The sequence below is a fragment of the Lepisma saccharinum genome, chromosome 7 (assembly GCF_977018435.1).
Source record: "Lepisma saccharinum chromosome 7, izLepSacc3.1, whole genome shotgun sequence".
Taxonomy (NCBI): Eukaryota; Metazoa; Arthropoda; class Insecta; order Zygentoma; family Lepismatidae; genus Lepisma; species Lepisma saccharinum.
Window position 1 is genome coordinate 37,629,578 of NC_139235.1, and position 144,179 is coordinate 37,773,756.

The window sequence follows — 144,179 nt, forward strand, 5'->3', positions numbered from 1 at the left end:
AACCCCGACAAGGTAGCGGATACTGGCTTTTAAATAGCACATTATTACGCAATGGTAGTTATGTCCAGCTAATCAGGGAAACGTGGAACGAACTCAAGGCCTCTCGGCCAGTACACAAGACCCTAATCGAGTGGTGGGAAACTCGAGTTAAGCCTAAATTTCGTCAGGTCAGTAAATTCTTCAGTGCAGAGGTTAGTAGAGACCAAAGAAACAAATATAATTTTTTGTATGCAGTCTTGAATGATCTCCATCGTTTAGCATTGCAAGGTAATTTCGATCGTCCTTATGCAAATGAAATAAAAGCGCAATTACTTGCTATACATAGGAAACGAAAATCTGCAGCAATAATAAAGAGCAAGATTCTTCCTATAGACCCAGACGAGCAAGCCACACTAAGTCACATTCTTCAAGAACATAAACACGCCAGGAGTCATGTTATTCATAAATTAACTTTAGATTCCGGTGAAGTTGTCACCAGCCCTCATAGTATACACGACAGGTTTTTGCAATACTATAAAAATCTTCTTGGTCAAGCCTTTAATCCAACAGAAACGCAATGCAATTTTTTGAACTACCTCCCTGCGTCACTGACAGAAAATGAAAGAACTGAGCTCACACAACCGTTTAGTAAAAAGGAGGTTCATGATGCAGTATTCAAAGCTCCGAGGAATAAAACTACAGCCGAAGATGGATTACCATCAGAATTCTATCAATGTTTCTGGGATCTAATAGGAGACGAATTAACGGAATGGGTCAACGAAGTGTTGACAACAGGGACCATAGGGAAGACCAGTAGCACGGGAGTTATAGTGTTAGTTCCCAAAAAGGCAAATCCAAAGTTCGTCACAGATTTTAGGCCAATTTCCATATTGAGCAGTGACATCAAACTTATAAGTAGGTGCATAAATCAGCGTTTAAAAAAATATATGGTTAAACTTATTGGCAATTTACAGTTCGCTTGTAATACGTCCCAAAGTATATATCACTTGCTGCAAACGATAAGAGACGTAATTATTACCAAACAAAATAAGAATGCATCAGAGGCAATTCTATCTTTAGATTTTTCTCAAGCATATGACAGAGTGAGCCACGAATATCTGTACAAAGTCTTAGAAGCATATGGCTTCGGAGACACTTTTCTTAATTGGATAAAAACATTATATAATCATATGCTGCTAAAACTCAAAATAAATGGTTTCTTGACAACAAGTTTTAAAATGCGACGAGGTGTACTACAAGGTAGTCCCTTGAGTAGCACATTGTACGTCCTCACAATAGCCCCCTTTTTGTTTAGTATCCAGCATCATTTACAGGGCATTTCTATGGCTTCCACCACAATACAAGTTGGCAGTTTCATGGACGACGTCACGATTTTTATCAAGGATGAAAGAGATCTGTACAGTGTTAAAAGCCAAATACATACTTTTGAGCTCACATCAGGAGCAAAACTAAACAATCGAAAGTCATTCCTGATGCCCCTTGGCAAGGAGAATCCTTTCACAAACAATACGGAGATCCCTGTAGACAAGAAAATAAAAGTTTTAGGTATAAACTTCTATGCAAATATCGATGAAACGATCAAAGCCAATAGTAATCTCACGTGCGAGAGGGCAATCTACGTCCTCAGAGTGAACAAGATGCGCTCTCTGAGTTTAAAAACACGAGTAAGATTTATCAACGTTTTTGCTCTCTCTAAACTTTGGTATGTAGCAAAAATCCTGCCCTTCAAAACACAGCACTTAGCCAAGGTCAACAAAGCAGTTGGCTGCTTTTTGTGGCACGATACAATTTTCCGGGTGGCAATAAATGAGGTCACGTTATCAGAGAAGACAGGTGGTTTGGCACTAATACACGTGAACACACAGGCAAGAGCATTGTTTGTACAGACTGGCCTTAAAACAGCTTTCTCACTGCACGAGTCAACGACCCAAGCATGTATACAGAAGATAATACAGGACATTCCATTAGAAGCTCCCATCGATATTCAAAGTATCCCCAAAAGATTTTCGTTTTATAAGGACATCGCTTTACAGGTATGCTACCAGTTATTACGACATGAGACAATTACACCATCTGTTAAAAAGTTATATAGTGAAATCAATAGCTTCAAGCACACAGTACCACGAATAGTCCGGGATTTCAATACACATAATTGGCCACAAATATGGGAAAATGTCTCCGCCAAACACCTTTCAAAAGCTGCCCAATCAATATGGTACAAAGTGGTTCATCGTGTTACAGTGACAAGAGATAGGACATACCAATATGGAATCAGTGACTCTCCTAACTGTATATCATGCAACGTGCCTGACTCTTTAGCCCACAGGATAACCAAGTGTCGCAACTCCTCCACGGCGTGGAACAAATTGCGAACAATGCTCAGTCGTATATGCCGCACCTCATTAACAAAGTTTACGGAAACAGATATAGTTTTTCCTGCTTTCAATTTTTATCCACCAACAAAACAACGAGCAGTACAATGGTTGATAACAGAATACTTATTATATATATTTCACAATGACGAGAGCAGTTTTAAGAAACAATTCAGTATCTTCTTGCAAGAACAATATGAAAAAATTCCTCTCCAAGCAAGGAAGAAATGGTATGCAAATTTCTTATTAGTGCTTTATACTTAATTTAGGTCAAACAAAAATGTAAAGATTAACCAGATAGAAATACGAATTGTAATAGCAGTACTACACTTATGTCAAAAACAATGTAATTCCATAACTTGTATATCAGAATGAGACAATAAAAAAAAAAAGAGTGGTTAGCACATCGCGTTACGACGCAAGGGAAAAAAAAAAAGGTAGTTAACTCATCGCGCTGCAACGCTAGAGGTCCCGGGTTCGAATCCCACTCGGGCTTGGATGTTTGTGTTGTCCGAAAATGAGTAAAAACGAGAATACAGTGAAAATTGACATGTGTGAAAGTTTTAGAAATGTGTGAATGTCGGGGGATACTGCCGAATAGGGGTATTGCTTTTTTTTTAAAAAAAAAAAAAATGGTTAGAGAAATGGCACGGTATGCCAGAGACCCGGGTTTGATTCCTGGTCGAGCCTGCATTTCGCGCTGAAAATTTCTACGTGTAATTTAAATGTATGTCAATTACACTGCACACATAGTGTTATTGTATATTTGATGTATTATCGTTAAATACTAAGTGATCGTGAATATGATCAATAACGGGCTCGAAATTTAATATAAAACATAGGGACCTGAGATCAGTATTATCACAGATAAAGTATTATTATTCTAACAAGAACATACAAAAAACAAAATTTTCATACTGCAAGCCCAAATAGATATGCATGAAGCTATCGATAGTATTGCCACAATTCTAACGGCATACATATTTCCATAGAATAATTCCGATGGGATTGGTAGTGCATCTTCATCAACTTATACTGGAAAGTACTCAAAATCAACAGGATCCAAAAGAAGAAAAACAATTGAAAGGCTTGGGTGTAAAACATGGTAAGTGGCATTTTGGTAATTTTTGAGTTACAAAGTAAAATGTGTCATCTTTCAATTTTCGAGTGAAATGGCCATGCCATACAATTTGCATTGGACTCAGTGAAGCTTTGTGAAATTGGTAAACACAACACGAAAGCAAGTTATGTACTGTATAGCTTGTAATAACCTTTTTTCTTAAAGAACTCGGAAATGACCAAAATGTCACCTACCATGTTTTACACTCGAGCCCTTCAATTCATAGTGAAATCAAATAAATATCGCCTAAGGAAGCTGTCGAATCATAGTACTGCTTAGTTTGCTCTGAGGACAAAGTTCTCGATGTGAGAAGGTCTATACTGTGCAAAATGGACAAAGAAAATTTTGTGTGCCTCACTGCTCATGATTTCAAACGTATATGTACACGATCCCAAGGAATAAAGTTATGATACGACGCCCATCTTGGAAAATAGCGCCCGAAAACCTACCTGTTAGGGATATCTCGCCATTTACTTACGTTCTCTCCTTACATTTGACCCAATCATAAATTAGAACTTCTGCGTAAATTACGAAGGAAACCTGTAAGAAAGGCTGCAATACAAATAACTTTACCATATTTTTTCACTCTTGAACTGGAAGCAATTTTAAAATTGAGAAAAGCTGAAAATAAAATTAAATGCGCCAGAAATGAAATATTGTGAGAATTGTTTCACATTCTTTCAGATAGATGCCCATGCATTTATTTGCATATAATTATTACTTATTTACAATTTTTATAAAAAAGCAAAGCCTGAAGAAAGTTTATTTTCCTTGCCAGAATCGATTACATCAAGCATACAGAAACTACATTCCAGTGAATAAAGGAAAATACTAATTTAATCCTCACACACTTAGTTCTCGTAATTGCCATCAGACAGGAGCTCTTCAGAATCATGCAGGATGTTTCTTACAGTTTCTACACGTATGACAAAGCATTTCAGGCTAGATATACATCTACGTATTTCATTCTACCATCCACATCTGGTGGTATAAAAATTAGATTTACAATTGATTTTTACGATAGATGGTAGGCAAAATAAATATAATTAACAATCATGCCTAATCACACCTCTGGCACTCTTACACAGTGGCGGATTCAACACATACTCTCGAAGGGGGGCAGACACCTATTACTGCGCACTCCCCCCTCGAACTTTCGGCACCCAGCACATTTCCTTCCCAAACTAAACTACGGTCCTACCATGCATGTCATAAAATCACTGTCGTATCTCAAACTTTGGAGGCTCAGGTGTGTGTCAAGATCCCCCTCCCCTCTCCATAGTATTTTTATGTGCTATGAGGACGGTTATAAATTTGAATTGTATGCTTATGATGTCTTTAAGTCGGAAAATTCACATCGTGTGGCTGATGTTTATTGAAAAAAAATTAATTTACAACAAAACAAGTTATGATGAATGTGCAATTAGCACATATCCAACAATCAAGATACAAGAAACAAGTAACGATATTAAATTCTGCGTAAATTGCAAAAACTAAAAACTTTCGCTTGTGCAATTTGGCATAATCAAAGTATTTCATAGCATGTTCAACGTTTGTTTATCTTTGCTAAGGAGCGCTATTCCGCAGATAATATTTAATTATCTGAAGTTTCGAAACTGCGCTTTCTGCAGAGTTCACAGTCACGGGTAAAGTGAATATAATCAAACAAGAAATCCGGGCAACCCTTCTATATTTTGTTAGTCCCGTGTCTACTGGGCCCCAATCTTTCGTTGCTCTCATCCCTCGTCATCCTTATCTCTGCTCGCCCCCTGACTCTCTTTTCTCTAATCTTTCGTCAATTTATGTCTTCCGTCGCTCTCATCCTTCGTCATTATTATCTTTGGTTGCCCATTGATTCTCGTCGACTCTTATGTTCCATCGCCCCCCTACCATACGTCGATTTCTATCATTTGTCCGACTCTCGACTCCTTACAATTAGTTTGATCCTACGTCACACTTATTCTTCATCATCTCCATCGTCTAATCGCCTCCTTATGTTTCCATATATACTATATTTCATCGCCCTTCATCATTCATCGCCCTTATATTTCGTCGCCTCATATTTTTCGTGGCTTACTTATCATTCGTCGCTCGTATTTTAGTCACTCGTTGCACTTAACGTTAAGCTGCCTGCTCCCCATAAGGCCACAAATTAAAAATGTTATGTTATGACCGAGGACATTTTTGTATTACCCACACATACCTGAAACATAACTGTAATGTTTCAATATTTCAGGAGTTACGCCTGAAACAAGGACGTATTTAGAGAGAGCAAAGGTGATCCGGACCCTCCCTCGAAAGATTTATCAAGTACTAAAATTAAGTAATGAAAAATAAATTCTTTTAGCCTTTGTTGTATAATTTACTCTGGACTTATTTGATTTCATTTTGATTCATTTAATTTACTTTTCTTCGCGTTTTGTGCCTCTTGGCTAATTTGCGAAAATGGGGATGAGTGATGACATGATGAAATTGATGAAAAGACATTCACAAACAACCAAGCACAAGCGGGATTCAAACCCGGCACCCTTGGCGTCGCAGTGCGATATGCTAACCACTCGGCCACATGGTCCGGCTCTCTGAACTTATTGGAAGACAAGGATTATATTGGGATCATACGGCTTTGAGGGGAAAGAAGGACGTATTTAGGGGGGTCCAGGGGTGCGGACCCCACACAAAGACTTACAAAGTACTAACATTTAGTAATGAAAATATTAGCATTTGTTGCAAAATCGATGGTCATTAATTTCCTCAACTTTTTAGAACGTGAGGATTATATTGGAATCATACGGCTTTGAATGACATTACAAAGAAGATTTATGTATACACTACTACTCAATATGCATTAAGCCGGACCCCGTGGCCAAGTGGTTAGCAAATCGCGGTGCGACGCTAGGGGTCCCGGGTTCGAATCCTGCTCGGGCTTGGATGTTTGTGATTTTCCACATGATTAGAAACTCAGAAACAATGTAACAATTGAAAAGTATAAAAGTGAGAAAAAGTGTGAATGGTGGGTATTTCCTTTTAAAAAAAGTGGTTAGCATATCGCGCTGCGACGCCAAGGGTTTCGGGTTCGAATCCCGCTCGGGCTTGGTTGTTTGTGAATGTTCATTCATCAATTTCATCATTTCATCACTCATCCCCATCTTCGTAAATTTGTCAAAAAGCACAAAACGCGAAATAAAAAAAAATAGAATCAATCAATCAATATGCATAAAATACGTATTAATCAGAAACTTACTTTTCTCCAACTGCATGTATGATCATTTTTGTTATTCGATAAATATTCAATCTATTTGACATTAATTTCATTGCCATTATGTAAATTATTCCGATCTTAACTACAGTAAGCTACGTAATGAATATGCGCTGTTATATCTCTATTCTGATACAGTCTTTTTACTTATTCGTTTGGTTTGGTTTGGTTTGATGTTTTAAGTCCACTTTATGCACAGTAAGGCTAATCGGGACTGGACCTACAGTTTAAAGTGGGATCCGAACCACTTGTGCCTCCACCGGGGATCGAACCCGGGACCCCTTGATTACAAGGCTTTTACTTATTCGTATAATATTAATATAATATTAATTTATGTATTGTATTTATTATTTATTTTACTTAATATAATTATTTTAATTTAATCATTATTATTATTTTTGTTATTATTCCTGAGACACTTGGTTCGGACCCTACTGTATCTGTAGTAGTCTTGATCCTAAATATAGTTTCCTTCTATAACATGACGTCATCAAAGATGGCCGTCACTTGATCACAAAATTGATCATATCACGTCCAATAATCAAGGACAGTCCACCCAACAAACTTAAAATTTTGATGAGATTGTTTGCACATATAGGATGTTTGATGCTCATTCAAAAAATGTAAATTTATTATGATTGTTGAAGGGGTTCAGAGAACCCTGATTTTCGAAAAATCCGTATACGCCTAATGTGCCTCCATTTTGAATGGCACGCATTAACTTTAAATCATTGTATCTTACTACAGGTTTGTCTTAGAACCTTAAACCATTATACTGCGAGCTACTTTCTGTTTTTATTGCGTTTCTATTATTTATTTATTTATTTATTTCCTTCATCAGAGACAAACGTCTCCTTTGGTTTCCAAAACCAAAATCAAAATAAACATATCTAATATTATACAGTGAAACATAACACAAGTATTATTATTATTAAGCGCGTGGGCGTCCCTGATGGCGCAGTGATGGCTTATTCGCCTTCAAATTAAGAGGTCCCGGTATTCAATAACCGGTGACGACACAGAGTTTGAGCTCATTATTCGAAACTCGCGGAGAAGCGTTATCCCACTTCGCAGATTTTGACATCTTATTGCGTTCTTACTAAACGCGCACAAATGGAAATTTTTGGCGCACATAAACGCACATAAGGAGCACATATGGGGGACGAAGTTTGAGCTCATTATCTGAAAGTCGCGGAGAGGCGTTACCCTGCTCCGCGGATTTTGACATCTTATTGCGCTCTTATTAAGAGCGCACAAATGGAAATTTTTGGCGCACATAAACGCACATAAGGAGCACATATGGGGGACGAAGTTTGAGATCATTATCTGAAAGTCGCGTACAGCGTTACAACGCTCCCCGAAGATAATTTGTGTTCTTATTGCGTTCTTATTAAGCGCGCACAAACGGAAATTTTTGGCGCACATAAACGCACATAAGGAGCACATATTGGAAACGAAGTTTGAGTTCATGCTCTGAAAGTCGCGGAGAGGCGTTACCCTGCTCCGCGGATTTTGACATCTTATTGCGTTCTTATTAAGCGCGCACAAATGGAACTTTTTGGCGCACATAAACGCACATAAGGAGAACATATGGGGGAAGAAATTTGAGATCATTATCTGAAAGTCGTGGAGAGCGTTACCCTGCTCCGCGGATTTTGACATCTTATTGCGTTTTTACTAAACGCGCACAAATGGAAATTTTTGGCGCACATAAACGCACATAAGGAGCACATATGGGGGAAGAAGTTTGAGATCATTATCTGAAAGTCGCGGAGAGGCGTTACCCTGCTCCGCGGATTTTGACATCTTATTGCGCTCTTATTAAGAGCGCACAAATGGAAATTTCTGGCGCAAATAAACCCACATAACGAGCACACATATTGGGGACGAAGTTTGAGCTCATTATCTGAAAGTCGCGTAGAGACGTTACCCTGTTCCGTGTATATTGACATCTTATTGCGTTCTTATTAAGCACGCACAAATGGAAATTTTTCGCGCAAATAAACGCACATAAGGAGCATATATGGGAGACGAAGTTTGAGCTCATTATCTGAAAGTCGCGTAGAGCGCTAAAACGCTCCCCGAAGATAATTTGTGTTCTTATTGCGTTCTTATTAAGTGCGCACAAACGGAAATTTTTGGCGCACATAAACGCACATAAGGAGCACATATTCGGGACGAAGTTTGAGTTCATGCTCTGAAAGTCGCGGAGAGGCGTTACCCTGCTCCGCGGATTTTGACATCATATTGCGCTCTTATTAAGCGCGCACAAATGGAAATTTTTGGCGCACATAAACGCACATAAGGAGCACATATGGGGGACGAAGTTTGAGCTCATTATCTGAAAGTCGCGGAGAGGCGTTACCCTGCTCCGCGGATTTTGACATCTTATTGCGCTCTTATTAAGCGCGCACAAATGGAAATTTTTGGCGCACATAAACGCACATAAGGAGCACATATGGGGGAAGAAGTTTGAGATCATTATCTGAAAGTCGTGGAGAGCGTTACCCTACTCCGCGAAGCTACTTTGTGTTCGTATTGCGTTCATATTAAGCGAGCACAAATGGAAATTTTTGGCGCACATAAACGCACATAAGGAGCACATATGGGGGACGAAGTTTGAGATCATTATCTGAAAGTCGAGGAGAGGCGTTACCTTGCTCCGCGGATTTTGACATCTCATTGCGTTCTTATAAAGCGCGCACAAATGTAAATTTTTGGCGCACATAAACGCACATACGCAGCACATATGGGGGACGAAGTTTGAGCTCATTATCTGAAAGTCGCGGAGAGGCGTTACCCTGCTCCGCGGAATTTGACATCTTATTGCGCTCTTATTAAGCGCGCACAAATGGAAATTTTTGGCGCACATAAACGCACATAAGGAGCACATATGGGGGAAGAAGTTTGAGATCATTATCTGAAAGTCGCGGAGAGCGTTACCCTGCTCCGCGAAGCTACTTTGTGTTCGTATTGCGTTCTTATTAAGCGCGCACAAATGGAAATTTTTGGCGCACATAAACGCATGTAAGGAGCACATATGGGGGACGAAGTTTGAGCTCATTATCTGAAAGTCGCGGAGAGGCGTTACCCTTCTCCGCGGATTTTGACACCTTTTTGCGTTCTTATTAAGCGCGCACAAATGGACATTTTTGGCGCACATAAACGCACATAAGGAGCACATATGGGGGACGAAGTTTGAGCTCATTATCCGAAAGTCGCGGAGAGGCGTTACCCTGCTCCGCGGATTTTGACATCTTATTGCGTTCTTATTAAGCGCGCACAAATGGAAATTTTTGGCGCACATAAACGCACATAAGTAGCACATATTGAGGACGAAGTTTGAGCTCATTATCTGAAAGTCGCGGGGAGGCGTTACCTTGCTCCGCGGATTTTGACATCTTATTGCGTTCTTATTAAGCGCGCACAAATCAAAATTTTTGGCGCACATAAACGCACATAAGGAGCACAAATGGGGGACGAAGTTTGAGATCATTATCTGAAAGTCGCGGAGAGGCGTTACCCTGCTCCGCGGATTTTGATATCTTTTTGCGCTCTTATTAAGCGCGCACAAATGGAAATTATTGGCGCACATAAGGAGCACATATGTGGGACGAAGTTTGAGCTCATTATCTGAAAGTCGCGGAGAGGCGTTACCCTGCTCCGCGGATTTTGACATCTTATTGCGCTCTTATTAAGCGCGCACAAATGGAAATTTTTGGCGCACATAAGGAGCACATATGGGGGACGAAGTTTGAGATCATTATCTGAAAGTCGCGGAGAGCGTTACCCTGCTCCGCGAAGCTACTTTGTGTTCGTATTGCGTTCTTATTAAGCCTGCACAAATGGAAATTTTTGGCGCACCTAAACACACATAAGGAGCACATATGGTGGACGAAATTTGAGCTCATTATCTGAAAGTCGCGGAGAGGCGTTACCCTGCTCCGCGGATTTTGATATCTTATTGCGCTCTTATTAAGCGCGCACAAATGGAAATTTTTGGCGCACATAAACGGACATAAGGAACTCATATGGGGGACGAAGTTTGAGCTCATTATCTGAAAGTCGCGGAGAGGCGTTACCCTGCTCCGCGGATTTTGACATCTTATTGCGCTCTTATTAAGCGCGCACAAATGGAAATTTTTGGCGCACATAAGGAGCACATATGGGGGACGAAGTTTGAGATCATTATCTGAAAGTCGCGGAGAGCGTTACCCTGCTCCGCGAAGCTACTTTGTGTTCGTATTGCGTTCTTATTAAGCCTGCACAAATGGAAATTTTTGGCGCACCTAAACACACATAAGGAGCACATATGGTGGACGAAATTTGAGCTCATTATCTGAAAGTCGCGGAGAGGCGTTACCCTGCTCCGCGGATTTTGATATCTTATTGCGCTCTTATTAAGCGCGCACAAATGGAAATTTTTGGCGCACATAAACGGACATAAGGAACTCATATGGGGGACGAAGTTTGAGCTCATTATCTGAAAGTCGCGGAGAGGCGTTACCCTGCTCCGCGGATTTTGACATCTTATTGCGATCTTATTAAGCGCGCACAAATGGAATTTTTTGGCGCACATAAACGCACATAAGGAGCACATATGGGGGAAGAAGTTTGAGATCATTATCTGAAAGTCGCGGAGAGCGTTATCCTGCTCCGCGAAGCTACTTTGTGTTCGTATTGCGTTCTTATTAAGCGCGCACAAATGGAAATTTTTGGCGCACATAAACGCACATAAGGAGCACATATGGCACGCAAAGTTTCGACTGATTCGGCGATGGTCGCGGAGGGGGGTAACGAAGCTAGCTTTCCCACAGGAAAGAGGCTAACGGTGTCAAATCTGGGGAACGAGCCGGCCATTTGACAGGCCCTCCACGTCCAATCCAACGATTTGGAAATGTATTTTCCACACATGCTGTAGCGCGTCTTGCACTGTGAGCTGGGCACCCGTCATGTTGGTACCACATTTCCCTCCTTGTCTGAAGTGGTATGTCCTCCAATAGTACAGGCAGTTGATGTTGTAAAAACTGTATGTATCGGTCAGCATTCAGTGTCCCTTGTATAAAGAAAGGGCCAATGAGATGTTCACCCACTATACCACACCACAAGTTCACACTCCATGGGCGCTGGCGTTCCACTTGGCGAAGCCAATGTGGAATTTTCACCGACCAATAGTGCATGTTCCTTAGGTTGACATTTCCATGATTGGTAAAAGTTGCCTCGTCAGTGAAGAGGATACGTGACAAATCGGGTGTGTCGTGTCGTAACATCCATGTGCAAAACCGAACACGGTCCACAAAATCATTCCCGTGAAGTTCCTGATGGAGGGAGATATGATATGGGTGAAACTTGTGTGTGTGCAGAATGTACAATACACTTCGCTGACTCATCCCAGCATCCCTGGGAATTTCACGGGAGCTAACGTGCGGATTCACAGCAACAGCGGCGAGAACATTTGTTGCACCTGCCTCACCTGTAGTTGGCTTGTTCCGCACACGTGCTCGTGGTGTTACACTTCCGGTGTTTCTTAATTTAATAAATAACTTACCAAACAGACGTCGAGATGGCTGTCGTCTGTCCGGATATCTCTTTGCGTACACACGGTAGGCTTCTGAGGCATTCTTTCGGCATTTCCCATAAATCAGGATCATGTCCGCTTTTTCTATGTTTGTGAACACTATAATCTTCGCTCTTACCACTACGACTGCTTGCTATGAACTAACACGATCTCGTGGACCTGCTATCAAAACTTACTCTGCGTAAAGGCAGTTCTGTCAGGCACCTGAGAAGTCTTACATGTCGTGGTACTGACGGTCAAGTGGGCCACTTGTTAGTTTGTTTACATATTTTCACATGGCCATATCTTCGTTCCTATGTGCAGTAGATGCATAAGACCAACGGCGTTGTGTTTCTCTGCGTGTGCTCTTTTATATTATGCATGTTATTGTATATCGTTCCATTTAAAAATATATGACTTTGCTCCAGATGCCCCATTTGTCGACATTTTTCGACCCACCCCATACCTCCGATTTACGAGCCCCATTTGATATTATTGTTTCCCGCAAACCTCACATCGCTACTGTTTCTGGTTTCTTTGCTATTTCAGGTGGTACTTTTAGGTGCCTCACGCGGTATAGATCCATTTATAATATGTAAATTCATTACTACTGTATTGTTATTATTACACGAATAGCTAAAAAGACTGTATAAGAATAGAGAGATATAACAGTACGTATCCATTATCTAGCTGACGTATAGTTAAGATCGCTTAAATGTGTATACAAACAACTGTCCTGGCAAGGAAATTAATCTTAAAAACAGAAATTATTGAATATCAAGATGAACATTATGTCAAGGTGATGAAAAAGTTCCTAATTAATATAATATATTTGTTCATATTATTATAACTTGTGCAACGTTAGTTGAATTCAAGACATTCGTTCATCCAAAAAGATTAACGTAGTCCCAAGCTTTGGGGAAGTTTCACCAAGTGCTGAAATGATGTAATGGCTATGTTCAAACTTTAAATCCAGCCTTGATCAGCCTATCTGAACACAAGGTGGACTTACGTAAACCACAAAAAAGAGAATGAGATATGGGAACGAAATGTCTTCCTTCGGAACTCTGTTTTTCCCTTGAGTTTGCTATCATGCTGGAAGAAGAAAGGGTCCAGACCTAGTTCAGAAATAGGCGAGTTGGCAACAGTGTTCTCATCCTCTAAGCGGAAACCGAATTACATCCAACTCTGGAGGGAAACTGCTTAGGTTTAGGTCTCTGCCTTCCCACGATCTGTCCTTTACGTATACGGTAGACATCCACTTGTCACAAACCGAAATGCTTATCTGGCACGTTTATACACCACCATTACGAAACAACGTTCCTGATGTAGGGCAGTAAATTATGCACACACACAACAAAAATTTTCGCTACACCTCCATAAAAAAAAATTCCCATAGTCTTTATTTGTTGTAAACTCTTTATTGCCAAAATGGATGTTAAAGTATGTTTTAAGTCCACTTTAATATCAGATCGGGCAATGGGGGCTGGACCAGTTTAAAGTGAGATGCGAACCATTCGCTTTTCTGCCACTTTTGGCAAATCGCGAAGATGAGGATTAGCGAGGATATGATGAAATTGATGAAGGGACGCTCACAAAGGAATCCCATGCCAAGGCCGGGATTCAAATCCGGAACCGCTGTGGTAACCACTCCGCCGGCATATTTCCGATATGCTCCCGGTGCGACGTTCGTTATATGTAATTACAATAAACTTTGTGTTTTCAATATCAAATTGTTAGTTTTACCTATCAAAATGGTACTACTTAATCATATCCAATAATATACTTTATCATAATTCGCTTTGTTTACTGTTCATTGAATTTTGACGCTGTAGTGAATTTACATTGTTAGACATAAAATAGTATTCTCACTTCATTGTTTCATTCTATAATTAAACGAGTGATTTATTGATTGAATTGTTGTTTTAAGTCCACTTTATGCACAGAAAGGCTAATCGGGACTGGGCCTACACTTTTAAAGTAGGATCAAAACCACTATGTGCCTCCACCGGATATCGAACCCGGGACCCCTTGATTTCAAGGGGACGACGTTACCACTGCGTCATCTGAGAGAAGCTATAATTAAACGAAAAGTGCATAGTAACAATTCTTCATTTAAACATTTCAACATGATATTTTTGTACTACTTTCTTTACAAAGTGATTTCTGTAAGTTTGGATATTTTTAAGTATATGAAAACTATCCATGAAGTCATTAGATTAGTCGCTTAATTGAAAGCACCAGCTGCGAATAAACTCGTAATAAACCGTACACAAACAATTATTTTTATCTGACGCGGGGCCTCGGGCAATTGTCAGAATTGCCCCTCCCTAGGGTCGGCTCTGGCGCGAACCGTAACTGGCCAATAGGACCGGCCCTGCTTTACGAATTTGCAGCAGCTGAAATGTGACGTCGTAACAAGCGAATAAAGGCAAGTTCTCATAACGGCACTTTTATGGACTCGCTTGTAAACATGACTTTTATATGAATTCAGGCCCGTAGCCAGGCAGGGGCCGAGCCCCCCTGGAATAACCGTCAGCCCCCCCTGGCACTGTCATGAGCCCCCCTTGATTTTAGGTAAAACTATTTTCTATAATTTGTTTGCTGTGAAGAGTGAATATGTAGACAGCTCACAACTTTAAGGATAAATCCACAGAACATGAAGAGCAGCTATTACATTCGCTCATCTTGTTTATGAGCTGAAGTCTAAGTAGCTGCAAATATTTAGAAGATTATCTAGACTTTGTAAGTTGTTTCATGCGTGAGCTTCCTTATCTGTACCTTCACTGCCCCTGTTGCGGCCTCCATTTAGACAGAAATCTCTGACTTTGATGTCATCATGCAAATTTCCTTCGCATCTGCATCAGAGGTCAACAGTTCGAAGTTTTTGGAATGAAGGGGAGCTTCATTGCTTCGGGTGGGAGTGGAATGTACGCTGGAGACACTGTGATTGAATATTGTGCATTTTTTGTGTGATATAAATATCTGTACCATCTAAAGCAGTATGGAGTGTGTAAGGGATGATTTCAGTACCAGTAAATTAACACTTTAAGAGAAATTTTACAAGATGTAGAAATATCTAGTACTTGTGTGATATTCATACATTTTATGCAACGTAATGACGCTTCTCCCAAACATAATTTACCTTCATTTAATACTGTTATTTTTTTCAAAATTAAATTGGTTAACAAAGCCCCGCTGATAATCCGCGAGCCCCCCTGGAGATCAATTCTAGCTACGGGCCTGTATGAATTACAGCAAAGATACGAAAGAAGTTGTAAAGTTCCTTGCGTGCCACAGATAAGCGCACCTGTTGGAAAAGCACTCCCACGAATGCTTTCCGGAGATCTGTGCCCAACGAAGTAAAACAACTTGGACAATGACTTTTGTTGTCTTGGCAGTGAACAAGCCTCCCTTCATTTGGCGTTTTAAACTGTTTGGTGTAAATGGCTAACCATTGAAGATGCTAAGACGTGCACCGGTGTGCGATGACGGATGACACTTTTAACCATCTCTTTGTTGCAGAATAATGATGCTCTTGTGACACGAATTGGTGTCACAACAATGTGGTCAATGTTGGAGCAGAAGATACTCTATGGTGGTAGAGGACGCTAACGAGCATTTGAACAAAGTGATTGTTAACCCTTAACAATCACTTAAAAAAACGTTACACTCAGTGGCGGCGATTAGGGGGGAGCGAGGGGGGTAATTGCCCCTCCCCAGTTTTCGTCACTTTTGACCCCGCACAATGCTAAGTCTTATCTACAAAGGGAAATGTAGCCTACTGTCTTTGCCCTATCAGTTTTGGCACCTTGCCCCCACAATCATCGCACTTACACTTAAGACACACCCGGCTCCTTATGACACAAATTTATATATTGTTTTTTATGTACATAAAAATTTGGAAATACCCAATATTTGTTCATGCTGCCTTGAAATGTGTTTATTGGTAGCTTAAACAATACGTTCATATGATAAAAAATATGTTCACATTGTAACAAATATACAGGGTGGCTCAATAAGTCACATAACACCCTCAGTACAAGGCCACTGCGGCATGGAATGTGAAAATGGCGATGACCAATCATTGCCTGGCCAAGGGGGAACCACATTGACGCCACCCACACGGTCGGCGGCCATATTGATGTCCGCCATCTTGAATTCAACTTCAGAATTTTAAATGGGAAGGGGGTCGTGCGACATATCAAATTGGGCTGGAATTTCACGAGAAATGCAATGGTGAAGATTTTTTCGACGTATCTTTAACCAGTAAAAAGGTATGACTGAATTCTTGTACCAATTTGCTCCTTTTCGAGGTGTTAGAAAAATGCCTTAAAATTTGTTTAGCGCTTCGGTAATGCATCGAGATCAAAGTGACGTCTAGCGAGAGAAGTTCGCATGCCATTGCACACGATTTTAATCGGATACATCCTTGAAGAGCTGCGCATTATAAATGGTTATCGCGAACAATTTACAGTGTGACGCTTCCATTGAATTAAAAGTCCTTTACAGTGACAAGGCTAATGTTTATGTTCATAAGGAAGTTCATAAACAGAATAAGCGACCCTTGTCATCTGATAACTAACTTTGGACAAAAACAGGTTCATAACAGTAGACCTAGTGCCCCGGTTCTAAGCCCTCATTTGGGGCTCGAATCATCATGTGGGGCTCGTCGTAGCCTTTTATGATGTATATTTTGAGGACAGAGTTGGCAACACTGTGGGCTCTTACTGTAGCTTTTTATGAGGGGGTCTATTGCCCTCTGTTTACATCTGGTAATACTGCCGTAGATTTTTTGACAGTGTTGTTAACCTACTGGGTTTTTCACTGTAAATTTTCATTAAAGGACCTGAGAGGCCCATGTATCTTTTATGTTTGGCAATACTGTTGGGGGCCTAGTGTTGGCGACACTGTGGGTTTTTACTGTAGCCTTTTATGAGGGGGGTCCATTGCCCCCTGTTTACATCTGGTAATACTGCCGTAGATTTTTTGACAGTGTTGTTAACCTACTGGGTTTTTCACTGTAAATTTTCATCAAAGGGCCTGAGGGGTCCATGTATTTTTTATGTTTGGCAACACTGTTGGGGGCCTAGTGTTGGCGACACTGTGGGTTTTTACTGTAGCCTTTTATGAGGGGGACCTATTGTTTTTTTTTTATATTTGGCAACTCTATTGGATGTTTTTTGTTTGAGGCTTGGGTTTTGCCAACCCATCCGAAGAAAATTCCACTATATGATCTTTCATTGGCTAAGCTAACCTACAAATAGAAATTGCCAACACTGACGAGGCTCGAATTATCATTTGAGGCTCGAATCATTATTTGAGGCTCGAAATCATCATTTGAGGCTCGAAATCATCATTTGATGCTCGTCGGTGTTGCCAACCCACTCTACAAAAATTCCACTATATGATATTTTGAAGCCTTTCACGGTGTATGTTAACCTCACAAGCAGTGTTGCCAACTCGGGGCGAGGCCTAGCCTTTTATGGTGTATGTTAACCCTACCAGCAGTGTTTCCAACTCGTCGTAGCTTTTCACGGTGTATAATTTTTACACGCGCGCGCGTGTATTGTGACGAATGCACTCTCTCATCCTTGAAGGATGAATGCACCTTATCGTAATTTTCCAACTGTGGGACCAAATGTTTATATATCGTGACCTTTGTAAACCTCTTTCGGGAACAATGTGTCGCACACACACACGCGCGCGCGCGTGCCTGTATTGTGACGCAAGCAAACAAAAAAAAAACTTTGCCTGTCATTACAAAAAAAAAAAAACTTTGACCGTATTCTTAAATAACTAACAAGGACAATGAATCTTTTTGGCTTCCGCAAACAGATCAACATGGAGACTGCACCGCCAAATTTCAATAACCTCTTACCTTCCGTGTTATCTAAACTCAATGGTTTACTGATTGTTCATCTCAACAGCATTTGGACGAAACTGAATGACGATGTGGGCAAGATGTTTTATGTTTTTAATAACAATTTACATTTCTACGAAATTCCGATCGACGGGAAACTTCAAATCACCGTGAATCCGGAAAACGCAGGCGAAATCAAAATTTCTACCGGCAAGAATATTTTTCGAATCAAGCACGACAAGATGCTTTCTAACATTACGTACGATGTTTCTGCAGGAGATTATCTTTACATGGAACTTCTCGGAGATTACGACAAACTCATTCCTCTTTTTGTAGAATTACGAATCGTTTATCCTATTATAAATAACCGTTAACCAAAAATGCCTAACGACATTTTCGGCAACACCAAGCGTGTAGACCACGCAGAAGAGATTCTCATGTTGGACATTCGAGTTAAGAAGTTGAGGACCGATTTGATTGCTTTGCAGGAGACCTTAAACAAAAGTTTAGAGTCGGAAATCGCTACGCTCCAAACGCAATGTCTCGACTCCATTCTGAAAATCGATTCCGAACTGAAGACGCTGATAAAAAATTATGTCGACGTACCTTCTTACGACAACGTTCAAAATATACAGTTGAGCGTGGATTCGCTTCAAAATGATTTGGCCAAATTACAGCAATTTCAATCGAAAAATGAAGGTTTGGAAAAATTGAAACTCGAAATCGAAGAACGAACTTCCGCAATAGAAAAGAATTTCTCTGAACTTCAAACCGTCGTGAACGATATAGACGCAGAACGCTTACATGTCGTCGTTTCCAAATTACAAGAAGAATTCACCAGCACGTTGGAAGAAATTAAATCCAAGTTGCAGACTTTGGAAGATACAATGACGAACCTACCATCGTCGGACGAACTGCAGGTCATCGGTAAAAGCGTCGCGAACATAAAAATTCAATTGGAGGCGTATCGAGATTTCGAACACATTCAAACCACCATCGCTACGCTTCAGGCGTCCTTGGAATTGATCAACGAAGAAATTAAAAATATTCACGCTGAAGCAAGAGCGTTGACGAGCATTCAAGACACGTTGGGCACGGTTCAGCAGAAGATCGAATATTTAGAAAATTTGAACGTCGAAACGAATCTCGCTCATTTTCATCACGTACTCGACAACATACAGGGTGACTTGGAATCGTTACGGACGAGCGTGCCTTCGAGCGAAGATTTGGAAAAATTGAAAACGGCGGTGACGGCACTATCCGATTCGAACGACATCAAAAGTTCATTGAGCGATCTCGAGAGTAGGGTGGCCAATCTCCCCACCTCCAAAGAATTGCACGCTTTGAAAAGAAACATATCTCGAATGCTGAAACGACTAGAAACGGAAACGGCGAACGTGGAACAGATTCGAGACGAAATTAGTTCGCTGGTGTCGACGCTGCCCACTTCGCAGAGCGTCGCCGACCTTCACACGCAGTTTACAGAGATGCGAAGGATCGTGAACGATCTTACCGAGAAGAGCTCGAAATTGAATCAAGTCGAGAACCTTCAGAACATTGTCGTCAACATCAGAGATCAAGTTGGAGTGCTGGAATCCACGCAGGAATCGGCACTGGCCTCTTTCGGTGCCAAGTTGCAAGAACTCAACGAAAACTACAAGCAGTTGAACGTGGAAGTGAAAATCAAACCGTCGTTGTCTACCGTAACGGATGCCATAGTCGAGCATTTGCTGCCCATCGAAAATAAACTCGGACACGTTCACAGTAATCTGCTCGGCGTCGACACTAAATTCGCTAAACTGCATTCTCTGCAAGCCATCGAAATCAACAGCGTACCCAATCAACAGAGAATCTCTACGTTCGTCGAAGGTAACAAACTGTACATGTTGCATCCTTATCATCCGTACTACAAGTTTCTCCTCGATGGCACGATTCAGATAAACGAATTTTCGTACTGGTCTCACGGCAGAAAAGCTAGCGTTCCCACCATGACTTTGATATCGAATCGTGGTGTCCAGAAAGCAGGAAACATTCCTCTGGCACGTTGGAACGAAACGCGCAACATATATGAAATACACGAAAACGAAGATCTTACCGTTTTCGACGTGAGTGCCGGCGATAAGCTGATCATTCAAAACACGAGCGAAGCGCCACCCTCTTTGAATCCCATCACGCTGGTGCTTCTTTTGAAACGTAATCTCTAAAAAAATGTCTAGGCAAGCCATCGTCGAAGAATTGCATAAACCTGCACGCCGTAACTACGAACGTTTGGCTGTGGTAACCAAGGGCATCGACGACCTCTGGCAAAGCGATCTCGTGGAGATGAGCAGTGGCAATTTGAAAAATGTACATAAATTGAACAAAGGCAACAAGTACCTCCTCACCGTCATAGACACATTTTCGAAATTCGCATGGGCTCTACCTTTGAAAGCCAAAACGGGATCGTGCGTCACGGAAGCATTCAAATTAATTTTTCGCGAAAGCGGCGGCAAACGACCACGGTTTCTGCAAACGGACAAGGGGAAGGAATTTTACAACGCTGTATTCCAAAAGTTTATTCAAAAACACAAGATTCAACATTATTCGACCTTCAGTCACATCAAAGCCAGCATCGTGGAAAGATTCAATCGAACCTTGAAAACACACATGTGGAAACAATTCACGCTTCGGGGAAATTACAAATGGGTCGACATCCTGCCGGAACTCGTCGACACCTATAATGATACGGTACACAGAACGATAGGCATGAAGCCAGTTGACGTTACCAAGTCTGACGAGCAGCGTTTAATTTCTACCGTTTACTGTCCAAAGTACACACCCACGACAAAAAGAGCTAAATACAAAATTGGAGACCGGGTGAGGATCAGCAAATTCAAACGCACCTTCGAGAAGGGATTCACAAAAAATTGGAGCACGGAACTTTTTACCGTGGTTCGAGTTCTACCCGGAAACCGACACACGTATATAATAAAAGATAGTAGCGGCGAGATTTTGAAAGGAAGATTTTACGAAGAGGAACTCTCTAAAACGAAACACCCCGACACGTACCTCATCGAGAAAGTATTGCGTAGGAAAGGTGACAAACTGTTTGTCAAATGGCTGGGACTTCCGGAAAAGAGTTGGATCGACGCGGACGAAGTGATCTTGTGAGTACGTGGAACGTGGTGAAGCGTCTACCGGATCCGGAAAGTCAAACAAGAAAAAAAAAGAACGGCGAGTTGCTTCCCGACAGCATCCGCTGTCTGATCGTAGGTCCTTCGGGGTGTGGGAAAACGACACTGCTCGTGGACAATTTTCTCCTCGCACCGAATTGGTTAGATTGGAAGAACAGGCACCTGTACGTGTTCTCGAAAAGTTTGGAGCAATCCAAATACCAGCAACTGATGAAAGTGTACGATGGTCTGGACATTGCAACGTTCGCCTCGGAAATAAAACCACTCGACGATTGTCGTGAAAATTCAGTCGTTGTGTTCGACGACGTCATCCTGGAAAATCAAAATGAAATTTGCAACTTTTTCACGCAAGGTCGTCACAAAGAAATGGATTGCTTTTACCTAGCTCAAACGTTTTCCAAAATTCCAAAACAGTTAATACGCGACAACGCTAATTTCATATGTTTGTTTCGTCAAGATCACACCAACCTCAAGCACGCGTACGATGACTACGTAGGCGGAGACATGAACTACAATCAATTTTCGGAACGCTGCTCTTCTTGCTGGAACAGTGACGATTTCGGATTCGCTACGATCGTCATGACGAGGAAACCCATCGACGGAAAATACAGAAACAAAATCAACGACTTTCTAAACGTTGCAACGTTGTGAGAAACGACGTGTATAAATAACGTCATGACGAAACGAAAAATCGAAGACGAAAATCTCAAGCTTCGCGATTACCTCGCGAAACGCTTCAAAGGTTGGAAATCCGAGAATCGCGGATTCTACGAAGAGAAGAAACGTCAGGATCAACCCGTGATCGATGCCATCAGCGGTCTAGGTAAAGAAATTAAAAGTGTCACGGAACAAAATAAAAATTTGATCAACGAACTCGTACCACTCGCAGCTAAAAGTTACGCTGTACCCACGCCCATTTCGAGCATTCCTTCGACGCCGTTCGAACTGAAGGACGTACCGACACGACGTCGAGCCATAGGCAGCACGTCTTCGGATAAGATCGAGTTGGGACTTTTGGCACGAGACTACCTGAGCACGGGGAAGTTCGACAAGGATGAAGTGTTCGGATTGTATCCGAGCGTCGAAAACAACGAAGGCGGCGGTGTGGTATGGAAGATTGGGAAATCGAAGGTGACCTTCGAAGGCAACGACATTAAAGTCAATTTAGGCGACAAGGATAGTTGGAACAGGTATCCGGGTACGGTGGGACTGTGGGAACTCGTCGCCAAAAAGCAGCCGAAAGATTACACCGACGAAGATTACCAAAGTTACAAGGAAATTCTGATCATGACGGATGCCTTGTACCAGAACAACGACGCCTCGCAGAATAGGGTGAAATCGAGCAGCGGCGAGAAGTACAGGAATCTCATCAAACCGATTTGGAACCAGGTCAAAACAGGCAGCGGCGTCAAACGCTACAACACGTTACCCAAAGAATTTGTTTGGGTGGACGACGTTAGGAAACTCGTGGACCGATTGTTGGTGATAGCCGGCGAAGAGAATGCAGGCAATCGTAATTTCTACAACGAGAAGGTTGGCATCGTGGACATGATCAGCACGAAACTTTCCAACTTCATCGTGAACGACGACAAGGGCATAGGTTACCTGATCAAAATCATCAACACGCTGCCTCCGAAATTTTGGAACGTGGCCGAAGGAAAGGGACTCGTGAACGACATCATCAACAAGTTACCTTTCGAGATGCATCTACCTGGCTACCAGTACTGCGGACCGGGTACCAAACTCGAGAAAAGATTGGAGAGAGGAGACAAGGGTGTGAATCCGTTGGACGCCGCATGCAAAGATCACGACATCGCTTACAACACCACGCAGACGGATCTGGACGCACGTCACGAAGCAGACAGAAAGTTAGAGCACGCAGCTTTCGAAAGGTTCGTGAGCAGAGACGCATCGCTGGGTGAACGGGTTGCCGCACTGGGTACCACCATCGCCATGAACACAAAACAAAAATTGGGGTGGGGTATATAAATAACATCCAGTAAAAAAAAAACAACATGGCTTGCATAACTGATTTGCCGCACGAACTACTATCTAAAATATTCAAAAAGGTAGTTAACGGAGATGTTAATAAACTTGTGATCATAGCTAAAACGACGCCGGCATTTCACATGGGATGCGAAATAGTTCTCAAGAACCGTCTTCGGGAGATCAGTGGAATGAGGTGCGGTGATCTCGACACTCTTCTGTCGGCCGCGGGGAAGAAATTGAACAAGAGGTTGGACGAACTGCACGAGGCGAGGCAGGGGAGAAGACGATATACTGATGATTGGCGTAAGTCCAAACAGGAAACTGAAGAAATCATCACGCACATCATCGCGTTTTCGGAAGCACGAACTTTCTTCCTCTGTTAAAAAAATCTTCGATACAAATCGTAAAAAAAAATATATATAAATAACACACATCGTGAAAAAAAAATAATCTTCGGTATATATAAATAACACACATTGTGAATAAAAAATTAAATTTCTCTAACACACACACCGAAAATTTCTCTCCTTCGATATGACAACTGAAAAAATAAGTGACCTCCAAGCATTAAAACAAATGCTAAATTTGTCAGTTGAGTATGTAAAAATTCTGGAATTGGAAGTCGACAAACCTTACACGATAACTTCCGGTTCAATCGTTTCTACCCAGTATGGTCCCAAGGTGCGTCTGTTGCTCAACGCACAATACAGTCTATTTTTACCAGATCGATACGCTATCATGTTATCCGACGAGAAGCTAGCTATCTTAATCGAGAACAAAACTCGAATCGTGTACAAGGGGACAAAGGAACTTCTTGGTAAGAAAACAAAGCATGTAATAGAATTTGTGTAATGGGGCTACGCGGAGTATATATAAAATAACATCCATTGAAAAAAAATCTCAGAACATTTATATATAAATAACATACCGTGAAAAATAACACATAGAGCATCAACATGAAGCCCAAGGGTGTCGTGTACCAGATACCATATTCGAATCTAAAAAATCTAGGTGCCCTCGATGGGTTACTCACCAAGAAACAGCGCGAGAAGAAATGTTCTTGCTTGTCGAAAGGACATGGAATGAAATTACTGCTCAGCACACCTCAATTGAAAAGATTGCAGCGTTCGCGGAAACAGCAAAAGATCGGAGGTTTCATATTCAGCATCCCCGCCATCCTGGCAGCATTGGGGGCCGTGGGAAGTTTGGCCGGCGGAAGTGCCGCCATCGCGAAAACCGTCATCGACTCGAAGAAGAACAAGGCCGAGTTGGAAGAACAGAAACGTCACAACCTGGCCATGGAGAAGAAAGGGGGGAAGGGCGTGATGAAAAAGTTTAAAAAAAAGAAACAGCAGCACTCACCAACCGAGACATTGAATCTCTGATCGAGCCGTTACGAATCAAACACTTCAGAGGAGTTTTCATGTCCGACTCGTTACCTTCAAGCGTTAAAAGAAAAGAATGCGGAGTAGTCAACTTGGACGGTCAAGAAAATCCAGGCACGCATTGGATATGTTACCACAAAAATGATGATAAAGCATTCGTTTTCGATTCTTTCGGAGGTGTTCCACCTACAAATTTAATTCATTATCTGAAAACGAACAAAACCTCTATATACTACAACGACGAACGCATTCAAAATTTCGGAGACGTGAACTGCGGTCATCTCTGCCTCTCCGTGCTCGCGTTTCTCTCTAAAATAAATAACCCTACGATCGAGGATTTCCAGAAAGCATTGTGGAACCTCAAACAGCATCACTAGGATGAGCGTGTTCCATCTCACGAGCGAATCTTCAATCTTGAAACTCACGCTGCACGACGACATCGTCTATCCTACATCCGTGGCTCTGCGTGCATTCTACAGCATGTACCTCATACCTAACGTCACGCAGCACAACAACAAAATTAGCGTCGGAAGCGAACACATCGTCGTCACGCCAGGACAATACAATCTTTCCACTTTGCAAACTCAATTACCCAAAGGCACATACCTTTCTCAAAATTCGGTCACGCACAGAGTGGAAATCCTATCCGCGACGGAGACCGTGGACCTGGGCACCATGGGAGAACTTTTAGGTTTCGAGAACGACACCAAACTCGAAGCTGGCATCAAGCACGTGGCAACCAACATTCCTAAATTCTTGGCCATAGAGACTCTGAACGTACACTGCAACGTGGCGGAAGGCATGATCACGAAATCTTCGGACGGATTATTAGGAAGTCACAAGCAGACGGGAATCATAGCCACTTTCAAACCAAGTTCCGAGTTCATGGAACCGATCATCTACACGCCCTCTTCGCCGATCTATTTTCCAGTATGTCGCAACCGCATAGACGACATAGAGTTGGTGGTGACGAACGAGAAAGGAGACGTGGTGGATTTCGCAGGTGCCACTACGACGGCCATCGTGGAGATCAACGTATAATAAATAACCATACATGTAAAATGGAGCAAATCGAAAGTTACGAATTGCAATCTTTCCCTCCCAACCGTCGCACGTTCGCCAATCTGAACGAAGCGAACAGGGAGATCGAATACGACGTGGACGTAGGCGACGGGTTTATTCATCCTCACAGAGCGGACCTCTATCTTCAATTCGACGTGGTGAAGAAGGAAAGCGGAGACGCGTTTCCTGCAGCAGAAAACTTGATACTCGTGGACAACTTCGTGCCTCACCTGTTCTCGCAGGTTTAGGTGAGGAAACATAACACCGTCATCGACAGAATAGATTATCCAGGCATCACGTCGACGGCAGTGGGAACGTTGAAATTATCCAAAACGGACGCAGCGTACTACCAGGCCGGGGGATTCGAAGCCGGGACCAAAATATCGACGAGAAGTCACACGGTGCTCTTTCCCATGCGTCTGCTGCCTGGTTTCTTCTCGGACTACAAGGAGATCATGTGGAAGGGAGGACTGAGGATCACGTTTCGAAGAGCGGCCAACGACAACGACGCACTAATGCGATACGCTACTTTGGGTCCGGACGGCACCACGCCGATAGCCAATACTTTACCCGAAGCAGCGAAATGCGTCATCCGGAGCATGGAATTGAGAATGCCGGTGGTGGAATACGAAACGAACTACGACCTCAAGTACAAAGCGGAGATCTTGAAAAGTCCGCAGGTGCCGATTCACTTTCACGGTTACCAGTGCGTGCAGAAGATGGCGTCGGGAAGTCACATGGAATTCGACGTGACGACACAGTTCAACAACATACAGTTCGACATGCCAGATTTCGTCGTAGTGCTTTTTCAGACCGGGAGGGACAAGAATCAGGAAAAAGATTCCAGCAAGTTCGACGACTGCAAGATCAAGAACGTTTATCTGAAGAACGGTAGGAACGAAGTGTTCCCGCGCGAGAATTACAACCTCGACATGACCAAAGACGATTACCTCAAACTTTACGAAGCTTACACGGCTTACAAACGCGTGACCGAGGGAAGCGTGGACGTGTACTACGCGCCCAGCGAATTCAAAACACGCAGGCCGATGTTCGTCATCAACACCACGAAAAGAAACCAAGTGGTGGTCAACGATCGTACCAACATCAAGATTGTATGCGAGTTCCACGATGCCTTGCCTGCAGATACTCTGTGCAGTGTCATTCTTATTGCAGAGAAAACATTTGTGTATGACGTCAAGAATGAAAGAGTGACTGAACAGTTTTAAATAAATAAAAAAAATAGCACACAATAAGAAATGTGGAATTTTATATATATAAGTACAAATTGCAATTAGCAGTTTCCAGAAGTTTAATTTTGCTGTGCCATGCATGCATGTAATCGAGGAAGTGGAAGTAAATTAAAATTGTTTTTTTTTCGCATTGCCTATTACTTTTTGTTACACTCTGGGCAGGCCTTACTAGTTTGGAGGCGATAGTGGCCCCACGGAAGTGTATGGACCCCACATTCAAGAATACACCTCTTGTCGTCGTGTGCATCCAGAGCAACTTTCCTGACAATATTAGTTGTAAGCACATGATCGACGCTTTGGATACGATGCTCTTTTTGTAGAATGGGCGATTTTGTTCTGAGGCACTCGAGGTAATCCTCAAACTTGAGGTGCTCCCGAACCACTTGCCTGCTTACACCCTTTGCCTTTTTTGTTACAGAACCCTCAGCCCGGATCGCATATTCTTTGGCACGAAGTCCGGTAAACTCCATAATCACATCCCCGTCTTTCTCGTCCTTGAGTTTGCCGGGTATTTTTTTGTTCCGGGGCAGAATTCCATACCGGTTTAGCTGGGGATAGCCCGATGTGTCGAAGAGCTTGACAAGAGCTGGAACTTTGGCTATATCACCATACGCATCGGCCGTGCGAACATGGTACACCAAGCTGTCTGTGTCTGTGTAGAGGAGCGAGATATTGTGGTTGTAGTGTGCACGTAGTATGCCGTAATATGTCTCGAACATGCACAACTTGCTCAGATCCAAAACTGCAGCTCCCACATAGATGGGCTTGTTGAGTAGCACCTCGCCCCGGTTCATGTGAATCAGATACATCTGTTCGTTGTAAATTGTTCGAGACCTGAACAGCGGGCTTGCAACAAGTCGACGACACTGTGTTTTCTTCGTCACCAACCTCACATCAACGCGATTTCGCACATTCTCCATGGTCTTCCCAAATACCGCATTGTTCATTAATTTGAAAAAATCGCGATCAAGTTCCGAAGTGGCAGCAGTGCGATGTTTGGTGTTCAGTTCGATGTACGGCTTCAACCATGGAGACTGCCTGAACAAGAGCACGCGGTAAACTGCTTTGACCGAGACCCCTTGCTGCATTAACCACTGGAGGTTCCGGTAGTGTAGCACATAACGCTTTTTGGGCTCCAAGTCCATGACGAGCTTCGGTTGATCCGAGCCAGGTGGACACTTGAATTCCGGAGCAGGCGAAAGGTCACAGAATGTATCCTGCAGCTTCTCGGGGAAGTCAAGGTCCACCTCGGCAAAAAACCCAAACTCGTCGCACTCTTTTTCGATGTCGTGGTATAAAGGATCAACCCACTCAAACTGTCCTGTTGGGAGTGGCTGCATCATGGAGTACCCGTAAAGATTATTCACGTCAGTGTACATGATGTAGCTTGATGGTTGGGAGGGGTCGTAACCAGTGGCCATGTGGTGATTGTTGGCGTGTGCGAAGCGTTGCGACACTTGGACCATGCCGCCCCGGATAGCTCTCTCGATGAAAAGCATGATATCAACATCGAAGATAAGTGAAAGTTTAATTTTAGTCAGCAGAAGCATGGCCGACCATGCCAGTCCAGGAAGGCTGTAAAAATATACAGGGTCCAGGTTGTAAATGTTTATCGCAGTCGCCCGAAACGCCTGGAACACATCGGCAAGAAGCGTCACATCAAGCTTCAGGTATGCATCGTGGTAATCACCGAAAGTTCGGCAACCCAACTCGACCCACATAGACTGAGCATGCTTGTACTCCTCGTCGGTAATACCTGAACCTCTCAGCTGGCTGTAGAACTTATCCTGGGGAGGCAGCAACTCTTCTTCGAACTTGGAAGGGTCTGTGACGTATTCGTAGGGGTAGACCCCTTTACGTCTGATGAGTGCGACATCTAAGTTCGGGAAACTTGATGTGGTAATGGCTAGTTGGTCGTCTCTGAGCTTCCCAGCAAGAGCATCGAGGCTTGCCTGGAGGAACCTCAGAGAGTCGAGGAACCGAAGCTCGATGCTGCTGCTTGAGTCGGGGATCGGCACCCACTTGCTGATGCTAATATAACGCTCCTCGTTCTGTGCCAGGACATTGATTCTCGCATTGTCGTACCCTAGATGTGTGACCAAGTGATGGAAATCATATCCCGAGCCATTGTGAAAAAAGACCGGTATGAAGCGCGGGTCCCTGGCTCTCAAGTTACACCTGTTGCACCACGGGCCAATGTAGCTTCCGGTCCCATAATGGTCATGGTGGTGGACCTTTTTGTTATCATCATTGAAGACTGAGTTGCAAACAGGACAATTTAGAGCCATTTCGTGCTGATGCTTGTCTTCCGGAGACAGAGGCAACATGGGCTTGGGGACCAACAGCACCTTCCCTATCTTGATGCCTTCCTGTTGCATTCTCACCAGGAAGTGTTTGACCGGGTCGGGACCGCGATACACATAGGGCTCGGAGGCAATATGTTGGTCTCGCCACACCACAACATAGGAGTAACTCGAGGCCTCGTGGATTTGGAAAGGAATAGTAGAGGATGTTTCGGGGTTGGGATGGCAGTTAGACAGAGGTTGAAGAAAGGCCTCGAAGTCTGCTACAATATAGGCAGGATGCTTCACCATAGCACTGTGCATGCGAAAACACTCTACTGCACCAGGTTCGGGCAGGATAGTTCGTGCAGGCTTGTTGGTACCACAGTAGAACATGTGGCGAGCTAGCTTCTCAGCAGCAATGTTGGGACCTCTGATGCGCCGGTAATCCTGCTGTTCTCGATTATGAAATGTAGACAAGCACCTGCGACACACCTCGACGTGGTGACTATCACTGCTCCGTTGGGTCGAAACAAGCCGAGAGAGCGAGCGAATGAGGGTGTAGTGGTGTTGTGTCTCGTCCTTGATGAGCAGGAGGTTGATTTCTCGTACCTCGTTCTTGTTGCTCACGTTGCTCACCCGGATGGGGTGGACCTTATTTTTGTTCTCGGTGAGACCGTAAACATTGATGGCTAATTGTAGGCCCAACAAGTCACGAGCACGAACCTCAAACTTGCGAATATGCGAGACTTCTACAGGGTAGGCAATCCCGGCCATTGCATCCTCCAGTTCCGACTCATACTGCGTGTAGTGGTTAACACGGTACGAGTGGTTTTTCCAGTGAACAGGGTGCAATGCTGCCAGCACCGACCAGAGGAAGCATTTGGTGTCTTTGTTCTGAATATTGAGAACAGCTTTTCTTGCTTCAACCTCGGGTGGCAGGGCAATATAGCTAGACCCTGCCAGTGGCAGGAATTTGTTAAGTTTCAGACGAAGTTTGTGGGGGTCGCCACACAGCGAACCGCCCGAGCCTTCAGCCTGATGCTCCTCGTGCTTTGCCACAAGCTCCTCGACAAACTTGTCGTAGATGCTGTCGAGGTCAGTGACATCTGCCTGATGCAGTGTTTTTGCTTTTGTGGCATGGAAGAATTTATATATTTCATCAGACGGTTTCTTATACTTGCAGCATAGCACAGCATAGAATTTAGTGGAGTGTGTAGCCAATGCATCGTTGAGGATGGATATTATCTTAGCTCGCTCGCTCTCCAGAAAACTACGCACATCGCAGAAGCTGTCTGATGTTATGTTAAAGTCTTCTAATAAATGCTCAAACGCAAATCGGTCTGCTTTCTTCGCCAGCTTGACGCGTTTGGCAGGTGGCGATGCATCGAGGGAGGTTACTTCTACCTTTCGCTTGGAAGGTTGCGGTAGAGATGTTCCAGTGCTCTTGCAAGTAAGCTGGTGTCGCTTGAAGTTGGCAATAGAAATATTTTTTCCACACTTAGAGCACAGTTTGGTCGCACATATTTGTTTTCCCGGCACACAAGTACGACAGTGCCTTTGAAAATGTTTACTTGACACAGCAGTTTGGCACGTAGGGCAATTTTTTACAGAACGCATAATGCAGAGATTTTTTGGGGGTATGTTATTTAATATCCAATGCTGTGCAATGCAAAATATAATTGTTCACTTTTTTTTTAACTATTCTCTATGACCTTACTTGGGTTTTTTTTTTCGCCAAATTATATGCTTCTAGTCTCCTATACAATACAATATACGAACAATATTGTCAACAGTATCATATTTGAGCAGGTCGCTTGTCACCTAAACACTACAGCTCACAGGTTGGCAAAATCTGACATGAAAGCAGATAATACGCTTAAGTCTTATTTATATATAATTTTCACGGGCGTACAATATTGTCAAGAGTATCATATTTGAGCAGGTCGCTTGTCACCTAAACACTACAGCTCACAGGTTGGCAAAATCTGACATGAAATCAGATAATACGCTTAAGTCTTATTTATATATAATTTTCACGGGCGTACAATATTGTCAACAGTATCATATTTGAGCAGGTCGCTTGTCACCTAAACACTACAGCTCACAGGTTGGTAAAATCTGACATGAAAGCAGATAATACGCTTAAGTCTTATTTATATATAATTTTTACGGGCGTACAATATTGTCAACAGTATCATATTTGAGCAGGTCGCTTGTCACCTAAACACTACAGCTCACAGGTTGGCAAAATCTGACATGAAAGCAGATAATACGCTTAAGTCTTATTTATATATAATTTTTACGGGCGTACAATATTGTCAACAGTATCATATTTGAGCAGGTCGTTTGTCACGTAAACACTACAGCTCACAGGTTGGCAAAATCTGACATGAAAGCAGATAATACGCTTAAGTCTTATTTATATATAATTTTCACGGGCGTACAATATTGTCAACAGTATCATATTTGAGCAGGTCGCTTGTCACCTAAACACTACAGCTCACAGGTTGGTAAAATCTGACATGAAAGCAGATAATACGCTTAAGTCTTATTTATATATAATTTTCACGGGCGTACAATATTGTCAACAGTATCATATTTGAGCAGGTCGCTTGTCACCTAAACACTACAGCTCACAGGTTGGTAAAATTTCACATGAAAGCAGATAATACGCTTAAGTCTTATTTATATATAATTTTCACGGACGTACAATATTGTTAAGAGCGTCAGTTTCCGTAGAGCTCTCTTTTTCCATCTTCCCTCTATACAGTGAAGCTGTAGAAGACACAATTAGCTAACCTAGCATACAACATACTTTCCTAATTAATATGGATATTGTCACACATTCCTCTTATTTTATACTGTTGTAAATGGAAAAGATTATGTACGGTAAATGTTTTGTACATTATAGGGAAAAAATGCAAAATATCCCCCCAAATTTAATTCGATCCACCTCTGAATCGAATTTTTACATATTTTCACGCCGGCACATATGTTGTTCTATTTTGCTTCTTTTACTTGCCTTGCTTAATTAACTCTCGCTAATTAGCATTTTTTTTGGAAGAAGTCAACTAGAACAACATATGGCGGTATGAGAAATATGCAAATTAAAGAATATTTTAGTAATATAAGGGCCCTAGCAATTAGCTTCGTCGACTAAGAGTACTCTTTTAAACGTCTTCAGCTAGATCGTATTACTACGCGAAGACGTTGAAAATATTTGGGTGTTGAAAAAGTTTGACCCTACTTTTTATTTCTATTGTTTGCTAATAGATGGCGCTGATAGTACCCCCTCCCCTCCCTCTCCCTCCTCCTCCTCTGCTGTATGACAAATAGCACAAACATAAAAATCAAGATTTTGGAGAGCAAAACATAAAATTTGCATGCATCTGATGTCGAACTAGGAACTTTATCTTTCGGGGAGTCAACATTATTTTTTTACTCAGTCGTCATATAACATAAACACACGCAAACGTTCACATGTGCTTTTATTATTTTGTGTTCAGTAAGTACAAGTATATTCTTACATAAATCATTGTTTAATTTAATAAATTGTAAACTCGGAGCCTGCTATACTAACATTCCTTCTGTGTTTCATTATACTATTGAAAGCGAATGTTGCGTGCATACGGAAATAACACAGAAAAAAAAAGCGGATGGAAGCAATTTAAAATCAGTAGAGCAAGGTTAGTATTACGAGAACGTAAAAACATGTGCTTTCATTCAACTTCGAAAAATAAGAATAAATGTGTGCATACAGAACACATATGCTTTCTTTTCACAGTTGTAAAATCATATAAATTGTACATGAAGTAAGTTGCGGGAAGGCTCTCTCTTTTATGTCTGTGTATATGTATGTTGTACAATTAGGTACAAGTATTGTACAATTAGGTACAAATTGTTGTACAATTATTTCCCCCAGTTGCCCAGTTGGAGTTGGGGGCATAACACTGGGTACTATTTGTACCCACAGTGCTTACTCATGTATTTTGTTTAATATTTTATTTCAAATTCACTGTCAGAAACTAGTGTTGCCAGTTCCTGGATGTAGGTTTACCTACTCTGTTGGTTGTCACTGTCAAGCTCCCAGTATTCGTACAGCATAAAAAACCATAACCCCCCCCTCAAAATATATACATTGTATACGCCAAGATGTCCAATAGCCTAGCAACACATCATGAAAAAACATGCCAAGAGGACCCAGTGGGTTTATAAGTCAGTGCTGCCAACTCCTATTTGTAGGTTAGCTTAGCCTGTGAACAATCATATAGTGGAATTTTTGTAGAGTGGGTTGGCAACACCGACGAGCATCAAATGATGATTTCGAGCCTCAAATGATGATTTCGAGCCTCAAATAATGATTCGAGCCTCAAATGATAATTCGAGCCTCGTCAGTGTTGGCAATTTCTATTTGTAGGTTAGCTTAGCCAGTGAAAGATCATATAGTGGAATTTTCTTCGGATGGGTTGGCAAAACCCAAGCCTCAAACAAAAAACATCCAATAGAGTTGCCAAATATAAAAAAAACAATAGGTCCCCCTCATAAAAGGCTACAGTAAAAACCCACAGTGTCGCCAACACTAGGCCCCCAACAGTGTTGCCAGACATAAAAAATACATGGACCCCTCAGGCCTTTTGATGAAAATTTACAGTGAAAAACCCAGTAGGTTAACAACACTGTCAAAAAATCTACGGCAGTATTACCAGATGTAAACAGGGGGCAATGGACCCCCCCTCATAAAAGGCTACAGTAAAAACCCACAGTGTCGCCAACACTAGGCCCCCAACAGTATTGCCAAACATAAAAGATACATGGGCCTCTCAGGTCCTTTAATGAAAATTTACAGTGAAAAACCCAGTAGGTTAACAACACTGTCAAAAAATCTACGGCAGTATTACCAGATGTAAACAGAGGGCAATAGACCCCCTCATAAAAAGCTACAGTAAGAGCCCACAGTGTTGCCAACTCTGTCCTCAAAATATACATCATAAAAGGCTACAACGAGCCCCACATGATGATTCGAGCCCCAAATGAGGGCTTAGAACCGGGGCACTAGGTCTACTCATAACGTTCCCATAAGTGTTCTGGTGTTCTTCCCTATTGAAAAAACTCTGTAAAAAGTACCTTCTTCCATAAGCAAGGATGAAAGAAACTGTTTATTTAAGAAATCCAAGTAGCCCTAAGCATTTAAGGTTCCGTTGATGGAAAATTGACTAACCAATCGTGTTCCACACAGCACGCCACACCATTAACTTACCAACACTAACCATTCAGCTTTGATCTGTCGAAAATGGGTTATCAGATAAAAATCATTGAATATTCTGTTTATGAACTTCCTTATGAACATAAACATTAGCCTTGTCACTGTGAAGGACTTTTAATTCAATGGAAGCGTCACACTGTAAATTGTTCGCGACAACCATTTATAATGCGCAGCTTTTCATGGATGTATCCGATTAAAATCGTGTGCAATGGCATGCGAACTTCTCTCGCTAGACGTCACTTTGATCTCGATGCATTACCGATGCGCTAAACAAATGTTAAGGCATTTTTCTAACACCTCGAAAAGGAGCAAATTGGTACAAGAATTCAGTCATAACTTTTTACTGGTTAAAGATACGTCGAAAAAACCTTCACCATTGCATTTCTCGTGAAATTCCAGCCCAATTTGATATGTCGCACGACCCCCTTCCCATTTAAAATTCTGAAGTTGAATTCAAGATTGCGGACATCAAGATGGCCGCCGACCGTGTGGGTGGCGTCAATGTGGTTCCCCCTTGGCCAGGCAATGATTGGTCATCGCCATTTTCACATTCCATGCCGCAGTGGCCTTGTACTGAGGGTGTTAAGTGACTTATTGAGCCACCCTGTATATATTTTGATAACTATATTTATACAGAGCATTCCCTGACATTCGCTACGAGACTCGGCGGCAAGATGCCCGGCATCAGCGCTTGTCTTTCCCGGTGAACGGGTCAGCGACAGTCGCTAGAGTCGGCTATTAAATTTACAGTTTTCATATTGTGTACTAACCTTGACTACAGAAGGTGTTGAAATTGATATCCCTCTGCTGCAACACATTCCTGGCATCTCCGAAGGAAATTGGCATTTACACGTGCAAGTTCGTCTACTGTAATTCTCCCGATTTTTCGTACAATACTCTCTCTTAACTCACGGATGGTGTGCGGATGGTCTTTGGATACTTTATTTCCCCATTTTTTTCCCACTTTTATTCAGAACTGACCCTGTTACTCTAAACTTGCCGCCGAGTCTCGTAGCGAATGTCAGGGAATGCTCTGCATCATGGGGCCTCCCCGATGGCGCAGTGGTAGCGTCGTTGCCTTGTAATCAAGGGGTCCCAGGTTCGATACCCCGTGGAGGCACATAGTGCTTCGGATCCCATTTTAAACTGTAGGTCCAGTCCCGATTAGCCCGATATGCACATATTGAAATTATTATATATGAAGAACTACCTGCTTCATTCTCTCCAATATTCATATGTGAGATGCCCTAATGTGCCAGTAATTAAATACTATACACTAACCTCATATTTACTATCAGTACCACTGATATTCGTCCATTTCTGTTAGGGGATCATTCAAGATTGTCTTTTTCCTTCACAATCCTAGATTTAGCTTGGTCGATGTAAAAATCACGTTAACGCAAAAAAGTAACACTAACGACACACCGGGGTCCTGGGTACCCAATGTTAGTTGCTTTTGGCACATTAAGTACCTTCACAACGATAACCACTCCTTTGGCTTGAAGAGAACAAAGGGCTAGGAGACTACCGAGACAGTCACGTACGTCATTGCTGCCAACTACTTCGTAATGCAAGGCTAAACAAATTTCCGTCGGGTCCCTAGGGCCCAAGCGTGTCGGTTAAGGGTTAAAAGGATACAGAAATTGAACAGATAGAAAGTAAGGTGAGGGAGATCGGGAAGGGCGAGAGAGAAAGATAGTGAGTTTGAGTTTGGTTTAAGTTGGTGTTTTAGATCCACTTTATGCACAGTAAAGCTAATTAGGACTGGACCAACGGTTTAAAGTGGGATCCGAACCACTGTGTCATGTGCCTCCATCGGGTATCGAACCCGGGACCCTTGATTACAAGGCAACGACGAGATAGTGAGTGAGAATGATAAATTGGAAAAAGAGATTTAGAAATATAGCGAGGGAGAAAGAGGAAAGAGCGAGAGACAAATTGAAGAGAGAGAGAGGAAGATAATAAGGGAAAACGAGAAAAGAGCGAGAAAGAAAGGAAGATAGTGAGGGAGAAAGGGAGAGCGAGAGAGAAATTGAAGAAGAGATAGATTAAGGAAAATAGTGAGATAAGTTGAAAAAGAAAGGATCTTAGTGAAGGAGAATGAAATTGAAAACTGAGAAAGTAAGATAGTGGTGGAAGTGGAGAAAAGTGCGAGAAAGAAATTGAAGAAGAGAGAGAAGGGAAAAATAGCGAGTGAAGATGAATAAGAATGTTAGTGAGGGAGAAAGAAGAAAAATGGCATGAGAGAAATTGAAGAGAGAAATTGTACCCTACATTGACACCCTATGTGTGCGTCTCTTCTTGACAAATTACGTAGAAATTGAAGGAACTATATCATAAGACAAACCGATATTTCAAAAGTCAAATGGTATAACTACGAAAAGTTGTACTAGTTGACCATGAGTCAGTGTTCACAGAAGACCTCACAGTTTATGTCATCAGCGTACGTGATACATGCGAAAAGGTGGATTGGTACACCAAACTATAGGCTAATTATACAATCACAAAGGAGGTAAATGAGTATAACTAAATCCATTATATCTAAAACTCTGAGAGAAAGAAGAAAAAACATTTCTGCCACGTACTACGTGTTCTTGAGTATTAACTCCATTCTATGCGCAGATAGGTTAATTGGGACTGGGGCTACAAATGTGCCTCCACCGGGTATCGAACCAGGGATTCCTTTTTTTCTTTAAAAGAAAAGTAACCAAGTTGAAGTTACTTTGCCCAATAAGTAACTCGATTATAGTTACTCGTTTTGAAATGTACCTCAGCGACAGTTAAAAGTAATTGTTACAGTTACTTTATTACTATTATCCTTAGTGTCAAGTAGTTTTAACTGTCCGATATATTCTGGTTGCAGGAAATAACATATCCTCCACTTCCCGTGGCGAGGTGGTTAGCATATCAGGCTAGTCAGGGTGTCCCAGTTTCGAATCCCGGCCTCGGCATGGATGTTTGTGAATGTCCATTCATCAATTTCATCACATCATCACTGATCCTCATCTTTGCAATTAGCCAAAAGTGGCAGAAATGAGAGTTAAAATAAACCCAATCAATATCCTTAACTTCAATTTTCCCAACTCGCTTTTATCTATGTTGAGAGACAACCACAATACTTTACGAAACTGTTTTTTTTTTTAGAAGGTCTGGGATTTTACGGAGCCATTGAGAATATGTTTTAATAATTACATAACTTTTATCTCCAAACGGGACAGCCTCGCCGATGACGTAGTGGTAACGTCGTCGCCTTGTAATGAAGGGATCCCCGGCTCGATACTCGATGGAGAAACGTAGGTGGTTCGGATCCAACTTTGAACTGTAGGTTCAGTACCGATTAGCCTTGCTGTGCATAAAGTGGATTTTAAGGAAAATCAATCATCCTAGCTATCGATTTTTCCTTCCTCAGATTTAGTACCTTTTTAAGGTCGATTTTTTCGATATCGACTCTACATCGATATATCAAAATATCGCACAGCCCTACTTCTGAGATGTTTGTTTCAAGCGTCAACTTCATGTTACAATTACTTGAGAACTGCTTGACGTATACAACGTAACAAAACGCCATTCTTAATGAATGTTTCCCTTCCTTCAACTGTACTAAAAATAATGTAGGATTTCTATAAAAAAAACGTGTTGGAAATAAATTGCACTTTCTTACGTAGTTGAAAGTATTGTGTCCACTAATTTCATGAGCCCCTCTCATACCTTTATATCTGCGAAAGTAGTTTTTCAATATTTTTTGTTACTCACAAAATATTTTAGGTGACTCAAGTAGTGTAAGTTAAGCGTTTCAAAGTAGTACTTGGTACTAGTGTTTTTTTAGCCTCTTTTTTTATCAATTGAATATCACTTTTTGACATATATTGACAATTTTTTGTCGATGTTTTAGCGCTTAGCGATGTTTTAGCAAAATTTCCCTTTTTTCCCACTCGTACTTGGTACGAATGCCACGATCTTACGTGATATAACTTAACCTATTCATTTTTTTTTTCGTGCTAAACTACACGAGAGCCTCTACGTGCTTTGACCTACTTTAGAGTAGGACCATAAAGACAGTTCTGCAACCGAAAGTGAGGCTCGAAGTGAGGCTCGGTGAGGCTCGACTTAATGGTTTGCTCTTGTAAGACATAAGCCTCATTTTCTCGCAGTGTTGCCAACACCTTACTCGAAATAAAATCACCAAGGTTTTTTTCCTTGGTCTAACCTATGTTATTGAACTGCGTCGTCACGTCCAAACCCGCATGACTTCCGGACACTAGTGGTTCTATTCATATTTTTTCTTACGTATAGGTGTACATGATGAATCCCCAAACAGATTGTTTCTAAGTCTTACTGTTTCCAAGATAACCCCACTTCCGGTCGCCATTTTGGATTTCCGAGCATAGGTTCTATCCATACTTTTTCTCACGTATAGGTGTACATGACGAATCCGCAAACAGATTTTTCCTAAGTCTTACCGTTTCCAAGATAACCCCACTTCCGGTCGCCATTTTGGATTTCCGAGCATATGTTCTATTCATATTTTACTTACATATAGGTGTACATGATGAATCACCAAACAGATTTTTCCTAAGTCTTACCGTTTCCAAGATAAACCCACTTCCGGTCGCCATTTTGGATTTCCGAACATAAGTTCTATTCATACTTTTTCTCACGTATAGGTGTACATGACGAATCCCCAAACAGATTTTTCATAAGTCTTACCGTTTCCAAGATAACCCCACTTCCGGTCGCCATTTTGGATTTCCGAACATAAGTTCTATTCATACTTTTTCTCACGTATAGGTGTACATGACGAATCACCAAACAGATTTTTCCTAAGTCTTACCGTTTCCAAGATAACCTCACTTCCGCTCGCCATTTTCGATTTCCGAACATAGGTTAGTAGATAGTAAATGTGACTCCCACGCCAACTCTGATTTCTTGACCAAAAGACCACAAAAACCTGAAAATCTCACTTTCTCTCCCCGTTCCGCGCCTCATTTATTGCGCTGACGATATTTCACGGCGCAGAAAAGCCGGTACGAGTAAATTCACTCTCTCATCCTTGAAGTACGAATGCACCTTATCGTAATTTTCCAAGTCCTGGCCAAATGTTTATATATATCGTGACCTTTGTAAACCTCTCTCTCTCTCTCGGGGAAACGATGTGCCACACACGCGCGCGCGCGCGTATGCCTCTCATTATTTTTTCCGTATTGTGACGCAAGCAAACAAGCAAATAATAATTGTTTTTTTTTTTTAGGATCCCCTGGCCCCTATATAACCTCGCCAGGGGTGCGTGGTGCCCAACCCAAAAAAAGTAAAGGTTCTCTAACGGCTGCGGTTAGATAACCACACCTCTGTAGAGTTTCACGTGTTTTATTTTCTCAAAGGTCCTATGGGACACCTCTGTTTGTCAAAAATTTGAGATATTTGCAATTTAACGCTGGACTTGGAAAATTTTCGATTGATGAAAAATTGGTTCCATGACGACCTATGTTTATTTTGGTATGGGAGGACAGAGGACACCAAGACTTGACCAACGCACTAAACCCGACCTCTCTACGCCTATTTGTTCAAACGTTACGAGTGATCAAAGTTTTTGGGAGGGGGTGGGCTAACTTCTTAACCCTCGACCCCAGGACCACCAAAACTTGGTACACGTATCGTACACCTCCAAAATCGACAGAGGGCATCTAACGATGCCGTATGGGGGTGTTTTTCGATATATTTTTTTCGATAACTCTTACCATTTTCGAGATATTTGCAATTTAAGATTTTTTTTAACGCTGGACTTAGAAAATTTTCGGTACATTTTTTTTTTGTTCCATGACGACCTATGTTTATTTTGGTATGGGAGGACAGAGGACACCGAGACTCGACCGACACACTAAACCCAACCTCTCTACACGTACTCTACGTCACCAAAAAAGGTTAAAGGTTCCAAATAACAATAGTTAGAGTTTCGCCAATCTAGTAAAGTGGATTGGTTGAAATCTCCAAGGCGTATTTTGCATTTTTTTTTTCAAATATGAACACGTTAAAACTGAACTGTCTTGGATTTTTGAGTTTTGTATTCGCCCTGAGAAAATTCTATATAAAATAACATACCTGAAAATTATATTCGCAGTAGATTGATTTTTTTTTAGTTTTGTAATCACCTCAAGAAATTCTATATAAAATAACATACCTGAAAATTGTATTCACAGTAGATTGAATTCTTGAGTTTTTGTATTCGCACACAAGAAATTCTATATAAATAACATACCTGAAATTCTATTTAGAGTAGATTGAATTTTTGAGTTTTGTAATCACTCCAAGAAATTCTATATAAAATAACATACCTGAAAATTGTATCGCTATATACTAGATTTTTTGATTTCTGTGATTTTGGAGAAAGCAATGGCATCCACCACCAGTTTCAATCATAAAAATGATAAAACTGAATGTGTTACTTGCGAAAAATTAATATCTAAAACTAATATTAGCAAACACAGGGTAAGATGTAGCGAAACAGGTTCGAGAATTAATCGTTCCTTACCTTCTAAGTCTTGTGCTCGATGTGGAAAGATGATTAGCATTACAAATTTAAGTAAACACCTCAAAATTTGCAAACCATCGACCGGACAAGCAACGAAAAGGAAAATCGATAATGCAGATACGGAAGCTTCCACTTCCAAGCAAATTAAATTATCCAATGAACGCAAACCAATTAGATCTGCATTCAACGACCAACTCCAGGATTTTTCAATTAAGTCAGAAGCAGGCCGTGACATCCTTAGTTTCTTGCATGAAACGAAAACATCTGTACTAAATATTTTGAAAGATAAACTTGAAAACAACTCTATAAAAGTATACGTTGTTCTGTTTTCCGAATACGAGAAAGTTGATGGCACAACGAGTATTTTTTATCATCGTACAAAAAACCAGACTTTTTATTTTGCTGACGTCGAAAATTTGGACAACTTCTATTATAAAGTTTCCAACGAGCTGGTTAAGAAACATGACGATTTCGAGGCTAAAGGGTCGGGATGGTCTTTATGTGGAAGTCCTCACACGTTAACTGTTTACGTGAACCAATTCTCGCCTCTTCGTGCATCCAGCTACGTTCCTCTTCCACCGAACATTCAACACAAGAGGGCTGTGTTAAATATACAGAACAGCGATAAAAAGTGTTTCCTTTGGTGTATATTGGCTGCACTGCATCCTGTTCATTGGTCAAATAATCCAGAACAGGTTTCTAATTACAAACAATACGAGACCGACTTTCAAAGTGTAATGTCTGACATTGAATACCCGGTGACATTGTCGGATATAACAAAGTTCGAAAATCGTGCAGGAAAACGCATCGCTATTAATGTATATTCCTTCACGTCAGATAAATATCTCGTGCATCCCGTCAGGATAAGCGATATCGACGATGACGATGCTCGTGTAATAAATCTTCTTCTAATTTCAAACGAGGATGTTCATCACTACACGCTAATTCGTTCTCTATCACGTTTGGTCAGAAGTCAAACTACCAAGTATAAACATTGCATCGAAGTTTGCCCGAGATGCCTAACCACGTTCGCCGATCAAAAACAACTCAATTATCGAAAATACACCGGACGTCAAATTGCTATCGAGAAACTTGCCGAACATAAAATTTATTGCGGTGACAACAGACCGGCTAGAATGTTGATGCCCGAAACGAACGAAGTCGAAGAATTCAAAATGCACAAGGCATTGTTGGAACATCCCGCAATCATCGTCGCAGATTTCGAGTCTTTCCTGAAACCACTCTCCTACTGCGAACCGGATCCTGAAATTTCCTCCACAACGCCGTACCAGCTTCATCAACCTAATAGTTTCGGCTATGTTGTTGTGCGACGTGATAAAATAAATGAAGCATATATATACCGCAGGCCAAATGTAATCGAACACTTCCTGGAAAAAATGGTGGAGGAGGTTGAGGTAATTGGTAGCGTACTGCTTACATCAAAACCGATGACACCTTTAACTGAAAATGAACTTCAAAATTACAATTCCACTGAGGTGTGTCCGGTATGTGATCAAAGTTTCACTGATGAGAACAAAAAAATATTCCACCACGATCATTTCAGCGGAAACTACATAGGTGGAATTTGCAACACGTGCAATCTAAAAATCCAGAAACATAAATTCATCCCCATATTCTTTCACAACGGAAGCGGATATGATTTTCACCACCTGGTGAGACATCTTGGCTACGATCCGAAACGTATAGGTGTCTTGGCCGAGAATGAAGAACGCTACATTAGTCTCAGCAAGCAAGTGTCGATTCCGAAACGAAAACAACAATCGAGATGCGCTTCCTGGATTCGTATAGATTTCTCTCTGCAAGTCTGGATGCTTTAGCGAACAAACTCACCGACGATCAATTTAAAATAACTAGAGCTAGTTTTCCCAACGTAGACGTAGAACTCGTTAGACGTAAAGGGATTTATCCTTACGAATACGTTAGTGATGGTTCTAAATTTAACGACGACGCTCTTCCACTTCCAAGAGAATTTTACAGCAGACTCAGAGAGAAAGGAATCACGGACGAAGAATACCAACACGCGCAACTCATGTGGGAGAAATTAGAATGTAGGACACTCGGAGACTACCACGATGCCTACTTAAAATTAGACGTGACGATACTCGCGGATGTTTTTCAAGCGTTCAGGAAAACGGCAACGAATATTTATAAATTAGATCCAGCGTATTTCTACAGTCTACCGGGATTAGCGTGGTCGGCAATGTTATTCCAGACAAAGGTCAAGCTGGAACTGATATCGGACGTTGACATGTTGCTATTTATCGAAAGAGGGATACGAGGTGGAATGGTGCAATGCGTACAGAGACATGCAAAAGCTAATAACATACACATGAAAGAAGATTACGATTCAAATCGAGCATCGAATTACATCTTCTACGCCGACGTTAATAATCTCTACGGACATGCCATGGTTCAAAAACTTCCTTACGGGGGATTCGAATGGTTAGATCCCACTTCGATAGACATTATTCATTTCGACGATAGCGAGTGTGGTTTCTTCGCAGAGGTAGATCTCCAATTCTCCGACCACCTGCACGACACGTTTTCGGATTTGCCTCCGACTCCCGAAATCAAATGTCCACCCGACTCGGTTCAAGACAAGCTTTTGTTAACATTGGACCCTAAACAGAGATACGTCGTCCACTACAAGAATCTCCGGTTTTTGATTGGGAAGGGTGTTCAGATAGTAAATGTTAGAAGAATACTAAAGTTTAAACATTCCACGTGGTTAAGACCTTACATAGAAACTAACACACAACATAGAACAGCTGCCACTTCCGATTTAGACAAGGACTTCTTTAAATTAATGAACAATGCGGTGTACGGAAAGACCATGGAGAATGTTAGAAAGCACGTAGACGTGAAATTAATTTCCGATAAGAATAAATGTCGGAAGTGGATAGCCGATCCTAGATTCAAGTCGAGAAAAATTTACAACGAGAATTTGGCACTTTTCAATCTAGATATAAAATTGATGAAATTCAGAAAACCAATTTATGTTGGCGCAACGGTTCTCGACTTGTCGAAACTTTACATGTTCGAATTTCATTATGACGTGATGAAACCCTTCTTCAATGATAAGATATCACTTTTGTACACGGACACCGACAGCTTCATTTACAGCATACAAACACCTAACCTCTATGAAGACAAAAAATCCTTCCATGCTTGAGTATTTCGATACTTCTGCGTATCCTCAACCCAACAGATTTGGAATTCCATCTCGTAACAAAAAAGTCCTAGGTAAACTGAAAGATGAATGTAACGGTGATGTTATTGTCGAGTTCGCGGGTTTGCGTTCGAAGATGTATGCCATGAGAACAGAGAGTAGCGTCACGAAGAAAGCAAAAGGTGTGGGCAAGAATACGGTGGAGAACAAACTCACCTTCCACGATTACATCGATTGCCTTTACTCACAATCGACGATACTAAGTATAGAACAAAGAATCCAAAGTGTAGACCACGTGATTACAACAAACGAAGTTAGGAAAGTAGCATTAGATCCGCATGACGATAAGAGATGTATTTTGTCTTGTGGAATCCACACGTTGCCTTGGGGACACTATCGTTTAGAAATTAGTAAAAATTGTAGGCAATGCAAATGAAAAAAAAACATAAACTTAAATAACTATAAGTAAAATAAAAAAAACTAACTGTCTCAAATTATCACATACACAATAAATAACTAGCAAGGACAATGAATCTGTTTGGTTTCCGAAAGCAAACAATGGAGACTGTACACCGCACGGCAGATCATGAATTGCTACCTTCCATGTTATCTAAACTCAACGGCCTGTTGATCAATCAATTTTCGGAACGCTGCTCTTCTTGCTGGAACAGTGACGATTTCGGATTCGCGACGATCGACATGACGAGGAAACCCAACGACGGAAAATACAGAAACAAAATCAACGACTTTCTAAACGTTGCAACGTTGTGAGAAACGTTTCTACTTTCCTAACTTCGTTTGTTGTAATCACGTGGTCTACACTTTGGATTCTTTGTTCTATACTTAGTATCGTCGATTGTGAGTAAAGGCAATCGATGTAATCGTGGAAGGTGAGTTTGTTCTCCACCGTATTTTTGCCCACACCTTTTGCTTTCTTCGTGACGCTACTCTCTGTTCTCATGGCATACATCTTCGAACGCAAAACCCGCGAACTCGACAATAATATCACCGTTACATTCATCTTTCAGTTTACCTAGGACTTTTTTGTTACGAGATGGAATTCCAAATCTGTTGGGTTGAGGATACGCAGAAGTATCGAAATACTCAAGCATGGAAGGATTTTTTATGTCTTCGTAGAGGTTAGGTGTTTGTATGCTGTAAATGAAGCTGTCGGTGTCTGTGTACAAAAGTGATATCTTATCATTGTAGAAGGGTTTCATCACGTCGTAATGAAATTCGAACATGTAAAGTTTCGACAAGTCGAGAACCGTTGCGCCAACGTAAATTGGTTTTCTGAATTTCATCAATTTTATATCTAGGTTGAAAAGTGCCAAATTCTCGTTGTAAATTTTTCTCGACTTGAATCTAGGATCGGCTATCCACTTCCGACATTTATTCTTATCGGAAATTAATTTCACGTCTACGTGCTTTCTAACATTCTCCATGGTCTTTCCGTACACCGCATTGTTCATTAATTTAAAGAAGTCCTTGTCTAAATCGGAAGTGGCAGCTGTTCTATGTTGTGTGTTAGTTTCTATGTAAGGTCTTAACCACGTGGAATGTTTAAACTTTAGTATTCTTCTAACATTTACTATCTGAACACCCTTCCCAATCAAAAACCGGAGATTCTTGTAGTGGACGACGTATCTCTGTTTAGGGTCCAATGTTAACAAAAGCTTGTCTTGAACCGAGTCGGGTGGACATTTGATTTCGGGAGTCGGAGGCAAATCCGAAAACGTGTCGTGCAGGTGGTCGGAGAATTGGAGATCTACCTCTGCGAAGAAACCACACTCGCTATCGTCGAAATGAATAATGTCTATCGAAGTGGGATCTAACCATTCGAATCCCCCGTAAGGAAGTTTTTGAACCATGGCATGTCCGTAGAGATTATTAACGTCGGCGTAGAAGATGTAATTCGATGCTCGATTTGAATCGTAATCTTCTTTCATGTGTATGTTATTAGCTTTTGCATGTCTCTGTACGCATTGCACCATTCCACCTCGTATCCCTCTTTCGATAAATAGCAACATGTCAACGTCCGATATCAGTTCCAGCTTGACCTTTGTCTGGAATAACATTGCCGACCACGCTAATCCCGGTAGACTGTAGAAATACGCTGGATCTAATTTATAAATATTCGTTGCCGTTTTCCTGAACGCTTGAAAAACATCCGCGAGTATCGTCACGTCTAATTTTAAGTAGGCATCGTGGTAGTCTCCGAGTGTCCTACATTCTAATTTCTCCCACATGAGTTGCGCGTGTTGGTATTCTTCGTCCGTGATTCCTTTCTCTCTGAGTCTGCTGTAAAATTCTCTTGGAAGTGGAAGAGCGTCGTCGTTAAATTTAGAACCATCACTAACGTATTCGTAAGGATAAATCCCTTTACGTCTAACGAGTTCTACGTCTACGTTGGGAAAACTAGCTCTAGTTATTTTAAATTGATCGTCGGTGAGTTTGTTCGCTAAAGCATCCAGACTTGCAGAGAGAAATCTCTACGAATCCAGGAAGCGCATCTCGATTGTTGTTTTCGTTTCGGAATCGACACTTGCTTGCTGAGACTAATGTAGCGTTCTTCATTCTCGGCCAAGACACCTATACGTTTCGGATCGTAGCCAAGATGTCTCACCAGGTGGTGAAAATCATATCCGCTTCCGTTGTGAAAGAATATGGGGATGAATTTATGTTTCTGGATTTTTAGATTGCACGTGTTGCAAATTCCACCTATGTAGTTTCCGCTGAAATGATCGTGGTGGAATATTTTTTTGTTCTCATCAGTGAAACTTTGATCACATACCGGACACACCTCAGTGGAATTGTAATTTTGAAGTTCATTTTCAGTTAAAGGTGTCATCGGTTTTGATGTAAGCAGTACGCTACCAATTACCTCAACCTCCTCCACCATTTTTTCCAGGAAGTGTTCGATTACATTTGGCCTGCGGTATATATATGCTTCATTTATTTTATCACGTCGCACAACAACATAGCCGAAACTATTAGGTTGATGAAGCTGGTACGGCGTTGTGGAGGAAATTTCAGGATCCGGTTCGCAGTAGGAGAGTGGTTTCAGGAAAGACTCGAAATCTGCGACGATGATTGCGGGATGTTCCAACAATGCCTTGTGCATTTTGAATTCTTCGACTTCGTTCGTTTCGGGCATCAACATTCTAGCCGGTCTGTTGTCACCGCAATAAATTTTATGTTCGGCAAGTTTCTCGATAGCAATTTGACGTCCGGTGTATTTTCGATAATTGAGTTGTTTTTGATCGGCGAACGTGGTTAGGCATCTCGGGCAAACTTCGATGCAATGTTTATACTTGGTAGTTTGACTTCTGACCAAACGTGATAGAGAACGAATTAGCGTGTAGTGATGAACATCCTCGTTTGAAATTAGAAGAAGATTTATTACACGAGCATCGTCATCGTCGATATCGCTTATCCTGACGGGATGCACGAGATATTTATCTGACGTGAAGGAATATACATTAATAGCGATGCGTTTTCCTGCACGATTTTCGAACTTTGTTATATCCGACAATGTCACCGGGTATTCAATGTCAGACATTACACTTTGAAAGTCGGTCTCGTATTGTTTGTAATTAGAAACCTGTTCTGGATTATTTGACCAATGAACAGGATGCAGTGCAGCCAATATACACCAAAGGAAACACTTTTTATCGCTGTTCTGTATATTTAACACAGCCCTCTTGTGTTGAATGTTCGGTGGAAGAGGAACGTAGCTGGATGCACGAAGAGGCGAGAATTGGTTCACGTAAACAGTTAACGTGTGAGGACTTCCACATAAAGACCATCCCGACCCTTTAGCCTCGAAATCGTCATGTTTCTTAACCAGCTCGTTGGAAACTTTATAATAGAAGTTGTCCAAATTTTCGACGTCAGCAAAATAAAAAGTCTGGTTTTTTGTACGATGATAAAAAATACTCGTTGTGCCATCAACTTTCTCGTATTCGGAAAACAGAACAACGTATACTTTTATAGAGTTGTTTTCAAGTTTATCTTTCAAAATATTTAGTACAGATGTTTTCGTTTCATGCAAGAAACTAAGGATGTCACGGCCTGCTTCTGACTTAATTGAAAAATCCTGGAGTTGGTCGTTGAATGCAGATCTAATTGGTTTGCGTTCATTGGATAATTTAATTTGCTTGGAAGTGGAAGCTTCCGTATCTGCATTATCGATTTTCCTTTTCGATGCTTGTCCGGTCGATGGTTTGCAAATTTTGAGGTGTTTACTTAAATTTGTAATGCTAATCATCTTTCCACATCGAGCACAAGACTTAGAAGGTAAGGAACGATTAATTCTCGAACCTGTTTCGCTACATCTTACCCTGTGTTTGCTAATATTAGTTTTAGATATTAATTTTTCGCAAGTAACACATTCAGTTTTATCATTTTTATGATTGAAACTGGTGGTGGATGCCATTGCTTTCTCCAAAATCACAGAAATCAAAAAATCTAGTATATAGCGATACAATTTTCAGGTATGTTATTTTATATAGAATTTCTTGGAGTGATTACAAAACTCAAAAATTCAATCTACTCTAAATAGAATTTCAGGTATGTTATTTATATAGAATTTCTTGTGTGCGAATACAAAAACTCAAGAATTCAATCTACTGTGAATACAATTTTCAGGTATGTTATTTTATATAGAATTTCTTGAGGTGATTACAAAACTAAAAAAAAATCAATCTACTGCGAATATAATTTTCAGGTATGTTATTTTATATAGAATTTTCTCAGGGCGAATACAAAACTCAAAAATCCAAGACAGTTCAGTTTTAACGTGTTCATATTTGAAAAAAAAAAATGCAAAATACGCCTTGGAGATTTCAACCAATCCACTTTACTAGATTGGCGAAACTCTAACTATTGTTATTTGGAACCTTTAACCTTTTTTGGTGACGTAGAGTACGTGTAGAGAGGTTGGGTTTAGTGTGTCGGTCGAGTCTCGGTGTCCTCTGTCCTCAAATACCAAAATAAACATAGGTCGTCATGGAACAAAAAAAAAATGTACCGAAAATTTTCTAAGTCCAGCGTTAAAAAAATCTTAAATTGCAAATATCTCGAAAATGGTAAGAGTTATCGAAAAAATATATCGAAAAACACCCCCATACGGCATCGTTAGATGCCCCCTGTCGATTTTGGAGGTGTAGGATACGTGTACCAAGTTTTGGTGGTCCTGGGGTCGAGGGTTAAGAAGTTAGCCCACCCCCTCCCAAAAACTTTGATCACTCGTAACTTTTGAACAAATAGGCGTAGAGAGGTCGGGTTTAGTGCGTTGGTCAAGTCTTGGTGTCCTCTGTCCTCCCATACCAAAATAAACATAGGTCGTCATGGAACCAATTTTTCATCAATCGAAAATTTTCCAAGTCCAGCGTTAAATTGCAAATATCTCAAATTTTTGACACACAGAGGTGTCCCATAGGACCTTTGAGAAAATAAAACACGTGAAACTCTACAGAGGTGTGGTTATCTAACCGCAGCCGTTAGAGAACCTTTACTTTTTTTGGGTTGGGCACCACGCACCCCTGGCGAGGTTATATAGGGGCCAGGGGATCCTAAAAAAAAAAACAATTATTATTTGCTTGTTTGCTTGCGTCACAATACGGAAAAAATAATGAGAGGCATACGCGCGCGCGCGTGTGTGGCACATCGTTTCCCCGAGAGAGAGAGAGAGAGAGGTTTACAAAGGTCACGATATATATAAACATTTGGCCAGGACTTGGAAAATTACGATAAGGTGCATTCGTACTTCAAGGATGAGAGAGTGAATTTACTCGTACCGGCTTTTCTGCGCCGTGAAACATCGTCAGCGCAATAAATGAGGCGCGGAACGGGGAGAGAAAGTGAGATTTTCAGGTTTTTGTGGTCGTTTGGTCAAGAAATCAGAGTTGGCGTGGGAGTCACATTTACTATCTACTAACCTATGTTCGGAAATCGAAAATGGCGAGCGGAAGTGAGGTTATCTTGGAAACGGTAAGACTTAGGAAAAATCTGTTTGGTGATTCGTCATGTACACCTATACGTGAGAAAAAGTATGAATAGAACTTATGTTCGGAAATCCAAAATGGCGACCGGAAGTGGGGTTATCTTGGAAACGGTAAGACTTATGAAAAATCTGTTTGGGGATTCGTCATGTACACCTATACGTGAGAAAAAGTATGAATAGAACTTATGTTCGGAAATCCAAAATGGCGACCGGAAGTGGGTTTATCTTGGAAACGGTAAGACTTAGGAGAAATCTGTTTGCGGATTCATCACGTACGCCTATATGTAAGTAAAATATGAATAGAACCTATGCTCGAAAATCCAAAATGGCGACCGGAAGTGGGGTTATCTTGGAAACGGTAAGACTTAGGAAAAATCTGTTTTGCGGATTCGTCATGTACACCTATACGTGAGAAAAAGTATGGATAGAACCTATGCTCGGAAATCCAAAATGGCGACCGGAAGTGGGGTTATCTTGGAAACAGTAAGACTTAGAAACAATCTGTTTGGGGATTCATCATGTACACCTATACGTAAGAAAAAATATGAATAGAACCACTAGTGTCCGGAAGTCATGCGGGTTTGGACGTGACGACGCAGTTCAATAACATAGGTTAGACCAAGGAAAAAAACCTTGGTGATTTTATTTCGAGTAAGGTGTTGGCAACACTGCGAGAAAATGAGGCTTATGTCTTACAAGAGCAAACCATTAAGTCGAGCCTCACCGAGCCTCACTTCGAGCCTCACTTTCGGTTGCAGAACTGTCTTTATGGTCCTACTCTAAAGTAGGTCAAAGCACGTAGAGGCTCTCGTGTAGTTTAGCACGAAAAAAAAAAAATGAATAGGTTAAGTTATATCACGTAAGATCGTGGCATTCGTACCAAGTACGAGTGGGAAAAAAGGGAAATTTTGCTAAAACATCGCTAAGCGCTAAAACATCGACCAAAAATTGTCAATATATGTCAAAAAGTGATATTCAATTGATAAAAAAAGAGGCTAAAAAAGCACTCGTACCAAGTACGAGTGGGAAAAAAGGGAAATTTTGCTAAAATATCGCTAAGCGCTAAAACATCGACAAAAAATTGTCAATATATGTCAAAAAGTGATACTCAATTGATAAAAAAAGAGGCTAAAAAAACACTCGTACCAAGTACTACTTTGAAACGCTTAACTTACACTTCTGACTCACCCTGTATATATAGGGTGGCCCAAAAGTCAGTTTCCGCTAGGAGAGAACAAATTTATGATACTTGTAGTAAGGAAATGTGTATTTATTGCTTGAGAAAGTTAAGATAACACAATGTACCGTACATGCTCAACATGTTTCCCATCATTTGCAATACATTCTAAGCAACAATGATACACAGATTCACATATCTTTGATAACAATCTCTTATTTGCGTTAACTTAATCAAAAACATTTTCAATTTCTTGTCGCAAATAATTCACAGTTTGTGGTTTTGCAGAGTAGACGGCATCCTTAATTATACCCCATAAGGCAAAATCACATGGTGTAAGATCGCATGGGCGAGGAGGCCAGTCGAATGTTCCGCGGCGCCCAATCCATTCAGAGAAGTGTTCATTCAAAAACAGGAACCGAATGGTGCGGTGGGGCACCGTCTTGTTGCCAGATAATAGGCGGTAAGTTGTGGTACATAGAGCTGTTTTCAAACTCTAGCATCACAATATCCTGTAGCATCTCCAGATATGACTCTCCTGTCACAGTTCCTGAGGAAAAAGTATTAGGCTAAATTTAATTCTTAGAATTACATATACAGTTTCTCTCAGGGGATACTTGATTCTGGAACACCCTATATTGGTAGGTATTGACTGAGGATTATCACTGCATAAGCAGAAGGAGCGGGGAAGAACTAAAAAAATATACTTCAAGTGCAGTAAGACTTTCACAGGATTATGAAATGGCAGTTTGAACAATGTTTTTGTGACATTCTGCTGGAGATATAAACTTTCCCTAAACTTTTGTCCCCTCTGTGCCATTCAACATCCACCATCACATACCATACGCGTGGAAGATAATATATAATATATGCATACTTTTTTTTCACCCGTTCTTTAAACATAGCTGCAGCAGCCAAAGATAAATTAGAAACAAAATGAACATGATCGTATGAGGAAACGTGTTTTCGTAAGCTTTTCCTTCTTCCAAATCCCGCACAGTGCTCTCTGACTTTGCCCTTGCGCATTCTCTTATCAACATTAAGATACAAGCTCTGACTGAGTCAACGAGGAAACAAGCAGTCAGTCTGTAATCGTAGTCATAAGAAGGAGCACTTAGTTGTCCGGTAAGTTTCAACCTTGAATAGATAGCGACAGGTTACAAGTCAATAAAATAGTTTATAAAAATGACTATCGACTGTAAGTACAATTAGTTCACGACGGTTGGTTGGTTGGTTTATTCAAGTAACTCGTACTAGCATTGTTGCAGAGAGGTAAGTTCTGAGCAAGATTATAAGTTTATATTGTGTTCGAATCGTAGGTAAGGATTGTACACTCCTGTTCTTATAAAGTGGCACACTTTGTAGGGTTGAACAGTTGAAGTATGTGCCACTTTATTGATTTAGTTTATGTCCCTTTTCTGCCGCTTTTCGCTAATCGGGAAGGTTAGGATGAATAGTAATAAGATGAGACGAATGAAGGGACAATCCCAAACACTTGACAGCACACATAGAGGATTATACTTGCCATGGGTCCAGACGCCAGAGCCTCGTTAGGCTTCACAACTTCACAATGCAGTCGGGTGTACTACGTGGAAGTGAGGTTGACATTTGTGTCTTGGGGAATGGTCACCCCTTACACCCCGCCACTTTATCTGAACAGGAGTGTACCACGGTATGGTTCATTATATGTATATGTATTTGTCATTGTCACGATTAACCCAGAGGGTAGAAAAGCGACATAGATATAAGTGAAGAAACCTCCCAACTGACAACATACTGTTTCTTTATCCAAGAATCCAGTTTTCGATTCCAAGTAGATACGTATGTAACATTATTATTCGTACACACGGATTTTCAAAGAAAATGCTCTACGAGGGTCACTATTTATATTTTGAGCCTTGGCAACACTGATTGAAGTTAGGCGCGATTTGACGTTTGCACGGAATCGTCTGGCATTATTGACCATAACGTACTTCAAATGTTTTGTCAATAGCTTCATTTGTGTTGTTTATGTTGCCTTGGAGATTGCGCGACAACAATAAAATGGAATTAACTCGTGAACATTTTCGTGCGATGATTTTTTACGATTTTCGACGTGGATTATCAAGACAAGAGTGCATCGATCAACTTACTTCCACATTTGGCGATGAAGCCCCATCCCTTGCCACTGTGAAACTCTGGTATAACGAATTTAATCGTGGCCGCCATTCGCTCACCGACGAGATTCGCGAAGGTCGTCCAAAATCAGTTGTTGTTCAAGAAAACATTGATGCTGTGCAAAACCTAATACTGCAAGATCGTCATGTGGCATACTGTGAGATTGAGGCAACCATAGGCATTAGTTCCACCAGCATATATAAAATATTACATGATCATTTAGCTGTGAGAAAGGTATGTTCTCGTTGGATCCCACAGAATTTGACAAAAACTGAAAAAGACGCTCGCGTCAATTGGTGCAAAGAAATGCTCAATAAATACAATCGTGGTGCTTCAAAAGACGTATATAAGATTGTAACAGGTGACGAATCATGGATATGTGCATATGAGCCGGAACGTAAACAGCAGTCGACTGTATGGGTGTTTCAAGGTGAACCCAATCCAACAAAAGTTGTTCGCGCTCGAAGTACATCGAAACAAATGGTCGCCTGTTTTTTCGGGAAAACTGGTCATGTGGCAACTGTGCCTTTAGAGGAACGTAGAACGGTCAACTCTGAATGGTACACAACAATTTGTTTGCCAGAGGTCTTCGGTCAAATACGGAAAACAAACAAACGCCGTCGGATCATTCTTCATCAAGACAATGCCAGCTGTCACACATCTCGTCTAAAAACTGACTTTATGAACAGTCAAAAACTCGAATTGATGGGTCATCCGCCGTACAGTCCTGATTTGGCACCCAATGACTTCTTCTTGTTCCCGAATGTCAAGAATAAATTGCGTGGACAACGATTTTCGTCGGCGGAAGACGCCGTTGATGCGTTCAAAAACCATATTATGGAGGTGTCTCAAGAAGATTGGAAAAACTGCTTTGACAAATGGTTCGAAGGAATGCAAAAGTGTATTGACCATAAAGGAGAATACTTCGAAAAACAATAAAGCAGTTTTCAATGCCAAATTCTTGTTTTTTCATTGTTAGGCTCAAAATATTAATAGTGACCCTCGTAATGTCTGAAAGGAAATACACTCTTTTGAAATTGTTTCTTTACAATTCAATAACTAATATCATGAGGAACATAAAATCTTAGCCAAATTCTGTATGACAATAATAAATTAAATGAAACTGAAAGAGAAACATGCAATTTTTTGTACAACTTTTCTATTCGTTAACTTAATAATATACAAGAAAAAAGTATATTCAGAGCAAATTGACTGACAGTTCTAATACTTTGATGCGTATCCTTTGGCTTTAATTACTGCTAGACACCTGTTCTTCATAGAATTAACCGGTTTTCGATATGTTTCAGAGCTTATTTTATCCCACTCGGCTTGCACAACAGTTTTTAACTCTTGTTTGGACTTCTTAACGCCTACTTTATGAACTCGCCTCTTCAAAATGGCCCATAAATGCTCAATGGGATTTAAGTCTAGACTTTGAGCTGGTGTTTGTAGCAGTTTGGTCACATTCCATATTAGCCAATTCATGTTAACTCGCGTCTTATGCTTACTGTCATTGTCTTGTTGGAATCTGTAGATAGGCGACATGTCCATTTTTTGGGCACTCTGCTTTACATTGTTCTTCAATGTGTTGGATGGTACCAACACCTTTGGACGACATACAGCTTCAAATCATTAATGACCTACCACCGTGTTTAACTGTTGGAACTGTGTTAATGTGATCATTGCCTTTATTTGATTGTCTCCAGACCCTATTTATTCCATCTGACCCGTATATATTAATCTTGGACTCGTCTGACCATATGACACTATCCCAAAATTCCTGGCCCTTGTGGATGTGCTCTTTCGCGAATGAAAGTCTATTCCTGCGATTCACATTATTTACATACGGCCTCTTTCGTGGCATTCTGCCATGATATCCATGCTTCCACAAGGCACGTCGGACAGTTTGATCGGACATCATCTTGCCAGCAACATTTTCTACTAACGGTCGTAACTAAGGACACTTAGTCGGGGGTTTTCTCGCACTCTTTTTAAAATAAAGCGTTCATCACGTTTATTTAACCGTCTCTCTTTTGGTTTTCTCGGCACATTCTGTGCTGAACCTTCCTCTCTAAATTTGTTTACTATGTATTGAAGTGTGGAGTGTGATTTATTGACTGTTTGTCCAATTTTTCTTAACGAATAAACTCTAAGAGCCAAATTTATAATAACATCCTTCACTTTGCACATTTCGAACACGCTGATAGATAGACGATAGGCCTACAACAATACCTACGCCAGCATTCCACTTGACGGGGAGCGCGCCTGCATGTTCAAATTTGTTACGAAGTTGCAAACTGCACGAAATCGCCCGAATAGCGGTGGCGCTGTATGCGAGGAAGATTGAAACTCTTGCCTGTACGAATAACAATGTTGCATGAAACAGCGTGTTTCACACAAATTATATGCTCTGTTTATACACTTTGAACATACATTTTTATTGGCATTTGTTGGTGAAACCTTCATTAATATTAATTTCCAGGTACATATGAAAATGATTATATTTACTAGTACATATGACATTTTTTCCTCGGAAATTCTATGTGTACGAATAACAATGTTACATACTGTATACATATTTGTTAAATTTTACGTCCGATGTCAGCTAGGTAAAAAAAAAGGTAAAGTGTTCCCCTGTGCATAGCACCACGCCATGAAGGCGTATAGGGGGTGTGGGGGTAACGCCCCACACTTTCTTGATCCGGTCGTGAGAGGGGGGATCAGCATCACGCCCCTGACCGCCTTTACCCCCCAGGGATTCCCCCAGGTACCCATGTTATTCGACGCTGGGTGGGCGCCGGGGCCGATGTCAGCTAGGTTCAAGGGAATTATTTAAACCATTTCTTATTAGTAGGTAATTACAGGCTGTCTGTAGTATAATATAGGATGTTCGCTGCAGAATCATTGTTCCAAGTTCGAATCTCTTGTTAGGTATTGATGTTCTGTGCTGTTTTCTTAGAATTCAAGCATCCACTGAGAACGTAGTGGTATGTCGTGGCTTTGTAATCAAGGTGTCCCGGTTCGATGCCGGTGGAGGCACACAGAGGTTCGGAGCTCACTTTAAACTGTAGGTCCAGTACCGATTAGCTTATCTGAGGATAAAGTAAACTTAGAAAAAACTTCGACTCAAACTAAGAAAGGTGAAGAAACCGAAGTGCAAACAACAAACGTACAATACAAATAAAATGGTTTGATAACCGTGTAGTGAATATGACACAAGAAGTATTATTATTTTTACGTTAAAAGTAAAAAATTTGACTGAACATTGGTTGTGGAATGATAATGTTGCCACGTCTGCCATTGTTGTCCCTAATTCGTATATCACAGTTCACTAGTGCGTAAAATCATGTAACGGACAGGGAGGGATTTTTCAAATTTGAGCCCATAGATTGTCCTTTGTTTTGGACCCTGCCGACATTATTATTGAGTTTTGTTATCATGGTACTTCACTGCCACTAATTTCATTTTCTGTATTTTACATTTGTAAATTTTAAACTATAGACACATTTGATTAAAAATTATTTATAAAACTTAGTTTTCGTTTATAAGCGCCACATGCACTATGCATTTCGCCACACAACACTAATACCGCACACGCACCAGAAGAAATCGATACTACATTACGGTAGCTACAATGGCTGCGAACTAAGAAATAAAGATGTTGGTTTCAACCGTCAATATCCTTCTACTTGACTTTCGATTGTTGGCATTCAAAATGTTTACATTCGAGGAACAATTGTTTATATGCGAGCATTGTTACGTGAGCTCTGAAAATAGAGTTGTAATGTAAGACGTAATTTACACACCAGAAACTACTTCTGCCTTCTTTCATGATATAAGCAACTTGCAAACAATTGGGCATGAAACTGGTGGAATTTTCGTAAAAATGGCAAAGGAAATAGTGGTAACGGAAAAAGTGGCAAATTGAAAATGGCAAGCGGATAAAATGGCAACTATAAAAATGGTGAGAATAAAAGTAGCAAATACAATTATTATGATTTTACTTGAAAATTGAGAAATTTCTCGCATTTCACAGTTTGAAATTAAAATTTAATATAATGGTATCTTTTTGCAGATATATTTACAAGAAGTATAACTTGCACATGTAGCTCAATATCGGACACACTGGACGGAGCAGAATTAAGCCTGAAATCTTCTTCATTAAGTTTTAGCCTAATATACGAATTTCCATTGATTGATTTTGTTTATTTTACTTAAATTTTCTTGGATGATCCCGAAGATCAGGATGTGTGATGATTAGGGTACGGATTTATAGGCACTAAAAACCTCTGAAATAGGCAGGTAATAGGCACCAAAATGATGCAAATAGGCACTTAAAAGGACTCTAAAATAGGCAACTAAAGTAAAAATACATTAAAATAGGCATTTTTTTTACTTCCAATGCACATGCATACTGTATTAGCATTCCAGTTTACATATAAAAGGGCTCTAACAATTCACAAATTTCAGAGAATCGTCAGTTAAACTAATTCTCGCAGAAATAACTTGAGCTAACGATTGTTACGTGAATAATTGTTCTGAAGTGATGAAAAAAGGATTTGCACCATTTTAACAAAAAAATATTTTAAAGGATGTTCCGATTAAAATTTCTCCGGAGAAATGAATTTCTGTTACCCACTATACTAATTGCGCACATATATTTCACAAACAATTGACAATAGTTTGAATGAAATGATCATTTGCAGGGAAGCTAGGATATCACAACCTGGTTAATTTATTTATTTGAATGTATTTTACTTGCACTTTTTGCACGAGTAGGTGAGTTGTTCTGTGTGATGAGATGATCTGCGTATGCGCATAACATTTTAGAATAAATAATATCGTTTGACTTAGTGTCAGTGCTCGAAGTGAGTCGGCCTGCGAGCGGATGGCATCCTCGCAACTAGCGTCAAGACACGCTATTAGTGTAATTCTCCATATTCAACACAAAGCCACTAAACGAAGTTTGTCACATAACATATCATTGTTACATTTAGAACTGAGGTAATGTAAGCTGAAGGCTCGTCACAGTGTGCATTGTTTACCATTTATCCTTGTTCCCAAACAACGCGAGAGGTAGAAAAATATTTTCTGAGGAGTGGGAATTTATACGTGAGCAGCTCAGAGTTTTGAACAAGTGCAATATATAAAACTATACATATTTAGTACCTAGGTACATGTGATATTTCCCATGTGAAAGAAATTGTTTATTTGGAAGTAATTTAACAGTTAAAGATGTCTGCTTCATACAAGCTTGACAGAAAATTGCTTTTCCGTGTGGGGACGACCTCCGTGGCGGAGTTGTTAGTAAAACAAGGCTACAACTCAGGGGTCCCGGGTTGGAATCCCGGCCTGTGCATGGGTGTTCCTTGTGAGCAGTGTCGTGCCCAGGATTTTCGAAAGGGAGAGGTTATGTATATTTTTCTTGGTAGTCAGCCCTCATTTTGTCATATTTTCCTACCTTTGACGTTCTTTTTTTTAGGAATACTGGGCGAAAGGGGGTTATAACCCCCATCAAGCCCCCCTCGTGCACGCCACTGCTTCTGAGTGTCTTCATCAGTTTCATCATATCACTTATCCTCATCGATGCGATTAGCCAAACGTGGAGAAAAGCGGCGCTAAATAACAAAAATCAAGTTTTCAACCGTAAAACAACCTTCTGCATCAATGCATTTTTAATTAATACACTTCTGGCTGCTTGTGCGTGCTTAGGCATTTTTAAACATATGAACACGATATCTCCACACATAACTGCCTATCTCCTATCACACGCTCAACAAAGCAGATGAGTACTGGTTGACACTAGAGGATTTCAGTTGGAAAAAAAGAAGTAGTGGGTTCAAATTTGGCGAATACCATATTTCAGTTAGTTCAATGTAACCAATGGCTTACCTTCTTCAATGTAGGGAAAGCCAAAGACGCATAAAAAAGCTGAAGTTATCAAAAAATGGAGAATAGGCATGTTTAGGCACGATTAAGCAAAATAGACACTAACCCTCAAAATAGGCATTTATACACACTAAATGCGTTTTCGGACTATAAACGAACTTTAAACATTAAAGCCTATGTTTTTCTGCAAAGGAATAAAGAAGGCAAATAAGCAAAAATCCGCACCCTAGTGATGATACTTTAAAACTGAAGAAGGGACACTCACAAGAACACCTATCCAGGCCAGGATTCCAACCCGAGACCTGTGCCATCGTAGCGCGCAGTACAAACTACTCCGCCGCGGAGTAGTTCTCTTAGAAGAAGGAGATGAAAAACGGTTGTAGCAGCAATACCGACCTAGTTTAACTTTAATGTGGTGACATGATAACAGTGTGACAGCGGGGGGATGATCTGTGAAAATGTTGCTAACTCGGGGAAACCATGCCCCTCACTTCGAGCACTGCTTATCCTCTTTTTTCTAAAGTGATAGGTAGAAAAACAAACCCTGTCCTGGATACGTTTTCGGAGTAGCCGAAAATCACGTAACCAGCTGATAGTTTTAAACAAGGCCATTACATAAAATTACATATTTTTCCCATGTGGGAAATAAATATTAATCTGTCTTTTGATTTTAGGGTGTTTTATGAAGTGCTTATTTTTTATTTATTTTTGTGCCCATTTGTCTGCCTATTTGAGGGCTTTTCAGTGCTTTTAAATTTGCACCCTCATTGTTAGACATTATACACGTACACATAAATATCTACTGTTTTCCGGGCTCGGTTTAAAAACTGAAAAGTGGAGTTTGATCTTTCCAATTTCCCTTCAATTATGTCCATGGAATGATAACTACCAATTTTATTGTATTGTCTTCACACATGGATATTTCTCAACATTTATCCCTTAATAATCATGTAATGTAATTTTATCATAAATCGATTGTGTTTTAAATAAAAATGAGAACTTAGCAATATTCCAGTGCTTTCGAGGCCAAATATCTGACGCATACATAAAACATAAAAACTTTCACTGTCAAACGGGAGGAAAGCAAAGTAACAAGAGGATAAAAAATCCTGATCCTGGTGTGTCTTACAGTACCAATTTAGTTTTAAAAAAACATATGTATCCACTATGTAGTAAACCAAGGGTACGAAAAATTCGGTTTTTGTCAGATGTCGTGGATAAGATCTGGCAAGCTTAAAAAAATATTAGAAGTTGTTGATTGATGTGATGAATAAAGATAGAACTCTAAAAGTAGTCTGCCAATGTTTTCGTCATTGTGAAACAAAACATCGCAGTGTCTGCATGCCAATCGTATATTTCTTTAACTTTCCTATTGTTTTTTGGCACTTGACAATTAATTAATTAAATATTTCCTCAATTATAGTATCAGTTACATTTCTTATATACATATATATACAGGGTGGCTCAATAAGTCACTTAACACCCCCAGTACAAGGCCACTGCAGCGCGCAACATGGAAATGGTGATGACCAATCGTTATCAGGCCAAGGGGGAACCACATTGACGCCACCCACACGGTCGGCGGCCATCTTGATGTCCGCCATCTTGAATTCAACTTCAGAATTTTAAATGAAAAGGGGGTCGTGCGACATATCAAAATGGGCTAGAATTTCACGAGAAATGCAATGGTGAAGGTTTTCTCGACGTATCTTTAACCAGTAAAAAGTTATGACTGAATTCTTGTACCAATTTGCTCCTTTTCGAGGTGTTAGAAAAATGCCTTAAAATTTTTTTAGCGCTTCGGTAATGCATCGAGATCAAAGTGACGTCTATGGAGAGACGTTCGCATTGCATTGCACATTATTTTAATCGGATACATCCATGAAGAGCTGTGCATTATGAATGGTTGTCGCGAACAATTTACAGTGTGACGCTTCCATTGAATTAAAAGTCCTTCACAGTGACAATTCTAATGTTTATGTTCATAAGGAAGTTTATAAACAGAATATGTGACCCTTGTCATCTGATAACTAACTTTGGACAAAAACTGGTTCATAACGTTCCCATAAGTGTTCTGTGTTCTTCCCTATTGAAAAAAACTCTGTAAAAAGTACCTTCTTCCATAAGCAAGGATGAAAAAAACTGTTTATTTAACAAATCCAATTAGCCCTAAGCATTTAAGATTCCGTTGATGGAAAATTGACTAACCAATCGTGTTCCACACAACACGCCACACCATTAACTTACCAACACTAACCATTCAGCTTTGATCTGTCGAAAATGGGTTATCAGATAAAAATCATCGAATATTCTGTTTATGAACTTCCTTATGAACATAAACATTAGAATTGTCACTGTGAAGGACTTTTAATTCAATAGAAGCGTCACACTGTAAATTGTTCGCGACAACCATTCATAATGCACAGCTCTTCATGGATGTATCCGATTAAAATAATGTGCAATGGCATGCGAACGTCTCTCCATAGACGTCACTTTGATCTCGATGCATTACCGATGCGCTAAACAAATTTTAAGGCATTTTTCTAACACCTCGAAAAGGAGCAAATTGGTACAAGAATTCAGTCATAACTTTTTACTGGTTAAAGATATATCGAAAAAACCTTCACCATTGCATTTCTCGTGAAATTCTAGCCCATTTTGATATGTCGCACGACCCCCTTCCCATTTAAAATTCTGTAGTTGAATTCAAGATGGTGGACATCAAGATGACCGTCGACCATGTGGGTGGCGTCAATGTGGTTCCCCCTTGGCCTGATAACGATTGGTCATCACCATTTCCATGTTGCGCGCTGCAGTGGCCTTGTACTGGGGGTGTTAAGTGACTTATTGAGCCACCCTTTATATATATATATATAGGACGGAAACCAAGGAATATTAATGTGAGAGCAAACAGTGAAAGAATCCAGCAAGTGGATAGCTTCAAGTACCTCGGATGCACTATAAGCAGTGACATGAGCTGCAACCAAGAAGTGAAAATGAGAATCGCAATAGCAAAAGAAGCTTTCAATAGAAGAAAAAATGTTTTTTGTGGACCCATGGACATAGGTCTAAGGAAGAGATTAGTGAAATGTTTTGTGTGGAGTGTAGCACTATATGGTGCAGAAACCTGGACATTGAGAAGAAATGAAGAGAAACGACTCGAAGCTTTTGAAATGTGGACATGGCGAAAAATGGAGCGTGTAAAATGGACGGACAAGGTAAGAAACGAAGCCGTACTGAAAAGAGTTGGTGAAAAAAGATCAATAGTGGAGACCATCAAGAAGAGGAAAAGAAACTGGTTAGGACACTGTCTAAGAAGGAACTGCCTGCTAAGAGATGCCTTGGAGGGAATGGTTGAAGGAAGAAAAGTCCGTGGAAGAAAGAGATATCAGCTTATGGATGATATTAAATTAACTGGGTCGTATGCTATTACGAAGCGTAAGGCAGAGAACAGGGAAAGCTGGAGATTGCAGTGAAAAACCTGCCAATTAGGCAGAAAACAATGAATGAATGAATGAATATACAGGGTGTTTCTAAAGGTCGTTTACAACGCTTGGGAGGTGATTCCTCACACGAAAACAAGCAAAAAGTCTAAGTTCCATTTTTACGACTGAGGCTTCGTTTCCGAGATAGGAGCCTCGCAAAAGGTGACAAAGTGAACGTCACACCTAACTGGGACGAATACTATCACAGATAGAGAGGCGGTTCCAAGGGAATCATAAAGGAATCGTATGTGCTCAGTCCGGAAGTCACTATGAAAAGTTCACTGCACGCATGCGCAATGGAGTCCTCAAAGGAATTGGGGATTTCCAGCAACAACAATGCATGGAAAAGGTATGTAACGCAGCAAGAAGGACCGTGACAATGAGAAATGCGTTCAAGACAACACATCCCGACCTCAAACATCAAAACATGACCACCGAACACAAAATCCGAAAAGTTGAGCACGGTTGCATACCCCAGTTACACGCGAGGAATGAACGAATCATGTCATGTGGCATACGAGAGACAGGAGGAGGGAAAGAAAAACACAATATCAGATGATTGCGACAACGTGTATTTTTACACGCGACAACTGCGTAATATCCCCCCCCCACACACATAACAAACAACAAATGCTACAATATCTTACGCACAGACAGTCCGTGTCACTGTACACCAACTGAAGATGTCACTTTCACCACACAAAGGGGGTGGGGAGCAATACCAAAAGTGTTCTCACTGGTATTTGCCGAGGGCAATAATCACAGACGGTTTTCAAAATGTCTGCCGTTTACTTCTACGCAGAGATGACAGCGACGAATCAAGGATTGTCGAGTACGAGCAAACAAGCCAGGTGTATCTGCTACCGTCGCGGCGGCGACGTTGATGCGAGCAACGAGGTCCTCAGCTGATGTGACAGGTGTGTCGTATACGAGGGTTTTCATTTCTCCCCAGAAGAAAAAATCGAGAGGGTTGAGATCTGGCGACCTCGGTGGCCAAGGCACAGGCTCATCCCTACCAATGAACCTATTGCGAAACACGTCATGCAGGAAATGTCGTACATTACGATCGAAATGAGCTGGTGCACCATCGTGTTGGTACCACATTTCTTGCCGCAGTGCCAAAGGTACGGTCTCCAACAGTTCAGGCAGAACCTCACTAAGAAATGCATGATACGTGCGACCATTCAGGCGAACAGGGAGAATGTATGGTCCAATTAAATGATCATGTACTATCCCGCACCACACATTCACTGAAAACCTGTGCTGGTGATGGGCCACAAAAAGTGCATGTGGGTTGTCAAAGTCCCATACATGACTGTTTCTACTATTGAAGACATCCATCCTGGTGAAAATGGCTTCATCTGTCCACAATACGTTTGCCCCGAAGTGAGGGTTTGTGTCCAGCTGATGCAACAACCATTGGCAAAACTCCATACGAGGGCGAAAGTCACGAGGTAACAGTTCTTGTACTTTCTGCAGTTTAAAAGGGTGCATTCCTTCATCTGACAACACTCGCCAAACATTCACATGAGACGTGTTTCGTGCCCGAGCGAGCACTCGCGTACTGGTGCCAGGATGTTCTGCGACCGCTGTTAACACATCTTCTGCAAACTGATGTGTGCGTACACTTCGGGGTCTTCCAACTTCTTGTCGCGGTGGTAACACTGACCCTGTTTCACGCAGTCGACTGTCCACTACCTGAAAGAAGGTGTGAGACGGTAAACGTCTATGTGGAAAGCGTTCTCCATAAAGACGCCTTGCCTCACGGCTATTACCACGTGCCTCCCCATACATGAGATGCATGTCTGCTAGCTGCTGGGTCGTATACGCAGCCATCTGTGTAATAGGGAGCTGGAACTGCAAAGTATTGTTTTTGTTTAACACTGGCACACTGCACAAATTGGCCGTATCACCGTACGAACACCACAGACCAATTGTTGCGATACTTGACTTGCCCACTCCACCACGTCAACTTCTTTCAATGCAACATACTAGTACTCTTCAATGCGTATGACAACCTAGAGCGAACTGCTGATCATATCCCAGCACCTGCAACACGATTGGGACGACTGCCGGAGAGAACCAACCCTTCGAGCTCCTCTCGCGGGAACAGCAGTCATGAAGGTCAAACGTAGACTACGAGAGCCAGACTTGCCTGTGCAGCGCTTCCAAAACTGGTCTCTTTTACGTCACAATGATCGCGTGCGAACACTTTTGGTATTGCTCCCCACCCCCTTTGTGTGGTGAAAGTGACATCTTCAGTTGGTGTACAGTGACACGGACTGTCTGTGCGTAAGATATTGTAGCATTTGTTGTTTGTTGTGTGTGTGTGTGGGGGGGATATTACGCAGTTGTCGCGTGTAAAAATACACGTTGTCGCAATCATCTGATATTGTGTTTTTCTTTCCCTCCTCCTGTCTCTCGTATGCCACATGACATGATTCGTTCATTCCTCGCGTGTAACTGGGGTATGCAACCGTGCTCAACTTTTCGGATTTTGTGTTCGGTGGTCATGTTTTGATGTTTGAGGTCGGGATGTGTTGTCTTGAACGCATTTCTCATTGTCACGGTCCTTCTTGCTGCGTTACATACCTTTTCCATGCATTGTTGTTGCTGGAAATCCCCAATTCCTTTGAGGACTCCATTGCGCATGCGTGCAGTGAACTTTTCATAGTGACTTCCGGACTGAGCACATACGATTCCTTTATGATTCCCTTGGAACCGCCTCTCTATCTGTGATAGTATTCGTCCCAGTTAGGTGTGACGTTCACTTTGTCACCTTTTGCGAGGCTCCTATCTCGGAAACGAAGCCTCAGTCGTAAAAATGGAACTTAGACTTTTTGCTTGTTTTCGTGTGAGGAATCACCTCCCAAGCGTTGTAAACGACCTTTAGAAACACCCTGTATATATATATATATATATATATATATATATATATATATGTGTGTGTGTGTGTGTGTGTGTGTGTGTGTGTGTGTGTGTGTGTGTGTGTGTGTATTTGCATGCATTCTTTTACAACATACTTGTTTCTCTTAACATATTGCCCTCTCACCCCACATCAGTCCTTTTTATTCCTCTTCTTATCTATGTTCCTCATTTTTTAATTTACTTGTTGTTGCTATCCCCTCATACTACCCAGGTCTTGTGAAATATATGCCGTCAAATATTTCTCAGTGTTCACATTATGTATAGATATGTAGACAGAGGCAAAGGAATTGAGAATGGGAAAGAAATAATTTAATAATTCCCATTCAGTATCGATGCCTCATATGCAAACAGGTAGGAGCAAGCGAGTACTCGACTGTTTCCCCTATTGACAATGACGTTACTGTAACCACATTCGTTAAAAGAACAGCATTCATATCATGACGATCAGATTTCCATTTACCTGGTAGAGGTTAAATCAACAAATTTTCTTGACGGAAAATAAACTAAACTAAATGTTTGGTAATTGCAACGTTGTGTTCTCTTAAAATCGAGACGAATTACATGGGGTGTAGGCAGCAGTAGCATATAATATTCGTAGTATCTTTGCCATAACCCACTCTGTTAAACGCATGTGATTATTATGTGATTATTTATTAATCGAAACACTGACCGTGTATTATGACGGATTTCTTCCGAAAAAAAATGAAGTGAAATAGTTTTTTGGGGAGAGAAAATGAAATGAAAAGTTTCATGTGCCCAGATATTGTTTTTTCTTTGTGTTCCCTCGCCTATTCCTTATTGATGTATCTTTATCGTTGCTATTCTAGAGAAGTATAATTGGAACGAGAAGAAACCAAAATACGATTTGATTGATTGATTGATTTGCTTTATTGTACTCCGCTTTTGTGCCAATTTTGGCTAATTGCGAAGATGGGATGCGTGATGAGATGATATGATGAAATTAATGAATGGTGACTCACAAACATCCATGCACAAGCCGACAGTCGAACCCGGGACCCCTTGCGTCGTAACGCGATGTGCTAACCACTCCGCATCAAGGGCCGGTTCAAAATAAGAAGAAAAAGAAGCAATGTACATTGCCCATCAACAAGGTAGTAATATTTTATATTCGTTATCAAGGGATGTAGTTTGTTAGACGTAAACTTTATGCTCAAATAAGCTAATATCTACTGCACCTACAATTACAATGGGAGAAGTACTAAATTGTCCTCCAGCTAGAAGTGGAATCCTTGGATTCCAAAACGCAGAGGTGCAACGACAAATTTTTGTCGGTGGGGGGGGGAAGTACCAGGGTAAAAGTACCAATGATAGTAGTAGTAAAAAATGACATCATCATCATCATTATTATTATTATTATCATTATTATTATTATTAGTAGTAGTAGTAGTAGCAGCATCAAAAACATTATTATCCTGTTAAATTACGCAAAAAGGGGGTAGAAGTCGGTGATGTTAAATATATTTCCTCAGCAAATCATTGAATTTTTCTTTTCTTTTTTCGCGACACTTTTCTCTTTTAAGATGTTTTCACATTGTTAACTGAAATTGAATGTATTTAAACTGTGCTTGATTGTTGCCTATTTGAAATCAACAATGGAAAGGCAGCTACTGATATGCACCAGATTGCTGTTATTTTTTTTTAAGATAGAAGGAAGAAGGAAACTCAGTTTGGTCTTGGAAGCAGTGAAACAACAATGTGTTTCTGAAGTGGTGAGTTTCACATTTCATGTGTGCGCAGTGGACAGATATTGTTTGTGGATGTAAGTTCCTTACCAGCTTTTTCATTCTGTTAGATCCTGTTAGTGCATGTACTTTACCATGTCGAAAGTGTCCAGATCCCGATTTCTCAGTCTGGCTCAAGAATTTAAGCACGAGTTCATAGAAAGTGATGGAACTGTTATTCGATGCACGGTTTGTGATACGGGAATCACATTAGATGAAAAACACCAGAGATCGCATCCAGCAACATATTTCCAGCTCTAAGCATCAAAAGAACAAGAATCTGCAAGGAAGTAAATCTCGGTAGCCTCTCTTACACAATGCATTTGAGCAGTGTTCTTCCAAGAACCAAAATTTAAAGGAATTTAATGTTGACTTGTATGCATCTTTTACACAGGCGGGGATTCCACTCAACAAGATGAACCATCTGGCCTTGAAAGGGTTCCTTGAAAAGTACACACGGTTGTCAGTGCTCGCTGAGAGTACGTTAAGGAAAGACTATATTGAACCTGTGTATGAAGAAACTGTTCGTAAAATTAAGGTGAAAGGTCAGATTGCGGTATAGGTATCATTCTGGATGAGACGACAGACTCAATGCCACGATTAGTTTTGAACATTTTGGTTTTTCCTCTGACAGGTGAGGAACTTAAGCCCATGTTACTAAACATGTATGAGTTGCAGAAAACCAATGCCAGTACAGTGATGCAGTCATTTATGGATTTCTGTCAAAAACTGTGGCCCGGTGGAATTCAGTTCGAAAAAAGTTGTTGTTGTACTTACTGACCAGGCTCCCTACATGCTTTCGGCATTTAACCAATTGAAGCCGTTGTTCCCTAAGTTAAAGCTTGTAACCTGTTTGGCTCATGCCCTTCACAGGGTTTCTGAATCTATTAGGAACGAATACAACGTTGTAAATGAGTTCATATCTGATCTGAAGAAAATACTCCTTAAGCCCCCAAGTCGCATTCTTGCCTACAGAGAAACTACCTGCCTGCCCCTGCCACATTTCCCCATCATTACTCGCTGGGGATCATGGATTGAGTGTGCTGCATTTCTGTGTGAAAATTTTGAAAAAATTAAGGAGTTTACCTGGATTCAACCGATGCAGGTGCAATTTCCAAGGCACAGCAACTTCTCCTCCCAGACAAGATAGATGATTTGCAAAAAGAACTATTTTGTGTATGTACATTCGTACAAGTACCTGTCGACAGCCATCAAAAGCTTAGAAGAACAAGGCGTCGAAAAGAAAAACCATGGGAGTAGTATGGTTTGACCTATTACTGGGACGAGAAAGTATGAACCTCCCTCAGGCAGATTTGACTACACTTAAAACTAGCTCAACATGCCCATATGAGTTTTTTGCTCAAGTGTGGCACCCTGTCTAATCCAAGATTTTTGTAAAAATGCCCTCGGGAATTTCCCGTGAAAGTATGACCCCCCTCAGATTGATTTGCCTACACTTATAAAAGGCACTTCTGTGAGATTGTTGTCCATAAATTTGTTAAAAATATGCCCCTCTTGATATTTTTTTTGGCTACACTTAAAACTAGGCCAAACGTATTAACACACACACACACACACACACACACACACACACACCCACACACACACACACACACACTCACACCCACACACCCATCTACACCCACCCACACCCACACACACACACACATATTTACTTCCGGTTTAAGTTCAATTGGATACCAGGGTCAACTTGTATATCTAATATTAAAACAATGCATTGTGCAGAAATCTTCTAGAATTGCTCTGTGACTCTCTCATTTCTTACATCATAAACATATGATTTTTCACCTATAAGAATAACACTACATATAGTGTCATCAGGGAGTGTATCGTGGAATTCACAGATAATTTTAATGTTTGTCCTGTCATTAACCACAACTTGTTTCCTTTTTGAAGTGTTGATGACAAACATGGGTCTCTGTGCTTTGAATTCATCTGGTGTGTAATACATGTCAGTATTGCCAGTAGTGACCCTTTTGTATGCTGTAAATGCTTCATATAATTTAAGAAAATCATCATTGGACATGTCTAAATTATAATTTTCTCTAGGGAATACCTCATTTCTGCCATTTTTAAGATATATGTTCTTGATGTTGCAGCTATCAAATTTACTTGAATTTTTTTCCTGATTATTGTGTCTTCCAGTCTGAAACAGTACCACCACAAAATCCGGCATGTCATATTGTATAATGGAGAATGAATTTGTAGCATCAAACTCATAATAAGTACCAGCGGCAGGCTTCTGTACAAATTGATATGTATAAAATTGTAAAGGAATCTGTGGATTTTTTATTATATCTGCTTTGTATTTAAGAGCATAACTGGCTTCATATTCAACAACCGGGATTCTTAGCTCCATAGTCTGAATAAGGCACTTGCCCTCATCAGGTAGGGTATTAGGCAGAGCTTCCCCTGTAGAGTTTAATGCACTGTACCTCATCAAAGCATTATTATCATTGGCAGCTCTTCTAAATGTGATTCTTAAACCACCCTTCCACATAATATCTTTGTAATCTGAGAAGAATCCTGGCAACAGGCGCATAGGGAACAGCACTGTGTGGCTCTTAGATATAATTTTATCACCAGCCTCAAATCCACCTATTTTGTAGTATGATGCCTCGGTTTTGGATAATTTTAGTGTGGCCAAAGCTGTGGAGGTAATGCCGGGATAATCCACTCTGTTTATAACAACACCATGCTTTCTGATCTCAATTTCAGAGAACAGATGCGGCACAAAATTGTCCACCAATCTTATATTTGAATTTGCCGGATAATCTGTTCCATCGAGCTTTACAACATCAAATTTGATGTAAGTAGTATAATTGATGCTATTATAAACTCACGAAAGTATGAACCCCCCTCCAGCAGATTTGCTACACTTAAAACTAGCTCAACATGCCCAAATGAGCTTTTTGCTCAAGTGTGGAACCCTGTCTAATCCAAGATTTTTGTAAAAAATGCCCTCGGGAATTTCTCGGAAAGTATGACCCCCCTCAGATTGATGAGGCTACACTTATAAAAGGCACTTCTGTGAGATTGTTGTCTATAAATTTGTTAAAAATATGCCCCTCTTGATATTTTTTTTGCCCACACCTAAAACTAAGCCAAGATGCTTATAAGAGCCACACCCACACCCACACACACACACACACACACACATTTATTTCCGGTTTAAGTTCAATTGGATACCAGCTTCAATTTGTTTATCTAATATTAAAACAATGTAATTCTTCTAGAATTGCTCCGTGACCCTCTCATTTCTTACATCATAAACATATGATTTTTCACCTATGAGAATAACACTACATATGGTGTCATCAGGTAATGCCTCATGGAATTCACAGATAATTTTAATGTTTGTCCTGTCATTCACCACAACTTGTTTTCTTTTTGAAGTGTTGATTACAAACATGGGTCTCTGTGCCTTGAATTCATCTGGTGTGTAATACATGTCAGTATTGCCAATAGTAGAAAACAGTAAACAAAATTTGCCTGTTTTAGAGATATTCCAAAAAAATATATATATTTGATAAGCAACAACAACAGGGCCATCTATGTGCAAATGTCTGAACTCGGTGAACACTTGGGAACAAGTCAATTTTTTTCAATATGTCAATATTTTTAACTCTTTTTGCCAGTAATAGGGAATGGTAGTAAGCATTAGACAAAGTACTTTGGAGCCGAATATGCCTTTCTTAAGACGTCGTATATTGCTAAAATATCTTTAATTCACATATTTCTCATACCGCCATATCTTGTTCTATTAGGCCTCTTCAAGAAAATTGCCAATTAGTGAGTACAACAGCAAAAGAGGTACTAATAGGGCAAGCATACAATGATATGGGGATATGTGAATTGTTGGTTTCTTCGATTCAGATAAATGGATTGAATTGAAACTGGGATATTTTGCATTTTTTTATACAAAATCTGATATTTGTTACATCCAGCTTGTTTGTTGTATATCTGTCCAAGTTGTTATATAAAATCAATATACATGGCATTAGGTCAGTGCCTTCTGGGACATGCATGTCCGTGCAGGTATTTGTGCTAGGTCAGTGCCTCTGAAGGCCGCTGAAAAAAAGCCTGCAGCATGGCCAGTTCCTTTGCACGGATCAATACTCGGGGCAGTTTCTCAGATTCCCGCGCCGCGGCGCTGTGGGATTAATACTCCCCGCCCGGGCAGTTCTATTCCCGCCAAAGTGGTTCCTAAATACAAAACTCATGAACTAATTGACATAGAGCTATGCAGTTTTTTTGTCTGCACTGAACCCAACTGATATTTTTTATTAAGCATAGAATTTTGATTTGACCCCCAAGAAATTGTATATAAATACCAAAGCCAAAAATATTAACACACATACACATATACATACACACACAAAGCACAGTGCTGAACCCAACTGATATTTTTATCCAGCATAGAGTTTTGATTTGAACCCCAAGAAATTGTATATAAATACCAAAGCCAAAAATATTAAGTGTATACACACATACACACATACACACACACACAAAGCACAGTGCTGAACCCAGCTGCTATTTTTATCCAGCATAGAGTTTTGATTTGAATCCCAGGAAATTGTATATAATAAACAACAACAAAAATGCCAAGTCAAAAATATTGTAATCAATGCAATAAGAATATATCCAGCCCTAATTGGGCCAAGCACCAAAAGATTTGTAACCCAGACAAATGCAGAACTCCCACAAAAATTTGCCCCAAATGCAATAGAAAATACAGCATGCAATACTTCACATATATACATAAAGATACTTGCTCTGTACAGTCATCAACATTGCCCCCTCAACCATCTACATCTGGTCTGAAAAGGAAGCATGAAACACCTGTTAATGCCAGAGCAGCAAAGCAGCCACGCCATGCACCTATCCATAGCAGTTTTAATGCCCAACTTAGGGATTATCGGTTTGTATCAGAGCCAAGATGTGGCATTGAGAATTTTTTGAACAGTATAAATTCTGATCTCCAGGCAATTCTTAATGCACAAAATGGCTCTTATAAGCTCTCCCTCAAATTGTTTACACAATATAAGAAACCAAATGGCACAAAATTTACACAGCCCCACATAACAGAAACTGTACCGGTATATTCAAATGCAAATTCAGACACAATAATAAGCAGGTTGATAGATCAATTAAATATTAAACACTCTGAATTTGCGGCAAAAGAGTCTGGATGGAGCCTATGCGGCTCTCCGCACAAGTTATATGTTAATATTTCTGAATTCAGCTCATTACAAGGATCTACTTATGTGCCATTACCTGATAATATTAAAAACAGAAGAGCCGTGGTTAATATAGAAAATACCGACCAGAAATGCTTTTTGTGGTGTATTTTAGCTGCTTTGTATCCAGTTTCAAGGAATCCTCAGAGAATAAGTTATTACAAACAGCATGAACATGATTTTGACGATGCAATGGAGGGTTTAGAATATCCAATGTCTGTTCAGAATATTGATAAATTTGAAAAAAAGGCCAGGCATATCAATGGCAAACAATTATCTATTAATGTATTTATTTGTTCCACTGGCAATTGCCCGATAGAACCTCTCAGAATCAGTACAATTGATTATGAATCTGCTGTTCCGATTGATTTGCTCTTAATTGAAGGGGATGGCACATATCATTACACTTTGATACATAATCTTGAAGCTATAGTCAGAACACAACTAGACAAATCTAATAGAATATTCAAGTTGTGCAGAAGATGTTTAACTGTATTTGATGGTCAAAAAATGGTAAATGGGGTTCGTGAAAAAAATGCAGAAATTGCCAAAAACAAGTTAATTGAGCATCTGAAATATTGTGGCAACCATAAACCTGTTCATATGGTGATGCCCAATCCAAGTGAAAATTGCAAATTCAAAAAGTTTGAAGCCTTGTTGGAACACCCAGCATATATTGTCTGTGATTTTGAATCGAACCTCAAACCTCTTGCATTCTGCAATCCAGATCCTGAAGAATCTTCAATTACACCATACCAGCTACATGAACCTTCCAGTTTTTGTTATATAGTTATACGGGATGGTGTAGCTAGTGAGCCACACTTATACATGGGACCAGATGCCATCAAAATATTTGCACATAGAATAGAAAATGAGTGCCGTGACATAGCATCTAACATCTTATTAAAATCAAAGCCTATGTTGCCTTTAACAGAGAAACAGATTGAGGATTTCAACAATGCAGAAAAATGCCCGGTATGTGATTCTAAATTTTCAGATACAAATATCAAGGTACATCACCATTCTCATACAGATGGTAAATTCTTAATGGCCCTGTGTAATAGCTGTAATATTAAGATCAAGAGACCAAGATTTGTCCCCATATTTTGCCATGGAGCATCCAATTATGATTTCCATCATCTGATCAGGTACGGGGGGTTTGACAAGCAGAATTTAAATATTTTAGCTGAAAATGATGAGAAATATATATCTATTAGCAAAATAATTAAAGTTAATGGTGTTCCTATTCACATAAGATTTCTTGATTCTTACAGAATTTTATCTGCTAGCCTGGCTACACTGGCCACTCAATTATCTGATGATCAATTCAAAATCACACGTGCCTTGTTTCCAAATCAGGACCTGAAATTAATTAGGCGGAAGGGTGTATATCCATATGACTATGTTACAGATTTTTCTAAATTTGATGAGTGTTCCCTGCCACCACAAGAAGAGTTTTACAGCAAAATCAGAGGATCTGGAATCACTGATGAAGATTATCACCATGCTCAGTTGATGTGGAACAATTTAAAATGCCAGACATTTGGTGATTATCACATGGCATATTTAAAACTTGATGTCACCCTCTTAGCTGATATATTGCAGGCATTCAGAAAATCTTCTATGCAAAATTATAGACTGGATCCAATATATTTTTTCAGTGCCCCAGGTCTAGCATGGTCTGCAACGTTTTTGAACACTAACATGCATTTGGATCTGATCCACGATCAAGATAAGTATCTGTTTATGGAGAAATGTATAAGAGGAGGGATGGTGCAATGTTCCCAGAGATATGCCAGAGCAAATAACAAATATATGCCTGATTATGATCCAGCACGGCCATCAAATTATATAGTGTATGTAGATGCCAACAGCCTCTATGGTCACGCTATGATGCAAAAACTGCCATATGCAGGGCTTGAGTGGGTTGAAGATTTGAATATTGAGAATCTTAAGGATTTTGATGACAGTGACTATGGCCTCTTCTTAGAGGTTGATCTGACAATTCCTGATGATTTGCACAATAAATTTTCTGATCTGCCCCCAATTCCTGAGGTTCAGTGCTCACCTGGCTCTAAACAGAAGAAGCTCATGATGACACTGGAGCCAAAACAGGGATATGTCACATATTACAAAAACCTCCAGTTCCTGATGAAACATGGTGTTCAAGTGACCAAAGTTGGCAAAGTCTTAAGGTTCAGGCACTCAGAATGGTTGAAACCATATATTGATACAAACACAGAGCTTCGAACATCTGCAAAGAGCCAATTTGATAAGGTAAAAAAGGTAAAAGGTAAAGTGTTCCCCTGTGCATAGCACCACGCCATGAAGGCGTATAGGGGGTGTGGGGGTAACGCCCCACACTTTCTTGATCCGGTCGTGAGTGGGGGTGATGTGATCAGCATCACGCCCCTGACCGCCTTTACCCCCCAGGGTTTCCCCCAGGTACCCATGTTATTCGACGCTGGGTGTGCGCCGGGGCCGCTTCCACCGTTAGAAAAGTTCCCGGATTTGAACCGGCCGGGGATCGAACCCGGGACCTTTAGCATGGTAGTCAGACGCGTTACCGACTGAGCCACCGCGGCCACCTTTTAAATTGATGGTGAATTCAGTGTATGGCAAAACTATTGAAAATGTCAGAAAACATACCGATGTTAAAATAATTACTGACCCCAGCCTGAGCAAAAAATTGGTTGCAAAGACTAATTTCAATTACAGAAGAATTTATGATGAGCACATGGCACTTTTCAACATGAAGAAAACAAAGATTAAGTTTGATAAACCTATTTATGTAGGGGCTGCAATATTGGAATCGTCCAAATTACATATGTTAACATTGTATTATGATAAGTTGAAATCTTTTTATGGTGATAATATAAAATTGATGTACATGGATACGGATAGTTTTATTCTTGATATTAAAACAGAAGATGTTTATCAAGATATGTCACAGCCTGAATTGTTTCAATACTTTGATACCAGTGAACATACAAAGATTCAACACCACCACAACAAAAAGGTGCCTGGCAAGTTAAAAGATGAGACACTTGGTGATGTTATTGTGAAATTTGCTGGGTTAAGTGCCAAGATGTACACTTTTAAAACATGTAGTGGTGTTGCTGCCAAAAAGGCCAAGGGCATTGGCAGAGTAGCTGTGGAAAAAGATCTTGAATTTGAAGATTATGAAAATTGCATCAAATCCCAGAATTTAATCAAAACATCAGAATCCAGAATTCAGAGTGTGGATCTTTTATTGACTAGCAATATTGTAAGAAAAGTGGCTCTGGACCCACATGATGATAAGAGATGCATTTTATCATGTGGCATACATACTTTACCTTGGGGTCATTGTGATTTGAAAAATGGCAATCAATGCCCAATTCGAGAGCATGATTTGAAATAAATAAACATGCCTATGAACTTATTTGGGTTCAAAAAACAGGCTATTATGGAGCTGCCAACACCACAACCCTCTTCTGATATGCTGTCTAAACAGAGTGGCTTGTTAATTATTCATCTGAACAGCATACTTACAGATGTTGATGATGAAACAGGCAAAATATTGTACATATTTAACAATAATTTAAATCATTACCAATTACCTGTAGGTGGGCAATTGCAATTTATTACAACCCCTGAGGGTGATGTCAAGATTTCAGTAGGGAGAAATATTTATAGAATTAAGCACTCAAACATGATTTCTGGCACTGTATATACTGTTTCTGCTGGTGACTGCTTATATATTGAGGTCCCTGGATCTTATGACAAGCTTATACCCTTTTTTATAGAATTAAGAATCAGATACTCTATAATAAATAACCACTAAAACAAAAATGCCTAATGATATATTTGGCCATACAAGGCATGAAGATCACAGTGATGAGATTCTGATGCTTGATGTCAGAGTCAAGAAATTAAGAAGTGATTTACAAGCTTTACAAACCACACTCAATGCCAGTCTTCAATTAGAAATTACAAATTTGCAATCACAATGCATGGACCCTCTTCTTAAAATTGATTCTGAACTCAAAGTGCTGCTTCAGAAATATACTGATCTGGCCACATTAGATAATTTTCAAAGTTTAGAAGAAGCTGTAGCAGCTCTTCAAGCCAAATTTAAGACCCAGGCCACCAACTCTGAGCAATTGAAACAGCAATTGGAAGAGCAAATAAATAATGTCCAGACACAGCTCCAAACAATTGTCAAAAGCATAAAATCACAAGAAGATTTTGATCTAGTGATTTCCACTCTAAAAGAACAGATTCAATCACTCCAAATACCTAATCTGGACCCTCTGAACAATGCCATAGCCGAGGTTAAAGAAAAAATTGAGACACTTGAAAATTTTATGAACAACTTGCCATCTTCTGATGCTTTGAGTGCAATAACTCGGAGTGTTGCCAACATTAAGCTGCAACTTGAAACATATGAAGATTTTGGAAAAATTCAAAGTACCATAACCCATCTTGAAGGTACCATAGCAGCAGTGCAAAGTGATTTGGCAAATGTACTAGAATTCCGCCTGCCTGGTATTGTAGATACTCTTGTTAGTGTCCAGCACCAAATCACAAAGCTTGAAAACCTCAACACTGAATCTGAACTATCTCATTTTCATCATTTGATTGATGATATTCAAACAAAACTTGAAATTTTACAACAATCAACACCCACTCAGGCAGATATAGCCCTGTTCCAAAATGCTATGCAAAATGTGCCTGATGCTTCTGAATTAAACAATGTGAAATTGGCACTTGAATTTTTGCAAAATACAGTCTCAAATCTTCCTACATCACAGGAACTTAAAAATATTAAGAGGGCAGTGAATAGGATATTGAAATCAGAAGATATCAATAATATCCAGACAGAGATAAAACAACTCACTCAGACAGTGGCAACTCTTCCAACTAATCAACATATTAATGAACTGCATGCCCTGTTTGAGGATATCAGAAGACAGGTCCATGATCTTACTGCTCAAAATTCAAAATTGGCAGTTATTGAAAATTTGCAACAAATTGTAGCTAATATCAAGCAACAGCTAGGAACCATGGAATCCAATCAAGCAAATGCTCTGTCTGTTTTTGCCACCCAGCTTCAAGAGATTGTGCAACAATACAAGAAACTTATTGTGGACATAAAAATTAAGCCAGGCCATGATGATGTTGTTAGGACCATCAATGAGCACCTTGAATCTGTAACAAGTAGATTGCTTACAGCAGAAAAGGAAATAACAGGCATAATCGAAAATCCTAAACATACAGTAATTCTTGAATTGTACAGCATCCCCAACAAAGAATATGATTCTCCATTTACACCAGGTGGCAAAATATATATGCTGTCCCCTGCACAATTTTATTACCAGTTTTTTGTTGGGGGCACACTGAGACCAATCAAGATCAAATATTGGCATCAGCCACAGGCACACCACTACCCTACCTTATCAATAACAAATGCTGAGAACAAAGTGAAAATCACCAGTGTAGAGTTAGAGGATTTTACAGACCCCAATACATTAGAAACAGCCTATACTGAAGATGATGGCACTTTGGAATTTAAAATACATATTGGAGACAAATTATATTTAGAAAATCCTGCAGTCTCAATTGCTGAACACCCCATAGTTGCAATATTCCTGTTTACATATTATGTCTAGAGAAATTATTGTTGATGAATTACACAGACAAGCCAGGCATAATTTTAAGAGACTGCCAGTAGTCACAAAGGGCATAGATGATTTATGGCAGAGCGACTTGATTGAGTTGTCAAGTGGACAGTTGAAAAACTTAGACAAAATCAACAAGGGCTACAAGTATCTACTCACTGTCATAGATACATTTTCAAAATTTGCCTGGGCTCTGCCACTCAAATCCAAGACTGGAAAATGTGTTACAGAAGCCTTCAGGACAATCATCAATCAGAGTGGAAGATCCCCGCGCTATTTGCAAACAGATAATGGCAAAGAATTTTATAATTCTGTGTTTCAACAATTTATTAAAAGCCGGGCAATAAAACATTACTCGAGTTACAGTGACCTCAAAGCCTCAATTGTAGAGAGATTCAACAAAACCCTAAAAAATCTTATGTATAAACAATTTACCCTCCAAGGTAATTATAAATGGATTAATATTCTTCCAGAACTTCTACATAAATATAACAACTCGGTCCATTCCACAATCAACATGAAACCCTCTGAAGTAACTTCATCTGATGAGCAAAAATTGATCAGCACTGTTTATTATCCTAGATACCAGCCAACAATAAGAAAGGCCAAATACAAGGTAGGTGATCAAGTAAGAATCAGCAAATATAAGCACTTATTCAAAAGAGGCTTTACCAGAAACTGGAGCACTGAATTATTTACAGTGGTTCAAGTTAAACCTGGGACCCGATACACATATATAATAAAAGACCACCGAGGAGAAATTCTCAAAGGCCGGTTCTATGAAGAAGAACTCAGCAAAACTAAGCAGCCTGACACATATCTCATAGAAAAAATCATCCGCAGAAAAGGCAACAAGTTATTTGTCAAATGGCTGGGTCATCCGGAAAACAGCTGGATCGATGCAAACAAAATAATAATATGAGCACCTGGGATGTTATAAAGAGGCTGCCAGAACCTGAACAACAGAATAAGAGAAATGGAAAATTGCTGCCTGATAATATTAGGTGTCTTATTGTTGGGCCATCTGCTTGTGGTAAAACTACACTAATGGTTGATAATTTTTTATTGGCACCCAACTGGTTAGACTGGAAAAACAGGCACTTGTATATCTTCTCTAAGAGCTTGGAACAATTAAAATATCAGCAGCTGATGAAGCTATATGATGGATTGGATTTTGCCACTTTTGAAACAGATGTTAAGCCACTTCATGAATGTCTCGATAATTCTGTTGTTGTGTTTGATGACATTATACTGGATAATCAAAACAAGGTTAGAAATTTCTTTACACAGGGCCGACACAAAAACATTGATTGCTTCTACCTGGCACAGACTTTTTCAAAAATACCCAAGCAACTGATCCGAGACAACAGCAATTTTATATGTGTGTTTCATCAAGATCATACCAACCTCAAACACATACATGATGAATATGTAGGTGGGGACTTGAGCTACAATGATTTTTCTAAATTTTGCAGCAGGTGCTGGAACCAGGACAGTTATGGGTTTGTCACAATTGATATGACAAGAATACCTAATACTGGAAAATACAGAAATAAAATCAACAATTTTCTAGACATTGAAACATATATAAATAACCATGAAAAGGCCAATTATTGATGATCTTAAGTTAAGAGATTATCTTGTAAAAAGATTTAAGGGATGGAAATCAGAGAACCGGGGAATTTATGAAAAACACAAACAAACAGAACAGCCTATAATTGATGCTATTAGTGATTTAGGTAAGAATATCAAAACTGTTACAGAGCAAAATCAAAATTTGATCACAGAGCTTGTACCTGTAGCTGCAAGGAACATATTAGATTATCCATTCACCCCACTTTCCAGTATTCATACACCTAGTCCTGTTGCTCCTAGAAGAATTGAAGCTACTCAGGATCCTATTGAATTGGGTCTTCTTGCTCAAAAATATTTAACCACACCTAAAGACAATAAAGATGAGTTGTTTGGCTTATATGCTGACACAGAGCTTGATGGCAGCATCATACATAGAATTGGCAATTTCAGAGTAACATTTATGGGAGATGATCTGATTGTTTATTCAGAATCTCGTCTCGGAGAAAAAGGTGGTTTTGTTAAATATCCCGGCACACCTGGGTTGTGGGTACTGATGACTAGGAAAAGGCCTGGCAGCTATACAGATCAAGATTATGAGCATTACAAAGAAATATTAATAAAATCAGATGCTCTATACCAGAACAATGATCCCACACAAAAAAGAGTCAAGTCTAGTAGTGGGGCAAAATACAATAATTTAATCAAGCCCATATGGTCACAGATCAAGACTGGCAGTGGAATCAAACAATACAACACCCTGCCTAAAGAATTTGTGTGGGTTGATGATGTCAGGAAACTTGTAGATAGGTTATTGGTGATAGCTGGGGAGGAAAATGCTGGCAACCACAATTTTTACAATGAAAAGGTTGGAATTATGGACATGATAAGCACCAAATTGTCTAATTTTATAGTGAATGACACTAAGGGGATTGGATATCTCATAAAAATTATTAATACTCTACCCCCCAAATTTTGGAATATTTCTGAGGGTCGGGGTCTGGTTAATGACATTATAAACAAGCTGCCATTTGAACTACATATTCCAGGCTATCAGTATTGTGGTCCAGGCACAAAATTGGATCATATATTAAACAGAGGGGATCCTGGTGTAAATCCCCTAGATGCTGCTTGTAGAGACCATGACATAGCATACAACACACATACTGATCTTGACAAGAGACATGTGGCAGACAAGAAATTAGAAGATGCTGCATTTGGTAGATTTGTAAGCAAAGATGCATCTTTGAGTGAAAAAATATCAGCATTGGGAACCACCATAGCTATGAGCACCAAACAAAAACTGGGGTGGGGGCTGTGAATATGTATATAATAAACCTACAATGAAGGCCAAGGGTGTTATGTATCAAATACCTTATGCAGGTCTTAAATCTCTTAAAACTATTGATAGTCTTTTAACCAAAAAGCAGCGCAAGAAAAAAAATTCTTGTATTGCAAAGGGACATGGTATGAAATTGTTGCTTAGTACCCCCCAATTAAAAAAATTACAGCAATCTAGAAAAAAAATCACATGTAGGGGGATTTATATTTACCATCCCAGCCATCTTAGCTGCTCTCGGGGCTGTTGGGAGCTTGGCTGGGGGATCAGCTGCCATAGCAAAAACAGTAATAGATGCCAAGAAAAATAGGGCAGAATTAGATGAGCAGAAGCACCATAACCTGGCAATGGAGAAACAAGGCAATGGTGTTAAGAGAGCCATAAATAAGTTTAAAAAAAACAAGAGCCGCTTACAAACCAAGATATTGAAGCTTTAATCAAGCCACTGGGCATCAAACATTTTAGGGGTGTGTACATGTCTGATTCTTTACCAGAACAACCACTCAACAAAGAGTGTGGCATTGTTAATTTGGATAAGTTCAAAAATCAGGGCACTCACTGGATTTGTTATCTTAAATATTTAAACAATGAGGCATTTGTGTTTGATTCATTTGGAGGTGTTCCACCTGAAAATTTAGTAAAATATCTAAAATCAGCTAATCTTTATTACAATAATGCCCGTGTTCAAAACTTCAAAGATGTTAATTGCGGACATTTGTGTTTATCTGTTCTCAGATATATGTCTCAAATAAATAAACCATCAATTGAAAATTTTCAAAAGGCCTTGTGGTATCTGAAACATCATGGGGGTATTCCATCTCACCAGCCAAAATTCAATATTGAAACTCAAATTGCATGATGACATAGTGTATCCCAAAACAATAGCTCTCAGAGCATTTTATGGCATGTACTTGATCCCTAATATTACACACCACAACAACAAAATTGCAGTAGGGGATCAAAAAATTGTCATCACTCCAGGGCAATATAATCTGTCCACTCTAAATGCTCAATTACCCAGAGGTATAGTATTAACTCAAAATTCTGTCACTCACAGAGTAGAGATTGTATCTGCTACAGAAACAGTGGATCTGGGTACTATAGGAGAGCTGTTAGGCTTTGAGAACAACACAAAACTTGAACCGGCCATCAAACACACTGCTATTAATATACCTAAATTCTTAGCCATAGAGACTCTGAATATTCACTGTAATGTGGCTGAGGGTATGATCACCAAATCAAATGGCATATTCACTCACAAACAAACTGGCATCATTGCAACATTCAAACCTAATTCCGAATTCATGGAGCCAATCATCTACAATCCATCCCCAACATTATATTTTCCTGTGTGCCATAACAGAATAGATAATATTGAATTGATGGTCACTAATGAAAAAGAAGAATTAGTTGATTTTGCTGGAGCCACAACAACTGCAATCATAGAGATTAATATTTAAATAAAAATACATACAATGGAAAATATTGAGAGTTATGAGCTACAATCATTCCCCCCAAACAGGAGGACATTTGCAAATTTAAATCAACCCAACACAGAGATTGAGGTTGATCTTGATGTAGGGGATGGCTTTATACACCCCCACAGAGCAGATCTATACATCAAATTTGATGTTGTAAAGCTCGATGGTACAGATTACCCGGCAAATTCAAATATAAGATTGGTAGATAATTTTGTGCCCCATCTGTTCTCTGAAATTGAGATCAGAAAGCATGGTGTTGTTATAAACAGAGTGGATTATCCCGGCATTACCTCCACGGCTTTGGCTACACTAAAATTATCCAAAACCGAGGCATCTTACTACAAAATAGGTGGATTTGAGGCTGGTGATAAGATATTAACCAAGAGCCACACAGTGTTGTTCCCCATGCGCCTGTTGCCAGGATTCTTCTCAGATTACAAAGATATTATGTGGAAGGGTGGGTTAAGAATCACATTTAGAAGAGCTGCAAATGATAATAATGCATTGATGAGGTACAGTACATTAAACTCTACAGGGGAAGCTCTGCCTAATACCTTACCAGATGCAGGCAAGTGCATTATTCAGACTATGGAGCTAAGAATCCCGGTTGTTGAATATGAGGTCAGTTATGCTCTTAAATACAAAGCTGATATAATAAAAAATCCACAGGTTCCTCTGCAATTTTATACATATCAATGTGTACAGAAGCCTGCCACTGGTACCTATTATGAGTTTGATGCTACAAATTCATTCTCCAGTATACAATATGACATGCCTGATTTTGTGGTGGTACTGTTTCAGACTGGAAGACACAACAATCAGGACAAAAATTCAAGTAGATTTGATAACTGCAACATCAAGAACATATATCTTAAAAATGGCAGAAATGAGGTATTTCCTAGAGAAAATTACAATTTAGACATGTCCAAGGATGATTTCCTCAAATTATATGAGGCATTTTCGGCATTCAAAAGGGTCACTACTGGCAATACTGACATGTATTACACACCAGATGAATTCAAGGCACAGAGACCCATGTTTGTAATCAACACTTCAAAAAGAAAACAAGTTGTGGTGAATGACAGGACAAACATTAAAATTATCTGTGAATTCCATGAGGCATTACCTGATGACACCATATGTAGTGTTATTCTCATAGGTGAAAAATCATATGTTTATGATGTAAGAAATGAGAGGGTCACGGAGCAATTCTAGAAGAATTACATTGTTTTAATATTAGATAAACAAATTGAAGCTGGTATCCAATTGAACTTAAACCGGAAATAAATGTGTGTGTGTGTGTGTGTGTGTGGGTGTGGGTGTGGCTCTTATAAGCATCTTGGCTTAGTTTTAGGTGTGGGCAAAAAAAATATCAAGAGGGGCATATTTTTAACAAATTTATAGACAACAATCTCACAGAAGTGCCTTTTATAAGTCTAGCCTCATCAATCTGAGGGGGGTCATACTTTCCGAGAAATTCCCGAGGGCATTTTTACAAAAATCTTGGATTAGACAGGGTTCCACACTTGAGCAAAAGCTCATTTGGGCATGTTGAGCTAGTTTTAAGTGTAGCAAATCTGCTGGAGGGGGGTTCATACTTTCGTGAGTTTATAATAGCATCAGTTATACTACTGATGTATAGATCTGCTCTGTAGGGGTGTATAAAGCCATCCCCTACATCAAGATCAACCTCAATCTCTGTGTTGGGTTGATTTAAATTTGCAAATGTCCTCCTGTTTGGGGGGAATGATTGTAGCTCATAACTCTCAATATTTTCCATTTTTTTGTATGTATTTTTATTTAAATATTAATCTCTATGATAGCAGTTGTTGTGGCTCCAGCAAAATCAACTAATTCTTCTTTTTCATTAGTGACCATCAACTCAATGTAATCTATTCTATTATGGCACACAGGAAAATATAATGTTGGGGATGGAGTGTAGATGATTGGCTCCATAAATTCAGAATTAGGTTTAAATGTTGCAATGATGCCAGTTTGTTTGTGAGTGCCTATGCCATTTGATTTGGTGATCATACCCTCGGCCACATTACAGTGAATATTCAGAGTCTCTATGGCTAAGAATTTAGGTATATTAATAGCAGTGTGTTTGATGGCCGGTTCAAGTTTTGTGTTGTTCTCAAAGCCTAACAGCTCTCCTATAGTACCCAGATCCACTGTTTCTGTAGCAGATACAATCTCTACTCTGTGAGTGACAGAATTTTGAGTTAATACTATACCTCTGGGTAATTGAGCATTTAGAGTGGACAGATTATATTGCCCTGGAGTGATGACAATTTTTTGATCTCCTACTGCAATTTTGTTGTTGTGCTGTGTAATATTAGGGATCAAGTACATGCCATAAAATGCTCTGAGAGCTATTGTTTTGGGATACACTATATCATCATGTAATCTGAGTTTCAATATTGAATTTTGGCTGGTGAGATGGAATACCCCCATGATGTTTTAAATACCACAAGGCTTTTTGAAAATTTTCAATTGATGGTTTATTTATTTGAGACATATATCTAAGAACAGATAAACACAAATGTCCACAATTAACATCTTTGAAGTTTTGAACACGGGCATTATTGTAATAAAGATTAGCTGATTTTAGATATTTTATTAAATTTTCAGGTGGAATACCTCCAAATGAATCAAACACAAATGCCTCATCTTTTAAATATTTAAGATAACAAATCCAGTGAGTGCCCTGATTTTTGTTCTTATCCAAATTAACAATGCCACAATCTTTGTTGAGTGGTTGTTCTGGTAAAGAATCAGACATGTACACACCTCTAAAATTTTTGATGCCCAGTGGCTTGATTAAAGCTTCAATATCTTGGTTTGTAAGCGGCTCTTGTTTTTTTAAACTTATTCATGGCTCTCTTAACACCTTTGCCTTGTTTCTCCATGGCCAGGTTATGGCGCTTCAATTCATCTAATTCTGCCTTATTCTTCTTGGCATCTATTACTGTTTTTGCTATGGCAGCTGATCCCCCAGCCAAGCTCCCCACAGCCCCAAGTGCTGCTAAGATGGCCGGGATAGTAAATATGAAACCCCCTACATGTGATTTTTTTCTAGATTGTTGTAATTTTTTTAATTGGGGGGTACTAAGCAACAATTTCATACCATGGCCCTTGGCAATACAAGAGCTTTTTTTCTTGCGCTGCTTTTTGGTTAAAAGGCTATCAATAGTTTTAATAGATTTAAGACCTGCATAAGGTATTTGATACATTCTAGGTTTATTATATACATATTCACAGCCCCCACCCCAGTTTTTGTTTGGTGTTCATAGCTATGGTGGTCCCCAATGCTGCTATTTTTTCACTTAAAGAAGCATCTTTGCTTACAAATCTACCAAATGCAGCCTCTTCTAATTTCTTGTCTGCAACATGTCTCTTGTCAAGATCAGAATGTGTGTTGTATGCTATGTCATGGTCTCTACAAGCAGCATCTAGGGGATTAACACCAGGATCCCTTCTGTTTAATCTATGCTCCAATTTTGTGCCTGGACCACAATACTGATAGCCTGGAATGTGTAGTTCAAATGGCAACTTGTTTATAATGTCATTAACCAACCCCCGACCCTCAGAAATATTCCAAAATTTAGGTGGTAGAGTATTAATAATTTTTATAAGATATCCAATCTCCTTAGTGTCATTCACTATAAAATTAGACAATTTGGTGCTTATCATGTCCATAATTCCAACCTTTTCATTGTAAAAATTGTGGTTACCAGCATTTTCCTCCACAGCTATCACCAATAACCTATCTACAAGTTTCCTGACATCATCAACCCACACAAATTCTTTAGGCAGGGTGTTGTATTGTTTGATTCCACTGCCAGTCTTGATCTGTGACCATATGGGCTTGATTAAATTGTTGTATTTTGCTCCACTGCTAGACTTGACTCTTTTTTGTGTGGGATCATTGTTCTGGTATAGAGCATCTGATTTTATTAATATTTCTTTGTAGTGCTCATAATCTTGATCTGTATAGTTGCCAGGCCTTTTCCTAGTCATCAGTTCCCACAATCCAGGTGTGCCAGGATATTTAACAAAACCACCTTTTTCTCCAAGATGAGATTCTGAATATACAATGAGATCATCTCCCATAAATGTTACTCTAAAATTGCCAATTCTATGTATGATGCTACCATCACGCTCTGTGTCAGCATATAAGCCAAAGACCTCATCTTTATTGTCTTTAGGTCTGCTTAAATATTTTTGAGCAAGAAGACCCAATTTAATAGGATCCTGAGTAGCTTCAATTCTTCGAGGAGCAACAGGACTAGGTGTATGAATACTGGAAAGTGGGGTGATTGGATAATCTAATATGTTCCTAGCAGCTACAGGTACAAGCTCTGTGATCAAATTTTGATTTTGCTCTGTAACAGTTTTGATATTTTTACCAAATTCACTAATAGCATCAATAATAGGCTGTTCTGTTTGTTTGTGTTGTTCATAAATTCCTCGGTTCTGTGATTTCATCCCTTAAATCTTTTTACAAGATAATCTCTTAATTTAAGATCATCAATAATTGGCCTTTTCATGGTTATTTATATATGTTTCAATGTCTAGAAAATTGCTAATTTTATTTCTATATTTGCCACTATTGGGTTTTCTTGTCATATCAATTGTGACAAACCCATAACTGTCCTGGTTCCAGCACCTACTGCAAAACTTGGAAAAATCATTGTAGCTCAAGTCCCCACCTACATATTCATCATGTATGTGTTTGAGGTTGGTATGATCTTGATGAAACATACATATAAAATTGCTGTTGTCTCGGATCAGCTGCTTCGGTATTTTAGAAAAAGTCTGTGCCAGGTAGAAGCAATCAATGTTTTTGTGTCGGCCCTGTGTAAAGAAATTTCTAACCTTGTTTTGATTATCCAGTATAATGTCATCAAACACAACAACAGAATTATCGAGACATTCATGGAGTGGCTTAACATCTGATTCAAAAGTGGCAATATCCAATCCATCATATAGCTTCATCAGCTGCTGATATTTTAATTGTTCCAAGCTCTTAGAGAAAACATACAAGTGCCTGTTTTTCCAGTCTAACCAGTTGGGTGCCAATAAAAAATTATCAATCATTAGTGTAGTTTTACCAGAAGCCGATGGCCCAACAATAAGACATCTAATATTATCAGGCAGCAACTTGCCATTTCTCTTAATCTGCTGTTCAGGTTCTGGCAGCCTCTTTATAACATCCCAGGTGCTCATATTATCACTTTGTCTGCATCGATCCAGCTGTGTTCTGGGAGTCCTAGCCATTTGACAAGTAACTTGTTGCCTTTTCTGCGTATGATTTTTTCTATGAGGTATGTGTCAGGCTGTTTAGTTTTGTTGAGTTCTTCTTCATAGAACCGGCCTTTGAGAATTTCTCCTCGGTGGTCTTTTATTATATATGTGTATCGGGTCCAAGGTTTAACTTGAACCACTGTAAATAATTCAGTGCTCCAGTTTCTTGTAAAGCCTCTTTTGAATAAGTGCTTATATTTGCTGATTCTTACTTGATCACCCACCTTGTATTTGGCTTTTCTTGTTGTTGGCTGGTATCTAGGATAATAAACAGTCCTGATCAATTTTTGCTCATCAGATGAAGTTACTTCAGAGGGTTTCATGTTGATTGTGGAATGGACCGAGTTGTTATATTTATGTAGAAGTTCTGGAAGAATATTAAGCCATTTATAATTACCTTGAAGTGTAAATTGTTTATACATAATATTTTTTAGGGTTTTGTTGAATCTCTCTACAATTGAGGCCTTGAGATCACTGTAACTCGAATAATGTTGTATTGAATGGCTTTTAATAAATTGTTGGAACACAGAATTATAAAATTCTTTGCCATTATCTGTTTGCAAATAGCGCGGTGATCTTCCACTCTGATTGATGATTGTCCTGAAGGCTTCTGTAACACATTTTCCAGTCTTGGATTTGAGTGGCACAGCCCAGGAAAATTTAGAAAATGTGTCTATTACAGTGAGTAGATACTTGTAGCCCTTGTTGATTTTGTCTAAGTTTTTCAGCTGTCCACTTGCCATCTCAATCAAGTCGCTCTGCCATAAATCATCTATGCCTATTGTGACTACTGGCAGTCTCTTATAATTATGTCTGGCTTGTCTGTGTAATTCATCAACAATAATTTTTCTAGACATAATATGAAAACAAGAATATTGCAACTATGGGGTGTTCAGTAGCTGATACTACAGGATTTTCTAAATATAATTTGTCTATTATTTGTATATGAAATTCCAGAGAGCCTTCATCTTCAGCATAAGATGTTTCTAATGTATTGGGATCTGTAAAATCCTCTAACTCTACACTGGTGATTTTTTGTTTGTTGTCAGCATTTGTTATTGATAAGGTGGGGTAGTGGTTTGCCTGTGGTTGAAGCCAATATTTGATCTTGATTGGTCTCAGTGTGCCCCCAACAAAAAACTGGTAATAAAATTGTGCAGGGGACAGCATATATATTTTGCCACCTGGTGTAAATGGTGAATCATATTCTTTGTTGGGGATGCTGTACAATTCAAGAATTTTTGTATGTTTAGGATTCTCGATTATGCCGGTTATTTCTTATTCTGCTGTAAGCAATCTGCTTGTTACAGATTCAAGGTGCTCATTGATGGTCCTAACAACATCATCATGGCCTGGCTTGATTTTTATGTCCACAACAAGTTTCTTGTATTGTTGCACAATTTCTTGTAGCTGGGTGGCAAAAACAGACAGAGCATTTGCTTGATTGGATTCCATGGTCCCTAGGTGTTGCTTGATATTAGCTACAATTTGCTGTAAATTTTCAACAACTGCCAATTTTGAATTTTGAGCAGTAAGATCATGGACTTGTCTTCTGATATCCTCAAACAGGGCATGCAGTTCATTAATATGTTGATTAGTTGGTAGAGTGGCCACTGTCTGAGTAAATTGTTTGATCTCTGTCTGGATATTCTTGATATCTTCTGATTTCAATATGCGATTCACTGCTCTCTTAATATTTTTAAGTTCCTGTGATGTAGGCAGATTTGTTACAGTATTTTGCAAAGATTCAAGTGCCAATTTCACATTATTTAATTCAGAAGCATCAGCCACATTTTGCATAGCATTTTGGAGCAGGGCTATATATGCCTGAGTGGGTGTTGATTGTTGTAAAATTTCAAGTTTTGTTTGGATATCATCGATCAAGTGATGAAAATGAGATAGCTCAGATTCAGTGTTGAGGTTTTCAAGCTTTGTGATCTGTTGCTGGACACTGACAAGTGTGTCTACAATACCAGGCAGGCGGGATTCTAGAGATTCTTGTACATATGTCAAATCACTTTGCACTGCTGCTATTGTACCCTCAAGATGGGTTATGGTACTTTGAATTTTTCCAAAATCTTCATATGTTTCAAGTTGCAGCTTGATGTTTGCAACACTCCGAGTTATTGCACTCAAAGCATCAGAAGATGGCAAGTTGTTCATAAAATTTTCAAGTGTCTCAATTTTTTCTTTAATCTCGGCTATGGCATTGTTCAAGGGGTCCAGATTAGGTATCTGGAGTGATTGAATCTGTTTCTTTAGAGTGGAAATCACTAGATCAAAATCTTCTTGTGATTTTATGCTTTTGACAATTGTTTGGAGCTGTGTCTGGACATTATTTATCTGCTCTTCCATTTGCTGTTTCAATTGCTCAGAGTTGGTGGCCTGGGTCTTAAATTTGGCTTGAAGAGCTCCTACAGCTTCTTCTAAACTTTGAAAATTATCCAATGTGGCAAAATCAGTATATTTCTGAAGCAATAATTTGAGTTCTGAGTCAATTTTAAGAAGAGGGTCCATGCATTGTGTTTGAAAATTTGTAATTTCTAGTTGAAGACTGGCATTGAGTGTGGTTTGTAAAGCTTGTAAATCACTTCTTAATTTCTTGACTCTGACATCAAGCATCAGAATCTCATCACTGTGATCTTCATGCCTTGTATGGCCAAATATATCATTAGGCATTTTTGTTTTAGTGGTTATTTATTATTGAATATCTAATTCTTAATTCTATAAAAAAAGGTATAAGCTTGTCATAGGATCCAGGGACCTCAATATATAAGCAGTCACCAGCAGAAACAGTATATACAGTGCCAGAAATCATGTTTGAGTGCTTAATTCTATAAATATTTCTCCCTATTGAAATCTTGACATTACCCTCGGGGGTTGTAATAAATTGCAATTGACCACCTACAGGTAATTGGTAATGATTTAAATTATTGTTAAATATGTACAATATTTTACCTGTTTCATCATCAACATCTGTAAGTATGCTGTTCAGATGAATAATTAACAAAGCACTTAGTTTAGATATTATATCAGAAGAGGGTTGTGGTGTTGGCAGGTCCATAATAGCCTGTTTTTTGAACCCATATAAGTTCATAGGCATGTTTATTTATTTCAAATCATGCTCTGTAATTGGGCATTGATTGCCACTTTTCAAATCACATTGACCCCATGGTAAAGTATGTATGCCACATGATAAAATGCATCTCTTATCATCATGTGGGTCCAGAGCCACTTTTTTTACAATATTGGTAGTCAACAAGTGATCCACACTCTGAATTCTGGATTCTGATGTTCTGATTGTGCTACATAATTTGAGGCAATTTTTGTAATCTTCAAATTCAAGCTCTTTGTCTACAGTCACTCTGCCAATGCCCTTGGCCTTTTTGGCAACAGCGCCACTACATGTTTCAAAACTGTACATCTTGGCCCTTAACCCAGCAAATGCCACAATAACATCACCAAGTGTCTCATCTTTTAACTTGCCAGGCACCTTTTTGTTGTGGTGTTTAATTTTTGAATGTTCAGTGGTATCAAAATATTTAAACAATTCAGGCTGTGCTATATCTTGATAAACATCTTCTGTTTGAATATCAAGAACAAAACTATCTGTGTCCATGTACATCAGTTTAACACGATCCTTATAAAAAGGCTTCAACACATTATAAAACAATTTTAACATGTGTAATTTGGCCAATTCCAATATCACAGCCCCTACATAAATAGGCTTATCAAACTTAATCTTTGTTTTTTCATGTTGAAAAGTGCCATATTTTCATCATAAATTCTTCTGTAATTGAATTTGGGCTTTGCTATCAATTTTTTGCTCCGGCTGGGGTCAGTAATTATTTTAACATCAATATGTTTTCTGACATTTTCAATTGTTTTGCCATACACTGAATTGACCATCAATTTAAACAAGGTCTTATCAAATTGGCTCATTGCAGATGTTCGAAGCTCTGTGTTTGTATCAATATATGGTTTCAACAATCTTGAGTGCCTGAACCTCAAAACGTTTCCAACTTTGGTCACTTGAACACCATGATTCATCAGGAACTGGAGGTTTTTGTAATATAAGACATAACCCTGTTTTGGCTCTAGAGTCATCATCAATTTCTTTTGTTTAGAGCCAGGTGAACACTTAACCTCAGGAATTGGGGGCAGATCAGAAAATATGTTGTGTAAATCATCGGGAATTGTCAGATCAACCTCTAAAAACAGGCCATAGTTACTGTCATCAAAATCCTGAAGATCTTCAATATTAAAATCTTCAACCCACTCAAGCCCTGCATATGGCAGTTTTTTCATCATAGCATAACCATAGAGGCTGTTGGCATCTACATACAGTATATAATTTGATGGCAGTGCTGGATCATAATCAGGAATATATTTGTTATTTGCTCTGGCATATCTCTGAGAACATTGCACCATGCCTCCTCTTATACATTGTTCCATAAACAGATACATATCTTGATCCTGGATCAGATCCAATTGCATTTTAGTGTTTAAAAACATTGCAGACCATGCTAGGGCCGGAGCACTGTAAAAATACATTGGATCCAGCTTATAATTTTCCATGGAAGATTTTCTAAATGCCTGAAGTATATCAGCTAAGAGAGTGACATCAAGTTTTAAATAAGCCTTGTGATAATCACCAAATGTCTGGCATTTTAAATTGTTCCACATCAACTGGGCATGGTGATAATCTTCATCAGTGATTCCAGATCCTCTGATTTTGCTGTAAAACTCTTGTTGTGGTGGCAGAGAACACTCATCAAATTTAGAAAAATCTGTAACATAATCATATGGATATACACCCTTCCGCCTAATTAATTTTAGGTCCTGATTTGGAAACAAAGCACATGTGATTTTGAATTGATCATCAGATAATTGAGTGGCCAGTGTAGCCAGGCTAGCAGACAGAATTCTGTATGAATCAAGAAATCTTAAGTGAATAGAAACACCATTAACTTTAATTATTTTGCTAATGGCAATATATTTTTCATTATTTTCAGCTAAAATATTTAAATTCTGCTTGTCAAACCCCTCGTACCTGATCAGATGATGAAAATCATAATTGGATGCACCATGGCAAAATATGGGGACAAATTTTGGTCTCTGGATCTTAATATTACAGCTATTACACAGGGCCATTAAGAATTTACCATCTGTATGGGAATGGTGATGAACCTTGATATTTGTATCTGAAAATTCAGAATCACATACCGGGCATTTTTCTGCATTGTTGAAATCTTCAATCTGTTTCTCTGTTAAAGGCAACATAGGTTTTGATTTTAATAAGACATTAGATGCTATGTCATGGCACTCATTTTCTATTCTATCTGCAAATTTTTTGATGGCATCTGATCCCATGTATAAATCTTCTTTACTAACAACCCCATCCTGTACAACCACATAATAAAAACTAGAAGGTTCATGTAGCTAGTATGGTGTAATTGAAGATTCCTCAGGATCTGGACTGCAGAATGCAAGGGGTTTGAGTTTTGATTCAAAATCACAGACTATATATGCTGGGTGTTCCAACAAGGCTTCAAATTTTTTGAATTTGGCATTTTCCCTTGGATTAGGCATCACCATATGAACAGGTTTATGGTTGCCACAGTATTTCAGATGCTCAATTAACTTGTTTTTAGCAATTTCTGCATTCTTTTCACAAACACCATTCACCATTTTTCTACCATCAAATACAATTAAACATCTTCTACACAACTTGAATATTGTATTGGATTTGTCTAGTTGTGTTCTCACTAAAGCTTCAAGATTATGTATCAGAGTATAATGGTGTGTATCATCCCCTTCAATTAAGAGCAGATCAATCGGAACAGCAGAATCATCATCAAATGTACTGATTCTGAGAGGTGCTATCAAGCAATTGCCACGGCCAGTAGAACAAATAAAAACATTAATAGATAATTGTTTACCATTGATATTCCAGACCTTTTTTTCAAATTTATCAATATTCTGAACAGACATTGGATATTCTAAACCCTCCATTGCTTCATCAAAATCATTTTCATGTTGTTTATAATAACTTATTCGCTCAGGATGCCTTGAAACTGGATACAAAGCAGCTAAAATACACCACAAAAAGCATTTCTCATCATTATTTTTTATATTAACCACAGCTTGTTTGTTTTTAATATTGGCAGGTAAAGGCAAATATGTAGATCCTTGTAATGTGCTGAATTCAGAAATATTAACATAGAGCCTGTGTGGAGATCCGCATAGGCTCCATCCAGACTCTTTTGCTGCAAATTCAGAGTGTTTAATATTCAATTGATCTATCAAACTGCTTATTATTTTGTCTGAATTTGCATTTGAATATACAGCTACAGTTTCTGTTATGTGGGGCTGTGTAAATTTTGTGCCATTTGGCTTCTTATATTGTGTAAACAATTTGAGGGACAGCTTATAAGAGCCATTTTGTGCATTTAGAATTGCCTGCACATCAGAATTTACACTGTTCAAAAAATTCTTAATGTCACATTTTGGCTCTGATACAAACCGGTGATCCCTAAGTTGGCCATTAAAACTGCTATGGATAGGTGGTGCATAGCGTGGCTGCTTTGCCGGTCCAGCATTAACAGGTGCTTCATGCTTCCTTTTCAGACCAGATGTAGATGGTTTTGGGGGGGCAATGTTGATGACTGTGCAGAACAAGTATCTATATGTTTATATGTGAAATATTCCATGCTATATTTTCTATGGCATTTAGGGCATATTTTTGTGGGAGTTCTGCATTTGTATGGATTACAATTCTTTTGATGCTTAGCCCAATTGGGGCTGGATATATTCTTTTTGCATTGGTTACAATATTTTTGATTTGGCATTTTTGTTGATGTTTAGTATATAAGATTTCCTGGGGTCCAAATCAAAACTTTATACTTACTAAAAAATATCAGTTGGGTTCAGTAGTGTGATTTGTGTGTGTGTGTGTGTGTGTGTGTTAATACGTTTAACCTAGTTTTAAGTGTAGCCAAAAAAAATATCAAGAGGGGCATATTTTTAACAAATTTATGGACAACAATCTCACAGAAGTGCCTTTTATAAGTGTAGGCAAATCAATCTGAGGGGGGTCATACTTTCAGGGGAAATTCCCGAGGGCATTTTTACAAAAATCTTGGATTAGACAGGGTGCCACACTTGAGCAAAAAACTCATATGGGCATGTTGAGCTAGTTTTAAGTGTAGTCAAATCTGCCTGAGGGAGGTTCATACTTTCTCGTCCCAGTAATAGGTCAAACCATACTCATGGGATATCTTTACTGCTGTGAGGGGCCAGTTAGATGGTTTTGGCAGAGACAAACTTGAGGCTGGTCTTGACAAGAATCCGGATGTTGTGGAATTTGCCACTTCCACAGAGTTGCCATTCCGAGTGAATACTAAGTTTGCCCCACTTGTTTCTGTGGATGTAGAGAGAAGCTTCAGCTTATATAGAGATATTTTATCTCCGAAAAGAAACAAACTCACTTTTAAAAATTTAGAAATGCTTAATGTTGTAAGGTACAACAGCTTTGTGTTTTTCCCAGACTCTGGTGAATAACTGTAACACAACCTATGTGTGTGATGTGTACACAGCTTCGAGTGAATAGCTTACACTAATAAAATAGGAGGGAAAGTTTTAATTAGTAGTATAATTATCAGCACCTTTTTTTTGCCCCAATCAGCACCTTTTTTGCCCCATTTTGGGTCTTATTTTAGCACCTTTTCCCTTCCTTTTTCCTAATGAAATTTTCCCCTAAAAATCCTAACTCTGGTGATAAACAACAATAAATAAAGACGGAGCAATTGCATCTTCCATTGATAAGGTGTTTATAAAGTGAACGCTACTGTCAGTGGCCCACCCACAATACTGTATATGCCACGATTTTTGTGACAACGTATAGTTAAAAATAATAAATATATTAAAAATAATAATTATATTTGATGTAAATTAATTATGCAATATATAACTCAAATAATCTTAGTCCAAAATGATACTAATTGTTAAACCTTATTGCTTAATAAAGAAAATTTATTATTATTATCATTATTATTAACTTCCATCACATGAATGAGTTAACAATTTCGTGTCATTTCAATGTATGAAATGCACGTGGTAAAGGAACCAGTTATTTCTTCAAAACATCGCTAACTCTCTACGGAGGGCAACCCTCACGAGGGCAGACCTCACCCTCACCCTCACCCTCCGAAGACTTGTGAGGGTGAGGGTGTGTGAGGGCGAGGGCGAGATCGATCCGTGAGGGTGAGGGCGTTTGAGGGTGAGGGCGAAAGGAGAGTTGTGAGGGTGAGGGCGTGTGAGGGCGAGGGCGAAAGGGAAATCGTGAGGGTGAGGGCGTGTGAGGGTGAGGGCGTGTGAGGGTGAGGGCGACTGGTGAGTCGTGAGGGTGAGGGCCTGTGAGGGTGAGGGCGAAAGGCAAATCGTGAGGGTGAGGGCGTGTGAGGGTGAGGGCAAAGCCGAACCGTGAGGGTGAGGGCGTGTGAGGGTGAGGGCGACTGGTGAGTCGTGAGGGTGAGGGCGTGTGAGGGTGAGGGCGACTGGTGAGTCGTGAGGGTGAGGGCCTGTGAGGGTGAGGGCAAGAGGCAAATCGTGAGTGTGAGGGCGTGTGAGGGTGAGGGCGAAACGCAAATCGTGAGGGTGAGGGCGTGTGAGGGTGAGGGCAAAGCTGAGCCGTGAGGGTGAGGGCGTGTGAGGGCGACTGGTGAGTCGTGAGGGTGAGGGCGTGTGAGGGTGAGGGCGATAGGCAAATCGTGAGGGTGAGGGTGTGTGAGGGTGAGGGCGAAGCCGAGACGTGAGGGTGAGGGAGGTTGAACGAAAATGACCACCTCTGCTCACAACACTGACAAAAGTTCTTTATTGGACACAAGCGTAAAAGTTCGCATCGAGGAGTTTCGAGTACCATAATCAAGCATGCAGAACCCATGTGAGCTACGGCAAGGTGGCACTCGTGAAGTTAACCCGCCGGATCCACTCCAGTACCCATAATGCATCGTTTCAAGGCTCGCTGACTGCATGAAATTCCTTGTCATCCACTTATTTTTGTTTCTGCCAGTGCTCACAATGCTGATTGTTTATTTTTCGCGTGAGGACATGGTGGCTCTTGACATTTTTCTGACTGTTATGTTGTCTGCTTCTTTTCTTGCATGCATTTTCATAGGGCGGAAATGCACTATAGGCATTGTCATAAGTAGATCTCGGATTTTTAGGTTCCTAAAATAGGCTCTAAAAATCCTAAAATAGGTCCTAAAAATCTAAAGTTAGGCTCGAAAAATCCTGAAGCAGGTTCAAAGAAACTTCAAATAGTTCAATATTCTTGAAAAATGCTGATTAGGTATAGTCACCGACAATGAAAATGGCACACCTATACCCTGAAATACGCACTATCGCGCATGATGTTGTGTGTGTGTGTTGCCTAACCCTACGGCGATGGCAGAACTTACCATTGGAAATTTGCTATTACAATCTACTCTTCGCCGGAACGTATGTGAGAAAAAATAAATTTACGAGGTTCCTCTCGAAACAAAAAAGACAATGGTTTCAGTCAAGGTAATTTCGGCGTAAACCTCTTTATCCATTATACTTTTACTATTGTGTTCCGTGAGGTGTAATTATTAATTACGTTCCATAAATGTTTTAGGAAGTGTCGTTCGTGACGGGACAATAACATGAAAAAGAGGGGCATCGGAAGTAAACCACGTCCTGGAAAACAATTTTTGCATGAAATAAAAGTTTCATGGCAGTTGGCTTAGCGGAAAAAGTCTCTGCGAATGAAGGCAGCTACCGTTTACACATTGAGACGAGACCGAGACTTAAAGTGGGATCCGAACTACTATGTGCTTCCACCGGGTATCAAACTGGGAGCCCCTTGATTACAAGGCGACGTTGCTACCACTAAGACATCGGGGAGAGCCTACCCATACAGCATAAATCTCGAAGGCATATCCATTGGATATCCACAATGTCAAGATCAGATCTATGGATATTATGCACAGCCATTAGATATCCAGTGAGGGATATCTAATTCTGGATATCCATTGGACGTCTATTGGATATCCAGAACTGGATATCTAAAACTCATTCCATTCTGGATATCCAATACAGAGCCAAATATTTTCCAAAACTGGATATCTAAAACTCATCCCAGTCTAGATATCGAACCTTTTGGAGGTCTTATGCAGCATGTATGCTACATGTTGACGTTGTCTCACTTGGTAAGGGCGGTCTATCAGTCATCTCGGTGTTGACAACTGTGATGAACGACTTGAAAGCACTAGGTCTCTGCGCAAGTAGTGACGCGAGACGGCTCCACCAACGAACACGTGAAAGGGAATGGGATTGCGTGGAGGGGAAACGCGACTGCGGTTACCAGCCTTCGCAGCAGCGTGTAGTGCTTCGCTCTGCCCACTCGATTCCCCCTCCCCTTCTCTGCCGCTATGCGCGGGCTTGGCCCAGAGATATGCGGGACGAAGTAGCGGACTGTTGTCTGGAAAGTGGAAAAACAGCGGCGATGGGACTCGATGGTCTATCCAAATGTCACCCAATGGAAAGTCTCTTGCCATTCTGTGGCCCTCAAAAGAGATATTGCGTGCATTACTTATGACAGTGGTCTTCAACTCGTCAGACTGTGCGGGCCACATTGACAATTTCGGTGACGCTCCAGGGGGCAATGAAGCGACACTATGATATTGAAAGCTGTAAGATGCTGCCATCTACAATTTACTTAATCCGGTTTACTTAATTTTCAAACTGGCACGGGCCACGGCAAGGGGGTCTGCGGGCCATGAGTTGAAGACCCCCGCCTTATGGCATTCATTAATTTGAATTCGTTATGCGAAATATTAGAATGGGGTCCTTTGATATCTTTCTTTGTACTGTTGAACTTAGTCCGCGAACTGGCCTTTCTTATCAGGCATCAGCGCTGGTGCAATCAACATTGATATCTTTTCCTTCCAATCTCCAGAACGATGGCACGCAGTTTAGCTCCAGGCTCAAGTTTTAGCAAACAAATCACATTTCCATAACAGCATTCCCACGCCGTGAAGAGAGCACATTGTGGAGTTCGACAGAAGGTACCTCGATTCCCACAATCACTCCCATAGACTCCCAATTGCAACGTTCAGCCGACCCCCAACCGTTGTAAATAACAAAAGAAGATCAGCAGAGCAAAGCCTCACAATACGAAGCTCACGACCTTCAACCCACAATCACGGCAGTTGCATAAGAAGGAAACGGAACTTGGAAGAAGATACATTGGTAGGCAATTGCGATTCAAGAAGTTTACTCGAGAAGAATCCTGATTAAAGCCATTGAAATGACAAGAGAACGTAGCTAAAGACATCAGCAAACTGCAAAACCAGGTTACGTCCTACTTGGATACAAGGCGAGATGTTCCTTTCCTCCATTCTTATCTGCCGTGAGAAGAAGAATGGGGAAAATCAAACAGCAAGGAGAAAACAAGGAACCTTGTGGGTGTTGGAGAAATGCCCCTTCCGTAGTCATCTCTTCAAGAGTCGCGTGTGCAAACTTTCCCCCTCCAATCAGTCTGTTGTTCGCGCATGAGCTGTAAATGTTTGCATATAGACTGAAGGGGCCCGTGTCGCTTTGGTCTTAAACCACCGTGTCCCGTGTCGCTTTGGTCGGAAATCTCCCTGATGGCTCGCTTCCAGGCCAAACCTGTCGCTTCGGTCTGAAAGAAGCAAAACACAATGAACGATTTACTGAGGAATGAAATTGGGGGGAAACCAGCACAAATGAACATGAATACCTTATTCTGAATTCGAATATGATGTCCCTGACTTCGTCGATAGGGCCTACCGCAATCAAGGATTCGTAGGTTCGATTCCTTGTGAGAGTACATTTAAATGGCGCAATTTTATGCAAGTAGATGAACAAATTCGTACATAAATTGCATTGCTTTTCGACAAGAGGTTTGTTTCTACTTCATCTGTTTCTTCGTCGTTGCTCTACCCGTCTTTACTCTTCTTTCTCTTCTCTACTATAAACAGAGGAAGAAAAAATGACAATCGGATGGACGATAGATGAATGGAAGGAGTACCAGTCCAATGTTTCCTCCAAGGAAGGACTTCAGGCTGTGCTGGAACTGGTCTCACAGTACAGACCAGACGACACTGCCTGGATCACCATAGCTTCTCCAGATCAGATCAAGTCACAGTGGGAGTCTTTGGAAAGACTTGATCCGACATCCAAGAAGGTAAGGCATCCGCTTTATCGACTGTAACATTATAAAGTGAATGTTATTTTGGCTATGTTATTCATGTGAAAGTGATTGTTTTCATGAGATAGTGCAACTGATTGTTGGTAAATGGCCGAATAGGTTTGGAAAAGCTAATGTAGCTACATGAAAGTATTCGTATCTGTCCGAATCATTCAGGAAAGTACTCGTATCTGTCAGAATCATTCAGAAAAGTATTGTATCTGTCCGAATTGTTAAGAAAATTATTCAAACACTGCCAAATCATTCATAAAATTGCTCATATCTGTCAGAACCATTCAGGAAATTACTCAATCAGTACGAATTACTCAGGAAAGTATCCTAATCTGTCCGAATTATTCAGATAAGTATTCGAATCCGCAGCAATCATTCAGGAATATACTCAAATCAATCTGAATCAGTCAGGAAAGTAATCATATCTGTCCTTATCATCCAGAAAGGTATTTGAATCCGCAACTCAAACCAGTCCGATTCAGTCAGAAAAGTACTCAAATATGTCCGAATCATGCTTCGAAAGTAGTCAGAAAATTGCTTCCAGTGTCTTGCGTCCAGATATCTGAGAACATTAAGGATTGTTGAACAAAAGATTATGTGAAAGATAGAGGGAGGAATAAATTAATACAAACAATATTGAGATGGTTAGCATGTATGGAAAGTTTTCATCTGCCTTAGTTGATTTGGACATGTAGAAAGAATTAGTAGAAAAAGAGTATGACCGAAAACAGAATACTGCAATTGTGTTAATGAATGTAGTGCATTAAGAATGGAATATTATCCTAGTACGGTTTCCGTAAATGTTAAAGTAACACTACAGACTTTTTCAAATGTCGCACCAACCTAACTTTCATCAATAATGGCATTAAAACCGGGGTTTCTACATCGTGAAGCATCGTCCTTTGGCATGTACTATACATTGTCAAGTTATTCTGTACGTCAGGATACTCCAGGAATTTATTTATCAGGCACGTCTGAAAGTACAGCTTTAGAGAACGCTAATTTCGATGTAGAAAAGAGATTATTATTGTTATTAATACATTGCAGTGTCTTAATTCGAAGTTTCGTAACTAATGTCATACTAAATTGTAATAGCGGTCAGGTCTTGTGCAAAGCCTGATGGGTTTCTGAATATCAATTTTTTTGACTGAGTAAAAAGTGTATTTTGAGGGGAAACACGTTGTTGGTTGGCAACACTGGCAGTCCAGAATTTTGGCAGTAGGTTACATTCTGGATAAAAAATTCTCCTCGGATTGCCTCATTAATTAATTTCTAGAGCTTCCTATGTAGAATAACTTCATAATGTAAAGTATTACAATTATATACGAAAGAACAATGCTGCAAGACGTAGAAACTCATTGTAAATACACGTACGGCTTTTAATTTATTATCCATAAAATTTGGAGGGACTGTTTGAAGCATTTCATCAAAGTACTTGTTTATAGTTTGAATAATGCAAAGACCACTTAGATTATTTATCCACCTAGTTATAGCTTCTCTTATATATTCATAACATGTTGAATGGTCCCTTAAAAATCTTCCATTGAAGACATTGGAAATTTAAAAAGTTAATTCATGATATACTCAACATTTTTTTTCAGGATCTGCCCTTATATGGAATCCCCTATGCCGTGAAAGACAACATTGACGTCGCAGGATTTCCAACTACTGCCGCCTGCCCTGCTTTCCTCTACAAACCATCTGAGGACGCTACAGTCGTATCTTTACTGAGAAAAGCTGGTGCCATCGTGGTTGGCAAAACTAACCTAGATCAATTCGCCACCGGTTTGGTTGGTACCCGTTCACCCTATGGCAAGGTGCCTTCTGCATTCTCCGATAGACACGTTGCTGGAAGCTCCAGTGCTGGTTCGGCATCTGTCGTCTCCAGAGGACTCGTTCCTTTCTCCCTCGGAACTGATACTGCAGGATCGGGACGAGTTCCAGCCGCCCTTAACAACATCATCGGCCTCAAACCAACCAGAGGCGTTATCTCGCTGAAAGGTGTCGTCCCGGCTTGCAAATCTCTGGATTGCGTGTCCATATTCTCCTTAAATCTAAGAGATGCCCAGCGGATCTTCAACATTGTCGCTCAGTACGACCCAGCCGACAGCTTTTCACGTCGTCTTCCCGACGAACTGTTGACTTCATTTCGGGAGTCGCCCATCTGTGCAGTTCCAACGAACGCTTCATGGTACGGGGAGAACACAAATCCTATCCTCTTCAAGAAAGCGGTGGATAAATTTCCCAGTGTAGGAGTGAAAATTGTTCCAACAGATTTCTCCATTCTCTACAGGCTTGGAAACTGCTTGTACGAAGGGCCTTGGGTCGCTGAAAGGTACGCAGCGCTTAGGGAATTTCTAGTGTCTGGAAACTCCGAAATGAATCCGACAGTCTACGCTATCATCAAAGCAGAAAAGTACTCCGCTGCAGATGCATTCGAATTCGAATACCTCCGCCAGGACATCCTGAGGCTGGTGGACAAAGAGTTTGGTCACTACGATGCATTGATAGTGCCCACTTGTCCTTTGAATCCCACGTTTGAAGAAGTTGCCGCCGAGCCAATCGTGGTCAATTCTCGTCAAGGCACTTACACCAACTTCGTTAATCTCGCAGACTTTTGTGCATTAGCTATTCCTTCTGGATTCCGTCCTGATGGCCTGCCGACTGGAATAACGCTGATATCTAAGAAGTTCAATGATTACGCCTTGCTACATCTTGCCCAATCTTTCCTGTCCAATGATGTATGTCCACGCAAGATTGGAGCTTTGGGCTCCACTGCAAACGGAGGTGACAACCTTATACCCAATCTACCATCTGTTTCTACTGCATCCGTTTCACTTACTGTTATTGGACATAGACATGCAAAGGACCTTCATGGCCTACTGGAAAAAGTTGGCGCCAAGCTTAAGGTCGAAACAACATGTGACAAATACCATATTTATGCGGTCACCAATAATCAGCACGTCAAACCAAATATTCTAAACACGTATCCTTCTGGTGGGCCAAATTTTGTTGAAGTCTGGCATATTCCCAATGGAAACGTACATTCACTGATCTCAGGGTTATACATTCCTTTAGGAATTGGATTAGTTGAGCTTATTGATGGTCGTTGCATCATGGGATTCATCTGCAAAGGAACTGAGAGTCGACAAACGTCTCTCCACAAACTGCACGGTGCTTCGAACTCTTATAGTAAAGATATATCCATTGGAAGTATAAAACCTTTCAATACTGTCCTTGTCGCCAACCGCGGTGAGATTGCCGTTAGAATAATAAATACTCTAAAGAAACTGGGTATAAAATCGGTTGCAGTGTATTCTGAACCAGATCGTTATTCACAGCACGTTAGAGATGCAGACAAATCAGTGTCCCTCAGCGGTACCACTGCAGCTGAAACATATCTCTCCATCACAAAGATCATAGAGGCTGCTAAGAGAACTGGTGCAGAAGCAATCATTCCAGGGTATGGCCTTCTGTCTGAAAATGCAGATTTCGTCGAGGCTTGCGAAAAGGCTAGTATTGTGTTCGTCGGTCCTTCCGCAGATACCATTCGCACGTTAGGGTTAAAACACACAGCACGTGACATTGCCAAGAAGATCGGAGTACCATGTCTCCCTGGGAGTGACCTCCTGAACACCGTTGAAGATGCTCTGGAGAGTGCTAAAGTTATTGGCTATCCCCTTATGGTGAAATCGACTGCAGGAGGAGGCGGCATTGGCTTGAGGTGTGTCCTCAACGCAAGTGAGCTCGCTGAGGTGTTTGATATAGTGAAACATCAAGGCAACTCGTATTTCAACGACTCTGGTGTGTTTTTGGAACGTTACGTTGAAAAAGCACGTCACATAGAAGTTCAGATAATCGGAGACGGGCATGGAAAGGTCATCTCATTAGGCGAGCGGGACTGTTCCCTACAACGTCGCAATCAGAAGGTAATTGAAGAGACTCCTGCTCCAAATCTTCCCGAACAAGTTCGCCTAAAGATGCTGAAAGCAGCCGAAGATTTGGCTCGCTATACAAACTACAAATGTACAGGTACTGTTGAGTTCATATACAACGAGTTACACCAAGACTTCTATTTCTTAGAGGTAAACACCAGACTTCAAGTTGAGCATACTATCACTGAATCTGTTACAGGTCTGGACCTTGTGGAGTGGATGTTATACGTAGCAGCAGAAATGTCTCCTAGTTTTGAGCAACCAATAATGTCCCGAGGTTCAGCGATGGAAGTTCGTGTGTACTCCGAGAACCCTGTGAAGAATTTCCAACCGTCTCCAGGACAAATCACTGAAGTTAAATTTCCGAAGGATGCTCGTGTAGACACATGGGTAAGGAACGGAACAAAGATAACTGCAGAATACGACCCTACAATTGCAAAGATTATAGTACATGGTAAGGACAGACTAGACGCACTGAGGAAAATGCGTACAGCTCTGAATGAAACCGCTGTGTATGGTGTTGTGACAAATTTAGATTACCTTCGCTCAGTTGTGAACTCAAAGATGTTTGAAGAAGCTGAAATTTCCACCAAAGTGCTTGACTCATTCGAATATGCCCCACTGGCTTTTGAAATTACTTTTCCTGGGAGCTACACAACAATTCAAGACTATCCTGGTAGAAGAAACTTGTGGCACGTAGGTGTCCCCGCCTCGGGACCTATGGACTCTTACTCCTTTCGTCTTGCAAACCATATAGTTGGTAACAATCCCGAGGCACCAGGAATAGAAGCTACTCTGGTTGGTCCAAGTATTATATTTCACTGTGATACGACCATTGCCATAACTGGTGGTGAATGCCACGCAAAACTTGACGGAGAACCGGTTTCTCTTTGGATGCCTGTTGTAGTCAAAGCCGGTCAAACCTTTGTAATGGGAAAGATTGTGAATGGATGTCGTTCGTATCTTGCTGTTCGTGGTGGAATAGATGCTCCTGAGTGTCTAGGTTCAAGGTCTACGTTTGCTCTTGGTAATCTTGGGGGTTTCAACGGAAGAGTGCTAAAATCAGGCGATGTTCTTTTTATTGAAGACCAACAAGCTGTATCTCATCCTATGCCAGCATCTCCTTCAGCCATACCTGCAGTTCTCCAATCAAGACCAACTGAAGTTAAGGTGGATGCTGTTACGTGGAAAATTGGAGTCATCGTTGGCCCTCACGGGGCACCTGATTTCTTCACAGAGTCAAGCTTGGCAACGTTCTTGAGCTGTGAGTGGAAGGTGCATCACAATTCCAATCGCATAGGTGTTCGTCTTATTGGTCCTAAGCCAGAGTGGGCTAGGGAGGACGGTGGTGAGGCGGGCATGCATCCGTCGAACACACACGATTACGTCTACTCCATGGGAGCCATTAATTTTACAGGTGACGAACCGGTAATACTCACTTGCGATGGTCCAACTCTAGGAGGCTTCGTCTGTCCGGCGGTCGTTGTCGAGGCTGAGATGTGGAAGGTTGGACAGGTGAAACCCGGTGACGTAATCAAATTTGTGTCTGTTACATACGACCTAGCCATCCAGCTTAGAAAATGGCAAGATCGTGTAATTGAGGATATGCGTGACGAAATGCCATTAGACATTGTTGCTAGAAATAATCGAAATAATATCGAAATAGATGATCCAGTCATATATCAACAAGGATGTACTGCTGAGGCACCAAAAGTGGTTTATCGTCAGTCAGGTGACAGCTACGTTCTTATTGAGTATGGGGAGAACGTCATGGATCTCAATCTTGCGTACAGAGTATTTAAGTTTAGGCAAACTGTGCTGGACTATAACACTAGAGGAGTTGTTGAAATATCGCCGGGAGTAAGGTCATTGTTGATTGAGTTCGACGGAACAAAGACGAGTCGACGAGAGCTTGTAGAGACAATGCTGAGATACGAGAAACATCTGCGGTGTGGTGAGAACTGGACAGTTCCATCACGTCTAATCAAACTTCCCTTCGCGTTCGAGGATCAGAAGACACTAGAAGCTGTGAAGCGGTACACTGAGACTATCCGTTCAACAGCTCCGTGGCTGCCAAACAATGTCGATTTCCTGACGGAAGTGAATGATCTCCAGGATCGAACAGAGATCCGCGATATTCTTCATTCTGCTCGATTCCTGGTACTGGGTCTAGGCGACGTCTTCCTGGGTGCGCCCTGTGCTGTTCCCCTAGATCCCCGTCACAGGTTGCTGGGAACCAAGTACAACCCCTCAAGAACCTACACTCCCAATGGCACCGTTGGCATCGGCGGCATGTACATGTGCATATACACCATGGAGTCTCCCGGTGGGTACCAGCTGGTTGGAAGGACAATCCCGATATGGGACAGGTTCATGCTGGGGCAACAGGAACGACCGTGGCTCCTGTCGCAGTTCGATCAGATCGAGTACTTCCCCGTGACGGAGGAAGAACTCGATCGCATGTGCGAAGAGGTGGAACACGGGAATTTCAACATCGACATTGAAGACTGTGTATTCGACCACGGCGAGTACATAAACTGGTTGTCCGACAACAAGATATCCATCGAACAATTCCGCTCTCGCCAGATGAAAGGCAACCAGGAGATCCTTCGTCGGATACAGATCTCAAACGCTGAACTGAATTCGCAGCAAACCGTAGAAGAAAGCCAAAGTGAAAAGGATCAATTCTCAGACAGCGCAGTGTTCCTCCATGCGGAGGTCGCAGGTCGCTTCTGGAAGAGCATGGTTGTGCAAGGCGACAGAGTGAACAAGAGTGACGGTGTGGTTATTTTGGAGGCCATGAAAACTGAAATGATAACAACGTCTCCTGTTAAAGGTATTGTAGTGAAAATAGTGCATAAGAATGGAGATTTTGTTGAAGCAGGTGACTTGGTCGCAGTTATTGAGCCCTGTGAGAGACAGTAATCAGATTTACCATATGCAATTATTATGTAACACTTTGCACACAAAGAAGAAAAAAGGAAACATGTGTACTGTTTTTTATACTGAGTATCGAAATTGTTATATACTTCGTATATCTTTAACTGTACATCTATTATATTAAAGTTGAAATACAAATATTAAAGTTCAAAAGAATCAATAAATATTGTTTCTATTCTTGTTGTAGTTTCATTTCATGGTAACAATTCTCACAAGCTACCACTGTAGGGAACAGGTTTCAATTGGCAATCTATAACAGAAGAGTTGAAATTAATCATCACCTTCTATATTGACTGTGTATTGTTACCTCGAAGTTTGTGAGGAAAATATTGGCCCTAAAGAAATGCTTTGGTCCCATATATTGTATTGTATTTTGTGTGTGTGTGTGTGTGTGTGTGTGTGTGTGTGTGTGTGTGTGTGTGTGGGTGTGGGTGTGTGTGTGTGTGTAAAGAATGGAGATCTCTCATGCTATTTTCAACTCATATCAGATACCTTCTTAAACTCTAAATGTAAATTAGACAATTATCTGACGATGAAAGATTCATTTCAGAACAATTTCTAAATCTGTCTTACATGAACAAGCTCCTTGATAAAATATTCTAAAACAATAGTCAAAATCAACATGGGTGTGATAAGAGCTCAAAATATCAGCATGATTAACTCAAAATTGAGTCAGCGCTGGATCAGAGAAGACAGGACATACAGCATGTAATTGACAGTTTCTTAGTGTGCTGTCCTGATTGGTATACTATAGAAAGTGCTTTTTACATTGGTATGTCTTGAATTACGTACTTTGTATTCCCAAGAACTAGAAATAAATCAACTCCAATTGCCAATTTACGCGAAGGATTTAAACGCCCTTGCTTTTTGTTGCTGTATCCACGAATATTTTAAGGTGATAAAGCGCAAAACTCATTGTAAAATAATTTTGCAAAGCATATGTTCTGTTATACATATAATTTGTTGTGTGAAGTGACTCTGCTACGCCCCTTGTGGGTACGTACTTAAATGTTATTTACCACGGCTACAGATATCTTAATCTCAGGGGGATAGGTTCTTTATTTGAGAATTCCAAATAAGAAAGCGTTTTATAGCCAAGATGATATAGTTAAATTCGGATCTATATTCTGAGAACTATACAAAATACAGAGAAAATATATATATATATGTATAATCGAAAAGGCTTCTTCTCCTTTGGTTATCAAAAAGGCTTCTTCTTCTTTGATTATCGAAAAGGCTTCTTCTTCTTTGACTATCAACAAGGCTTCTTCTTCTTTGATTGTCGTAAGGCTTCTTCTTCTTTTAATATGGAAAAGGCTTCTTCTTCTTTTAATATGGAAAAGGCTTCTTCTTCTTTTATTATCAAAAAGGCTTCTTCTTCTTTTAATATGGAAAAGGCTTCTTCTTCTTTTACTATCAAAAAGGCTTCTTCTTCTTTGATAATCGAAAAGGCTTCTTCTTCTTTTCTTCTTTTAATTTATTATCTTTCCTTTTTTAAAGCGTAATCTTATTTATGCGCTCGCTTTCCCCGCTTCTTTGGCAAACAATACAAGCTATATTTGTAGAAAGAGTAGGGTCGACTAAACTGACAATAGCGCCACATCCTATTTAACGACCAAAGGGGAATAACCAGGATCGCTAATAACAAGCGCTACCAATGGCCCAGTGCGACTAATAAAGAGCGCAACCGAAAAGTGCTTCGGGGCGTCTAATTTGACACAGCGCCACCGGGGACAAACAACAAAAACACTGACGATGTTCTCCTCGTCAGAGAAATCAAGACAGAATAGATTTCGGAATTCTTTCGTTTACTTAATAACTTTCCTAAACGTTTCATATGCCACCATATTCTTAATTATTTTAATTTACTATATACAACATTCTATTTTCTTCTTTCATAGTATTTGAACTCTTCTTTTATATATTTCTCAATTTACTATAATATATATAATCCCTCTTCTCCGCTCCAAATTTTTTATAATTTCCTTTGCTCCTCTTTATATAGCGTGCTGCCATCTCTCGTCGATTCCGAGAAACCATTCCTCCTTGCAACCTTCATTGTGTCATCGAAACTGGCACGTGACAACTCTCAACTAAAACACTCAACAGTATCGAAAGCCCTGGCAATATCGTAAAGCACGTATGCAGGGGAACCATGTATCTAAAGCTGCTGATGAATCCTGTACCAATTTCTTGTCACAACAGCGCTTTGGGTGACGTATAATCAACACATAAAGTCTCTTATCACTCTTACCTGCTATTTTAGAAAGGAAACTCCAAGTTCGTCTTTTGAACTAGCTCCCCCAATTGTCCTCATGATGTTGTCTCAACAATTTGAATCGAACTTGGGATGGTACGAGCTGAAACTTGAACACATTGTACTATAAAAGTTTTCAGAAAAACAAAGTTCTTGCAGTTGGTTTTGGGCTTGGTTGTGAATCATCTTGTAATGAACACTGAACTATAGTTTGTTTTCCCTATTGCATCACACGCATGCATATAGTATCAAACTGTTCCAAGAATATTTCAGGCCTTTGCCGTCCTGGGGTTAGTGGTAATTTTATATTGTCGTGGAGAGCAATAGTTGCCTTGTTTCACCGTTTAGACATGGGCTGCAACTTGTTTACAGTAATGCCATTGTCCTCTTTAGATGATTCCCTGCTTTCTTTTCACTCCAACACCCTCTGCTGAGTGATCTTTACTGCAGGAAGGCAACAAGCTCTCGTTAATAAAATCCAGTCACTATTATTGTTCACCGGTCAATATCATCGGATTTATTGTAGATCATGTTGCAAAGGTATGTGGCATGCAAACAGACTGGTCCGACGACTTTACATCATACATGTAGTGTACCAGCCCGCTGTTATTGATAGATGACCCATAAGACGACTAGATTCTGTGATCGAGAAACTTATTTCCTTACTACACTCATGCTCATAAATTAAGGATAATAGAGGTTTTGGTGCTCCACGATATAGCACTAAAACAAACTAGTTGTGGTAGCAAAGACACATGTTGAACACACAAGAAAGACATCCACATACCCTGTTTAACTCTGTTTATTGCAGAAAACTTGAGAAAAACCAAAGAGCGTACATATGATACAAAGCAAGGGAGATTGTAAATTGTTGTTCCACAGTTCTTTGAGCATGTGCACAGGTTTCAATATGGAATGTGATGCCCATGCACGTTGACACATGCAGTACAACGGCTTGGCATACTCTGGAGGAGGTTGTAGAGCAGCTGTTGGGGGTATGGCCTCCCATTCTTGCACCAGTACCTGTCGGAGCTCCTGAAGGGTCCGAGGAGGTGGAAGACGTGCCGCGACACGGCGGCCTAGAGCATCCCAAGCATGTTCGATTGGGTTGAGGTCGGGGAAATAGGCAGGCCACTCCATTTGTATGATGTCTTCTGTTTGAAGGTACTCCTCCACAATAGCAGCTCGATGTGGCCTGGCATTGTCATCCACCAGGAGGAACGTAGGACCGACTGCACCTCTGAAAAGACGAACGTAATCTTACAGAATAACATCCCGGTACACCTGACCTGTTACAGTACCTCTGTCAAAGATATTCAAGGGTGTACGAGAACCCAGAATAATGCCACCCCACACCATGACACCACCACCTCCATACTGGTTCCTTTCGACGATGTTACCGGGTCGGTATCTGGTTCCTGGTTCACGCGAGATGGTTACACGACGAGAATCATTGTTGAGACTATACCTGGACTCGTCAGTGAAGAGTACCTGAGACCATTCTTCCATTGTCCATGTCCTGTGTTCTCTACGCCAGTTGTTACGGGCTACTCTGTGACCGTGTGACAGTGGAATGCAAATTGCAGGCCTCCGGGCGAATAAACCTTGCCTCTTGAGTCATCTGTACACAGTGTGTCTGGAAACAACTGTTCCAGTGGCAGCTGCAAGGTCTCGAGCAAGGCCGCCGGCAGTACTCCGTCTGTATCTCCGTGCACTTACGGTGAGATACCTGTCTTCTCGTGGTTTTGTACACTGTGGACATCCACTGCTGCAGCACCGAAACACGTTTCCGGTCTGTTGGAATTGTTGTCATTATCGTGAGATGAAACTTTGTGGCACACAGAGCACCTGTGACACGACCTGCTGTCTTCGGCCCGCCTCTAGCCGCCCAAGTATCCTTCCCCTCATTACATCATCAATATGTGTTCTTTGAGCCATTTCACTCACACACTCACTATTTGCACAACCGAACACAACTGCACACTTCCTACAGACACTGTACTCTGGTCACCAGTTTCGCTTCTGTGAGTCATTTGTCTGCTTACAGCGACACCACACACTGGATCAAGGTCATAGTCAACACAGGTTCTTTGGTACAGTACCCGGACATCATTTCAAGCTGCAACGTGCACATCAAATATTTATTTGTACAAAATTCAGCATTATCCTTAAATTATGAGCATGAGTGTAGTAACTCAAGATTGTATGATAAAAGAAGAGATGAAGTGTACATTTCTCCACAAAACTACCATTCTGTTCACTCAACAACTTTCAAAGTGCATGCTTATCATTTTTAAGAATATCATTGTTATACATGTATCGTCGACGTAAGAAATGTTTGACATTCAAAGATTGAACATCTACTCCAAAGAAAATACATCCTTAGATATACACAACCCAATATTATATTTCAATTGTAGTTTGGATTGTATGTTCATAAGATTCTACATTGAGAATTTCCTTTTAGTTTCATTAACTACAAACTTTTTTCACATGCTCCACAAATTTATTGCAACTAAACATTAATTTCGAATGTATAACTTGCATTTATTCAGTAAAATCCCTGTATAGAGTCAAAAGAGCAAGAAATGACTTCAAAATATACAACACACATTCAAGATATATAAAAAATAGTGCACGCAGTCATGTACAATACATAAAATGTGCAAATTACCGTATATGTTCATGCCGAAATAGTTATCGTAGCAATCAATTTGTTTACATTATTATCTCAAAACAATGTTCAAGTTGCAGTTTTTTAATAGCACACTGAAAGTTGAGCAGAAGTATTTCACTACATAGCAATGTATATTGTTTTTCATATTCCCACTTACAGAAGTGATACAACGTGAGGCGAGCAATGGGAAATGTCAATTCAAATTACATTTTCCAGTTATTGTGGTTTTTGAAATGCTCCAAATATCAGATATGAAAATTTGTTAAATCATTAAAGTTGCATTCTTTATGGATACAGATTTCTGTTTGGTATCTCGTTACGTATGGTCAGACAAGTAGCTAGAATATTATTTCGGGGGGCTCATCCCTTATCAGCAACTGCCATATAAAGTCAAAAAGAGAGGGGGTGGAAGCCCTGAACATGAATTTCTCAGTGTATTACAACTTATTATTCCTGCTAAGGAATAAAAATTAATTACAACTATACGCTATTTCCAACGAATCATTGGTAGGATTTCGGGAGGCTTCAGCCCGAGCTCCCCTAGCTATGTGCCTGCACATGGTAATGGATGATATTCAGCGAACAAGTTCCGCCACAATTGATTGCGCATATTTCGGACAAACAAATTAGAGTCTGCTTTGAAAACATGCCGGTTAAGCATTGTGCGTATAGTTTTAGTGATTTATTGCATATTCAGCGGGATCCATGAGTATTACCGTGCAAATTGTCCATCACCATGTTCGTGTACTATATTTGATTCAATAAGAGCTTCAGAATTAAAAGAAAACTCAAAACAAGCTGTTGACAACTTCGGCGCCAGCATACATAAAAATCCATCGCTTAAAAACACATAGGATGCAAGAGAAAAATTAATGAAAATAGTTATGGAAAATTTGCACGGTAATTCTCATGGATCCCACTGTACGTGATCATACGTATGAGGAGTATTTGTACTTTTTACCTTTTCTGAGGCCCTACCGAAACAGTGAAAACTGTGTAAAATTGTGAAATGCATATTTTCTCGCTGTAAGAAGAGGCCTCTCCTATGCTTTCGTTAACACACGTTAATTTTTCTGCTCGATTTCTTCCCAGAGTACACTGCGTGATGATGTCATGTTGAATATTAGCAAATCATTTGAAAATAAGTTCTTCCTGCATTTTGTTGCAGTGGTTGTTACAAACAAAAAGCATGTATTCCATAATATTTCCCATACTTGGCATGTTTTCCTGGGTTAGAACTGCATGTGAATCAACAAAAAGTTCCTGACACTCCTTGCATTCGTTCAACTGTGTTCTGGATGTACTAAAAAAGCGAGGTGTGCATACGTAAGTGGATAAGTCTCTGGGGTGTTCGCTATGGCCTGCACTTAGAAAACAGGACAAGAAAATGAGAATTTTTTCCACGTTTTGTAACCATCCGGAAGTATTACAAGGTACACTCATGCGTACAAGTGTTTGTCGAATTGTTGTATAAATTTGCATATATGGAACAAGGATTCTGGGGCATTCTTGCAAGTCAGAATCAAAGAAAATACTGATGTGGTTCGATATGCAGAATTCAGTTAGTTACTCAAAAAGTTACGATTACTTATATTTTACTTCCATAAGTAATACGTGACCGTTACTTTGATTCCAAAAGTAAAGCACTACCATTATCGTTACATCAGAGTCGTGCGCACACCTTCTGATTAAGAAAGGGGGTGGGGGTGCTCGAAGAAAGTTCAACCACTCGTACAAACTCTGGATTAATGAGTACAAAATAGGAACATATCTATAGTGGGTACTGGATCCCCGAAAATCCCATTCGTGGGCACAATGTAAATTTATCCATAATTATAAAGATTTTGTACCTATTGTGCGGAAATGAAACTCATGTTTACTTACCAATAAACAAAAACCGATGTTATAGCTCTTTTCAGTTCTTACGTCGTCCGCTCTAGAAGCTGGCAGGGGAAGTGGGGAGCGGGGAACGTGCCGCTGACCAACCAGAGAACAGACCACCTAGCAGTGGAGCCGAGAGTTACGCAGTTGCGGGAGGAAGCTGCAGCGCTAACTTCGTTCTGCACGTTGCTGTGTTGCCAATTCACCGCGTTTCTGATGGTGTTTTGCCCCAGTGTTGATTCCTGTTTGTTATGAGCGGAATGTAGGAATAACATACGTGGGAGTAATTGTTGTCGCGTCGTGTATTACCTAACTGCATCGTTTCTTCGATAAACGTGTATGTGGCATGTGATGTGATGTTTATTTGTACTCTCGTTGTTCCATAGGGAGCTTTGTGCTTATTAACGCAGTAAGCATAGGCGCCGACTCCACGGGGTTTGGGGGGCTCGAGACCTCCAATGTTAACGATGGGGGGGCAGAGCCCCCCAAATAATTTTGCTTAAGAGTTCTAATATATTATTTTGCTTCTCTTGTCAAGTTTACTCTGAATTGTGCCACATGAACTTAACTATAAATACACATTACAACCTTTGGTGGGCTGAGACCGCTAAACCATCAACTTAGGGCGGGCTGTGACCAGAGAACACAAAACACATGACTTATTACCATATACTAAGTATATAATTATGAGTATTGTTAAATTTTTTTACTAAAAAAAGAATTTCAAAAGACGATGTGCATGAACTAGGGTAGTGGATGGGACGTTCGGGCTACATGACATTCAGAACGAGATCATTGATATATTAGGAAGATCTGTTTTGCGCTCCTTGGTAGCAGATATTAAAAGTCGAGAATATTTTGCTATTATGGTTGACGAAACTTGTGACATATCCATCCGTTGACAATCAATATTCTGCATTCGAACTGTGAATAAAAATTTTGATATTTTTGAGGAATTCATGGGCTTTTATGAGATTCCGAACACTGAGGCCAAAACTTAAAAAAGGGAGAGAGTGAGTCATTGATTAATTTATTTCAGTGATCAGAGCCCCCTCCCCCCTAATAATTTTGACAAGTCGGCGCCCCTGACAGTAAGTATCGTACGATGGCGAACAGGAAAGAGGGTAGTTTATAGCCAAGGCAGGAAAATAATCAGTAGGGTTCATGGATATTTTCAAAAGGAAGCAGAAAACAGTGGTCCCTTGGTAAGTGTGCACAAAGTGCAACAGAGTGTGTTGGAAGCTTTTGGAGTGAGTACGCGAACTGTGCAGCGTATTGTTAGGGAAGGCAAAGACAGTCTTGAGGCGTCGGGTTCCAAGTCATTTGAATCACCGCGCAAACGAATCAAAAGGAACAGTATCACAGAGACAATCGACGGTTGCGATAAAGATATAACAAGAAGAATTATCCTCGGGTATTATGTAAAGGGCGAATATCCAACACTGAACAAGTTTTCGTTGATTTGCATACACAAATAAGCTTTCAGTGGGGAGTTTCGTCGTTGTGGAGGATACTGAAGTATATGGGGTTCAAGTACCAAAAGAGCAATGACGGTAGACGATTTCTGATGGAGAGAGCCGATATAGTTACAGCCAGAGTAACGTTTTTGCGGAAAATGCATCTTCTAAAAAATAAGGAACCTTTGCCCTATATAGGTAAGTAGTATTGATCTACGCCAGTGGATGTTGCTGCATGGGTGGTCTTCAATTTGCACGTACTTATAACTTATTTGCACGTACTTAGAACGCATTCGCATGTACTTAGAACTAATTAGCGTATTATTAGATTACTTTACATTTATGTATTTGCATGTTTATAACTTTTTATGAATATATAATTATTTATTTTATGAAAAATATGTATATAGAAAGTAATTAGAGGTACTAAACGCTATGCATATGGTTTTATATTCATTACTGCAAAGTATGTAATGTATGAATCGATAATATTAATGTTTATAATATTGAAAATAAGAGTTTATGGTTTATGAACCGCTATGAACGGTGGTAATGGTACGAAAGAAGACGGTTCCGGTACTCGAACCCACGATATGCAACGGTAATAAATGGTTAGGCCTATAGTGTACAAAGTATGTAATAATGTATGTTATTATGTTATGAAAGACGATGGTACGAGACGCTAGACAGAATACGGTCTTTGAATCTGAACTCTGCGCAGGTAGAGGAGAAAGGAATTTGGGGGAAGAGCTGTCAAGGTCAAATGACGTCAGAACGTAAGAACAAAGAAGGAATCTGATTCACCAATCAGAGAACGCGTCGGTAGATTTTCAGAACCGGTTTTTTCCAAGGCTAATCTGAACGCAAGAACAGGGGAAAGGTATGCAATACTGTAGGGCAGGGGAGGGATTGAACCAGAAAACAAAGGATGTCTGGAATGCGCAGCAAGGGTCAAATTTCTGAAGCTATGCGTCGCTTGTAGAACCGGTTTCCGCCGCCAATTAATATTCCGCTCAGGGTTGCCCCAAGGCATAGGACGCTTACGCGTGGGTTTTAGGCTAGAACGCTTGCATGTTAGAACAGGTTTTCGTCAAAGAAGGCCAACGTTACCGAGAACACACAAAAAAAAGGATTTTTGGATACCCAATTAGATTGGAGCGAGAATTTTACCCTGAACAAGGAGAACAAAGCGTAAGGGTTTTTTATCTGTACTAGAAAAAAGGGAGTGCTATCAGGGACTGGGCCTACAGTTTTCACTATTTGCTTTTATCTCGGGGTATCGAACCTCGGACTTATTGATTATTGATTTAGGTAGTAAATTTATGTTACTGTGTGCTATTTAACATAATATTGAGCTTATTTTTGACCAAACTTTGACTTTATGTCAAATTCTTTACAAGTTTTTATGTATTTTTACCAAAATATCACTATTTATACTATTCAGGCAACATTTTTTATTAAATTTTGAACTCGCAAACATATTTTTTCAATTTTTAACTTATTATTTTACAACATTATGTTAATTTTTTACCAAAATTACACTATTTATACTATTCAGGCAACATTTTTTATTAAATTTTGGACTCGCAAAGACATTTTTTCAACTTTTAACTTATTATTTTACAACTTCATGTTAATTTTTTACCAAAATAACACTATTTATACTATTCAGGCAACATTTTTTATTAAATTTTGGACTCGCAAAGACATTTTTTCAACTTTTAACTTATTATTTTACAACTTTATGTTAATTTTTTACCAAAATAACACTATTTGTACTATTCAGGCAACATTTTTTATTAAATTTTGGACTCACAAAGACATTTTTTCAACTTTTAACTTATTATTTTACAACTTTATGTTAATTGTTTACCAAAATAACACTATTTGTACTATTCAGGCAACATTTTTTATTAAATTTTGGACTCTCAAAGACATTTTTTCAACTTTTAACTTATTATTTTACAACTTTGTTTGTTTTTTACCAAAATAAGTCTATTAATACTATTCAGGCAACATTTTTTATTACATTTTGGACTCTCAAAGACATTTTTTCAACTTTTAACTTATTGTTTTACAACTTTATGTTAATTTTTTACCAAAATAACACTATTAATACTATTTAGGAAAGACTTTTAGTTACATTTTCGACACACAAAGTGTGAGTTTTCAATTTGTATCTGTTTATTTCACAAGTTTAGCCAAATATTTACTCAAATAACACGATTTGAACGTGTTTTTATTACATTTTGGACACACACACACACACACACACACACACACACACACACACACACACGCACACACGCACAGAAAGAGAGAGATTTATAGAGAGAGAGAAAGAGAGAGAGAGAGTGAGAGAGAGAGAGAGAGAGAGAGAGAGAGAGATTTTTTCCAAGTTTACAGGATTATTCTCCACGTTTACTTAAATAACACAATTTAAATGTGTTTTGAATTAAATTTTGTACACACGAAGTGTGTTTCGTCAAGTTTTATCGTTTATTTTTCAATTTTATGCTTATTTTACCAAAGTAAGACCTGTTAGTCTATTCAAGAAATAGTTTTCAATTATATTTTGGATGCAAAAGTATGTTTTGGCAAGTTCTACCCTTTTATTTTACAAGTTTAGGCTCATTATTACTCAAATAACAAGGAAAGTTTGTTTATTTTAGAGTTTGCTGATTATTTGGTTACTTTTATACTAGGTAAAGTTTCCTAAATATATCAGGTAGGGCTCCATCCATATACTTTTGTTTTTGCTGTTTGGAGATGATGCGATCAGCACCACTCTCCATCTGATTTTTATTTTATGTACCCAATATTATTTTGAGGCTTAGTGAATTCTAGATCCTATTTATGCAGAAGAGAGGGCTTGAAAATTTTGATCTCCGATAACCCACAACTATTTGTCAGAGTATTTTAAAGGATATTTTATATTTATTATGTGCCACTAGAATATCAAAGCTTGCTTAATTTTTATGTCTGTGACGCTGTTATTGTATTTATAGCTAAGGCTTACTGGATAAAGTACACGAAATGTTTATCATTTCGACTATTTACCTTTATACGAGGCCAAATTTTTAGTGTAACGAAAATTATTGTGTGTCTATAAAGACTGAATTTTTTTTATCGATGGGTCCATAACTGGACGCTTACCAACATTGTTTCTTTCTTTTTTTAAAAAAATATAACAATTTATCAATATATTGACAATTCACAGGACAAGACGAAGTTCACAGACGACTGACTATATGGACCATAGGTCCATTTGCTAAACTTTTTTTCTATGCTAGAAGAATAATTTAGCCTTATAGCCTTTTTCAAAGTATTTTTGAAGTATTACTGGTTTTTGGGTGCATCAACACTTGGGTTATTTCCATTTGGTTTATTATACGAGGCTACAATCACTATCTGAACACTGAAATCCTCTGATTGAAACTAAAAGCTTACGCTGTAACTAGGGACTTAGTATGTATATCGACAATTTATAGGACAACACGAACTTTACAAAGGATTGTAGGTGATGTAGGCCCACACGCCAGAGCTTTGTTAACCTGCAAGAAGCATTTACAGCTAATGCTACGAGGAAATGAGGTTGATTTTTTACTGTTTCACAAGAATGCTATTTTTTATACACCCAATATTTGCTTTTTCAAGTAACTACATGTACCAGAAGCACTTACAGGCCAACTCTAACTAGACTTCGACTTATTCTGTATCAGGTGCTAAATTTATAAAGAACTATGATTGTGTATATTTCTGAGGAAGTACGCAAAAGCAGATTACCCGATTAAAGTATCTGAAAAACAGATTTTTCTATGTAAGTATATTTTTATTGACTGGATTATTTAACAGATCGAACAGGAAGACTGCAAAATTCATTAAATGTAGTTCTATAGTAGCTATAGGTGGTTTCAGAGATATAAAAAGAACACATATAAGATTTCGCTTTTTTTTGCTTCTGAGGCTAATCGCGACGCTAAGGGTAAATGGCGAGGAAATGTAACGGAGGAGAAACAGTCCCAAAAGTTATGGGCTGCACGTAAGTTAATACCACAGAGATATTACAGTAGGTGTAGGTTCTACCACCAGAACTTTTCTATGATAATAATACTGGTTATGCTGTACTGTTAGCTAAAGATGCTGATATTTGAGAAACTTAAGTAACTTAAGCTTACTTACGACTTACTGTTGCACAAGATCCGATGACAAAATTTAAAAATTGTAATCGCCCAGACAGGGACTTGAACCCTGGGCAGATATGTTAAAAGCCTAACGCTATACCAACTAAGCTATCTGGGCACAAGGTATTTTTTTTTTAAAAGTTAGTTATGTTAAGAAATATATTGAAACACTTGAGAACACTCTTGGTCTGGTTCGACAGAGAAGGAGACAACATTTCCAAAATTTTTACAGACTGGGTGTATTTTTCCACTATAGAGGCCTTTACTATATGTAATTCGAAACGCTAAAGTTCAGCTAGCTTCCAAAATTGAGGTAAAGATTGTGTTGTGCGAGATTAACAAGTTACAATTATAACCAGTTACGGACAAATAAAGCTAAAACTCTCAGATTTACTGTACTAGCCAAGTTTTAGTAACATTTTCTTCACTTTAGTACAAATACCAAAGAAATAGGTATATTTTATTTATAATTTGACAAAATGTACTAGTATTTAATTCACAAAGTTAGGTAAAAAACAGTATTTTTTAAAAATATTGTTACTGCCTTCAAATTTTATGTTATTTAGCCACTAACAACTGGTTTACACTGTTTGGCATCCTTTAAATAGGAAAAGAAGGAATTATTTGTTTAGTATTTTTACTACTTTACATTTATTTAAGAAAACAATTCTACAGTGTCCTCCTCCGTAGTCGAGCGGGTTAAGGCGTTCACTCGTCTTGAGATCGTTCGCTGCGGGACGGCGTAGGTTCGAATCCGGCTCTGGTCGGAATTTATTCGGCCTACGTATAGGGCCGGTGGCAACCCACCATCGTGAGGAAATTGGGAAGCTCCGAGTGAGTGAGTGTAACCTGGTCAAGAAGACCTACAATAACGGCTGGGGGTTCGTCGGGCTGATCACCCGTCACCCCAATACTGGTCTGAGACCTCCACGCTATAAGAGGTGACGGCGGAACAGTGTGGGAGGGAGACCAGCAGTCGGTAGGTAAGCCAAGGCCCGCCATGGTGCTGTAGAGCTATAGGGTTATGTTAATTCTACAGTTTAACTTAATTTTAAGAAATTGTTACTAATTTATATATCAAAGTTATGTTATTTAGAGTGTATGAAGGCGTATAAAGTTAATATTTGTACTTATCAGTTCAACTAACATTTTTATTTTACACACAAAAGATAATGTTTACAGTTAAATTACTTGAATCAGAGAATAATATTTTACAGTAATTGATTCATTCAGCACTAGTCAGTACTTTTATGCATCAGAAAGTTTTTTTAATTTTCTATTACGCATGCTATTTTGGGCTATTCTTAAAATGTATTTCTAGGGCAAACTGGTTTAATTTTCTGCTTATAATGCAAAGTTGGCCCGACCCAAATACAAATAGTGTTATTTTGGTAAAAATTAACATAAAGTTGTAAAATAATAAGTTAAAAGTTGAAAAAATGTCTTTGAGAGTCCAAAATGTAATAAAAAATGTTGCCTGAATAGTATTAATAGAGTTATTTTGGTAAAAAACAAACAAAGTTGTAAAATAATAAGTTAAAAGTTGAAAAAATGTCTTTGAGAGTCCAAAATGTAATAAAAAATGTTGCCTGAATAGTACAAATAGTGTTATTTTGGTAAAAAATTAACATAAAGTTGTAAATTAATAAGTTAAAAGTTGAAAAAATGTCTTTGTGAGTCCAAAATTTAATAAAAAATGTTGCCTGAATAGTACAAATAGTGTTATTTTGGTAAAAAATTAACATAAAGTTGTAAAATAATAAGTTAAAAGTTGAAAAAATGTCTTTGCGAGTCCAAAATTTAATAAAAAATGTTGCCTGAATAGTATAAATAGTGTTATTTTGGTAAAAAATTAACATGAAGTTGTAAAATAATAAGTTAAAAGTTGAAAAAATGTCTTTGCGAGTCCAAAATTTAATAAAAAATGTTGCCTGAATAGTATAAATAGTGTTATTTTGGTAAAAAATTAACATAATGTTGTAAAATAATAAGTTAAAAATTGAAAAAATATGTTTGCGAGTTCAAAATTTAATAAAAAATGTTGCCTGAATAATATAAATAGTGATATTTTGGTAAAAATACATAAAAACTTGTAAAAAATTTGACATAAAGTCAAAGTTTGGTCAAAAATAAGCTCAATATTATGTTAAATAGCACACAGTAACATAAATTTACTACCTAAATCAATAATCAATAGGTCCGAGGTTCGATACCCTTAGATAAAAGCAAATAGTGAAAACTGTAGGCCCAGTCCCTGATAGCACTCCCTTTTTTCTAGTACAGATAAAAAACCCTTACGCTTTGTTCTCCTTGTTCAGGGTAAAATTCTCGCTCCAATCTAATTGGGTATCCAAAATCCATTTTTTCTTGTGTTCTTGGTAACGTTGGCCTTCTTTGACGAAAACCTGTTCTAACATGCAAGCGTTCTAGCCTAAAACCCATGCGAAAACGTCCTATGCCTTGGGGCAACCCTGAGCGGAATATTAATTGGCGGCGGAAACTGGTTCTACAAGCGACGCATAGCTTCAGAAATTTGACCCTTGCTGCGCATTCCAGACATCCTTTGTTTTCTGGTTCAATCCCTCCCCTGCCCTACAGTATTGCATACCTTTCCCCTGTTCTTGCGTTCAGATTAGCCTTGGAAAAAACCGGTTCTGAAAATCTACCGACGCGTTCTCTGATTGGTGAATCAGATTCCTTCTTTGTTCTTACGTTCTGACGTCATTTGACCTTGACAGCTCTTCCCCCAAATTCCTTTCTCCTCTACCTGCGCAGAGTTCAGATTCAAAGACCGTATTCTGTCTAGCGTCTCGTACCATCGTCTTTCATAACATAATAACATACATTATTACATACATTGTACACTATAGGCCTAACCATTTATTACCGTTGCATATCGTGGGTTCGAGTACCGGAACCGTCTTCTTTCGTACCATTACCACCGTTCATAGCGGTTCATAAACCATAAACTCTTATTTTCAATATTATAAACATTAATATTATCGATTCATACATTACATACTTTGCAGTAATGAATATAAAACCATATGCATAGCGTTTAGTACCTCTAATTACTTTCTATATACATATTTTTCATAAAATAAATAATTATATATTCATAAAAAGTTATAAACATGCAAATACATAAATGTAAAGTAATCTAATAATACGCTAATTAGTTCTAAGTACATGCGAATGCGTTCTAAGTACGTGCAAATAAGTTATAAGTACGTGCAAATTGAAGACCACCCATGCAGCAACATCCACTGGCGTAGATCAATACTACTTAGGTATTTCATTTAGATGAAACGTACATACATCAGAATTACGCTCCAACGAAAATCTGGTAAAATGAAGAGGGTACAGGGGGTTTAAAAGTGCCCGTGGGTAAAGGTGGGCGCATTATTGTTTGTCACGTAGGTTCCAGTCACACTGGTTTTCCACAGTAATGTAAATTAGTTTTCAGTGGTTTTTGCAGTTTTTAGATCTGCTTGACAAAAGGAACATCAAAGACGCAGTGATTGTAATGGACAATGCTATAGATACCATTCGGTACAGTTGGAAAGAATTCCTACAACGTATACACTTGATATCGTACACTTATCGGTATTCTACTGACCACAAGATGGGGATAATATGCATTCTCAGGCCATACGCGAACAATGGGACGTCTGTATTTCATGGTTCTTTCGATTTCAACTCATCTTTCCCGCTACTCTGACATGGCAACGCTGCAGTCTCTCTCTCTAACCGGCCTGTCTCGTTGCGCTGGATAGGTCGTTTCCCCGCTCTCCACTTCCCCTGCCAGCTTCTAGAGCGCACGCCGTAACAACTGAAAAGAGCTATAACAAAATTGACGGATCTTCATGAACTAAATGCAAATTACGATCTCCGTGGCGTAGTGTTCGGCACAGTGTGCTTCGACGCCAGAGGTCACGGATTCCAATCCCATTCATTTCATATCACTCAACCTCTTCTTCGCGATTAGCCAAAAGTGGCTGAAAAGCGAAGTAAATTAATCAATCACACAATCAATAAACGCTTGCTTATTGAATGCACATATATATTTACAAATATTAGATAGCATGTGAAGCACCGTTGGTCCAACATTACAATGAACTTGTAGAATCTTACACGAATATCTTACACAGACGCAAGTCCCATCGGAAGAGGTGCACGAGGTGTTAAAATGGTGTTGATTACAACCATTTATCTGTATTATTTTAACATTAAACTTGACCTATATGTGATATGAACCTCCTGAGACCATCTGTGTACTAACATCAGTGTGATTTGAACGATACTGAGACTTCACCATATCTCTTTCAGCTGCTACTTATTATAACTTCCGAGAAAACGGGAAGGAATGGTTACCACATTGTTACGTTCCTTCACTCAGTTGTTACCCTTCGCTCTTTCTGTCTGGAGCTAGGACTCTTCAGGCCTACACTGAAGCCATCTCAGGATCATGGAAACACTGACACAGTTGTATGGGTTTTAATGTTTATTGCAAAAGGTTATTACAGTTAATTGTTTTAGGGGAGAAGTAGGGAGTAAACCTCAAATTTTGGTACGAACTTCAAAAGGTACTGTTCGTTATTTTGAAGAATTTAGAAAGTCTGTCTAATTCCTGCTCCACCAGGCGTCTCCTTCCTATTACACAAACGAAGTGCGATCCCTAATACCTGTTACACACAGGTAGTCTCCTTCCTATTACACACAAGAAGTGAAAAACTCGCTATCCCTTACTAGTTGAAGTTGAATTTTCTTGAAGTTTTCTTGTAGAAGTACCGTTTCCTTCACTCCCATCTGTTTTTAACGTTGTGGTAATGGCGTAGTGCGATGAATTGGCTTCTGTTACCTCTGCAACTGTCGCTCGAGGTTCGGTCTGTGATGGCCTTACCACAGATTAACAAGATCGCTTACTTCCTATCTCTCCTTTGTAATCTGTGCGTATACCGAAAATGGCATGTGGAGCCACCCTACGGCGCCTTCGAAACTTAAAGCGTTGTCATAGCAACCTCTCCGCCAATCACGTCTTACTCTTGGCAGTGACAGTTGAATGCATCTCAGCGCAATGATCCGCTCACCCCACCCTTCCACTCCTGCTTTTATTTTCTGCAAATAATTTGGGACATATCTGCTAAGGTCGTATTAATTATTTTATTTAAGTGCATAAGAATGTTCTACAAGGATAAATACCATTGTTCAGTTAATGCATGTTACGTTTGAATGATTTCTACATATAAGTTACGAGATATACAGAATTAGTAGCCCAGAAGCACAACATAGGAAAATAATTTCAAGTTCCTGAAATTCCAGCACGTAAATCATTCCGTTGTGCATGAAAAATGGTCCGTGTATTATCTGTGGTAATAAGTATTCTTATTTCGTATTCTCCTTATTATGCGTTGCTTCTCTGATATTTTGGGCAAATCGCGAATGTATCTAGTGTAAACTCTATGGCGATTACTTTCTTCATAGATCAACATATTTTACCCCTCCCTCGGCATTGTTTGTTATTTAGCGTCGCATTTTTCCACTTTTAGGCTAATCGCGACGATGCTATGAAAAATTGATGACACAAAGAAAGCTCTAACTGGGATTTGAACCCAGGACCCCTGCATTAACTGAACAATGGTATTTATCCTTGTAGAACATTTTTATGCACTTAAATAAAATAATTAATACGACCTTAGCAGATATGTCCCGAATTATTTGCAGAAAATAAAAGCAGGAATGGAAGGGTGGGGTGAGCGGATCATTGCGCTACCCAAAGTGTTCTAAAGGGCGCTCGAGCCATGTTGCAACATTTCCCAAATTGTCTCTTTCTCTTCATATCAATTGCTGCACAGTTTAACATGCGTGGCAATCTGCAGGATACAGCACACTTAATATCAGCAACTGTTTCTGGTGCCGTCACTGAATGTCTAGTATTATAGGGGATCGGCTGTAATTTCCTCCCTTGTGTACCATATTCAATCGCAAAATGTAGACACTTCTGATTTACCAACGTAGAAAATTCCATTCATTTGTCTATGGCCGCATAAAATGAAAGACAAATGCATTCACTTTCTCTGCAATTTATATCAGTGGAGTACTCTGAGAGGGGGGAGATTTGATGCTGAAAATGCCAGGGAAACAAAAGACAGGATACGAAAGAAATAAGAATAAAACATAAAAAGTGTTATTAAAAACTACTGATGGAACATTAGCGCAATTCATCTAACGAAACCATTACAAATAGGCTGGGGGCTTGTAGCTATGAAATATACTGGAATAAAAGATATATGTACATATATCCAGTACTTGTTTTCCAAACTTATATTAAAGGGACTTTCATCACACAGTTTTTTTTTCTTATGGGCTTGAGTCCACCTGGCAGTCTCTGGGTTTTCAGCCTGTGTATAGGACTAGTGGCAACCCACCATCCTGAGAAAATTGGGGACCTACAAGTGAGTAGTGTAACCCAGTCTGGGAAATCTCCTATAAAAGCTGAGGGTTCGATGTGCTGACCCCACGTCACCCCATTACCGGTTGAAGATCTCCACACCTCTAGGTAGGGTTGTGGGAGGCAGACTGGCAGTCAGGAGATAGGTCAAGGCCCTTCCAGGGCTGTAGAGCAGTGGATCTCAACCTTTTTCAGTCGGCGACCCACCTTGAGGGATATTACACTTCATGGGACCCATAAGATGGGCACCAGCGGAATTACTTTGCAGGGGTGTGCACCCAGTTCATATTCATATATTTGCTCTTTTACAACAACACGGCCTGAATTTAATTTGTTAAAACAATATCTCTAAGTAATTTAATGTAATAGGATTTTAAGATCCAGTTAACAAAGTTTCGAGCCCAACTTCCCGACCCACCAAATTTCCCCTCAGGACCTAGGAGGGGGTCGCACCCTATATGTTCAGAAACGATTCTGTAGAATCATGGGTTAGGTTATGCTGTACATGAAAGTAAATATTTTACACTACAGTTAATTTCCATCATAACTTACATTCAGTGTTCTGTAGATGAAATAATATTTTGGAAAATACAACATAAGTTCAGTGCCATCTGCCATGAGAAAATAGAATAAAATAATAGCTATGAGTGACACAGCTCAATGGGAAAGTTATCAAACAGAATAATTTCTGGAATTTAATTGTAATTGTTTTTAATTCTATCAGTCTATTTCTCTGTAAAAACTACTATGATGATAATGAATAGTTATGGGAAAATAGACTATGAAAAGGTCACACCTTACACAAGTTAACCTAGAATGCCTATTAGAAACCAACTACCTCATCTGAAAGTAGTATAAAATTTCACTTTTCTGGTTTGCATGAGAGTAATTTCAACCCATTTCGAAAATCGTGTGGATGTTTGTAAGATATATTATTAACTAATTACTGCATGCTTATTCATTTAGTATTTGTCAAACATCCCTAATTTTTAATGTAGAATGGGAGTAGGAATATGTCATACAAGCAAGTTTTGTTCCACTCTACATACTGACTACAATTTCATCATACGGCATTACATATTTCATAGTTACAGAAAAATCTGGACTCGAAATATGAATGTCTTAGAATACAAAACCAATGCACTCATGGAGTATGCAGGATCAAGAATCATACTGAGTGAAATTATTTATATATACACACCACGGAAAGATCCTACTACTTATCCTGCACATACATGTATTTTATACATGCATATATTTAATACAGAATTGAACATGATGCAATTCATATGTTCAGCATACATATTGCATGAATGAATTTTAGAGTTGAAAGAGTTAACTGACAAACAAGAAATACCCAAATTTCAAGCTGATGACAAATAAACCAAGATGTGACATATGCCACTCTCTGTGTGGAAGTTTAATGTCTTCTTAACTTTCTAACATGCTGCGCAAATCCCCTGATGGTCCCTTTACAAGCTTGCATTTGTAAACTTTCTCAAGGGTCTCTTTACATCCCTTCTTTAACTTTAAGGCAAGGGTTTTAGATAAAGAGGATTCTTCCTCGTATACTTTGAAGGGTACAAAATGGTCATACATTCCGATGCACCCTAATATTTTATCTCGTTCATTCATCCATTCATTTCAAACATCTTACTTGCTATTCCGGATGTAAATTATATTGTTAACATTAAATATACATGGAATGTAGAATAAAAGACTGAAATAAGTCTTAAAAATCCTAGATCAATTAATTTCCACTGTATTCAATGCAACCGTAATACTGTTAATGGAAGTCCATCAAATAAACCATATACTACTCACTATGGTGACACGACATGTTCTATTTCTCGTGGAATTCTCAGAAACATTCCAGAAGAAATTAATAATATCACAGTAAATGCATTACACTTTATGATTTATTAATAATTCTGTAGAAAAGTAAAACATTATATTCTATTGCTAACAACAAATGTAAGGGAAAATAAACAAACATATTGTTATTCAGTTATACATATATTTATTGAATCACTAGTAATTAATATGTTTTGCATAAGTTATGTTAATCTCTTCGAGGTCCTACAGACTTAAATTGAAAGAGCTTAATAGGCAAGTAAAAGTATAAAATGAAATTTTGTATCTTTTGTGCCCCAAGTCCCGTCGCCATATTTTCTCCAACCAAATCTCAGCTCTACGAGAAAAATAAAAGATGAGAAATTGTTTTAGAAACATATATCTATGCAAGACAAAGCATTATGCATTTTATGTCACTCAAAAAATATAAATTCCATGGTGCAAGAGTTGTTTGCGAGCTAAGGTCAAAGCTTGTCATCACAAAGAAAAGTTACTGAAAATGAATATGCATTAGATCACTAACTGTATTTGTTGAATAAAGTACAAGAGTAGTATAAGGGTCCATTCTACGATAGCTCCTTCAACTATTGGAGAAAATGGTATGTGCTTGTCAACATTCAATTGATTTATTTTTACTCAATTTTAACATTATTCTCATCGTAAGTAATTCATCCTTTTTATGGTACCATACAGTGTGTGGCAATGCAAATACAAAAATTATCATAGATATTGCACTAAACTTCCTAACATATGAAGCAAAGTTTTACCACATTATTCTTTAGAAAGTCACTTAATCTTACTGCCTAACCTAACAACTGGCTAACAATACAATTTTTGTCATTGAATGAATCATGGAATCTACTCCCGGGAGTGCTATCAAGGAAAAAGTTAGGACACAACGTATTTCTGAAGAAGATACCAGGAAAGGAAACAATATAATCTGGTGTGCATTTACATTCACGGCTACTTCATACCTCAATCAGGGAGAAAGGTACTGATTATGAAATTCCAATATTCCAACATTAATTGGATTCTTATGTCTATAAGTACGAGATATTGATAATGTTTTCTGATTACTTTGTTTTATTTGCAGAACTTTAGTTTCATCACACTTTCATCCTCATGTGTACCAATCTGTAAGTTTTAAGTATGTCAGGGTTGGCCCAAGTTCCTTTTGTTTTATTGCAATTTCATTATGCTACGAATACAATTTTAACATGGTTCGATTTCGATTTACTTCTGTTAACACATACTGCGAAGTTTTAGCGATTACTTAAGATGCTTTCGTAGTTAGGTTAGGCAGGGCAGGTTTGGTTCTCTTAGCATTAAAATAAAGTCCCTAAATTCATTCTACTAAGGTCCCGATTTACTTCTACATTAATTCCCACTAGTCTACGATACTTACAGCCACTTGTCAACAGAACATACAGTATGATTGCATAAGATAATTTTAAGTTGTTTTTTTAAACATAGATAACTTATTATTTTTAAATCAAAAGAGTGCTAATTACTTTAAGGAAAGTTCCAATTTCGTGTGACAATGATTGCTAAAACTCTACGATAGTTAGTCTTCCTGCTAGGATAATATTTTCAAAAAAATCATAGAACGATCGGAACAGTTACCTTAGGTTTCATCGTTTTAATATTTACACGCTTTTTTTATCTCCTGTACATGTTGACAAAATTTTGTTTGCTAAAATAAATAAACTTCATGCAGTACCGATTAGGAGCGCGATGACTTGCAACTTTCTGCATTATAACATACACAAATGAGTTTTTCTTAACTTCAAACAAACTTCAATAGTCATTCCCAATATTCTCGTTAGCTTCCTATCTTTCTGTGTAACTTATAAATAGCACAAGTTAAGTTACAAAATCGAACATTTACCCTTTGTGATGATTTATTTAACATATGCCCTTTTACTTAAACGAAGCAAAATACAGAATACGAAGACATGCTAGGAATTATTCTCCGAGGCAACTAACTTATGGAAATAATTTTTACATAAAGAGCGAGCAGAATTCATAAATAACTAACCTGTCAGGATTTTACGGAACACCAAAAAAAGACAGCTATGGGTTCCTCTTCTGACAGTTTGTACAATAAAAATCTGCACAATAACCCATGTTGTTTTATTCATTTTCTTGTTGTTCTATCCTTATAGTTAGGTAGTGCACGTCCATCACAGATCATATGGAACGATGTTACGTCACAGGTTTCGTCATGTAGAAATAGTGACTTCAAAAGTACCATTTTTCTTATACATGTTTAAGAAGGAAAAGGCATTTAATAAAATACAAAATCACGTTCAATTGATTATTATTGATTAATAGAGACTTAAACTAAATTTTTAATGAGAAAATTAGGATTTGGCATCGATGGTCGCACCGACTGGTGGCGACATCGTTCATGCAGAGACAAATGAATTCTGAAATTTACCTTATTCGGCTTTTTGCCGCCGGTGCAACGGGCCTGGCCTTACTCAGGGGGTGCTCGTTGCTATGTGAAGTTCGTATGCATTACGTCATCTGGGAGGATCGGGTTTGACGGTGCTCGTTGCTATGTGCAGTAAGTTTGGTGCGGGGTACATTTAGCTCAAGGTTATTAGAAGTATAGGTTGGGCCAATCCGTTGTTTACTCGTAATGACGAAACGACGGTAAGAGGTGAATTTATCCATGAAATGAATTTCAAATTTATGCGCTAGTGTTGCACTATGCAGATAGGAAACCATGCCAGAAACTGAACACACGAAATCGAGTACACAAATGAGCATTTCCACCCATTTACATTTTCTGGCTTCAGACAAATTGAAAATAAATATGGATAGTTATTTATTGTTATGCGGGACAGAATTTTATTGATCGGAACGGGAATTTTTTTAAAATCCCGACATTCGGGACGGGAAATATTCGCAATTTCAATTTCCGATAAGTTCCAGACACTTGTAATGCAGAAAACTTCAAGAATTAATACCGTTTTAAAATGACCATTCGGTATTTCCCGACTGCTCGGGGTCCAGAAAAGTAGGGAAGTCATTTGCTGTAGTCGGGATAAGAACGGAATTTTTCTTTCCGATCCCGGTCTCGACTTTTCGAGATACCGCACACCACTTGTTATTATTATTTATTTTAGTTCAGCACAAGATACATCTTCCAAGTACGTTGAACATAATATATACGTTTTTCAAAAGGATTCTTCGGTCACCAAGCTTTGGATTCGTGTGGGAACGCTAACGTGAATCATGCTAATGCTAGAATCTGCAGTGCGCATTTCTGTCCAGAAGATTATGTACGTAATCTGAAAAGTCAACTTTTAGGTTTACATCGAAGAAAGATCCTTAAGCAAGATGCCTTCGACTCCTTATTATGAGCAAGAATGTAGGGAGTATAATCCTGGTAAATACTTCGCCTACCATTTCTTTGCCATTGGTGTACAATTCTCTCTCGCTTTTTCCCTACATATTATAGCCTTTTCTTTCTTGCTCGGGTTCAGATTTAAGATTATTTGTTTTAATTGGGATTAGACATACCCTTCCGATTGACCGATGAAAGATAGCTATGAACCTGCATACTGAACCCCCATAGGTACGTGATACACTATAAATCAAGTAGTTTAATTTCTAGAACATAAAGTTCACTGGATAGGATTGGATGACAGTTTATTTAACAAAACTTCAATTTTGTATTAGAACAATAATATTATACATACATAAACTGTCATTAATAATTATGATCTCAACGATAACATTAATACATAAATCAAGATAATTTTCACTAGTTATTCTTAACTAATAATTGGCTTTCTCTCCTTGTGCTGACTATTTAATTGGTCTCATTATTCATCCATGTTCATATGATTGCCTAAGACAGGCATGTCAAACTCAAAATATGAACTGGGCCAAATAGTCAGTAGTGTTAGATAGGGCGGGCCGCAAGGAAAAAAATTAAATTATCTTTAATACTTTATTTTAAAGAATGACTAACATAACACTTAATAAAATATATTGAACATTCATTGAAACTTGATCAATGATCAAGTTTCTTGCCTGACAGCTAGCATCTTTTTTCTGCCACCAACTTATCAATATCAGGAGACATCTTATTCAAAGCAGCTACTTTCAGAACACAGCTAAGATGAACGTCTGAAAATCTGGATCTCGTTGGTGACTTGTTTCCTTTCACAAGTGAGAAAAGTTTTTCACACTGGTAAGTGCTACCGAACATGGAAATTATTTCACACGCAAATTTGCGGGTTTCTGGAAAACGTGCAGGCAAGTACTTGTAAAAGTCAGGGATACCCACTTCGATGTACTTTTGTTTCAAAGTTGAGTCGCACTGAATTTCAATTACTTCCATCTGCAAATGTGCTGCCACTTTTTCTACCTCAGTCGTAAACAGGGCTGAAAACAGGGAGATCTTGTCTTCGAAAGAACGAACATCGTGGAACCTTTTCCCGAATTCAGTATTCAAAACCTGAATTTTTTCGGCGTACTTTTTGTACAAAACAGGGTCTTTTGAACTTGATCTGTATTTAGAACAAGTTGGAAAGTGCGTCAAGTCTTCGTTTCTTAACTGTTTTTCCCAAAGCAATAACTTACGCTCGAATCGTTTTGACTTGATCATTCATGTTGGTGATTAATTGATCTTTTCCTTGCAGTTTCAAATTTAAATCTGACAAGTGTTTCGTTATATCAACAAGAAAGGAAAGATCTTGTAACCACGTTGGTTGCGAAAAAAGGCTGGTGTCTTGTTCTTTCATTTCCAAAAATTGGCATATTTCATCTTTCAAGTTCCAGAATCTTTCAAGAACCATAGAACACGATAGCCAAGCGCACTTCTGTGTAGTAAGGCACTCCAGAATATTCGCTTTCTAAATCTGTTAAGAAAGCAGAAAATTGTCGCTGGTTTAAGCCACGGGATCTTATGAAGTTGATAGCTTTTTTCACAGGCTTCATCACACTTTCCATGTTGATTACTTTTGAACACAAGACCTCTTGGTGAATGATGCAATGCACATGATGGAGCATGTGTTTATCACAGGTTTCACGAAATTCGTTTTGCAGTTTTGTCACAAAACCATTGTTTTTTCCCGTCATTGAAGGGGCACCATCCGTAGCTACACAGGATAACTTTGACAGAGGTAAATCATACTTCCGCAAAAGTTCACGAACAACAATAAATATATCCTCACCGGTAGTAGTGTCATGCAACGGCACAATGTCCAATTGCTCCTCATCACAAGCACGAAGAAACACAGCTAAGTGAGCTACACCACCTATGTCTGTACTCTCATCACAAGCGGTGGAATAAGCAATTAAATTTGACACTTTTGTTTTTATTTGATCACTCAAATCACAGGCCAGCAATCGTGTTGCGGGATAGTGAAATACCTTGAAAAGCTTTTACACTTGCGGGATTAACTATTTCAGCAGCTTTTACCAAGCACCGTTTAATAAACTAAACTCGCCTTCGGCAAAAGGTTTTGACTGTTTAGCTATCAACTCCGACAATGCGTAGCTTGCGCGTACCGCAGCTTCGCTTTCTTGAGCTACTTTAGTAGGTTTTCGGGCGAAGGCAGCTTGTTCCCCTTTCCCTCCAACCCTCCCCTCATTCTAGATTCCGGAGGGAAAACTGCGCAGGCAGACGACTTAGCCTTGGACTCTGAACAACTGGTAATCACTACATTCGTCAACCACCCCAATAATGCAACACGACCACCTTTTTTCACCTACGGACGGGTATATCCTGTCCAAGAGGAAAACGTGTGAAATTTCACATCGTCTTATATATAATAACACAGATATTTTAGCAAGTACTACAACTGAAGGCTGTACTATTTAAAAACAGGTAATAGCAAAGGGGCCGCACAAAAGAAGGGGCCGCACAAAAATATATCGAGGGCCGCATGCGGCCCGCGGGCCGCGTGTTTGACATGCCTGGCCTAAGAGAATATTTCTATGTTAAATTTCCCCCTTTTCCTACTTGTCTGTAATGACGATCACTCGGTAAAGATCAACAAGCAAATTAATATAATACTACCAACAACTCTACAAAATTAAATAATGTTAAACTAATTATCTACAAAAGAACTGAAATTAAACCATCACCACTACGTTCGTCTAAGTCCCCTGTTGACCTCTCCCGTCACGTCGAGTGCCCTGTTGGATTGTGATGTTCAACGTGAGCCAGCTGGAAGTGAAGTGTGGAGTGTGTCGGTTTAGGATTCTTACATCCAACCGGCAAACTGAATGACGTAACCTGCGATCAGTGCCATCTATTGGCTTTTACCTTCTTTCATTCAGAGAGAGAGAAACTAAAATCTTACACAGGCTATAATATTCACATAAAGCAATAAAAATACAAACTGCTAACTTTTCATTCCATTTTGGTTATTTATTAAACGGTACGTGTTTGTATTTATATTTGATAAATTTACTTTGCTCTTCCGGCCATTTAAGTCAATTGAGATGATGAAGAAGTGATAAAATAGATGAATGGAAAATCACAGTTCCCCTTACTTACAAGAGCGACCACAAGAAAAAGAACCTTCCTCCTCTTCTGTTCAACTCGGACTATAAGTGAGCATGCTCCACTCCCCCCCCCCCTCCACACTGGAGTACGGTTTCACAGGAGTCGCGAGTCTGCGCAGGTTTCTTTGCTTGTGGTTCCACTATAACAGTAATATAAAATTGTACACTCACCTCACTTAGTTCTCCGGCAGTTTGTTTCTTTATACATCATATTTGGAGAAGATACAATCATATACAATTCAATCTATAGTTGTACGTACACTGTATATAACACACCTGGATGTACAGGGTCAAGGAAAACAAAGAAATGAGCATAATTTTCTCTTCGGATGTTGAACCTAAACCAAAAAAACTCAAATAATGAATTCGACAATGTAAATTGATGAGATTTAGTAAATCATTTGATGAAGTGAACTAATTCTGAGTGGACTAATCGCAAAGGACATAATCAGCTCAGATCCTATTACTTCTTCATGGTATGTGACGTAAAGTTCCCGCCCAACCGTTTGACGGCGTTAGTGGTTATCGCATCTCCTTTTCAACAGCCTGTAGTACACAACCTCATCTAGACAATGTTCTTGTTCTGGTGTTTAATATCTGCATACTGCAACACTGTCGTTTTGTCATTTCACGTGAATTCACATTGAAGTGATGCATTCACTTGGCCGGTTAGACGTCATCGCACGCAAAAACTTCAACCGTTACCATGGTTTTGGGCCAGGGCTGCATTTAGCTACTAACACGTCGCAAAAATCGGAACAAGCAGGTTGTTGATTTTGTAGCGTTCGATTTATTTTTATTGTATTTTTGTACTTCTAGACTGCAATCATGTCTAATTGTGCTGTAGCAAGCTATGAAAACTATAACCAGAAAACTAAAGGAACTGACGTAAAATATCATAGATTTCCAGTCGATAATTGCGTAAGTAAACAGTGGATTCATGCTTGTAGACGAAATGTAAAAAATGCAAGTGTGCAGTGCCAATTATTGTGAAGAAGACTATGTGCGAGATCTAAAAGCAGAACTTCTGTATTTTCCACCAAAGAACGTGCTGAAGCCAACTGCAGTGCCATCGCTAAAATTACATCCAATTACTTTAGTACCAAATAATCGAGGAAATGGTGTAGTTCTCCTAAACACTTATCTTCACAATATGCTTCGCTTGTAGGACGTGTTGATAAGGTTTGCAGAGATACGCTACGAAGACATGCAATAAGGAGACGTGCCCCTAAACAGGCTAAAGACTATGCTGCCAAAAAGAGAAAAATATATAGACGAAGGTATATACACAAACTGCAAGCAATATTTCCTTGTTGGAAAACATATTCGATCGTTTACAAAGGAGAAACACAGGTCTGCATAATGAAGCAAATAAATTAAATATTACAAACAACCTCTTTCAGCCTGTTTTAATAAAGAAGTTCAAAATCTACAACGTAACCTAACCGACAGTATTACAAGGAAAGTTATCAATATCTTAAAAATGTGATCAACTAGTGCGAAGTACGTAGTGAGCCTAACTGATTTGTTATGTACATTTTATGTAAGTCGGATTTGTAATTACTAAAAGAATTATTTATTTAACACAAACCGATGTTGATTGTGATTTGTATGTTCACATTATTGTGATAGACATTGTCGGAAATGTGCATTTCGAAGATCGCGTATTGACTTTCACGCTATTGGAAATGAAATTCACTTACATCTTCAATTCGATTTACATAGCGTTGTATGCACGATGGTAAATATTGCATGAGTGAATATTACACCCATCATTGAAAGTTTTGCAACTTTGTTTAATTTTGGTATTTCACAAATACATTGTGGATAATTTTGTACTCTTATTTCTTTGTAGTACATTTCTGTCAAAAAGAGTAAAATCTATGATTAGTGTAATGCAAGTTACTTCGTTAATGTACAAATGTGTGTCGCATATCAGCCTTGGAGTATATTTTCCGGTTATCCAACTCAGATATACATGGAAATGGAAATGGAAAATCTGTTTATTTAAACTAAGATATTTTCATCGATATTCTCAAAGCGTTTCATTTACCGTGTGATCAAAGATCTATTTCTATAGGCTTGAATTAGTAGGTTAAGACATTTAAGTTTGATGTTCCTAGCACTCATCAAGTATTTCGAGTAGGTTAACTTAGTTAAATTAGTACTGTACACTTTGACTCATCTTCTGCACGCGTTTGTATGTAAAGTTCTTAATACGAAAAAATACTTTTTAGAACTATGACAACGATAACTTGCAGCCAAATTTGAACCAGAGAAATTAAAAATATCTGCAAATTACAAACTGGAATTGCGTTTTCAAAGTGTGAAACTACTTACTATCTTACAAACTATTTCATCATTCTTCCTCCACATAAAACTTTTCAAAAATTTTTTGCATGTGGAACTTTGATCCGTACGTAAATTATTGTACAGTAAATAAATATATGAAGAAGGTTGGGAATTCTTTCGAATTTAGAGTAAGTATCAAATGCAGAGTAAAATTTTATTTAGATTGTATATTGCTTCTTTCACTTGATAACTTCAAAAATAAAGTTACATTATGGTGAATGGTAAAGATTGGATTTTAAGTATATCAGTATAATTTTAATACTTTCTGATGTTATGTAAAATTTGAAATGTTCCTGGGAAATGATTGCAACGTTCTGAATGAATAAGAAGGAACTATTTAGTCAGAAAACTAAATATTAGGCATTTGTACTTCGTTGTGTTAAATGTTGTAAATAGATTATAGCGGACTACTATCGGATTAGAAATTACGGACATTCAAGTTTGGACTCCAATTAAAAGTTAATCAGTAGAACCACATAAAAACGAGTTACATCAAAATTCAGCTTATTCAATTCTGTGTCAATCTATAGTTACCTATTTATTTTTTATTATGCCTTCTATTTTTATTATCGTGAGAACAAGATAGGATTATTCTTTAGTTTGGCAAACTATCGCTCTCTTTGAGATTCTATAAATAAAGAACGGGTGTTTTTTTTATTTATAGGTTATATATTATATAATTTATTTATTTATTATCCAAACTCTAATATCCATAATTTATAATCCGATAGTACTCCTGTGACGTTCTGTGAGCCCGTAGTACTTCGGAGGCCTCTGTCGATCTCCTTGGCGTAGTGCTTAGGACATTGTTCTTCGACGCCAGGGATCCCGGATTCGAATCCAATCGGGCAAGATATTGATTTGTCCTTAATGGGAAAATTGAGAATTTAGTAAATGTGATAGTATATGTGAAAACAAATATTGATTGATTGATTTGCTTCATTTTACTTCGCTTCTTGTGCCACTTTTGGCTAATTTGCGAAGATAGGGATGAGTGATGAAATGATGAATGAACACTCACAAACATCCATGTCTAAGCCAGGATTCGAACCCAAATCTCTGGCGTTGAAGTGCGATGTGCTAACCACTACGCCAAGGAGGCCGGCTTGTGGAAACAAAGAAAGAGATCCTCTTATGGGTTTTCCTTTCATATTTAAAGAAAGGCAAAAATAAACCAAATCTGTCAATCAATTCTTTCTTTGTAACTCTTTCACTATGCAATTCTTCTTTAGCATGCAACGTGTCTTATTAAAATCATAATACGATTTATGAAATGATGAATTCTGAAATTCTAATTAGAACACGGACAACCTTCTTTGTAATATATCGATCAGGTTTCAGAAAAATGAATTTTTACAATACTTTTGCATGTGCAATTTTCCCCTCTTTTAAAAGTAGCATGTTTTAATTATGTTACTAATCATTAAAGGAATACCTCAATACCATCCCGAAGTATGATAATTAATATTTACCCCTCAAAGTAATGAAACACTTTCCCTCTATGAAACTCGCATAGAAATGATACCGGCCGTTTGCTTCTGCCAAGCCCCGAACGAACATAACCGAAGGGGCACCGAGCATAACCGATCCTCCCACATGACGTCACGCGTTCGTGCATGATCGGCAATTTTCGGATGGCGCTACCTTATAGTATATTAAGTTACCTTGGGTGCAACGGGCCTGGTCTTACTAACAGAAATCTGAGGCTTTTATACCCGAGGTTTTAATCTCCAACTCCCGTTGATTACATAATTTTCATATAATTATAAAGTTACTTTCATTTGAGTTTTTTATAAATACATTATTCATTATACAATTTGAAAGTGGAGATATTATACATTTCTTTCTTTTATCTTGCTTCACTGAAAAAGAATTGTAATTTACAAATTACAGTTATCAGTTTATTGCATCAGGTTACATACAGGTTAATCGCTTCTTTCATCTAAGCGCTGATTGGCGGAACAATAAATACGTAATACAACAACGTTACATTTTTCAACAGCTTACTTAAAAATAAAGCCGTAACAACATGAAGGAACTGAATGTCTGTGGAAGAACAGAGGCATTATAGAATGAGATTTGATACAGTGAAATATACGCGGTGTTGACGTTCAGAAGATTCAACAAATGCCTACCTGCTGCTTTCAACGTTCATTTGATTGGTTAGCACGTACAGTGGGATGCATACGTATCAACAAGCAAAATGTCCACCACCATGTTCGTGCATTTTGTTTTACCAAATGAGAGCTTCAAGAACTAAAACAAAACGCTAAACAAGCTGCTGATGCCCTCTGTATCAGCATCACAAGACACTTAGAATGCAAGAGAAAAAATAATGAAAATAGTCATGGACAATTTGCCGAGAAATACTTGTGCATCTTACTGTATCGCGGGACCATACCCCACAATGCTCCAGAACGTAGTTCAAATGGTGCAGACAACAAATACACCACCCAAATCAACGAAATAGACGACTCGGCGTTGTACTTTGTAACCAATTACCTAAACGCAGGGCCATGAAAATAGGCGGCTGGGGAGAATTGCGCTGGTGCCACATGGGGAAAGCGAGAGCGGGACAAAAGTCGCTGATTCCCCCGCACTGTGTTGCAAAGTCAACCGGGCTGCGTTGCCTAGTTCGAGCGTCAGACCGACCTCTCTCCGCGGCACTTTTGTGTCATCCCTGAGCCTTTGAACAATACTGTCAATTTGGGTCTACCCGATGGCGCTGTGGTAGCGTCGTCGCCTTGTGATCAAGGGTTCCCGGGTTTGATATCCGGTGAAGGCACATAGTGGTTCGGATCCCACTCTAAACTGTCCAGTCACGATTAGCCTTATTGTGCATAAAGTGGACATAAAACACCAACTCAATAACTACTGTCAGTTTAACTCTACAACGAGATCTTTCATTCTCTTGATTCTCGGAACACACGGGGTTTTGCTCCGATGTGGCAACAGCGCGAACTTCCACAACCGCCTAATTTCATGACCGTGCGTTTAGGTATAGACACGTGAGTGCAAAGTGAGCCAAAAAACACAGCTGATGACTTACATGATTCGTCTAAAGTCATAATCACTTGAACTAGACAAACGTGAAAATATCGAAAACTTTCATCGTCTCAATGAAATCCAAACAATTGACCTACAAATTTCAGTCGATCTAGTGCTTTGAGGTGGAAAAGTGTTACAAACTAATGAACAGAAAAGTCCAATTCCATGAACAGTTAAACGTTTGGCGTTACCAACCTTAAAGCTGTTATTTCTCCTCTTAGAACTTAATTTGGTAGAAAGACATCTGGTGACCTCTCATTTAATATAAGAAAAAGAAAAAAAAACACGCAATGAAGAACAGATTAATAACTGACTAGCATTCGCCTCATTTCGAAAGACCCACATTTGCCTTGTACTAATCAAACGCAGCATTTTTATTGGCTTCTTGCCCTTCGCCTTGTTCAAAAGAATAGATCCTTCTGCAAGGAATGGGCGGAAGTTGCAAAAGAAATGGATTAACGACAAGAACACGAATCGAGGTAAATTATTCGGAAAGTAAGCTTTTGTAAAAACCTTAGGAAGACAGACAAGATAATAGAGGTTGGGGAAATTAGGTAAGGTATCATGCATGAAATGCGTGCATCCCTTTCTTGTTAGCATTATGTTCTGGCCAACTTTTTCTTTTTACCCATTAACAGTTAAGCTTACAATAACTGTTATGAGGAGATATGTGATTGTAGAGTGAAGTGAGTTGTATGGAAAGGAAAATACTTTTGCAATGTTGCGTTCAGTTGCGACAGTCTACGTATATTGATATCAAGCTGAGAATTTACGAAGGTACCACGACATTGCTAGGTCGCGATATTGTTGCGTTTTCATATTTCATCGATGACATGAACAATATACTCGGAACTATTTTTCAATTTTGCACGGTTTCTTTTCGACAAATTTTACCGAGAACTAAGAGAGAGAGAGAGAGAGAGAGAGAGAGAGAGAGAGAGAGAGAGAGAGAGAGAGAGAGAGGAAAATACTGTGTAGAGAAATGAAAACCTAGAGGATAGAGGAAGGGAGACGGATAGGTTAGGGAAAGGGACGTATCAGTCAGTCAGCATCCACAGCTACGCTAGTGAAGATAGCCGCTGAGCACTTCGGCGCTAAGTGTCGGAGCACAGAAGATTACCTGCAGTGGTGCCAACCTTACATTTATATTACCAAGCTTGGAAATATTTTATTAGAAATTTTCGTTGCTTTTCTTCCACCTTTGGCGACGATGGGGATAAATAATGTTTACATGAAAGTGATGATGATGCATTCAAAAGGAATTGCTCTCAGTGGCGACGTGAAGGGGGATGGGCAGTTGCCCACATTTTGCCAACCGCACTATGCCCTCTTAATGCCAAGCTGTGTCTACCAAGAAAAAGTAAACTCTCCTTGCCCCCCTCCCCCAGTTTTGGCACCGAATCGCCTCTACTGATAGCACTGCATAGGAAAAAGTATGTACTTTGCAGGAGATAATATATATTATGATACTCGCGCGCTTTCGACGTGGCCACGTCTCGTGCTCTCGCAGACGTGGTTCGCTTATTTGAAAAGTTTGAATGTAGCGTTATGTATGTACGGGCTCTAATATGGTACAAATATTCAAAATATTTTTGTCTATTTTCCTACTAATAAACTGGGTAAGCAAAAACTGTTTCAAGATAGTTAGTTAGATGTTTTATGTCAACTAATTCAATGGCGACACTAACTTCGAAAAGCAATATTTACGTCTTTTGTCATTTTCACATTTTTAAACTTAATTGAAATATAATTGTTTTCCATTATTCCTCTCATTTTCCTACCTTGCCTCTGAAATAAATTCTGTCATATTTTGAAATACGAAAAGTCTAGTACAATTCAATTACCGCTGATTCTTGGTGAAAATGAACTTTCTTTAAGTTCCCAGGCAACGTCCGTTTCCATGGACAACAACAAACATGGCAAGCTCTAAACAATTATTTGTTATACTTCTAAACATTTAGTTAAAAGGTGCACGATGTAGATATTTTCGCATTGAGTATACCAATTCATGACTGAATCTTCTTCTTATGTAGATGTCACCGTTGTTTGAAGTACCTTTTCTAACCAGAAGTTGTGTTGTCCTTTTGGGACAATTTTATGGGGGGTCGTAATCGGGCATTTTTCGCCTCCGGGGCTTCCTTCATGGAGAACATTTATGTCAGTGAGTGGTGGGATTGGAAATCGGTAGGGATGGAAAAGAGTATATAGATCTTGCTCAATATAGGGACAGATGGAAGGCCTGTGTTGCTGCAGTCATGAACCTTCGGGTTTAAGAAAGCTAGAGAGTTAGTTAGTTAGAGTGGTGGGATTGGGGCTATATTAGTCCGGTTGGAAAGCAAGAGAAAATGGAAGAATACTTCACTTCCGGCGGAGAACGTGCTCTTTCGGGGAGGGCGGATACTACATTAATTCCCGAGCCTAAAACTCCCCAGACCCCAAGTTTTTAAGCCCTCGTTTGTCTGTAATGGCGTCTTCAAAACGCTCATGACGAAGATTCTAAACCTGAAACCTGTTAGTTTATTGCAGTTATTTATCATTCATGACATCTTATTTTCACCTAATTTGCAGTTTATAACTGTATTATGATAATAAGAAATTATAAAGACCCACTTTATCAAATAATATTAGATATGGAGGCCAATATGGCCGCGAAAAGTCTAAAAATAACCCTTTCAGCTATTTGATCATGTTTTGGATCAAACCTTATGTTTTGGATGTGCCATAACTCAACAGCAGCATCCAAAATAGTGTCAGACTAAGCCCATGAAATAATAATAGTTCAATTTTTGACAATCTGTATATGTGCAGGGTGTTTCAAAAGACTTGACACCGTAGGACAACTGCGTTATTAGTGCAGATGGCGAAAAATGGAAAGAGGGGAAAGTTGTTGGAAATATGAGGTGTTCAATATAATGTGCTTGAATTTTCAACATAGCACACACCGTTGAGGCTGTTCGCTGGTACGAGTCTCAATGAGAACTGACATTGCCTTGTTGCCTCATGCTTCGTCCTTAAGGGGGCATTTGCATTATCGCAACACCTTACTATACTCGGTAAATTGAGAATGATGACGCAAAGTAGCGATATGAACAAAGGATAAAATTTCGAAACGAAAGGGATCTTAATTTTTCTCTTCTAATCAGGGTAGATCACCACTAAAACATATTTGCGCTCAGACAACATCTGTTGGCGCAAACTGGAAATACCAACAATAATGACGATTAAGAGGGTAAGGGTTCACGGAGACTTCGCCTTCGGTGCCCTAGGTTCGCCGTATCGAGTAAGTTGTGTGTCTCAATGAATAAGGAAAGACATCTGGTATCGTTCATTAAAAGGAAGGGAGCAGTGGAGTGGGCCAAAACCAGCAGAAAATATAAACAATGTAATGATTCGTGTGTTACGGGTTGCAATCTTCCGTCATCACGCTGCTTCTATTCCAGAAGTCTCTAGCACACACCCAAAGAGCCAGTGGCACGCACAGAGGTCGTCGATATCCATATCCAATCGTTACTCCCATTTTTTAGATACTCTGGGCAACTGGGGACCTTAACCTCTGCTGGTTAATCTCTTCGTTCTTCTCCCATTCGTGGCACATGACTTACCCATCTAAGATCTTTTTATTTCCTTTTGGTATGCATTCGCAGAGCCAAGAAATGTGTTTTTGCAAACCAAACAATTTAACTTCAAAATATTATTTTGATAAGCGACAATGTAGCATCGTCATCTGAAAGAGAGATGCCAGGAAATTTACTGCGTCTGTATGTTCAATTACTATAGTTATTATGCCAAATGCAAATTTCTAAATTTAGTTTTTGATCTAAATAAGTTTATAGGATTTCATTTTTAAGAATGTTGTAGTATTACGGCCTCAGAAGAATCTGATGTAGTTTTGCTTGCTTACAAATTGTTGTTGTTAAGTTTGTTTTTATCAAGTTGATTCAATTTAGTATCACAGTAGCCAAACCACAAACAGATAACAGCTGATATTCAGTACATAAGTCTTCCACAACTTATTAATATATAAAGGGTTTGAAGACTGTAAAGAATTCCCCAGATAAAG

The 144,179-nt window shown here is 39.4% G+C and overlaps 1 protein-coding gene across 2 annotated transcripts; it reads left to right on the plus strand.

Annotated features, from left to right (window-relative positions):
* Positions 1 to 52,524: 52,524 nt before the first annotated feature.
* Positions 52,525 to 107,484, plus strand: LOC145989812 (uncharacterized). Of its 2 annotated transcripts, none has more exons than XM_083125174.1 (3): positions 52,525 to 52,600; positions 100,332 to 100,537; positions 102,154 to 107,484. In XM_083125174.1, exons 2-3 carry the CDS (start codon positions 100,343 to 100,345, stop codon positions 107,410 to 107,412), a joined length of 5,454 nt encoding a protein of 1,817 aa, XP_082981300.1. In that variant the 5' UTR covers positions 52,525 to 52,600; positions 100,332 to 100,342; the 3' UTR covers positions 107,413 to 107,484. The 2 variants fall into 2 exon arrangements, with proteins under 2 accessions (XP_082981300.1, XP_082981299.1); XM_083125173.1 differs by lacking the exon at positions 52,525 to 52,600 and adding an exon at positions 52,683 to 52,747.
* The last annotated feature ends 36,695 nt before the right edge of the window (positions 107,485 to 144,179 follow it).

Coding starts and splice junctions, on each gene's coding strand:
- LOC145989812 (XM_083125174.1), top strand. CDS start 100,343: ATGACAATCGGATGGACGATAGATGAATGGAAGGAGTACCAGTCCAAT. Junction 100,538..102,153: donor TTGATCCGACATCCAAGAAG/GTAAGGCATCCG, acceptor ATTTTTTTTCAG/GATCTGCCCTTATATGGAAT.